The sequence below is a fragment of the Dipodomys merriami genome, unplaced genomic scaffold, assembly GCF_024711535.1.
Source record: "Dipodomys merriami isolate MVZ:Mamm:240054 unplaced genomic scaffold, mDipMer1.0.p SCAF_931, whole genome shotgun sequence".
In the NCBI taxonomy this organism is placed as follows: domain Eukaryota; kingdom Metazoa; phylum Chordata; class Mammalia; order Rodentia; family Heteromyidae; genus Dipodomys; species Dipodomys merriami.
In genome coordinates this window covers 184,392-328,570 of record NW_027206548.1, presented here as the reverse complement: position 1 = coordinate 328,570, position 144,179 = coordinate 184,392, and the positions used below count along the sequence as shown (strand labels likewise).

General features: G+C 39.4%; 1 long non-coding RNA gene and 1 other non-coding gene across 2 annotated transcripts; both read right to left on the bottom strand.

Moving 5' to 3' along the window:
• Nucleotides 1-23,826: 23,826 nt before the first annotated feature.
• On the bottom strand, nucleotides 23,827-124,634 carry LOC138821729 (uncharacterized). The gene is made up of 5 exons (XR_011370199.1): nucleotides 124,274-124,634; nucleotides 121,692-121,791; nucleotides 119,406-119,513; nucleotides 114,444-114,610; nucleotides 23,827-25,144 (listed from the first exon to the last, which is right to left on the bottom strand). It is a non-coding gene; the product is annotated as an uncharacterized lncRNA (long non-coding RNA).
• On the bottom strand, nucleotides 51,841-51,947 carry LOC138821730 (U6 spliceosomal RNA). The gene has a single exon (XR_011370200.1). It is a non-coding gene; the product is annotated as a U6 spliceosomal RNA (small nuclear RNA).
• Nucleotides 124,635-144,179: the final 19,545 nt, after the last annotated feature.

The following is a 144,179-nucleotide window of genomic DNA, read 5'->3' as shown; positions in this document are numbered from 1 at the left end:
AAAAATGTCTAGCTGAAGATTTTGCTCCATGGTAGACACTGATAAATGATGAATCAAATAAATGATGAATCATATAATAGAGCTGGCAGGTGGGTGTATATAGATGGCAGTTTTTATGTTGCTTTATTGGCCTCTCTCTATGGGAAAAGGTTGATGAAGAGATGACCAGTGCAGTTTTCAGCACAGGGCTTCTTGTTGTGGGCAAGGAGGAGGAGGCCTGACTTCGGCCTTCCCAAACAATGACCCTTACTAAGCCTTTATTATGGCTTCCACTTCCTTCTCACTGTCTCCACCTACCTGCTCTGCCTTTAAAACCCATGCCTATGAAAAACTCCTTTTTTTGCTAAAGCAATTTAGACTTGAGTTTCTGTTGCTTGCCACCAATTCAGACCAAGTTACAGATAAACCTACTTTGAAAAGTGTCAGGAGAAGACTCCTATCCAACAGATTCCTAACTTAAAATCTAAGTGTCACTTTCACTGAATTAGTGACTCTAACTACAAAGAATAGAGACTTGGTGATGGAATAATTTCGAGGCAATTTAAAACAACAACAACAAAAACAACTATATCATCTATCTATCTATCTATCTATCTATCTATCTATCTATCTATCTATCTATCTATCTATCTATCTACACATATATATGCTCAGAAGTCATCAGTTGCAGCCAGGCACTGGTGACTCATGCTGTAATCGTAGCTGCTCAGAAGACTGAGATCTGAGGATCATGGTTCAAAGCCAGCCTGGAAAGGGAAGTCTATGAGACTTCTATCTCCAATTAACCACCAGCAAGCTGTTAAGTTGAGTTGTAGCTTAAATGGTAGACCTCCACGCTCAAGATAAAAGCTGAGAAGTGGTGTCCAGGCTCTGAGTTCAAGCCTTAGTTCTAGCATCAAAAAAAATAAAAAAAGGAAGTTAGGAGCTGGAGGTTAAAAAAAATGGAGCTTGGGCAAGAAGTAAATGTGTTCTGAGAAAGCTCTCTTAAGAGAGTAACACATCCTTAAATCTAAAACAATTTTTGGTCATGGGCTGCTTTTTTACACTGAGTGCCCAAGGTCTAATTATGGAGGATTAAGCTTCCAATTTAAAGCAGTGCATTCCACTTTGTGAAAGAAACTGCTGGTTTCTGAAAGACTCACAATGAATAACGCCACGGTGAAATTTTCTTTGTAAGGAAATGCCTGACTCCATAGGGTCCATGGAATAAAATTAATTTCCACAATTGCTACAAGCACTTAACAGACACACCTTTCAAGAGGAAAGTTTAGCAATTATGAAGGGAGTGCCACTTTTATATATTGAGTCTGCAGGTCTGCAAATTTCATGTTGGAAATGTTGACATAATTTTGCACAGATTATAGTTATGTGGCCTATTTTGTTTACAGGTTTCTGGCATAAGAAATTTTAAAAATAGTTTTACATATGACTTCCAAAATAAAATGTGGATTCAAGTATGGTTTTGAGATGGGTCCTCTGTGCAGATTTCTGAAAACAAGATGGTAAATAAACAACTGAACAATTACTTGGTAACTGAGTCAGAACTGAGAACAGGAATGCCTCATCTGAATTCAATGAGGAAGTGCATCATGGTTGATTATTAATATCTGTCATGTCATAGAAATTAGAATGCAACTTAGTTCTTGCTATCCTATGTCATCCACAACTAATAAAGGCTTGCAGGTTCCATTTCTGCACTTGCACAATCACTCTTACATATTCTCAAATAATTACATTGACATTTGGCCATTATTGTAGAAATAAAAAGCAATGACTTGGCATACTTTGAAAAATAATGCTTACTTTCTGATGGCTGTTTTGATTGATACCTAAGCTGCCAGTGACTTTTCCAAGGAAACTGCTATTTACCTCAATCTAATATAGGTCAATGTGGTGGGTGATGACTTATGACTTTTATTCTTAGGGAGATAGATTTTGTGTTCACGTGCCAGTACTAGGGCTTGAGCTAAGGGCCTGGGTGCTGTCCATTAGCTTTTGGTTTAAGGCCAGCACTTTACCATTTGAGCCACAGCTCACTTCCTGCTTTTTACTGGTTAAAGGGAATAAGAGTCTCATAGACTTTCCGGCTCTCGTTGCCTTCCAGCTACAGTTCTTTGATCTCAGCCTCTTGATTACTTAAGATCACAGGTGGAATTAGTCATTAGTGAAGCATTATTGAAGCACTTTTTTCTGAGAAAAACTGTTATATAGACTTTAAACTTCTTAGACATTCCACGTTCTCCCAACCCTTGGCTCTGCACTCAGGTACTAATGATTTGAGCTTCAGTGTCTTCATCTATATTCTGAAGAGACCTGGTAGCTCTGATAACACTCCATTGGAATAATGTATGTTAAAAAATGCGTTGGAAATTGAGAAGTACTATAAATATGAAAAACTTCTGAATGACTTGCTGAATAAAGTTAAGAGATCACTCAATTACAGAGTCCCAAAGCAACATCTATTTCACTTATAATTAAGTGAACTCAATTGTGCCATAGAAAGATGAAAATTCAGCCAGGCTCCGATGGCTCATGCCTGTAATCCTAGCTACTCAGGAGGCTGAGATCTGAAGATCATGGTTCAAAGCCAGCTCGGGGAGGAAAGTCCATAAGATTCTTATCTACAATAAAGCACTAGAAAACCGGAAGTGGTGCTGTGGCTCAAGTGGTACAGTGTTCGCCTTAAGCTGAAGAACACAGTGACAGTGCCCAACCCCAGAGTTCAAGCCCCATGACTGAACAAAAAAAAAAAAAAAAAGGAAACATGAGAACTCAGGTCAGCTTTACACCTTGGACATGCATAATGCCTTCAGCTTGACTATATGTATGGGCTTATCGAACCACTGTATGGGCCTCTGAGAGCACTATTCCTGAAACTTTTTATACTCTTTCTTTTATAAAAATGTTCTTAGCTGAGCATCAGTAGCCCATGGTTATCTCAATAGATGCAGAAAAGCAGTTGACAAGATCCAACACCCCTTTATGATGAGGGTTTTGGAAAAACTAAGAATCCAGGCAACATTCCTCATACAATAAAGGCTGTATATGACAAACCTACAGCCAGCATTATACTTAATTGTGAAAAACTAAAGCCATTTACTCTTAACGCAGGAATGATACAAGGATGTCTACTTTCTCCACTTCTCGTCAATTTAGTATTAAAATGCCTACCTACAGCAATAAGACAAGATGAAGACATAAGAGGGATCTAAATAGGAAAAGATGAAGTAAAACTCATCCACTTTGCAGATGACATGATCTTGTATTTAAAGAATGCCATGGACTCCACTATCAAATTACTCAAGCTGATTCAAAACTTTGGCAAAGTAGCAGGGTATAAAATTAACCCTCAAAAATCAATGGCTTTTCTGCATGCCAACAATGAGAAAAGCATGGGTGAAATCAGGAAAGCAACTCCATTTGTAATAACCCCACAAAAAATACCTAGGAATTAACTTAACCAAAGAAGTGAAGGACTTCTATGATGAAAACTTTAAAAACCTGAAAAAGGAAATCAAAAGAGAATTTAAAATGTGAAAAACCTCCCATGCTCCTGGATTGGAAGGATCAACATCATCATCGTGAAAATGGCAATACTTCCAAGGCTATTTTCAAATTCAATATGATACCTATCAATATTCCAACCTCATTCTTCAAAGAAATAGAAGAGGCAATCCAACAATTCATATGGAACAATGAAAGACCCCGAATAGTCAAAATGATCCTTAACAGAAAGAACAATGGTGGAGGAATATCAATACCAAATTTCATTCTCTACTACAAAGCCATAGTAATCAAAACAGCTTGGTACTGGCACAATAACAGACGGCAGGCCAAATGGAATAGAATTGAAAACCCAGAAATGCACCTACAGACCTATAGCCTTCTAATCTTCCATAAGGGAACTAAATAAATAGAATAAAGACAGCCTCTTCAGTAAATGGTGCTGGCAAAATTGGTTACTCACTTATGGAAAACTAAAACTAGCTCCTTATATATCACCCTGCTCTACAATCAACTCCAAATGGATCAAAGACCTCAAAGTCAAAGCAGACACTCCTAAAACATTACAGGTTGGAATAGGAGAAACCCTAGGTCTCCTTAGCACAGGCCAAAATTTTCTTAGTAGACACCCAGAAATACAACAAATTAAAGAAATGTTGGACAAATGGGATTGCATGAAATGCCAGAGCTTCTGCATGGCAAAGGACATAGCTAGTAAGATCAATAGAAAGCACACAGATTTGGAGAAGATCTTCACTAGCCATACAACAGACAAGGTTTCATATCTAAAATATACCTGGAACTCAAAAAATTAAATCTCCCAACAACAAATCCTTAAAGAACGACTGCACAATATATAAATGGGCTAAAGACTTACAGAGAAACTTCTCTGAAGAGGAAAGAAGGATGGCCAATAGACACATGAAGAAATGTTCAACCTCCCTAGCCATAAAAGAAATGCAAATCAAAACAACATTGAGATACAACCTCACTCCAGTTAGAATGGCTAAAATCAAGAACTCTAATAAAAACAGATGCTGGAGGGGATGTAGACAGAAGGGAACCTTACTGCATTGGTGGGAGTGTAAACTTGTTCAACCACTTTGGAAAGCAGTATGGAGGTTCCTCAAAAGGCACCACATAGAGCTTCCCTATGACCCAGCAATCCCACTTTTGGGCATTTACCCAAATGTTCACAAACAAGACCAAGCTAAAGCTACCAGCACGACTATGTTTATTGCAGCATTATTTACTATAGCTAAGATATGGAGCCAACCCAGATGCCCCTCAGTAGATGAATGGACAAGAAAATGTGGTATATATACACAATGGAATTCTATGCCTCTATCAGAAAGAATGACATTGCCCCATTTGTTAGGAAATGGAAAGGCTTGGAAAAAATTATATTAAGTGAAGTAAGCCGGGCCCAAGGAAGCATATGTCCCATAGTTTCCTTTATTTGCAATATCTAGTATATGTCTGAGTCAAGCAGAAAAGGTCAGATAAGTTGATGTTAGGGAAATGAATCTTAAGATATGTATTCACATGTTTTTTTTTCTTTCATTCGATTGTTTCTAACACATTTATAAGATTATTTCTTTGTAGCTTTGTATGTCCCTTCCCCACAGTATAACCCCTGCTTTCACTCTATTTGATGTCGGTATAATTTAAATAGGGATACAGGCGGACCCATTGCAACAATGAGATGTACAAGTCATTATGTCGAAAACAAACTTTACAACTTTGGTGGGGGGGGAGGGGAGGATTGGGGGGAGGATGGGAAGGGATGGGAAGGGGGAAAAAAAGAACTAACCAGCACTATGGTTTGGTTGTGTGCTCACTGTGTGGAGGGGGTGGCCTGGCCTTGTGCTCACACTCACTGCCTCTCCAGCGCGGGTGAAGCCTGGATTCTACTCCAACAAAGTGAGAAGGAACCTAGGAAGGAGACAGTACACATCCTGACAGCTTCCTAAGCCAACCCACCCCCTGATGGGCCAGGTCAGTGATGAGAAGGAACGACTGTCCACTGCCTAGCAAGGCAGTGGAAGTGGCTCTTCCCCGATCTCAGCGCCATGGCCAGCATATCATGGGTAGCTAAACCCAAAGGTGAAAAATTCCCCTCATTTGCAGGGAGTAGTTTTTGAGACAAGGAAAGATGGCCAGATGCAAAGTAATGAAGAAAAGATTTCTGCATTTCAATAACTCCCTTTCCTTCTTCTCCTGCCCCTCCCCGAAAGGACTGAAACCTTTCCAACTGGAATGGGGACCTGTCTCTACTCTGAGCCAAGGCAGAATTAAATAAGCCATTGTGCCATGTGCTCATGGGTAATTAGGCATGCAATTAGACATTTCCTGTCTGGGCTGGTGTTGAACCATGGTCTTCAGATCTCAGCCTCTCTGAGTGGTTAGGATAACAGGCAGGAGCCAACATACCCAGCAGAAATATGTTATTTAAAACACTGTGGACAGCCGTTCCTTCTCATCACTGACCTGGCCCATCAGGGGCTGGGCCTCTGATTGCAGCCAGTGATCCCTGATTCAAGCTGTAGCCTAAAGTCTAACCTGAACTGAAGACTTACAGACACTCCCTCACTTACCAAAGCTACTTACCACTGTCCTCTCAGGTGATTCTCATATATAGTAAAGTTAGAGACCTCCTGCCTTGAATAGCAAATGGATGGATGTGGTATTGATTGTGAAAACTGCTCTGAAAACCTTACAGCCCCTATGTTCTCAGTTTTAGCTACACAGTCAAGTTACCTACTGGGGAGATTTTAAAAGCTTCCCACTGCCAAGACCCTATCCCAGGCTGTGTCATCAGAAGCCCTTGGGCTAGGCCGAAGGTAGCTATGTTATTTGAGGGCTGTCTGGTGGATTCCAGCATTTGGCCAGGTTGGGGAGGTTTGGTTTTATACTTGGGTATAATGTGGTTGCAGAAATTGTGTGTGTGTGTGTGTGTGTGTGTGTGTGTGTGTGTGTGTGTGTGTGTGTGTGTGTGTGTGTGTGTGTTTCTGTTTGTCTGTGTCTCTGTGTTGGTCCCGGGTGCTATCACTGAGCCTCTTTGAGCTCAAGGCCAATGCTCTACCACTTGAGCCATAGTGCCACTTCTGGTTTTTGAGTGGTTAATTGGAGATAAGAGTCTTACAGGGAATTTTCTGTCCAGGCTGACTTTCAGACTTCAGTCTCCTGAGTAGCTACAGGCAGGAGCCAGTGGTGCTGGCTGGCTGTAGAATTTTAGGAAGGAGGTAAGTAGCTTTGGTAAGAACTAATAGTTCTTTGTGTTCCTTGCAGGTCAGTCTACTGCAAATATTTTTTTCTCCTTGTTGAACTAAGGGCAATCTCTGTTCCTTTGCCTCTTGTTGTTGTGGTTGTTGTTGTTGTTGTGTGTGTTGATCCCAGTGCTTGAACTCAGGGCCTGGGAGCTGTCCCTTTTGCTCAAGGCTAACACTCTACTTCTTGAGCTCCACTTCAGGGGGGTTTTGTTTTGTTTTGTTGTGGGATGGGTTTTTATTTTGGCAGTGAACTATAGATAAATGTTTCATGGACTTTTCTAACTTTGAACTCGTATCTTCAGATCTCAGCCTCTTGATTAACAAGGATTATAGATGTGAATCATTGGTGCCTGGGTCTATAAAAACATAGACGATCCTCAATGGATAATGTGATTTTCTTGTCAGCCAGAGAATTCTCCTGTTCTATCAAGGTGGGCCTCTGATTGCAGCCAGTGATCCCTGATTCAAGCTGTAGCCTAAAGTCTAACCTGAACTGAAGACTTACAGACTCTCCCTCACTCCGACCCAGGCTCACTGAGGCCTCTGTCAACTGGAGGGAACTTTCTGGAACTTTCTAGAACATTCTGACATCATCGAGTCTGTGTGACCTGAAGCAAGCAATCTTGAAGCTCCCTTTTCTTTGAGATATGGAGAGCTCTAAACCAGACCAAGGCAGTTTGCTAAGAATGGACTTGCTTTTCAATACTGTAGTCTACAACCAGGCCCCAAATGAACATCCAGCAAATACTTGATGAAAGAACTAATTGAACAATGCAAATATGAATATCATGCCATCATTTCCCCTGGTTCATCTTTTCCCTAAATGATTTACACATTAAATCTTGTGTTCCAAGATTTGCTTGCAGTGAAAATTTTTGGATAATCTTATCCATTTCCAGCTTTAGTCAATGATGGAGATACTTGACATTTATTTTCCATAGCCGGGTTTTTTGTTTGTTTTCTGTTTTGTTTGTTTTTGTTTGTTTTTTGTTTGTTTGAACTCAGAGCATAGGCACTGTTCCTAAGCTTTTTTGCTCAAGACTAGTGCTCTACCACTTGAGCCACATCTCCACTTCTATCTTTTTGCTGATTAATTGGAGGTAAGATTCTCACAGACTTTCCCTCCCAGGCTGACTTTGATGAACCATGCTCCTCAGATTTAAGCCTCCTGAGTCACCAGCACCCAGCTTATACCTTCATTTTCTCTCACAAACATGTGCAGGACTATGATTAGCATAAGCAGGACAGTGGAGGAGCAATCCATTTTCAGTGGACCAAACGTGTCACCTCTGTGAACAGACAAACATGGGATTGTGCCTGGGATATCAAATAGGAGAGAGATGTTGTTCACACTGTCTAATTTCTCTCAAATTCACTTCTCTCAAAAGTCAGCTAGTAACAAAGGAGGCTTCTGAGGTGTGAATGGTTAGTGAGTAGAAAGTAGGGCTGGACTCATTATTTGCTATGAGCTTGATGCAAAGCATCTGGAAACTGTAAAGCAATAATAATAATAATAATAATGATAATAATAATAATGATAATAATTCAATATTTTTGTGTTTAATTCTAGGTTTTATCCCAAAGGAAACTCCTGCAAAGTCCCAGAAGGTACTAGAAGGGAGGCAGGGACTTTTCCTGCCAGCTGTGGTATGCACCCAGGGGCTCTGCTGGCATCTCCTTGTCCATATAGACACTAGCTTGCTGTTGGCTGGCAGTGTGGCAGAGAGCCAATCGCTGCACTTACATAGAATCTTCTTTAAAAATTGACAGAGCAATGAAATTACCACCTGGCTAGATTTCTCTTTCCAAATACAAGACTGACTTTTAAGTACATTATACTGGTGTAATTGAAAATCAGAAGCATGGGAAAAGAGGTGCTCTAATTTCTTCTTGACTGTTGGGTGGGGCCTAGATGATCTACTGACAGAGCAGGGAGGCATGGGAGAAAGAAGGATGCTGGGGAGAATGGAAGGCCAACAACAAATCGGTATACCACATCCTTAAATGGAGCAGAATTCCTAGAAGAATAGTAGTTTACCACTCTGGAAATCTAAAGTCTGTGGGTTTTCTCCAGTGATGTGCATAGTACAATGTGGGTTTCAATTAATTCTGCTATTCCTGTTTCTGTCCCTGTGATAAGAAATTTTCTTTCTCTCCTTCCTTCTTTCCTTCTTTCCTTGCTTCCTTCATTCCTTGCTTCCTTCCTTCTTTCTTTCCTTCCTTCCTTCTTTTCTTTTCTTTTCTTTTTTTCCCCCATCCCAGGGCTTGATCTTTGGGCCTGAGTGCTGTCCCTGAGTTTTTGTGCTCAAGGTTAGCACTCCACCATTTAAGCCAGAGCTCACTTCCAGCTTTCACTGTGATTAATTGGAGATAAGAGTCTCAGAGCTTAGATTATAAAAAAGAACACAGTAAAAGACAGATTGCCCATGCAAGCCAATCCAAGATGGTACCCAATATTAGCACTTGTTCTTTGTTCATTTAACAGTGTCCTGTGGCAAACCTGGCAGCAGGGGGTGCTGTGCCCCTATGATTGGTCTCTCCCTGTTTTAGGGCCTGATGTGAGGATGGACAGAAGAGATCAATCATAGTGATAGATGGTTGGTGATTCTAAGTGGTTCTGAAAGAATGTTAATTTTAGGTGCTGGATCTTGGTAAATGGAGTATTACAGAATATGATCAAGTGACAATTGAGGGCTTTTGTGATATCATGTTCGAGATTTCCTCTGCCTGGGGTTTGCAGTGTAGAATTTTCTCTTGAGAGATTTCTTTAGTCTGATATCATTCCTGCAGATACCAACCAATGCTGCTTCAGATGAGTTTGGACTTCCTTGTCATGTCTATCTTGAGTTGAAGAGTATCAACCTTGGTGCCCTGGTTTAATGAGTCAGATGACACTGGAATTCAAATGTGTGTGTTTTGATCAGGGAGCACATTATACCCATACAGTAACCATGACAGGATATAGCACTTCACTGCCAAATGCCTGTGCTTTAGAATAACCATCCAGGCACAGATGAAGAATCTCCTCCTTACTGTCGGGGATTGAGGCTGGCATTCCAACCCCTCTAAGAAACTCCGAACCTGTCTTCTTCACATTAGGAAAAAAGCACTGGGGACAAATGCTGGCTTTGGTCCTTGCTCTGAGAAGTTCTGACAGGAGTGACTATGTGTCTTAATTTATTCCTCTGTAAATAAGATTCAGAGCTAGGCACTAGTGGCTCATACCTGTCATCCTACTTACTCAAGAGGCTTAGATCTGAGGATGCATGTTCAAAGCCAACCCTGGGCAAGAAAGTCTGCAAGACTCATCTCCAATGAACCACCAGAAAACCAGAAGTGGTGCTGTGGTTCAAAATAGTAGACCACTAGCCTTGAGCAAAAGAGCTCAGGGACAGCACCCAGGCCCTGAGTTCAAGCCCCTGACAAAAATATATTAAATATATAATAATAATTATTATAAATAAATATATAAATAATAAATAAATAAGAACAAAATAAGTAAGGTTCCAGTACAGTAGCATAAGATTTAGGGTTGAAATCTACCTTTAACTTGGATTGGGTAAAACCTGCCTCTTCTTGGAACTCAGCTTCCTAATCAGAGGCAAATGTTGTATGTGTGCCTGTACTGGATCTTGAACTCAGGGCCTGCGCATTGCACTCCACCAATTGAGCCACAGTTCCACTTCCTGTTTCCTGGTGGCTCATTGGGGATAAGAGTCTCATGGACTTTCCTGAACAGGCTGGCTTCAAACTACAGTCCTCAGATCTCAGGGTCTTCATTAGGAATCTGCAGCTAGGATTATCAGTGTGAGCCATCCCGGTGCCTAGCTTTGCCAGGTTCTGAGGTATCTTTTAGACAAATCAGAAGGGCCGTTAGCCACCTCGGATCATCTGAGGTAACAGCAAAAAGCCAGGAGAGCGAGGTGGAGCTACCCAAGTTTGGCAAGGGGGAAACCCCCAAATGGCTTCTTTACTCTGGAAGTTCTCAATATTCCACCATAAATGTTTCATAATTTTCTCATGGATTATTCAGTTGCAACTTAATAACCTTAAATTTTATGAGATTGTAGGGTTTTTTTTTCCTATATGGGAGTAAAACGTTGCCAACCTGGGATCCAGCTGGGAGGAGAAAATGCTGACATTGTCCATTTATTTTCATGATGCAATGGAATCCACAATAAACAACAAATAAAAAAACAAAAAGAAGAGGAGTAAAAATAATCCTGATGTTGCTCTTTCTAAAATATTTCATTTCATAAAACTCTCCCTCTTTGCAGATGACATGATCTTGTATTTAAAGAATCCCATAGACTCCACTCCCAAATTACTCAAGCTGATTCAAAACTTTGGCAAAGTAGCAGGTTATAAAATTAACCCCCCAAAATCAATGGCTTTTCTGTATGCCAACAATGAGAAAAGTGTGGCTGAAATTAGGAAAGCAACTTCATTTGTAATAGCCCCACAAAAAATAAAATACCTAGGAATTAACTAAAGAAGTGAAGGACCTCTATGATGAAAACTTGAAAATCTTAAAAAAGGAAATCAACACAGAACTTAAAAAATGGCAAAACCTCCCATGCTCCTGGATTGGAAAGATTAACATCGTGAAAATGGCAATACTTCCCAAGGTTATCTACAAATTCAATGCAATACCAATCAAAATTCCAACCTCATTCTTCAAGGAAATAGAAGAGGCAATCCAAAAATTCATATGGAACAATAAAAGACCCCGAATAGCAAAAACGCTCCTCAATGGAAAGAACACTGCTGGAGGAATATCAATACCAAACTTCAAACTCTACTATAAAGCCATAGTAATCAAAACAGCTTGGTATTGGCATAAGAACAGACCTCAGGACCAATGGAATAGAATTGAAAACCCAGAAATGAACCTACAGACCTATAGCCATCTAATCTTCGATAAGGGAGCTAAACCAATAGAATGGAAGAAAGACAACCTCTTCAGTAAATGGTGCTGGCAAAATTGGTTAACTACATGTAGAAAACTAAGGCTAGATCCTTATATATCACCCTGCACCAGAATCAACTCCAAATGGATCAAAGACCTTGAACTCAAAGCAGACACTCTGAAAACATTACAGGATGGAATAGGAGAAACACTAGGTCTTCTTGGCTCAGGCCGAAATTTTCTGAATAGAGACCCGGAAACACAACGAATCAAAGAAAGGTTGGACAAATGGGATTGCATGAAGTTGCAGAGCTTCTGCAGGGCAAATGACATAGCTAGCAAGATCAATAGAAAGCCCATGGATTGGGAGAAGATCTTTACTAGCCATACAACGGACAAGGGTCTCATATCTAAAATATACTTGGAACTCAAAAAATTAAACCACCCAACAACAAATCCTCAAAGAAACAACTGCCCAATAAATAAGTGGGCGAAAGACTTAAAGAGAAACTTCTCTGAAGAAGAAAGAAGGATGGCCAAAAACACATGAAGAAAATGTTCAACATCCCTAGCCATAAAAGAAATGCAACTCAAAACAACATTCAGATATCACCTCACTCCAGTTAGAACAGCAAAAAATCAAGAACTCTAACAACAACAGATGCTGGAGGGGATGTGGACAGAAAGGAACCTTACTTCATTGTTGGTGGGAATGTAAACTTGTTCAACCACTTTGGAAAGCAGTATGGATGTTCCTCAAAAGACTTCACATAGAACTCCCCTATGACCCAGCAATCCCACTTTTGGACATTTACCCAAATGTTTACAAACAGGACCACACTAAAGCTACCAGCACAACTATGTTTATTGCAGCATTATTTACCATAGCTAAGATATGGAACCAACCCAGATGCCCCTCAGTAGATGAATGTATCAAGAAAATGTGGTATATATACACAATGGAATTCTATGCCTCCATCAGAAAGAATGACATTGCTCCATTTGTTAGGAAATGGAAAAACTTGGAAAAAATTATATTAAGTGAAGTAAGCCAGGCCCAAAGAAACATAGGTCCCATGGTTTCCCTTATTTGTAATATCTAGTATATGTATGAGTCAAGCGGAAAAGGTCAGATAATGTGATGTCAGGAAAATGAACCCTTAGATGTGTATTTTAAAGTTTTTTTCTTTCATGCATGTGTTTCTAACACATTTATAAGATTATCTCTTTGTTGCTCTGTATGTCCCTCCCCCACATTATAACCCCTGCTTTCACTATATTTGATGTCAGTATAACTTGTGGAGGAGATGGGGAAAAACCAGTTGTTTAAGGATACAGGTGGACCTGTTGCAACAATGAGAAGTACAAGTTGTCATGTCCAAAACGAGCTTTACAACGTCGCTTTGGGGGGGGAATGGGGGGGAAGGAGAAGGATTGGGATTGGGGGGGAGGGGGGAGTCTGGGAAGGGATGTGAACGGTAAACAAAGGAGGAGGCTGCAATGCTTGGTAAGAAATGTACACATTATCCTGCCCATGTAATTGTAACTCCTCTGTACAGTATGTTCACAAATAAAATAAAATAAAATTTAAAAAATTTCATTTCAAACCTGTGTTTGCAATATTTATTTTTCCCTATCACTAAGGAGCTGAGCTAGCTTTTTGGTAGGTAACAGGATTCATTTCTCTTTTTATTCTGTATCCATTAATGAGTTACACAGAGTATTCATTTTGGAATGAAGGCTTCTGTGGTACCTGAGGAGTATTTTAATGTCATGAAAGAGTGACACTTGAAAACTGGAGTCTGACTCGAGGCTGTCATTTAATTTATGCACATACTTCACAATCCCAATTAAGTGTTCTCAGCCTTGGATTCCTTATTATGAATGAAGCAACTTGGTAATACATTACACAAAACATGCAACCAGCACAGCAACCCAGGTAAAGAAAGATCACCTCTCATCCTAGCTACTCAGGAGGCTGAGATTTAAGGATTGAAGTTCAAAGCCAGCCCGGGGAAGGAAAGTCTGTGAGATTCTTATCTCCAATAAACCACTAAAATAAAGTCAGAAATGGAGCTGTGTGGCTCAAGTAGCAGAATGCTAGCCTTGAGTAAAAAAACTCAGAGACGGTTGCCTAGGCCTTGAGTTCAAGCCCTAAGACTGGCACAGATAAAATAAAAAATAAAAAGCTGATCTCTGTGAAAGGATGAACAGAAAAATCCAAAGGAAAAGCTGGACATTTCAGACAGCTGCCAGTAATGTCTGCTCCTTTCCGTGAGTTTAAATGTTTTCTAGAAGCTAGAGAGAACAAAGCAAGACCACCCTTTCCTCTGGTGCTTGGTAATGTCATTTTATGAGCTGCTACTAAAGCCCTTTTATTGAACCATGAATCATGAGTGGAGGTGTGGTTCAAGTGGTAGAGTGTCAACCTTGATCAAAAAAAAAACAGCTAAGCAAGAGCACAAGGCCCTCAATTCAAGTCTTTGTACCATCACACAAACACACACACAAACACATAGTACATGATTTCTGTGTGGGTGGGGTGGGGTGGGCAGGAGCTTGAACTCAGGGCCTGAATGCTGCCCTGAGATTTATTTGGCTCAAGGCCAGCTCTCTAGCACTTGAGTCACAGCTCTTCTTCCGATTTTCTGGTGGTTAATTGGAGATCAGAGTGTCACAGACTTTCCTGCCCGGGCTGGCTTTGAACTGTGATCTTCGAATCTCAGCCTCCTGAGTACTTAGGATGACAGGAATAAGGCACCAGAACCCAGAAATGGGCTCTCTCTTGTTTTTTTGTTTTCTGTTTTTTGTTTTTTGTTTTTTGTTTTTTTGTAGAATCAAAGAAGAGTAGGAAGATGATAATAGAGACTGTGGCAGATGTATTCCAATACACCCATTTTCCTGATGCAAAACTGAGACCTGGTGAAGATGGTAGATGTGACCAAGATTTCCTAGTAGGATATGACAGGACCTGGGACTCAAGGCGAAGTTCTTTGGTTCCTGATCAGAAAGTACCAGAAATGTGCAACCAGTTTGGTGCACATCTGGTCTGAAGGGAACGAGTCTGCACAGGTGCAGGGCAGGCAGGGCTGGATAAGGCAGAACTGAAACTCGTGGGCTTGCTATATATAGGCAAAGGACCATGACTGTGGCAAACCGGGGCGGGGGACGGAGTGGAGGAAGGATGATGGGGGTGCTGAGTTGGGTGCTCCTCAGATGGACGGACCTGAGTCATCCAATTAAAACTGAAGCTGATGCCCCACAGGCTGCACGCAACCCAACATTTGCATTGACTTGCAATAACATTTTATTAAAGAAAGAAAGACAGAAAGGAAGAGAGAAAGGAAGGGAGAAAGGAAGGAGAAGAAGGAAGGAAGGAAGGAAGGAAGAAAGCAAGCAAGCAAGCAAGCAAGCAAGCAAGCAAGCAAGCAAACAAGCAAGCAAGCAAGAAAGAAAGAAAGAAAGAAAGAAAGAAAGAAAGAAAGAAAGAAAGAAAGAAAGAAAGAAAGAAAGAAAGAAAGAAAGTTTCAAATATAACAACCTTGTTACAGGCATCCTGACAGCTGTCTGTGGCTCTCCACTGCCCCCTAGTGGCCAGTGCTTTCAAGTGTCTAGAGCCTTGGTTTCTTCAGGGCTCTTTCACAAGCAGCCCAGCGGTTCCTTGTTAATGTCTTTAACAGTATTCAGGGGGACTAAAAAAAAAGTGATAGAGTCTACAACTTTGACCAGGGAGACACCACATATATTTCAAGGGCATGCTGCCACTAAGGACTATGAGATTGCTAATAAGTACTGCTGAGCTGTAAGCTTAGCTTTTGTCCATGGCCTTATGGAACCCAAAGTATTTCTGAATCCATCTCACCCACTATCAGAGAAACATGCTCTCCCCAAGATATGTGCCTATGAGGATATCTCTAAGAACTGTACACATGTGTTCCAAAATTCTTCCAAATAGACACTTCCTTTGATCCAGAAGTGATATTGCCTCTAATTATTTAACTCAGGAAATCCTTTGAGAAAGAGTATAGCTCAAGAACATCCATCGTGGTGTTTTTGTTTTTGTTTTTGTTTTAAATAGGATAACAGACATGGAGGAATTCTTTCCCTTTCCAATAAAAGGAAACTCTCATTGTGTTATGATATTTCAGTCTGAGTGATTCAAATCCACCAAATAATGAAGTACTTAATCACATGAGAAAATATCCCAGTTATGCAGTGATTAGAAAAAAAAGTGAGTTGCCTAACAACATTGTATATAATAGTACATGGGTTTCTGAACAAAGTTAGTGATTGGGGATTGGAAGGCTGTAGAAAGGGCAGGAGATGAGAGGCATGGAGGCTCATGTCTACTATGATCACTCAGGGTGGGTAGACGGATTCATCTGTCTTTGCCTGAGAGAGGATGGCCGCCATGTGTTTGAATGGTCTATGCTCTGCCTTGTCCCAGGTGAGCACATTCTCTGCACTCCTGAGCATGGTAGCTCCTTGGATCCATATGGAAGCTGAGAATTCCTCACTTACTGAGATCATTCAGCACAGGCTGGCTTCGCCAAGATCAAATTACACCATGTCTATGGGTGAATTGAACATGCAAATTAATTCTGTCTTGTGTTCAGGGGGAAATTAAAAAGAAGATCATCTGAGCTGAGAGGACACAAATGGAATCATCACTTTGGTTTACAGGGAAACAAGATGCCATCTCTGGAGAGCCCTAACTTCACCATTTGCTTTCAGTCTACTGATGCTTGATACTTCCCATCCCAGGATGAGGCTTTTGATCACAGGCCAAGCAGGTCATCTGATCACACCTCCTTTAAGAGTAAGTTCTCCCTAGAGGTTCCCAGGCCCTTCCCCACCAGTGTACAACCAGTGTGTGTATGTGTGTGTGTATGTGTGTGTGTCTGTGTGTGTCTGTGTGTATGTGAGAGAGAGAGAGAGAAAGACAGAGAGAGAGACAGAGACAGAGAGAGAGACAGAGAGAGAGACAGAGAAAGAAAGAAAGAATATGCAAGTGTCCCTCTCTATCCTCACCCCCTCAAGTCTGTAGTCAGTGCACTGGTCGGGGTATATGCCAGACCTGAGGCACAGAAGAGCCTTGTTCCTATCCTGGCTTATAGGTTGCTGAGGTCCATGCCCCAGCAGAAGCAGGTGGTCCGGGGGAGGAGCATGTGTCTGGGGGAGGCTTGCTGCTTCTGTTCAGTCTGTGCTTTTACCTGATTGGACGAGGCTTATCCTGCCTAGGGAGCAAAGTCTGCTTTGGAGAGTCTACAGAGTGTTAATCTCATCAAGAAACCTGGATGACAGAATGCTTGAACAAGTATTTGCATTCTCCAGGGCCTGGTCAAGTTAACCTAGCATTAGTCACCACACATGGATTATAGAATTTCCCCAGTGATATTGTGTAAGGTCCTTCTTTCCTTCCTTCCTTCCTTCCTTCCTTCCTTCCTTGCTTCCTTGCTTCCTTCCTTGCTTCCTTCCTTCCTCCCTCCCTCCCTCCCTTCCTTCCATTCCTCCTTCCATCATTCCTTCCTTCCTTGCCACTTCTGGGGTTTGAACTCAGAGTTTAGGTGTTATCCCTGTGCTTTTTTGCTTAGCACTTTACCACTTGAGCAACAGCACTGCTTCCAGCTTTTTGTTTGGTCTTGGGGCTTGAACTTTAGACCTGGGCACTGTCCCTGAGCTCTTTTGCTCATGGCTAGTGATCTACAACTTGAGCCACAACTCCACTTCCAGCTATTTTGGTGATTCATTAGACTTTCCTGTGCAGGCTGACTTTGAACACCAATACTCAGATCTCAGCCTCCTGAGTAGCTAGGGTTACAGACATGAGCCATCAGCCCCAGATTTCCACATTTCTTCCCTGAGAATATTTGTTTTGCTTTGGTTTTTGTTTTTCTTAAGGCTAATGTTCCATCACTTCAGCTACAGCTCAACACCCAGTTTTTTTTTTAATGATTCCATGGAAATAAGAGTCTCACAGCCTTTCTTGCCAAGGCTAGCTTCAAAGTCCAGCCTACTGGATGTAAAGAGTATCTCTCAGAACAAAATCAGTGAACCTGGTAGAGACGTTCTGAAAACGTGTCTTGGGTCATACAAGAGGCACCTGAGGAAAAAGAATCAGTTCAAAAAGTGTAGAGAGAAGAAAGATTCTCAGCCCCAAGATTCTGTGTGGTGGGATGAGGAGGCCAGCATAGCCAGAGCACGGGGAGATGAGGCTCTCAGGAGGAAGAGCACAGTGAAATCATGTCCTAAGGTTTGTCTTGAAGGTGTTGGAATGAGGTTCAAGTCATGTGATCAGACTTCATGGCCTGACCATCACTAGTGACTTGTCTTAGAAATAAGACTCACATGTATCAACACTGCTTTTCAATTGCCTTCAATTCTCCAGGAGATCCTGTATACCATATTTCCCCTCCCCTTTACTCAGTTTCTTTTCTGGGTAGATCTTTTTAAAATAAATTCCTATCTGTAGAGGAAGCCTGAGTGCTAGTCATATGAAAAGCAAATAGACGCTCACGATTGACCACTGAAATATTTTTTTTCAGTTATAAGTGAATTCCTTAGAAATTTTATTATAAATAAATTCCTCATTCAGGGCACATCTGGCTTTAGAAGAAATCCCAGGATAACAGCTCCATTAGGATGATGGTCTGCCTCTTAGCAGACCATCACTCAACTATTTAATAATCAGCCAAATAGATATTAGATAGTTGATTTAATTCTTTTTTCCAAAAGAGCCAATAAAGCTATTTCATTTTTTGCCATTTATTTTCCATTTAAATCTACAGGATGGAGGAGGTGGTAAAGATGAGAAAGTAAGTTTGCTGAAAGATTCTTATAATTTGGATTGACTCAGCTGAGTGGAATGTAGAGATTTTTATTATTGTTAATTTGCTTTATTATTCTTTTAGAGGTGATGTACAGAGGGGTTACAATTACCTGAATCAGGTAATGAGAACATTGCCTATCTTTTTTTCTTTCTTGTTTTTTTTGGGGGTCCGGTTGTGGGGCTTGAACTCTGGGCCTGGGCACTGTCCTTCAGCTCTTCAGCTCAAGGCTAGCGCTCTACCACTTGAGCCACAGCGCAACTTCTGGTTTCTTTCTTTTTGCTTATGTGTTGCTGAGGAATCAAACCCAGGTCTTCATGCATACAATGCAAGCACTCTACCACTGAGCCACCTTCCCAGCCCCAGAACATTGCCTTTCATACAGTGTCTTCTGTTCCCTTTTTCTCTCCCAGGCCCTCCCTCTCATCTCCATCTGTGAATTGTATAGTTCACTTTCATCCGTGTCCAGTGAGTTCTATGGCTGCACTTTTCACCCCTTTTCTCTTGAATTTTGTACCCTCCCCCAACACTTACGAAGTTGTACACTTGAATCCACCATACATAAGATAAAGAATATAGAATCATCCATAATTAAAAACAAAAAATCCTTTTTTTCCAAGTCTTAGAGTTTGTTTCATTATGTATATTATTTTATATAAATATGGAAAGGCACTTATGCATTGTGCCTTTGAGTTTCTCTCCTAAGAGTAGCGTCTTTTGTTCTCCCTGTATGTGCGTCTCTAGAATCCTGTATAATTTGTCATATTCCAGTACATTTTAGGTCTAACTTCAGCATATCAGAGAGAACATGCAACTGTGTGTTGACTTACCTTACTTAACATGATTTGCTCTAGATCCAAAAGACACCTGCACACCTATGTTCATTGCAGAGCTATTCACAGTGGCCAAAATATGGAAACAGCCCAGCTTCCCCACATTAAATGAGTAGATCAAAAAAAAAAACCCAATTGTACTTACACACAATGAAATTTTAAACAGGCCTTAGGAATTTCGAGATTTTTCTGTATGGCCCAGCCCTGGTAAAGAACCATCTGGATCTTGTGATAATAAACCTGTCCTCCATTTGTGGTAGCTTTTAGGCTAAAAAAGGACCAATGTTTACCATTTATAATCCATTGTAGGCAAATATTTTTGTTTGTTTTCTTGATCTCAAATTGAAAAGCCAAGTACTGATTATTTGGTGGTCCCATAAACAGATGGCCTTCCTTGTACTAGTGAATCTTTTGGTGTTTGTTTGCTGTGATTTACCATGGCTCACAGGCCAAGACATCTCTCTCTGGCTTTGCTCCTTTAATAGGGACTATGCGTTGCTCTGAGCAGGACTTCTATAACTCTATATGAATCTGTTTCGAAGAGAAAGATCAAACATTTGCTTGTATATATTTGACACTTTGTAATATTTTATTATATAACTATATATACATATGTATGCATATAATTTATACATAGTAGATTAAATATGTCTGTATACATATATATGTATATATGTGTGTGTATGTATGGTGTATGTGTGCTCATAATAGGACTTAAACTCAAGGGCTATGTGCTTTCTTTTTTCTTTTTTGTTCAAGGCTGGCACTATTCCAATTGAGCCACAGCTCCACTTTTAGCTTTTTGGTTCTTAGTTGGAGATAAGAGCCTCATGGTCTATTCTACTTGGTCTAGCTTGGAACTATGATCCTCATCTTTCAGGCTCTTAAATAGCTAGGTTTAAAGGCATGAACCACTAGCAGCAGTCCTATTATATTTGAATTGAAATATAAATGTAAAGAACAAACACTTGTAGTATTTTCAAATCAGTATTTTTTCTTTTCTTTTTTTTAAATTTTATTTTTTATTGTGAAAATATCGTACCCACGGTATAACCCCTGCTTTCACTGTATTTGATGTTGGTATAATTGGTGGAAGGGAAGGGCAAAAACAAATCGTTTAACTAGGGATACAGGTGGACCCATTGCAACAATGAGATGTACAAGTATCTTTTCATTTACACTAAAACACACTGCTTTTCAAATTGATTTGTTCTGTTATTCCAACTCACTTACCAAGGAAGGAAAGGAAATGGAAAAGGAAACATTGAATACCAATGAACCTCTGAATATACCAAGGCTCAGGCCTGCTAGCTATTATTTCTTTGCTAGGAAATATAACAGGATATAGTCTACAGGTAAAGCAGGAGAACAAGCTCTCCACTGAGGCTGCAGAAAGGCTGATGAGGATGGGGCAAACAACTTTATCTAGGAAGTTTTAAAAAGTGTTGGATGTGGTAGGCTGACTCTGGTGGATGTGTAGTCAATGTTAGAGGACATCCATTGTAAAAGGCCATATAGAGATGAGGAGGATAACTGAAGGTGAATATGTGGTTAGAGAGGCTTGCTTTCTTGAATATAGATGTTTATAGAGTAGGTTTTATACTGTTGAAAATGAGACAGTTAAGGAAGGGATGCTTATTTAATGTTTTAGTTCCAGGAATTGGAAATATTTAACATTATCTTTGAAAATTGATAGTGAGATAAGTGCATTTACAATTTCAATTCCAACATATAGTCTTTCCCAATAAGTGGTTGTTCATTCTGAATCAGTTTAGAAATGAACCACCATAATATATTTGAACACACAAAAATAATGACCTAACAACTTGCCATGCATGGAATTAAAAAATATGTAACAAGGCTCATGTCTGAAATCCCAGCTGCTCAGGAGGCTGAGATCTGAGGATAGCTGTTTGAAGCCAGCCCAGACAGAAAAAAAATTGTGAAACTCATATTACCAATTAGCCTCCAAAAAAAAAGTAGGAGATTGATGTGTGGATCAAGTGGTAGAGTACAAGCCCTGAGTAATATGGTTCAGGGACAGCACCTGGATCCTATTTCAACCCTCCGTATTCATGCAAAACAATAAATTATGTGACTAAAGCATGTGGTGTATATTAGAGTTCTCATTTCTTATGCCATTCGTAGTATATATAACACAAAATTCAGTTTTGTACAGGTATTAATTATAGTTACTATAGTAGTATCAATTATTATAAACATATTATACATATATTACTTATAGATTACATAACATTAATGATATTATAATATATTATTCCTACATTATTAATAGTAATTATAGTAATATCAGTAAAATAGATATATGTTTTAGAAAAGGGAGTAAGTTTTCTTTGGTATAATGAGGAAGTAACAGTCACAAAAATTTTTCCTTTTAGATTATATTTGTATAATTATTTCTTTTGCATTCAAGATGCTGAATGTTAAAAGCATGTTTTCTTCATATGCACTGGTGTCATTGGCATGGAGTTGTTCTCCTAAAGCATTTACTCCAGGCAGCATAAACAGTGGAAGCTTGAATGATGGTCATTCAGGAATTTCTTTAGAAAATTAACCAATCTTGATTTGATTACTAACAAATTTGTACCCAATACCTTTTTCATTTAAAAAATATTTTCCTTCTATAGCAATTTCATTGCCATTATAGCTATAATTAGAAAAATAATGTAGATTCTTCTGTTCCTTATCTCTTAAAAGGTAATGTGACATTCACAGAACATCCTCAGATAAGCATGATGGAAAACTGGATTTGAATTCTAGGTCTGCAACTGGTCAGTCTCAAGTATTTGGGAAATTTGGTTGGCTTTGCCTGCCTAGTTCTTTAGATAGATAAATAGATTAGATAGATAGATAGATAGATAGATAGATAGATAGATAGATAGATAGATAGATAGGTAGGTAGATAGATAGATAGAGCTATAGATATAATGAAGTATTTAATAAAAAGCACAGAATCTTTTCTCAAGTATGTATATTTACATTTTGAAAAAGTAATATAAAAAGGGTAGACATTATTAAATGTATTTCTTTAAAAAAACGAGTGCATGTCAGGAATAACTTCCCTTCAGCTCATATAAGAAGATGAGTAATTGTATCTTTTGTATGTTTGCCATATGGTATTGCATGAATTTTCAAAAATTCATGTGCATTTTAAATAATGGTATTTATTTCATAGTCACAAACCAAATAATTGGAGTGGATGACCCAAATGTCTTATTTCAGTTTCCTGAATCAGATTCACAAGAGTCTAAATTTCCTAGTTATGAACATTTCTCCATGCAAACTTAACAACATAGAATGGAGTGTGAAGGTAGAGCCTTTATATATATTAGAGTAACATGCACCTACACTAGTCTGCACTCATGAAACACTGATATATTACAATTGTGTTCATATCAGAAATATACTTTAGCTTAAAGTAAAATGAGATGGACTGTATACTCTCAACCAAAGAGCAATGATCACCCACTGCAATTTTTCTCAGTGGGTAAACCCTCCCATGTATTTTACTGACTTAACTTCTATTTTGTGCTTTACAATTATTGGAGAGGTCACATTATGTCTACATACAATGCTGTAGCAGCCTTAGCTGACTTTCAGTTGTACCTCCATTCTTACGATCATGGTCAGCTCTGTAGCTGTAATCACATATTTAGTGGACATTTGATCTTGTCAAACCCTGATTTAAAATCCAGCTTTCACGTCTCATTGTCACAGTGTTAAAGATATCCCTCCTGTAGATTTATTTTATCTCCTTGTATTCCAGACACTGCCTTAGATGTTAGATTTTAAAGTAGAATTTTTGTACATTTTTATTGTAAAAATACTGTACAGAGGGGTCACAGTTAAATGACCAGGGCAATGAGTACATTTCCTATGGAGCATTGTTGCCTCGTCTTTTGTTTTTTCCCCTACGATCCCTTCCCTCCCACCTCCACAGCTACTCCCTCCCTCCCCCTCACCAGTTTTAAAGTTCATTTTCAATGGAGTGTCTTATACATCTCATTGTTACAAAAGGTCAACCTATATCCCTATTTAAGCAGTTACTTAATATCATCTTATATGGTCATATATCCATAGATTTTGACCTTTTCTGCTTCTCCTAGAAAGAAGTAGAAATTTGACTTTGCATTTGATCTGTTGAGGTATAGTGATGCCTGATGAACTGCATATATATATATATATATATATATATATATATATATATACATATACATATATATAAATAATGTTAATAATGTGATATTTTGACATATATTTGTTTAATTTTACAATTGAGGAAGTAAATACATATCACTTACAAAACTTTTCATGCTGGAAGTGGCACAGTAGCTCATGTGGTAGAGCGCTCGCCTTGAGCAGAAGAGCTGAGGGACAGCGCCCAGGCCCAGAGTTCAAGCCCCACAACCGACAAAAAAAAAAAAAAGAAAAAAAGACTTTTCATGCACTTTCGTATTGTTTTATTTTACAATTGAGGAAGCAAATGTACATCATTTACAAAATTGCTTTCATGTACTTTGTTATTGCTTTGTTGTGAACTTCCTAAATGCCAGGCATGGCAGCACATATTCAAACTCCCATCACTTCTGTGGCTGAGACAAGGCTGGAAAGTTCCAGGCCATCTGGGACTACAGAGAAAAAAGAGAAAAAGAACCTTCCAAAGGTTTTATTACATACTTTTTACACTTAGCCATTATGACCACCATAATGGAACTCCACTTCTTCACTAAGGACTCACAGGATGACTGCTGATGATTGGTATCTTGCCAGGTGCTCATATATGTTTGTGTATCTTCTTTGATAAAGTGTGTTTCCACCGTTTGTATTGAGGAGCTCAGAATATCAGTTCTGTCCACAACTCTGGAACAGCAGAGATGAAGGGATACCTGGCCAATGAACTGAGAAATTACAGAGAGGGAAAGGAAAGAGGGACACCAGGGGACCCAAAGGCTCACCACCAGTTTTTGGTGGTCCTGCTTAACAAACTTTTTATCCAACTTAATATAGGGGTGTGGCTAAAGTTATTTGCACAAACTAGGTCATCAATCTATCTTGTGGTTACAACCACTAACATGAGGTATACTTTGTATAAATAGTGACAATTAACTCTCTTACTGTTAGGGAGCAGAAGGGAGGAATACATATTTTAGCCATAAAATATCTTGTCTCATCTCCAAGATCTTACTATTTTAGTGTCCTAACAGCTGTATCTTAAACACACTTAAGGTAGTAACTTATAGCACTATCTTGCCTTGATGATTTGACTTTTCCAGGGTACATATCTCAGCCTTCTGAGTCTTGTTTAAGATGGCTTTCTAATCTTTTATCTCTTTCCAGATCTCACTGCTCAGCTCTAGAATCCCTCACAAGTAATCTTACAGTTGTATATTTTTGGAAAGGATTTTTTTTTCTAGGATAGGCTTCACTTTTTAAACTCTTAAGATTCCCTTTCTCTCCCTGTTCCTGTATCTTCCCCTTTGTGTGTAGGTTGTGACTGTGTGTGTGGGGTGTAGTAATGAGATTTGACTCCAGCCTTGAACTCTTGGTGTTTACACTCATGCCTGATGCTATACCATGTGAGCCAATGTTCCACTAGGCCTTTGACTGATCAATGGAACATCAATGTCTCATGGATTTGGCTACCCCAGCAACCTGTGAGCCATGGTCCTCCAATCTCAGCCTCCTGGGCATTTAGGAATAGGGATGAGCCACTGGTATCCAGATCTATTGCCAAGTGGTTTTTGGTTTTGTATTGTTGTTGTTGTGTTCATCCAAAATCTGTAAGGAAAACAAATCATTTATCATCAGGACTATTCACATAAAATATGCAGTGTTGAAAGATTAATTATGTTTGTCATCCTGTATGATTTTTATCAGTTTACAGATACAGTATGTAATTTGAATTTTTGAATTCTATTGTTGGAAACAGTTGAGTCACATATATAATTTGATTGTTCTTGATTTGGTTTTATAATGTGTTGTTTCAGAACAGAGTGTATTAAGGCTTAATTTTGCACTACTGAAACAAGACTTTTATGATTATTCAATGTCTTGTAAATTATAAGTTAATCATTTCTTGGCATCATGTGAGTGCCCGGTAGTTTCCTGTAGTCTTTCCAAGTGTTTTAGGACACAATGCCAGACACTTTTCTGAAAACATTTGAATTTACTGTTCTGACAAATATGTAAGATTGTACTTTATAAATCTCCTGGGATTTTCACTGTACTTCTCTGTACTCTCCAGTGATAAATTCATGTGACAGTTATGTTGATTTTCTCCCATGTTACATTCATCATTGCATCTTGGGAACTACTAGAATGCACTCCTGTTCTTCAGTCCATTCACGCCTTGGCCTGTATCCCTCTCACAGCAGAGAGCCATAGATTGGGAATATTGGGAATATTTCCTTTGCTGTCTTTATTTTCTAGCAATATATTAATTGAATTCACTCTCTAAAGTCTAATAATGCCTTGAAAATACTGTATTTCCATGGTTTTTTTCTTGTTATTTGGCTTCAGGGAAGAATTTAGGTCAAGCAGATTGCAAACAAGTCTCAATAAATGTTATTCATTAGATAATGTTAACTTGATGGTCTGACTGCCTGCTTCCTTTTCATTGTTTATTTTTCAATGTAGCCGTTTATTGTAGAAAATATTTCTGTGCCTATTTAATATTAATTCCTACTGTATGCAGTAATTAATTTTATTTCAACATCAACTCACAGTACCCTGTGAGTTTCTTCAGGGTATTTTTTTAGGGTACTTCACATTCTTGGATATCTTTTAACCATCAATGCGTCCAATGATAAAGGCATATTGCTTAAATCACCATTTTGATCACAAAAGGAAACCATACTGCAATCTCACTATATGGCAAGCAATTTTCTGGTTTTAAATTATTTTAGATTAAAATTGCTGTTGCAAGAATGAACATTCTGTGTATAATTTTATTATATTTTCCTAATTATTTAGTGTTAGTATATGTTCCAATATAGAAGTATAAAGTTAAAGAATTACTATTACTTTGTTTAGATTAAAATTTCTAAAATGTTCAGAGGAAAATTTCTATTTATTCACAATTTTAAGTCAATAGAGTGTCCATTATGACTAATGGAGAGAGTTTAAATTTTTGTGTTCCTTAAAGGAGTTGCTGGGTAATCAAATCCAGTGATTCATGTGTCAGTCTACTGTGTGCCTATGAGCCTGACGTGGCCTGTTGTTTTATTCTCACTCAATTAGAATAAAGAAAAATTTCAGTAGGAAGAAATTACTTGGTTAGTTTATCCAATATCTCTCATACATACAGAAATAGAATTAATTCTACACTGGCTGAAAATGGTATTCTTGCATTATTTTTATTAGTAGTTGCTGTTTTTTTATAGCCTCTCCCTTCCCCCTTGAACTCCTGCCTCTATCCTATCCCCTCTCACAAGCTCAACTTGACCCACTTCCATTCAGCCCCTCTTTTGAAACCCTGTCCTGCTACACCTGAAATCCCACCCTCAATTAACCTACACCGTAGTAGCCCTGCTATAAACTTTCAAAGCTCTGTTTGCAACCAGCCTCCTTCCTCAAATCCCTGGTCTGCTACTTGGAAATCCCTCTTCCACTCCATCTACTCTTTTCTCTGCCCCAAAGAAACATATCTCCTCCCTCAATACCCAACTTGTTCTACCCAGAACTTCACTTCCATCCGGCTCCTCCCTTGAATCCCCACCCTTATTCTCTGGATGCCCTGCCCCTACCTAACCTAGTCCCTCCAAACCCACCCTTCCCTTTAAGCCTACCCTCAACCAGCCTTCTCCCTCAAGCTCCTTAGAGGCTCCAGGGAACATTTCTCCCCTTTGCCCTTCCCCCACCCCATAACTAGCCTACTCCTACAGCCCAGACAACCCTTTCAAAGCCCTTCCCTGAACTACACTCCTCCCATGAAGCCCTGTCCTGCTACATCAAAATCCATCAGCCACCCTATATTTGCCCTTGAAGCCCTGCTTTGTTTCACTAGAAGCTACTGGCACAGCCCACCTCATCCTTGGAAAGCCCGAGTACTTCACCAGATACCTCCCTACCTTTCCATCTATTCTCTGTAAGTCCTGCCATTCTCCCCCAATAATCCAACCCTCAGCTGAGCTCCTCATCCAACCCCTAGTTGGGGTTCTCTCTGGAATCCACACTCCACTCCACAGGATACCCTGCATATAATTATCCTAAACCCTTGTAGCCTTACCACCTTCTGAAAGCCCCACCTCCAACTAGCCTCATGGCTCCAAGCCCTGCCCTTCTCCACCAGAAAATCCCACCATCCTTGCTCATTCTGGAAGGCCACATTGTTCCACTGGAAACCATTCCACCAGTTGGCCTCCTTCTGGAAGGCTTACCAGGCTTGACTGGAAGCACCTGTCCATCCCTATCCCCTTCTTTGAAGGTTTGTCTTGCCCTACTGGAAACCCTGCCCACAATAGGCTTACTCCTTAGATATCCTGCCTCCTAACACTGAAGTCCCCACTCAATCTTACTCCATCTCTCCAAGTCTTGGCTGGCCTCACCGAAAACCCCACCCTAACTAGTCCTTTGGATCCTCAACGCCCTGTCCTGACAAGGCTCATTCGTCCATTGCTGCCCCCTCCTGCTCTGCCAGAAATCCTTCCATCTTACCACATGCCAGAAAGTATGGGGTTTTCCACCAGAAATGCTGTCCTTTACTAGCCCACTTCTTCATAACACTGCTTCCCTCTCAGAGCCACACCCCTCAATAAGCTTCTCCCCGTCAGCCCAGCCTTCCTCCACCAGAAAGCCTGCATTCCATCAGCCTCTTCCCTCAAATTTCCCACCCTGCTCTACGGGAAATCCCATTTTACATATCCCATGCAGGCCCACAGCGCTCCACCAGTAACCCCTCCTCTAAGTAAACTCTGTGAGAGCTTGAGGGTCCGGGAAGTCCTGCCCCATGCTGATTCCATCTTCATGCACGCCAGGCCACTTGGGGGAGAGGGGTCAAAGGGTGGCTTGGGGGACAGGCCACCAGATGTAGCAACAGGGGTTTCTGGGCAGGGGATGGAAAGAAGGAGATGCCACAAGAGACACATGAGAAGAGACATGGCTCCTGGACCAGAGCTGTGCCCAGCTCTCCTCAGGCTTGAGGAGAATCTGGGATGGCCCGAGGAAGCTGGATCAAGGAGATATCTGGGAAATCCCAGGCTGTCAGAGAAGGCTGGAGGAAGTCCGGTCAGGCAGGGAGACCTGGGGAAGCCCTAGACAGCTGAGAGGACTGCACAGAGTTGAGAGGCCTGTGAGGAGCAGGGAGGCCTGCAGAGAGCTGAGAGGCCTGTGAAATGCGGAGAGGACTACAGAGAGCCCAGAGGTTTGTGAAGAGGTGGAGAGGCCTGTGGAGAGGTAGAGAGGCTTGCAAAGTGGCCAATGGAGAGTGGAGAGGCAAGGCTTGCAAGGAGGAGGAAAAAGGAAAACAACTTGCCCCCTGGAGGTTGCAGTTGCTCCTAATTCTAGTAACCTAGGGCAGGGTTGCAGACACATTAGTAAAACACCTTTGACATCTTTAACTGTGCTTATGTGTATTTTCTCGCTCACAGGTCATTACATCTCCTCGCTTGCAGCCCCATTCTTCTCTTAGCTGGGCCTGAAAACAATATCTTCCCTGGTAATCCTGCCGTTTTCCTCTGAACATGGCTATCTCTGAACTTCCTTCCTAAAGCCTTGTCCTGTTCCACTGGAAACCCCGCCCTACAAATCCAATACTTCTTACCTCCTCCCAAATGTCTCAAAGCCCTACCCAGACTGGCCTCCACTCTCAAAACCCTGCCCTGCTCTACCACAGAGGCTGTGGCAAAGCAAGCTCCTTCCTGGAAAACTCAAGAGGGGTTGACTGGAAATCCCACACCACCTCAACCACGAAGGTCTTACCTAGTAACTGTTTTATTTCAAATGTGATTTTAAGTTGGTATACAATTCATATTACTCAACACGATAAAACAGTTTTACAAAAAGGAAACATCCAACTGTGATAGCTATTAGATGCCTTAGTCTAGTTTGGGGTTATGGTACCAGACAGATACATATTGTGTGAAGGAATTATCTTATATTGTAAAGCTTTCTTTGCAGGTATTATTAATGTTTCATAAGTGATCATTTTATTTCTAGAAAATTTATGCACATTTGTGCCCATTAACTTTAAGAATATTAGTTATTTTGGTTGAGGAAAGAGTATTAGAGTGCAAAATCTGACTTTCACCTCATCTGTTTAATGAATAATTTCAGAGTTCCATTCCATACTATGTACTGGAGTTTTAATAACAGAAGTTCTCTAAATACCAGAATGAACTTTCAGATTCTTCCTTCCACTAAGGTTCCCTTTGGGAAAAAATGAATTGGGATTATACAGCTAAAATGTTAGAAATAAAAAAGTATTATTATATAATTATATAGTTATATAATTATAACAGGTGAAGAACCACCCAATGTGTCTTTCATTTTCTAACAAAAGGAACTTAAGGATATTTAACTATAGACCTTCTGAAGGCTAAAATACAAAAATATAAGATATGCCCTGTGTATTTCTGAAAACAAAACCAAAACAAGGAAAGACAATAATGAAGCAGAAGGGAATTAGGAACGTTGTGTGTGTGTTATATAACTGGAGACTGTAAGAAATACAATGAATCAGGTAAAAATACCTTTGGTCAGAATGTCTGTTTCATTGTAAATCTTACTTTTGTTAACCTCTGACTGAATATTTGTTTCAGCAGTGATATGCCCAGGAGCTGTGTGGTTAGGCAGTTTCATCATTGCAAGATCATCAGAATGCTGGTCTCCCACACACTTTACCATACCTCCTAGATATGCAATCCTGTTGGTCCAACACTTTAAGCCAGTCCTGTGTTTTATCAAAGTATGTATGTTATTGGTTTATTTAGGCTTTATTTTTGTTTATTTAGATGTCCTCTGGTCCAGGAGGAGGCATCAATAACAGTTTGTTAGTGGTGAACACATGTATGTATCCTTGGCTGAAATCTGCTCTTGTTTTATCTAGGCTGCTCCTAGAAATAAATAATGACAATTATATCTAACATGGTATAGTGTCACTATTAACGTCTATCACATGTTGACTATATGTTTTTTATATTTCTTTTTACCACTCTCTCTCTCTTTCTCCCTTCTTCCTTCTTTCTTCCCTCCTTCCTTATCTCCTTTACTTCCTTCCTTCTTTTTTCTTTCTTTCTTTCTTCCTTCCTTCTTTCCTTCCTTATCTCCTTCACTTCTTTCCTTCTTTTTTCTTTCTTTTCTTTCTTTCTTTCTTTCTTTCTTTCTTTCTTTCTTTCTTTCTTTCTTTCTTTCTTTCTTTCTTTCTTTCTTCCTTTCTCTTTTAATTTTAATTTAGATACGTTGTTTGTTAGACAGATATTCTACAAATAAGGACACATCAACAATCTTTTTTATTTACTGACTTTGCTCATACATTATCAGTTTTGTTGATGGCAAAACAGAGACTAGGCTAAGCTCATTCTTACCTTGGTCTGCCAATTAGCTGGGATCACAGAATGCATTTCAACCTGCCTGGCTTTAGGGAGATATGGAAATCTTATTACCTCCCTTCCCAGACTGATTCTGAATTGTGATCCTCTCAAATTCTACTTCTTCAGTTAACTATGTGACCTTCAATAGCCTGCCCTCTCTATAGGTGATCCAAATGAATGGTTAAAGGCAATAATAGTCTCTTTGTGCCAGTCTTGGGGGTTGAACTCTGGGTCTAGTCAATGTCTCTAGGATCTTTTGGCTTGACACTTGATCCACAGTGACACTTCAGGTGTTTTTCTGTGATTAATTTTGGAGATAAGAGTCACACAGTCTTTCCTGCCCTTGCAGGCTTTGAACAATGATCCTGGGGTCTCTGCACCCTAAGTAACTCGGATTACAGGGGCAAACCACAGTTGCATGCCTGCAATTTGAGTTTAATCACTGGCATAAATATTAAATGTAGGGTAAGATTGAAAATATAATTACAATAGTCAAATATTTTAGAAAGTAATTTTGTTTCTCATTAGTAGCTCATCTTTACCAGAACTAAGGGATTATTTTTCTGTTTGTCATCTTGTATGTCATTTGGAAAATTAAACTTCATGTCTTCAAAGTGGGATAAAGGATTATGAATGGCCTTATGTACCAGCTCACATCTATGATCACTATCAGAAATCAGAGATCAAGAGTATCACACTTTGGACATAATCTGGACAAAAGTTTACAAGTCCCAATCTGCACAAATAAGTGAAGCATGGTGACTCATGCCATTAATCTCAGCAACACAAGAGACATAGGTAGGAGTATCATGGTCCATGCATTGTCCACACAATAAAGAGATTTTAAGATAACCTAAAAGCACAAAAGGCAAGAGGTACCAAAAGATTAGAGTTATAAACAATAAATACATGTAAAATTAAATGCATATTTAAAATCATTAATTTTAATTGGAAATTTGATTTCATACCTATTTCTCCACCATTTTTGTTATTTATGGGCCTGAATTCTAGGCCTAGGTGCTGTCCCTCAGCCCTTCAGCTCAAAGCACCTGCTCTACCACTCGAGCCACAGCGCCATTTTCTTTTTTTTTTCTGCTAATGTGCTGCTAAGGAATCGAACCCAGGGCTTCATGAATGCAAGGCAAGTACTCCACCACTGAACCACCTTCCCAGACCCTATTTCTACACCTTTTATGTCTTCATTAGTTTGCCTTTCTGCTCTTGATTTCACTTCCACATATGATTACTCGATTCCTGGTGTTTATTTTATTGGACTATAAGTTAGTTTTCCTAATAAATTATATAATTTAATTTCTAATATGAATCTATCATATTTCACTCCTTACAATTATGTGCACCAAGTTTACCCAATTGTCTATTGTATATTTATAGATTAATTCTGTCTTCCTCAGGTGAGAGAAAACACACATTCTTACTTTCTTTTGGCTTAACTTAATCTAGTTTTCACCAGGTCTTACCATTTCTTAAAATGATGCAATATCATCCTTTCTAATAGATAAGTAAAATTCCATTTTGTATATATTCCACCTTATCCTGGTTTATTTTTCAACTGAGTGAAAATGTCTAAATGTCATTTCTTGTATTTGGTGTGATCCATCTCTCAATGTAGCATTTAAATTTGCATAACTTTTGTCTTTTTGTGTTTCCATGTGTTTAATGTTTTGCTTTTTATTCTTTATGCCATTTCTGGCATTTGCGTTAAGGGACTTGCACTCTCCTTTGACATTTTGCACTCAAAGCTGGCATTCTACTACTTGAGCCAAAGTTCCGTTTCTGGATTATTGCTGGTTAATTGGAGATGAGAGTCTTATGAACTTTCTGTCCAGCCTTGCTTCACACATCAGTTCTCAGATATGCATTCAGAATATCTAGGATTATACACAAATGTCAGCCTAACCAGGGAGATTCTCTGTGTTTTACGTTATTCCTGTTATCTTACTGATATTAAGTAAATGGCAGCAACTTGTTATTATTTCCTTAATATTGTGCATGCAAACTATTCTATAACAAAAACTGCCTTTATTCATTCCTTGGCCTGATGCCTTACATTTTTATATATGTCATTATATAAACCATTAGTTCAATATGATACATAAATCTGCTTTTTTTTCTGTCAGTTGTGGGGCTCTCTCATGGACTTTCCTGCTTGGACTGGCTTTGAATTGCGGTCCTCAAATCACAGCCTCCAACGATTATAGGTGTAAGCCACCAGTGCCTGGCTTAGAAGGACTTCTTTTTTTTTTTTTTTTACTCTCATTTTGCTTTCTTTTTTTTTTTAATTTAATTTTATTTTATTTGAGAACATACTGTACAGAGGGGTTACAATTACATGGGCAGGATAATGCATACATTTCTTACCAAGCATTGCAGCCTCCTCCTTTGTTTACCCTTCACCTCCCTTCCCAGCCACCCCCCTCCCCCCCACACAATCATACCCCCCTCCCTCCCCCACACCGACATTGTAAAGCTGGTTTTGACATGACATTTTGTACTTCTCATTGTTGCAACAGGTCCACCTGAATCCTTAAACGACTTGTTTGTCCCCATCTCCTCCACATGTTATACTGACATCAAATAAAGTGAAAGCGGGGGTTACACTGTGGGGGAGGGACATACAAAGCAACAAAGAAATAATCTTATAAATGCGTTAGAAACACATGCATGAAAGAAACGAAAACATTAAAATACATATTTAAGGGTTCATTTTCCTAACATCACATTATCTGACCTTTTCCGCTTGACTCATACCCTATACTAGATATTGCAAATAAGGGAAACCATGGGACCTATGTTTCTTTGGGCCTGGCTTACTTCACTTAATATAATTTTTTCCAAACCTTTCCATTTCCTAACAAATGGGGAAATGTCATTCCTTCTGATGGAGGCATAGAATTCCATTGTGTATATATACCACATTTTCTTGATCCATTCATCTACTGAGGGGCATCTGGGTTGGTTCCATATCTTAGCTATGGTAAATAATGCTGCAATAAACATAGTTGTGCTGGTAGCATTTTTCGCAGCCCCCAAGAAGGTGGATAACATGGCAGGAACTCCCAAATACCTCTCAGTCCTATCTCTTAAGGTTAACGGACTGAACTCTCCAATTAAGTGACATAGACTGCCTAGTTGGATTAAAAAACAAGACCCTTCTATCTGCTGCCTGCAGGAGTCACATCTTGCCCGTAAAAACAAACACATTTTCAATGTTAAAGGCTGGAACAAATCTACCAAGCAAACGGCCCTCATAAACAGGCGGGAGTTGCAATCCTAATATCAGATAAAATAGACTTCAAATTAAAATTCGTGAGAAGAGATAAAGAAGGTCAAAATAGCTTTCAAAGGACATGACCCTGTGCTCATTTCCAATCTGTATTGTATAAGCTTTTTTGTCACAAGTCACAGTTTAATCTCCAGCTTTATGACTTGCTTACAAACAAATTATGAGAAAATTTTAAACAAATGCATAAGTAAAGTTGGCCAGGCGCTAGTGGCTCACTCCTGTAATCCTAGCTACTGAGGAGGTGGAGATCTGAGGACCGTGGTTCAAAGCCAGCCCAGGCAGGAAAGGCCATGAGACATTTATCTCCAATAAACCACCAGAAAATTGGAAGTGGCACGGTGGCTCAAGTGGTAGAGCACTAGCCTTTAGATGAAGAGTGGAGGGACAGTGCCCAGGCCCAGAGTTCCAGCCCCATGACAGACAAAAAAGAAAGAGGAGGAGGGCTGGGAAGGTAGCTCAGTGGTAGAGTGGTATCCTTGCATGTATGAGGCCCTGGTTTCAATTTCTCTGCACCACATAAGCAGAAAAAGCCAGAAGTGGCACTGTGCCTCAAGTGGTAGGGTGCTAGCCTTGAGTTGAAGAGCTGAGGGACAGCACCCAGGCCCAGAGTTCAGGCCCCATGAGCGCCAAAAAAAAAAAAGTAGATAGTTGTCTCACCCCCAAGTTTACTCATTACTTACCTTCAATGATAATAAGCTTATCTTGTTTCATTTATAATATACCTCACCTACTCTTCTCCCTCCTTCCCAGTATTATTTTAGAGAAAGTATATGACCATTTTATTCATTAATACTTCAAAATATAGATGTAAAACAATATTACCAAGTGTTGTTTCTCCAGTTTTTTTTATTGCTCAGTTTTTAGATACTGTCATGTTACTCAGACTAAGTAGTGGAGTAGAAGGGTGCTTTAAGTATTTACAAGTACTCTGTTAGCAAATGGAATATTGTCCCAATTCTTTGCATTCACCAGGTAGCTGATTGACTAATTTTTACTTCATCCTACACAAAAAAGTAGAGGGCATATGGCTTCTTGAATAACACTAGTGACTATCAATAGAACAACCCTGTGTCATTTGTTTTTATCATCCCTTCAGAAAGCTATGGTGAAGGTTTTTGTTTTCCTTCTTATTCTAATGAATTGAACTTCACTAATATTTTACCTGACTAAGCCATTCTTTGTCCAGCATCCTTATGTTCATGTGACCCACGCCCCTGTCTCCCTTACTGTCTCTGTCATGTTGGGTCTTCTTTTTTTTTTTTTGTCTTTGGTTGGTCGTGGGTCCTGAACTCTGGGCCTGCGCACTGTCCCTCAGCTCTTCAGCTCAAGGCTAGCGCTCTACCACTTGAGCCACACCCATTTCTGGCTTTTTCTGTGTATTGGTGATGAGGAATTGAACCCATGGCCTCATGCATACAAGGGAAGCACTCTACTACCACTTAGCCACCTTCCCAGCCTTCCTGTTGGGTCTTCTTGAACCCTCCGTCAAATGCCTTGCACAGCATTAACTATTTGGTACATTTATTTTAAAACAGTAAGTTTCTTCAAAATTAACTCCATAACCCTGTCTGGAGGCCTGAATCCTATGTTTGTAAGCATAGTCTGTAAATCTACATTATAAAGGGAAATCTTTAACATTGTTTAAGCAACAGAAATCTCACAAAAAAATTCTCTATCCCTGCCTTTGTCTCTTCATCTGATAGTGCATATCTTTTAGAAGTCAGCTTCTTCAACTATTGGGTCAAACCTTCCAGAAGGAAAACTTGCAGATATTACTTTTGGGCATAATCTAAACTAATCTGCCAGTTTTGTTTAAGTAGTAGGTTCTTCCCTCTCCTGATACTGGACAAGGGTTTAGTTCACTGCCACAAAGTGGTCTGCTGAATCTGCTCTTCTCATACTTGGGACAAGTATGTGATGTTATTTCATGGTACCATATGTCTGTGGAGTGTCATGAAGTAAATTTTCTAAATGTCCTTTTCCTGGCTTTCTAGAAGAATATCACTGAGAAAGATCATAAGCAGTCCCTGCAGCTCACATTCCATTCACTGTTCACATATTTTAGGTAAGTTTGATTCTCCTCGATTATTGAATAATTCTAACCTCTGTAGTTATTTTTCTTTAATTAGTCCTTCCTTCTGTGCTTTTGGAGTAGTGCTTCTTCTACCCAGAATTTAGAGAGTTTCTCGAGTTCCTACTAGGCATGAGAATGACTAAAATAGTGATAGACTGATACTCTTCTCAAGACCTTAATCCAAGGCCCTTATAAGACAAGGTAGTATTGAACCCAGTGAAAACTTCTTCAGACCTTCAGTCTCTAATTAAATATCAAAGACAAAAACTAAAACCAAAAAAGTTTGGGGTCCTCAGTCTTCAATTACAACAACTGAAAATGCAGAGTAGTAATGTGTAGAAAGAAACATTCCAGGAAGAGAGTATATGGAGACTTACAGTCCCATCAGAAAAGCAGATGGGACTGTAGAGTTCCTTAATGGAGGCACAGACTCTTGAAAGAGGGAGGGAACTGAGCATCTGCTTACAAGTTGGACTATCTGGTCTGGATGACAGATTTAGGGCTATTTGTATAAAATGCTTTCAGAATCAGTTAATGAAGATGATGATAGGTCCTGGAGGTGTTGCATGAAGAACATTTGAAGATACAGGGATTGTTAGCCTGGATTGTTGAGTTACCAGTCATGATATCAGATATATTGAACACTGATATCAAGGTAATTTATGTGCCTGTGCTTTTGGAAGGATATATGGACAGACAGTGGCATAGTCCTAGTTGTAACTACGATTTGTCTTCCTGACCCAGACCCCTCTATTTCATAGAACTGATGCTGACACCTCTCTGTGTTCTTTATTTGAACCTGACCAGGAAAAGCCTCTTCCTACAAACAGGTGTGAGTTTGTGTCCTTTCAGTGATAAAGATCCAGGTGGCCTTATACTTATACCTGAGAAAAGTGACCTTGCTGGCATGAACATTGGTGAAGTCCTAGCTGTCATGAATACCCTCCTTTGTGTGGCTGCTCGAGAGGTACATCCTGTTTTCTTCTCCATTCTTTACCTCATGCTTCTTTAAGAGTATTTGATAAGACATTTATTGTAGGGGTTTTTTGGAGGGTGGGTGGGATTGATGGTACTGAGTTTGAAATCACTGCCTCATTCCTGCTAAGCAAGTGCTCTACCACCTGAGCTGTGCCTCCTAGCCCTTTTTACTCCTGTCATTTTGAGGATAGTGTCTCAGTTTTTGCATGGTCTGGCCTGAGATCCTCCTGGTGCTGGTCTCCAAAGTAACTATAGTGGCAAGAGGTACACCCCAAGCTATCCTTTAAGGTAAGATGTAGTGAACTTTTTTCTGAGTGTTCCTTGAACTACAGCTGCGATTATAGCATGATCTACCATACCTGGCTACAGTCTTAACTTTTTTAGTATTGTTTTTGCCATCACATCAGTTTTCTCTCATATGTCTAGACTATTCTGCCCATCTCTGTGTCCTCCTTAAAATTCTCACTACAAGATCATTGATATGTGCTGTCTTTCCAGTTCACCATATCATTCTGATCTCCATTTTTATTTCTGCCATTTTCTATAATTTCTCTTTCTCTTGTAGCACATCTAAATCCTGCATATTCTTCAATCTCTAAAAACTTCTTCAAGCTCTTACCATTCTCAGTCAAAGCCACTGGGTGAAAACTTCAGGGTTCTCACAAGTTGATAGAAACAGGAGCTCAACATGCTGGAACAAAACTGAAACCTGGCTCTTCAACTGGGCCATTCAACTCTGAAATCTCACTGACTGTCCAAGAGAGTTTCCCATAATCCCTTACCACTGGGACATCAAGTACTTGACCTTTCTTCCCTTTCTCTCATCTGTGATACAGAGGACATTGCATATACAATTAAACTTTCTAGGCCAGAGATTATTGCAGTCACTGAATTATCTTCTTGTAAAAGCAAGCATTTATGGTTATAGGGAGGGAGATAGAGTTACATTAGGAGAAAAAAAAGTAAAAATGGTCTAAATTACACCAAGTCTGAGCTTTTTGCTCATGTCTGTTAGCTCAACAATGCCTACCCAATGCCTGTTGTGTTTGAGGCCCCACGTTAGATACAGAGGATACAATGATAGAGGAACCCAAACAAATGTGTGATTACATAGTTTTGTACATAATTCAGGCTGTCAAAGGATGAGCACAGGTCTAGGGAGAGGGAATGCAACTAGGGAAAAGCATTTTGGAAAAGAATTGCTGAGCTCAGGGAAGGACTTTGAATAGGCTTAAACAAGCAAAGAGGAAGTTAGAGACATTTCAAATGGAGGGAGGTACACCTACAATGGGCCTGTGATAAATGGGAAGGAACAGGTTACTAAAAAGGGGATGATAATGGGTAGATTCTGAACACGAGGTATTCATGGTTTTATTGGCCTTAAGGTGGTAAGACCTAGTTGCACTCTCAAGATAGAAATTGTGGCTAAATTGAGCTGCAGAGTTGAGGGATAGCGCCCAGGCCGAGAGTTCAAGCCCCACAACCAGACCCAAAAAAAAGAAAGAAAGAAATTGTGGCTAAAGATTTGTAACCAGTAACGAACAGGAAGTCATGATTGGGGACTGCCTCACATCAGTCATGGGCATCTTGAGCAAATCTACAAGGAAGGTAACCAGGACAGTAGGAAGGAGTATCAGGAAGAAATTCTGGCAGAGAAAGGGAAAGAACTTAAAGAGGGCCAGAGTTTGCAGAGCCTGAGTTTCAGTGGAGGGGCTTTGCTCTCCAAGTGGTAACTGGGGAGTGATCCAATAGAGACAGTAGAATGGGACTGAAGGAAAAGCAAAGCCACAGCATGAAGGGACTATTTCAAAATGTGGTTCACATACAAAAGAATAGATATGGAGGGACAATAAGTGAAAACAACTCTCTGTAGTATCATTCTTCAGTGTGTGTTCACAGGTTCCTTGTTTTCCTTTCTAGTTATCCCTGTACAATGTGTTGGTTATTGCTTGTTTTTTTTTTTCACCTTGATAGCATACAATCTTCTGTGAAATATTTGATTTGTTTAACAATGTTTTGGAGTTTCATTCATGTGTTGTCACTTGTATTCACTGGTGTACCACAATAGTCTCTTTATGGCATACCATAATTATCTGCTTAACTTGGAGAGGCATATGGGTTGATTCTAGTTTAGAGGAATTAATTAATTACAGACAGTGCTAATATTAGCATATTTCATAGTTTTTTGTTTTGTTTTGTTTTGTTGGTTGTGGGGCTTGAACTCTGGGCTTGGGTGCTGTCCCTCAGCTCTTCAACTCAAGGCTAGCACTCTAACATGTGAGCCACAGTGCCACTTCTGGTTTTCTGGTGGTTTATTGGAGATAAGAGTCTCACAGCCTTTCCTGCCTGGGCTGGCTTTGAACCACAATTCTCAGATCTCAGCCTCCTGAGTAGGTAGGGTTATAGGTGTAAGCCACCAGCATTTGGCACTTCATAGTTCTTCTTCTTCTTCTTTTTCTTTTTTGTTGGTCGTGGGGCTTGAACTCTGGGCTTGGGCACTTTCCCTGTGATCTTCAGCTCAAGGGGAGCACTACCACTGGAGCCACAGTGCCACTGCCGCGGACCGGGTTCTGTCGGGACGACGGAGGATACCTAGGGGAGGAACCTGGAATAGGATGGGGAGATGGCAAACAGACATCTCACACACATTAGGAGTGGATGCTGAGTGCTGAGTGCGATTTAATGCAGAGGATAACAAACTTTTATAGCAAAAAGTCTCCAAAAGAAAGGGCAAAAGGTTACATAATCTTGCTGCAGGGCTTCATTCTTGGGCAGTCACCAGCTGGTTGCCTGAAAGGGCAAAAGGTTACACAACCTTGCTGCAGGGCTTCATCCTTGGGTGGTCACCAACTGGTCGCCTGATAGGCACTTGTTTCCGGCTTTACCTCTATTTTTAAGAAATACAATGGGTTTCGATGATTGTCACCAATTAACCACTACTTTTTTCTATAGAGGCCTTAACTGTCCCATTAAGATCTTTCCTGTTTCTTCTTTAATAGTAAACACCAAGGAGACTTAGATTTGGCAAGTCTCTTAGTAAATGAGGAAGTTCTTTCTCCTAAGTAGTTATCTCAGCAATTGCCATACATTCTTTCTGTTCTAGCTGAGCCTACAGCTTCTTGTAAATTTCTTACAATTCCTTCTGCTGAAGTGACTTTGTGAAACCCCCAATACTTTTATATTTGCTTATGGCTCGTCTACTAGCTTCCATAAGAGGGGTTTCAGGGTAGCACTTAACTCTGGTGAGTTAGTCATATTTTTAAGACACTCATCAGATATTGGAGTCGTCAAACACTCTTAAGAGCTTTGAATAAGGGAACGTTGACAATGAGTAAGTACAATGAGCAGTAGAAACAGTAAAAGATTAATAGGCACTCGTATGAGGAAAAGATAGGCAGAAACACATATTTTCCAGGGGTTTTGCCAGCCTTTTCCCAGGAGTAGGCCTCTTAGAAGCCCTATTCTCCGAGGTAGACTTCGGTGAAGTCACAAAACTTGGAGATAGGTTTCTGTAAAGCCCCATTCTCTGAGGTAGACTTCGGTGAAGTCCCAAAACTCAGAGATAGGTCTCGAGGCCCCTATCATGGTCTGATAGATGATTTCCCATGCTAAGCAGACTCTACTGGGGTAGGCGTGGCATGCCACTTCTGGTTTTCTGGTGATTTATTGGAGATAAGAGTCTAACGACTTTTCTGCCCAGGCTGGCTTTGAATTGCGATCTTCAGATCTCAGCCTCCTCAGTATCTAGGATTATAGGCCTGAGCCACTGATGCCCGGCTACTTATAATTCTTCTTCTTCTTCTTCTTTATTTTTTTTGTATGTCGTTCATAGGGCCTGAACTCTGGGTCTGGGTGCTGTCCCTCAGCTCTTCAGCTGTAGACTAGCACTCTACCACTTGAGTCTCAGCACTACTTCCAGATTTTTCTGCTTATGTGGTGCTGAGGAATCGAACTGAGGGCCTCAAGCATGCAAGGCAAACACTCTACCACTGATCCACCTTCCCAGTTCCAACTTCATAATTCTTATGTGACAGACCCTATGGAGGTTAGATGCCCCTTCAGAGAAAGTCCAAAGAACAAAGATGACAAAGAGTTACAAAAAGATCATGAATTATTTTCAAGTAGGTTTTTAAAATAAAATAAAAAAGTGAGAAAATCCCATCTTCCCTTCCAACATATAGGCACAATTTTTTTTTCAGGTACACAAAAAATCAGACACAAATTGAATGGGCATTTCTAAAGTTTGGGCTCATTAGTATACAGGTTCATCTTCAACAGACATCTTTAAGCATTTTCAATGGTAGGAAGATTACAAGCTACTTGGCTACTTCTTTCATTTAGAAATTATAAATTCTGTAGTCATTTAGTCAATTCTCCTAACTTAAAATATTATGTTTTCTAAAAACATCCTCCTTATAGAGAGATTCCACACAGTGGTCCAATTTCAATCCTTTGTAAATTACGCTTTTAAAAATTAAAGGTTGGGCTGGGAATGTGGCTTTGTGCTAGAGTGCTTGCCTAGCATCCAGGAAGCCTGCCATTTGATTCCTCATTACCACATATATAGAAAAATCCAGAAATGGTGGTGTGGCTCAAGTGGTAGAGTGCTAGCCATGAGCAAAAGAAGCTGTGGGACAGTGCCCAGGTCCTGAGTTCAAGCCCCAGGACTGGCAAAAGTAAAAAATTTTTTAAAAATTAAAGGTTTCACCAGGTGCTAGATTACAGCTAATCAGATAGCTGAGATCCAAGCCAGTCTGGGCAGGAAAGAATATAATAATTTTTTTTTTTGGATCCGGTCATGGGGCCTGAACTCTGGGCCTGGGTGCTGTCCCTCAGCTCTTCAACTGAAGACTAGCGCTCTACCACTTGAGCCACAGTGCCACTCCCGGCTTTTTCCTTTTTGCTTATGTGGTACTGAGGAATTGAACCCAGGGACTCATGCATGCAAGGCAAGCGCTCTACCACTGAGCCACCTTCACAGCCCAGAATATAATAATTTTTTTATCTCCAATTAACCACATCTTTTCCCCCCACTCCCCAGAAACGCCAGAATTGGAGATGTGGTTCAAGTAATAGAGCAGTAGTAGCCTCAAGCAAAAAAGCTGAGGGACAGCACTCAGGTCTTTAGCTCATGCTCCAGAACTGCCACCAAAAGAACAAATAAATGCTTCTGTTCTTTTTAGTGATATATATTTACCATTTAAAAACAATATGTAGCTCCTAGTTCTTCAAGTACCTTGACACTGGTCTTTAGCCTGAAATTAGACATGCTTTTCCAAAAATGAAGAGCTAACATTTAGTGAGATCACTGCCCCCAGTCACACAATATCAGTGATATCACAAGCAATGCTGTTTTTGTTGTTGTTATTGTTGTTTAAACCTAATAAAGAGGTCACATGACTATAGCATAACAATTTTTGATGTTTGAATTTATATTTTCATTTTCAAATGAATTGCTCGAAAATGTGATTTTCCTATTGTCCTTCAATGATGGATTATCTTTATTTTTTCCATATTTTATTATCAATTTATGGTACATGGTAGATTTATTTTGACATGTCCATATATTCATACAATGTGGGGGCTGGGAAGGTGGCTCAGTGGTAGAGTGCTTGCGTTGCATGCATGAGGCCCTGGATTTGATTCCTCAGCACCACATAAGCAGAAAAAGCCAGATGTGGCGTTGTGGCACAAGAAGTAGAGAGCTAGCCTTGAGCTGAAGAGCTGAGGAACAGCGCCCAGGCCCAGAGTGCAGGCCCTATGACTGACAAAAACAAAACAAAATAAAACTCATGCAATGTACCTTGATCAAACTCACACCTTCTTTTCAACTCTCCCTCAACTCTGCTAGCGAGAGATTTGATTGAAGACTCAGGAGAAGGGCCCAGAGACAGAAGATTCATTACAAGAAAGAGATGAACAATAGGGTGGGCGTCTTGGGGTGCAGAAGATGTCTTGTGGAGCAAAAAGAATATTTATAGGTTCCACAAAACTGCAGAGCAATAGGGAAGTTTTCCTAACACCATTTTTCTTGGTTCAATTCTGGATTGAAAGCTCTTTCATAACTTTGCCCCATACACATAGTATTTTTTTGTTTTTGCTTTGCCAGTGACCGCTGCTTCTATAGAGATATTTCCTGCCCAAGTTCGGGGAACACCTTATTTGGACATTTCCTGTTTGTCTGTTTCTTTGTAGTGTGAGCTGATGATGCTCAGTGAGGCACCAGGGGAAGTTGGCTCTGTGCTCTTTTTTCTGTTCTGATCTGTGCAAAGTAGCCTGTTCTCCTGGTGCTATCTGCAACTGAAGAGCAAAGATCTGGAGCCAAAGATCTTACTGTGGACCTTATAGAAAAATGTGAGTATCAATACACAATCCATGAAAACAGATAATTATAACTCATGCATCAAGGATGTATATGGCTTATTTCAGTTCAGATCTATAGTTATTTCTGCTTTTGTTTTTTTTATTTGGAAGGTTTTGTTTTGTTGAGACCATATCTCACTATGTAGCTGATGAATGTCCTGAACTTGTGACTCTCTTGCCTCAGCCTCTCAAGTGCTGAAATTACAAGCCTGTGTCACCACCTTGTTCAGCTTATTTTTGTCTTTTTTTGTGCCATTTCTGGGTCTTGAACCTAGGGCCTGATTGCTGAGCTTTATTACCTAAGGCTAGTGCTCTACTTGAGCCACAGCACCCCTTCCAGGTCTTTTGCTGGTTAATTGGAGATGAGAGTCAAGTTGGCATAGAACCCCAGTCCTCATATCTCAGTCTCCTGAGTATCTAGGATTACATGCATTAGTCACCAGTGCCTAGCCTTCTTTTCTTTTTTCTTTTTTTGCGGGGGGAAGGAGGTGCCAGTACTTGAACTTAGGGCCTAGGCACTTTCCCTTAGCTTTTTTGCTCAAGATGAGGACTCTGACACTTGACACAGTTCCACTTCTGGCTTTTTGCTTGTTAGCTAGAGATAGAGTCTCATGGACTTTCCTGCCTGGGCTGCCTTCAAACTTTGATCCTCAGATCTTAGCCTGCTGAGTAGCTAGGATTACAGTTATGAGCCATTAGCACTAGTGTTTTTATTTAGAATTTGGTCATTCTACTGCCTAGTCATTCTCTTTGCAATCATACAGCACTCTTAAATGATATTATTCCATGTCACGGGAGTCTTCCATCTCTGTTAATCATCACCCAGAAAAGAAAGTATTGAGCCTTTAAAATCTATGACTTTTATAAGTCACTGAAAATATTGATACTTGTTTCCTGTAAATCGACCGAAAATTGTATGAAATCCAACAGATGGTGAGAAATTGACTGTTCACTTCTGCCAAATTTGGTCTCAGCAATTATGACAAAATGCTTAGAGTTCTGGATCAGGCCACTTAGGCCTTGGCTTTAGATCAGAACCCTTGATTCATGGACACATTGTAAACTAAAGGAAAGGGAAGGGTAAGAGCTGACTCATTTGGTCATTTTTTCTTATTTTTCCCTTTTCCTTCCCCCCTCCCTTTTCTTTTCCCCTTTTCCTTTTCCCTTCCCCTCTCCCTTTCTCTTTCACTCCTTCACAGTACTGGTATTTGAATTCAGGGCTTTGTGTTTGCTAAGCATGTATAAGTCAGCCACACCCCTTTTTTTACTTAACTTATTTTTCAAATAGAGTATTACACTTATGTCTGTGCCAGCTTGGACGGCAATTTTCCTATTTGTACTTCCCAAATATCTGGAACTACAAATATATAATCATATGTTCAGATTTTTATTGGTTGAAATGTGGTTGCTCAAGATGAGTTCTCTGAAACTTCTTGTCTAGGCTGACCTTAAACTGGAGTCCTCCCAAGTAGCTAGGACTACAGGCAGCACCACTTCTTTTTAGATAAGTTTTCACTGTGTAGCCCATACTGGCCTTGAACTTGCTGTCTACCCAGACTGCGCTTGAATTCTCAGTTCTTCCTCAGCCTTCTGTGTGCTGGGATCAGATATAACTTAGAGTGATATCTCCACTTCATTGAAAAGCAACACAAAAAATCACCTTAAACTTAACTATCACTCATACCAACTACTGAAGTTTTCACTGCTTTTCCCTTTCAGAGGTAATTAGATTGACATTGTTCATTAGGATGATGCTTAATGTTCTTGTGATCTGCTGTTCCCTTCTCCCTGTTTTGGTAGTCAGCTTCTATAGCCCTCCCTAGCTTTGCCCTTGGTAATAATGTAGTAAATGATGTTTTTACCATATAAAATATTAACTACTTTATGTTTTGATAGATATGTAACAGTTTCTGGTAAGCATGAGAGTGATTTTGGAATCCCTTTTGTCACAGTATAGTGGAAAAAACATAGTAGAAAAACTGTGTAAGGCTGGGAAGGTGGCTCAGTGGTAGAGCACTTGCTTGCATGCATGAGGCCATGGGTTCGATTACTCAGCACCACATAAGCAAAAAGAAAAAAATAGCCAGAAGTGGCGCTGTGTCTCAAGTGGTAGAGTGCTAGCCTTGAGCTGAAGAGCTGAGGGACAGAGCCCAGGCCCAGAGTTCAGGCCCCACGACCAGACTCCCCCCCCCCCCCAAAAAAAAAAGAAAAACTGTGTAATTCAGTGTTTTCCATGGCAGCTCATGAACTGGTAAGGAGAAGTGGCTATTTTCAATAACCAGGAGGGGGCTGGTGGAAATACCAGCATGTGCAGTGAATACTGAGTACTTCCTTCATCTTCCTTTAGGTCATCTTTCTCCTAGACTTCTGTTCTTTGGACATTTCACAATGTACTCTCTTGAGAGAGTTCAGTACCTTAACAGAGCTGTTGAAGAAGCTCTACAATGACCCTGAAGGAGGACTGAGCAAGGTAACTTCAGTTGGCCCTGAACCTATTTTGCTTCCTCTCTTCAGAGAGATATGACTCTACCATATAAAACCTACTGGACTACAGATATATACAAATAAGTTGCCTCTAGAAGCTTTATTGGTATTTTTGCCAACAGGGATAGTAAATATCATCTTGATTTGTCATTAGCACAAGAAAGGAGGCCAAAAAGCTGTATATCCAATCATTTTATCCAATCATTTATCCAATCATTTTAGGTTATATTAAGTTACATAAAATCTATGTAAATAAAGACTGTAACTTTTGTCTAGCCAGGTGCTTGTAGCTCATACCTGTAATACTAACTACTCAGGAGTTGAGATCTGAGGATCTCAATTTGAAGCCAGTGCAGGCAGGAAAGCCTGTGAGATTCTTATTTCCAAATAACCAGTTGGGGGGGAGGGGGGCTAATGAGGAGGGGTAGGCTTGAGCTGTGGCTCAAGTGGTGGAGTGCTAGTCTTGAATGAAAAAGCTCAGGGAGAGCACCAAGACCCTGAGTTCAAGCCCCATGACAGGCACACACACACAAAAAATGAAGTCTAAAAGAGAAAATGTACATGGAAAGACAAATAAGAAGGTTTAGTATTTAAAAGAATTATCTCCCATACTTAATTTTTATTATATAAGATTTGTTCACAGTCTTTTTGAGTTTCATAACTGCCTGATGGTAATAGAAAGGGCATGTACATTTAGCAGATCTTTTTTATTTTCTCATTTTGTTTTTTGGTGTAAGACTGGAACTCAAACTTAGTACCTGTTGCTTTGGCTCATTGGGTAGTGCACTACCAACCAACTAATCCATGCCTCCAACCCTGATGTTTTTGTTGGTTGTGGGGCTTAAACTGAGCCTGGGCACTGTTCCTGAGCTTTTCAGCTCAAAGCCAGTGCTCTACCACTTGAGCCACAGCATCCAATCTTAATCGTTTTTTTTTTTTTTTTTTTTTGCCAGTATTGGGGCTTGAATTCTGAGCCAGGGCACTATCCCTTAGCCCCTTTTTCTCAAGACTAGCATTCTACCACTTGACCTATTTCTGGCTTTTAATTACAGATAAGACTTTCCTGACAAAGCTGACTTCAAACTGCAATCCTCAGATCTCATCCTCCTGGGTAACTAGGATTAGAATCATGAGCTAAAAAGAAAACTTTATTTTTTAGAGGAAAAAAAGAGTGGTCTTAGACATGCCAAGGTCCTAAGTAAAAATGTGAGCTCTTTAAACTTTTAATTCAGTGTTTTTCTCCAGTGGAATTCATACTAATACTTATTTTTAAAAATAGTTGTGTCACTGCTAAAAGATAAAAGCATGAGTCCCTAAAGTATAATCCTAATGCACTTCTGCTAAGTGATAGATGTCTATTGATCTCTGCGTAGACAGGAAAATCAGATTAGCCTGTATAAAATTTCATCAGGGCTGTCAAAGCCTGTGATCTACAGCACTGATAGTTTATTTTGACAGTTGGTTGTGTAGTAATATCTGGAATTTTCTCTTACTCATTTGTCTGCCTAGCTGGATGTTGAGACCTGGCAGCAGGAACAGCCTGTGGTATTACATATATGGTCCAAGAAATCTGCCTATAACTATGAAAATAACTGCCATGAAGTATCTGTCTTTGTTAGCCCAAGGGCAACCTATTTTGAAGTGGAATTTGATGAGAGGTGTGAAACCAAAAAGCGCTAAGACTCACATGTTTTTTCTTCCAAGCAATAGTGGATCAAAAACAAGAGAAAGAATATAATAGAGATTATGCCTTCACAGGTATGATTATCTAGAATTTACAGACTCTAGAGGTGGGAAGACACACTGACACAAAGTTGGTACTTATAAGTGGCCTAAGGTAAGTCATATTCCCCAAACAAGGTAAATAAGTACTTCTGTAGCAATTCTTGTCCTTTTTCCAACTTTAGAGCAATAATGGTATGGTGTGTAGAAAGAGAAGGACTAGCTAGGCTCTGGTGGCTCATGGTCATATTGTTCAAAATCCTAGCTACTCAGCAGGTTGATATTTGAGGAATAAGATTTAAAGCTAGCCTAGGTAGACAAATCTAAGAGAGCCCTATCTCAACCAGCAAAAAGCCAGAGTGGAGACATGGCTTGAATGGTAGAATGACAGCCATGAGCAAAATAGCTGAAAAATACTCAAAGCTCTAAGTACAAACCTTAATACTGGCACATTTCTAGAATGTAACCACACCCATATTTCTAAGGGTTGCTTTGATACTCTACTTGTAGAAAGGAACAGTTGCAGTAGAGATTATGCAGCCTACAAAAGCTAAAAATTTAACTATCTGGCTCTTCATAAGAAATTTGCTAATACCAGTGTTGTCCAGAATAAATTAAAGAGCTGTTAATCTCTGAGTTCAGAAGGGCCAGTGGATCCAAGAGAAAGACTTAAACCATGGTGAAAGCTAGGAGCCCGGCTGACAGATCTGTTTAATATCTGGGCTGCAGCCTGCTTCAGACTGTTTACTTCTCTCTCCTATCAAGGGTCTTGGTTGAGAACAAAGAACTGAGCCAGTGATCACTGGTTGAGCAGATAGTCACTTGAGTTTTAGAAAGCTGAGCAGCAGTTTTCTACTAATTCTGCTTTCTAAATGTAGTTGTGAGTTTTGTGTTTTGGTATCATCTGTGTACATTTCTCCCTTAATCATTTTGAACTTATAGAAATGGAGACCGCTTTTAAGATTTTTTTGAGTCAAAAAGAATATACTTAACTGCTGAGTTGTTGCCTCCTTCCATCTTGTTGACCACATGACTTTTTTTTCTCTCTAGAACGTGACGTTTAAGGATGGTGCTCTTTCATTCTGACAGCAGTAATAATGAATGGGGCTACAAATTCACTGTCACTGCCTATGGCCTGCCTGATGTTGCCGTGTCTTGTGGGTTAGACTTGCAACTCCTTGTTTCTCGACTAATGGTCCGCCTTGACTCCCAGTGCATGGCACTCAACTCTGTGCATCGTAAGTTCACAGTCTTGTCCCTTCCTTTTTCATTACAACTGTGTTGAAGAGCAAGGTAGGAACTCTTTCTCATAGGTGGTCTCCATATCACGAAAGAGCAAGGTATTAATAATGTTTCTTTTTAGTTTTCTTTAAACCAAATCAAAACAGTTTACCCACTGGGCACCATTGGGAAGTTTCTTGACTCAGGCTTTGGCCCTATCACAAAGTACGCTGTGGATGCCCTCTGTGGAGGACAATTGGGGAATTGCTGTTTATAGCAGCAGCATAGTCATTTTTAGAGATTTAAGTATACTCCAAGTAGATGGTAGAAATATAGTCATTTAATTGTTGTTTAAGTGAAATTTATGTGAACATAAATAGGTATGTGAATATATGTATTATCGTAAAATACATTAATCAACTTCGTATCATTTGTTCCAAGGGATAGATTCATAGAATAAATCTTTTGGAGTATTTTATATCTATATAATTTTTTAAACATTTTTCTGATTGTAAAATCAAATATCATTCATCCTAAATGGTCATTTTCTGTTAGGATTTTAAAAAGAGTTAGCTAAGGAAGAACAGCAGCATGTACGTGGTATTCAGGTAAGGAGTAGGTTTATTCATCATTCCAGCTGACACCAGACCATCTTGGTCCTCAACGTGGTGGGGAAAGGCCTGGGAAAGAGAGCTTGAAGAGCTGAGAAAGAGAGAGAAAAGAGCTAGAAAAGAGCTAGAATAGAGACCATCTGGGAAAGGTGGGAAAGAGAGAGCGAGGAAAGAGAAGAGACCTGGGAAAGAGAAGAGAAGGAAAGAGATGAGAAAGAGCTATAAAAGAGCAGAGAAAGGTCATCTGGGCCTGAGCTAGACCTTATCTAAGTTATGGGCGGAGAAATTTGTGGCCACATCAAATTCAGATGTCACCTCAGCAGATGCAGATGTGACCTCTTCCATTTGTGCCAGTTGCCTAGATAACGCAAGTACTGGGTACAAAATTTGCTGCGAGGAGGGTGGAGTCTGCTTGCCATCTAGGAGCAGACCTTACACTTTCCAAAGCCTGTGTGTCTAATTTCCCTTAGTTTCTTTTTTAAAAAATTTTATTGTGAAAATACTGTACAGAGGAGTTAAAATTACATTGGCAAGGCAATTAGTACATTTCTTATCAAGCATTGCTGCTACCTCCTTTGTTTCCCCTTCCCATCCTTCTACCTTCCCTACCCTGCCAAAGTTGGAAAGTTCGTTTTTCAACATAAGGATTTGTCCAACTCATTGTTGTAATAGGTCCACCTATATCAGTATTTAAACGGTTTGTTTTTGCCCTTCCACTCCACAAATTATAACAACATCAAATACAATGAAAGCAGGGATTATACCGTGGGGGACAGACATACAAAGCAACAAAGAAATCATCTTATAAATATGTTAAATACAATTGCAAGAAAGAAAAAAAAACATTTGACTACTTATCTTGGGGTTCATTTCATCTAGCATCAACTTATCTGACCTTTTCTTCTTGTCTCAGACATAAACTAGTAGTTCATAAACTGACAAATAAATGTAAGGAAGCCAACAAAAAAAATCAGTTCCTCTCATCTGATGATGCCTCTACAACAATGAGGAAAGAGTTCATCCTGCTAAGGAACTATGATAGGATATCAAAAAGAGAATTCATTCTTCTAGGTCTTCCCTATTTTTTCAATGTAACTTAAATGATGTAAAACACAATATACCGCTCATCAGTTTTGCACATTTTTATATGGACTTCACCTCAGTCTACAACATTCCTTCATTATTCTGTTCCTGATATTTTTACACTACCAAGACATAAGAACATTTTCATACAATTTTTATTATAAAAAAACTGTACAGAGGTGTCACATTTATGGGAGCAAATAATGAGTACATTTCTTAACAAGCATTGTTCCCTCTTCCCACCATCCCTTCCCTCCCACCTCCACAAATACGCTCCCCTCCCCCCTCCCCCTGACTAAATTGTAAAGTTCATTTTTCAACAGAGTGTCTTGTGCATCTCATTGTTACAATGAGTTAACCTGTATCCCTATTTAACCATTTTGTATTTCCCTTCCCCTCACCAAATTAGAGAAACATATACACAGGATGTAGGTGTACCAACTTCAAATACAATGAAAACAGGGGTTATAGCGTGGGGGAGGAACATATACAGAAAGAAAAAAAAATCACATTGCACATCATAAGTACGTTAGAAACAATAACAAGAAAGAAAAAACATACTTGTGTCCCTGTCTTAGGGTTCATTTCCCTTAATATCATCTTATCTGCTCATATGCACATAGCTTTTGACTTATTCTGCTTATCTCAGACATATATTAGTTATTGAAAATAAGGGAAACCACGGGACCTATGTTTCTTTGGACTTGGCTTACTTCACTTAATAACTTTTTTTCCAAGACTTTCCAATTCCTAACAAATTGGGTGATACTATTCTTTCTGATGGAGGCATAGCATTCCATTGTTTATATACACCCACATTTTCTTGATCCATTCATCTACTGAGGGGCATCAGGGTTGGCTCTATATCAGCTATTGTAAATAATGCTGCAGTAAACATAGCTGTGCTGGTAGTTTTAGTATGGTCTTGTTTGTGATCATTCGGGTAAATGCCCATAAGTGGGATTGCTGGGTCATAGGAAAGCTTCATATGGAGTCTTTTGAAGAGCCTCCATACTGCTTTCCAAAGTGGTTGAACAAGTTTACACACCCACCAAGAATGCACTAGAGTTCCCTGTGGCCAGATACTCTCCAGCATCTGTTGTTGCAAAAATATGGAACATTTCACTAATTTGCATGTCAACCTTGCTCAGGGGCCATGCTAATCTTCTCTGTATTGTTCCAATTTTAGCGTATTTGCTGCCTAATTGAGCACAGAACATTTTTTATATATAAAGTGTAATTGATTTTCTTAAACTAGACAATTCAAAAAAAAGTAAGTTCAAAAGAATTCTTGTGAAATTTTAGAAGCATGTATTTCTTTTTTTTTTTTTGTTAGCAATACAACAAACTGTTAGTACCATGCATTTCTTACATAAGCACACATTTAAGAATAAAGTCAAGACTGGCATGTCAAAAACAAAATAATTCCAGATATTTGTTGTTCAAGAGATGTGTAGGAGGAGGAATTCAATTGTTCTATACAAGGCACCTGTCATAATGAACACTGCAGCAAGTGTTAAGGTTGTTAAAAGTTTTAAATTTTAAATGTATTTAATTTTGGGAATTTGCATATATATGCCAAAATTAGGACTGTTTGGCAGGTGATAAACTTTTCTATAAAGTATTTAAGGTTTATGGTAGCAGACATATGGTACTAATTATGTACATTTCAGAGTTTATAGAAACATTACCAATAAGAAGTTGCAAAGTCTTTGCGTAAAGAAGCAGAGTGAAGAGTTAAGACTTTGTTAACTAGATAGTTTCTGTTTAATTTTTAGGGCTTCCTTACTTTACATGTTAGTGAGGAACAAATGATGATATAAGCCATATACAAATGATGAGATGAGCCATAAAAAGTAATCTTAGTGGGTAATTTTAAAGACTACTCATAGCCTATAAAACTCTTTTTAAGGGGCTGGGAAGGTGGCTCAGTGGTAAAGCGCTTGCCTTGCATGCTTGAGACCCTGGGTTCGATTCCTCAACACCCATAAACAAAAAACAAGCTGGAAGTGGTGATGTGGCTCAAGTGGTAGAGTGCTAGCCGTGAGCTGAAGAGCTGAGGGGCAGCGCCCAGGCTCAGACTCCAGGGCCACGACCAGACCCAAAATAAAAACCAAAACAAAATCCTCTTTTTAAACATCATAATCTTAGCCAGTTTTAAATGTACAGGAATATGAGAAAGTAGTAAAATCTAATATGTAGAACACTGGTAATTGTTTGTTTTTTTATTTGATTAATCATTAATATTTAATTGTCCATTTTCTTTATTTGTTGCATTGTTTTCCTTTTTGTAATATAATACAACTTTTTATAAGTCGTCCTCAGGAGGTACTTTGAGAAGCTTACTGGGATGGCCAAAGCATTTTTTATAGGTGCATGTGAGTTTACAAAGAAGAAAATTAAGAACAAATTATTTATTAAAAAAATTATCAAGTACAGTCTGAATTAGGAGGGATGATAAAGGTCCACACCCAAAATCTTAGCCTTCGTCTGAAGCGGCGGTATTACAGAGTTGAGACCACAAAAGTGAGAGACTGTTTTTGTGTTTTTTGTTTTTGTCAGTCTTGAGGCTTGAACTCTGGGCCAGAGCGCTGTCCCTGCACTCTTCAGCTCAAGGCTGGCACGCTATCCCTTGAGCCACAGCACCACTTCTGGTTTTCTAGTGGTTTATTAGAGATAAGATTCTCACGGACTTTCCTGCCTGGGCTGGCTTTCAACCGGGATCCTCAGAACTCAGCCTCCTGCATAGCTACGGTTACAGTCCTGAGCCACCGGCACCCAGCAGTGTTTTGTTGATTTTTATTTTGTTGGTCATGGGGCTTGAACTCTGGGTCCTGGGTGCTGTCCCTCAGCTCAAGGCTAGCGGTACCATTTGAGCCTTCGTCTTTTTCTACTTCTGTAGTGCTGAGGAATCAAACCCAGGGCCCCATGCATGCAAGGCAAGCACTCTCCCATTGAGCCACCTTCCCAGCTCCAGAAAGACTGTGCTTTAAAAAATCATCTAAACAATATTTGCTTTCTGCTTTGGGTTATATAATGAAATATATGAATATCTTTTTATATTTTTGTGAATTGTCATACTTCTAAATTTATGCTAACTTGAGCCACTTTATCCTTTTCAAAGTCATGAAATATCTCTGAGAGTGTTCTTCTGGGAAGATTATATTTGCACTTATAATTTCTTCTGAGTCATTTTTATTTTTTTATTGTGAAAAAACTGTACAGAGGGATTACAATTACATGGGCAAGATAATGAGTATATTTCTTATCAAGCATTGTAGCCTCCTCCTATATTTCCCCTTCCCATCCATTCCAAGCCTCCCCCCCACCCAATCCTCCCCCCACCCCCTACCAAAGTTGCAAAGTTCGTTTTCGACATGACAACTTGTACTTCTCATTGTTGCAACGGGTCCACCTGTATCCTTATTTAAACGACTTGTTTTTCCCCTTCCCTTCCACAAATTATAACAACATCAAATACAGTGAAAGCAGGGGTTATAATGTGGGAGAGAGACATACAAAGCAACAAGGAAATAATCATATAAATGCGTTAGAAACAAATGAATGAAAGAAAAAAAAACATTTAAATACGTATCTTAGGGTTCATTTTCCTAACATCACCTTTTCTGACCTTTTCTGCTTGACTCATACATATACTAACTATTGCAAATGAGGGAAACCATGGGACCTATGTTTCTTTGGGCTTGGCTTACTTCACTTAATATAATTTTTTCGAAGTCTTTCCAGGCCCATATCAAGCATTGAAATAGAAACAGCAATAAGAGACCTTCCATCTAAGAAAAGTCCAGGACCAGATGGTTTTGCAGCGGAATTCTACAAGGCCATCAAAGCAGAGCTCACACCAATACTCCTCCAACTCTTCAATGAAATTGAAAGGGAAAGTTCACTACTGAACACATTCTATGAAGCCATCATAATCCTCATCCTAAAACCAGGCAGGGAATCATCATTTTTATTTTTTATCAAAATCATTTTATATGTTATATTGATGGGTTATCATACATCAGATACCTTCAAATGTACATGAAGAGTCTAAAGATAGCAGTATGAATATTCTCATACAGCTCTTGTTTATCTGTTATGTACTTTCAGTATTATTGTACTTCTCTCTTTCACCCTTTTTCATTCATGGTCTTTCTCTTTCAGGCTCCATGTCTGCTACTTAGAATTTCAGCTGGTCTATTATCCTTCAGGATCCACTGGTTTTGTGGGAACATGATAGGGACCAACAGTTTCCCTTGCAGTTTTTAACAATTATAAGATTGGCGTGATATTATTCTTTGCCATTCTAAATGGCAAAACAACAGATCTAGGAATTCCTTTTCACTTTTCTTCTGTTATAAATTTTATCTCATAGGAATCATTGGGATAGGTAAGATATTTTGACTTGAGACCTAAAAGTTCTTTTTCTTTTACAAAAAACCTTTGTCTTTGATTATCAGTAAGTAACTACATGTAATGAAAACAAAACTATCCTATTGTAAGCAGACCGAAGTTGTTCACGGGGATGAAAAACAAGGTAATGGGGCAAGTGAGAACAAAGGATACCCATCATAGAGCACAGCTCCTCAGAGCAGTTTAACATGTACACTTTGTGAGAATGACAATGTGCTGGGAACTATTGATTAAATCACTGAACACTGATTTATATATATGTACATGTATTTGCATATGTATATTTATTTATATATGCATATATGTATGTATATGCCCTTATATATGTACACATGTATGTTACTATACACACAAATTCACACATACATATACACATGTATACATGCACACATGGAGAAAGACACATATTTACAGCCAACACAAGTTTCACTATGTTGACTATGCCTTAGATGGAATGCTTGGAACAAAATATGTTGAAAATGTATTTGTCTCCATGAGTTCTTTTACCACTCCTCTTATCTCTTACAACTGGTAGGTTTTGACAGATTCGACTTGCAAAATGCAGTACAAGTCACTTAGGAATCTCAGTAAGTAAAGAATATATGGTGTCTCCCAGCTCCCTACAGAATGCTTGCTCTTATAGACACTCTTAACAACCAAAGTAGCAGGAAAATATCCTTGTAAAGAATAAAGTTATACATCTCATTGTTGCAATAGGTCCACCTATATCCCTAGTTAAATGATTTTTTTCCCTTCCCCTCCACAAATTATACCTACATCAATACAGTGAAAGCAGGGGTTATACCGTGGGGGAGGAACATACAAAGCAACATAGAAATCATCTTATAAAAATGTTAAAAACAATTTCATGAAAGGCAAAAAAACATTTGAATACTTATCTTGGGCTTCATTCCCCTAACATCAAGTTATCTGACCTTTTCTGCTTGACTCAGACATATACTAGTTATTGCAAATAAGGAAAACCATGAGACCTATGTTTCTTTGGGCCTGGCTTACTTCACTTAATATAATTTTTTCCAAGTCTTACCATTTCCTAACAAATGGGGCAATGTCATCTTTTCTGATGGAGGCATAGAATTCCATTGTGTATATATACATTTTCTTGATCCATTAATCTATTGAGTGGCGTCTGGGTTGGTTCCATATCTTAGCTGTAGTAAATAGGGGTGCAATAAACATAGTCGTGCTGGTAGCTTTAGTATGGTCTTGTTTGTGATCATGTGGGTAAATGCTCAAAGTCAGATTTCTGGGTCATAGGGGAGCTCTATGTGGAGTCTTTTGAGGAACCTCCATACTGCTTTCCAAAGTGGTTGAACAAGTTTACACTCCCACCAACAATGTAGAAAGCTTCACTTCTGTCCACATCCCCTCCAGCATCTGTTGTTATTAGAGTTCTTTATTATAACCATTCTAACTGGGGTGAGGTGGAATTTCAATGTTGTTTTCTCGAAAAACGAACTTTACAACTTTGGTGGGTGGGGGGATGACCGGGTGTAGGGGGAAGATGGGAAAAGATGGGAAGAGGAAAGAAAGAGTAGCCAACAATGCTTGATAAGAAATGTACTCGTTATGTTGCCCATGTAATTGTAACTCCTCTGTACAGTGTTCTCACAATAAAAAAAATAAAGTTATAAGGCGCTAAATAGCATCCTTCCTTGAGCTCTTTTCCAAAAGACAGCATCAATTCCTAAGCAGATGAGTGAGTCCTCAGAAGACTGGACCTCAGACCAACATTTAACCAACCCATGTGAAAAGTCCTATGAGAGAAATGCTGACTGAGGTCTGGCTGATTTCCTGGCCAAGAAAATAAGAAAAGAAGAAAGTATTTTTAATGTATTAAAGTTTGAGAATAATTTGTAAACTGTCAATAATTGTGTAGAAAACAACTATACCAACTGACAAAAAATGATGTGCTCTTGGACTTGGTGAGTGATTTTACATGTGTCTACACAAGTAGAATCAGCATAAATCAAGCCAGTATTTCTTCATTTAAGATATGAGGAAAAGATACAGGTTGACCCATTGTAACAATGAGATGTACAAGACACTATCAAAGAGGGGGTGGAGGGATGAGTTGGGGAGGTGTGAAGAGAAGGGATGGTAGGGGCAAAACAAAGGGGAGGGTGCTCAATAAGATATATACTCATGCTGGGCGCAGGTGGCTCAGGCCTCTAATCCTAGCTACTCAGGATGCTGAGATCTGAGGATCTCGATTTAAAGCCAGACCGGGAAGGAATTCCAAGAAATTCTGGCTTTTTTCTTTTTGCTTATGTGGTGCTGAGGAATCGAACCCAGGGCCTCATGCATGCAAGGCAAGCACTCTACCACTGAGCCACCTTCCCAGCCCCTGAGAAATTCTTATCTCCAATAAACCACCCAAAGACAGGAAGTGGCACTGTAGGTCAAGTGGTAGAGTGCTAGCCTTGAGCTGAAGAGCTGAGGACAGCGTTCAGGCCCAGAGTTCAAGCCTCATGAACGACAATAGAGAAAAAAAATGAAATGTACTCATTACCTTACTTATGTAACTGTATCCCCTCCATACAGTATTTTTACAATAAAAATATATATTAAAAAGATACAATGAAAACTTCTGTACTTATAGGAAGTTGTATTTGTCACTTAATATCAGTAAGGTATTGGTTTTAGGACCACAGGCATATTAAACTTTGGATACTCTAATTCTCTACGTGAACACAGTATATTATTTACATTAGAATCTGCCCACAAACTAGTGCAGAGTAATTGCTATGAAAATTTTTACTACATTCTATGTTTGTAATGAAAAATAAAAGTATATGCACTATCAACAGATACAATTTTTTCAGATAATTTTTGTCCACATTTTGTGGATGGAATTGGGAGAGCAATTTTGAAAAGCACAAATTTCATCACCAAGACCGGTCTGCAAAACAAGGAGCTAATACAGCATCACTGAATAGTATGGAACGCCAAGGAGAAGTACTTGAATTGAGACAGTATCAGAAAGTGTAAGCACACAAGGACTTTTTAGAAATGCAGCTGCTAGATTTCTCATGGAGAGCTTTCATAACACTTTGTGAAACACAAGTCAGAACCTTACTGAAGTGTAGATAGTTTTCCCTCAAATTTCTCTCATGCTCGGTCATTATCAATCAACATATAGCTAATCATGAATAATCCTCTAATAACAAAATATTGATGGAGTATTTATATTCAGAAAACCTGGGAAGGCTAACTTTTTTCAATTAGGACAGTTGTATTCTATGATCCAGCAGAGAGGAAACTAGGTAAGCATCCATTTACAGTCTTCTGAATAATTCTGCTTCTGACAACATCAGTTATTTATCCATACCTGTGCCGGAGTGAGAGGCTTTTAAAAGACTTTAATGATTTTAAATTTAAATTTAAATGTGGAATGAAATTAGTTCCAATAGTGCATTACATTAAGATATTTAGAAACAACTGAGAAACCTAGAGATCTATAAGATTTTTTTGGAAGTGAATGGATATTGGAATTTGGTTCTTTATATTTTAAGCAATTTGCAAAAAGAATTGGCAAATAAAATTTACATTTGCAGCAGACTTGACACTTATTAAATTTTGTATTGAAAAGAGCGCAGCCTCAACAATATATTAATGCTATCCTCTTATTTATCTTTAAAGGTTTATGCTTCTGGTCTCTTAATATTAAAACAAAACTTTTTTTTTAATCTTTAGCTAGTAGTCCAAAAGGGTTTTGCTTCATCATGTCAGTGTTGAATAGAATGTATTTATGTATGTACGTATGTTGAATAGAGTGTATGTACATTTCAATGTACAATACATCTGGATCATTGTCAAACTTTCCACTTTTCTTCCTTCCCTTACGCCAACCCAACCTGTTTTCTACTTATATTCTCACATATATACTGAAGTATGCCCTGACAGGGACTCGAGCTGGTACAGCTTCTTTCCTGGCTTTGTCTTTGTTTTAGGGATTTTAGAGAAAAAAAACCCTCTAAACAAGGTTAACTCGACCTTGGCTCCAACCAGCCCATTTCTTGCAATGGAAAGAATGCCTCTATGCTCCTCTCCCCTTAACAACCTTACCCACCTTGATTGTTCAGTTAAGGACTGACCCATAAAACAGATAGGTTGTAATCTGGCTCCAGCTGGTGACACCACATGCTTTATGATAAACCCTGCCTTTTGCACATGCTTACAGTAAACTCCACCTATTAGCCAACTGTGTGTGGTCTGGTATGGCCGTACAATCCTTTGTGTGTGTTACGATCCCATTGGTCACCTGCACGTGACAAGGCTTGACCTCATGGATTTTGTCTTTAAAAACCAAAGAATGGGGGCCGCTCCAGGTTGTAGTATCAGCTTCCGAGCCTGTGCTGAGGCCCTGGCTGGTCAGTGTAGGAACCTCAATAAAGTTGATTCCTTATAAACATCTTTGTTGCAGTGGAATCTGTCACTCCAGAAGATTAGGTTGGCTTGCCAGCCCTGAGTAGGGGGTCTTCCTACTACATTTAATGAGGGCTTGTCCAGGATAGAGCTCTTAGCCACTCCAACCTGAGGGGGATTGAAGTCCCTGGCTGGTAGGACAGTGTGTGAGCACTTGGCTGTTGGAGAGAAGTTCCGAGAAAAGCCTCAAGGTAAGCGGGGTCGACCTAGGTAGAGAAGGCGCCAGAGTGAGGCCAAAAGTAGGGTGAGGCTGGACGCAGCAGAGTCCCCTATGGCTGAGGAGGTCCAGGGACGCCTCAACCCCTCAATTCTACCTGTCCTAGCAGTCCTAGTTGGACGGGAGATTGCTTAAATATTTGTCAATTATGAAACTGCCACTGACCACCTGCAAGTGGCCCCAGTTAGATCTCAGCCTCAGGCCTTGCTCAGGGGGTCTGAGCATAGGGGAGAACCTGTCAGTCTTAGGGACCACTGCTAAGGACATTTTTTCCTTGCCTGAAGATGACTGGGAATTCTTCTCCACCTTGGAATGCCCCTAGGTCAACTTTTGCAAGAATCTAAAAGAAAAATCCTCCAGAGGTGAGTGGAGGGGGGTGGGGTTAGAGTCCTCTTTTTAGTGAATGGTGGTGAGATGTTGTCCCATTCACTGAGAATTGATTTTGTTTTTGTGGCCACTTGTCTGTCTTGTTTACTTCAGTGTGTTTTCTGTTCTATGTTTTCTGAGGTAGGGAAGTTCTGGGTGAGCATGGCAGGCTCATTCAGCAGACTCTGCATTCAGCTTGCTGAGTGAGAACAGGGCAGAATTCTGGTAGGGATGTACTGGGGACCCGTTAGTCCCCAACTCAGCCTTTGGTTGTTGTCTACTTTTGTTTTAAAATTGGGACCAGTTTTAAGTGTGGATCCTTCGTTTTTGTGTTTATTTGTGTTTTTGTTATTATTTGAAGAAGAATGGCCAATAGACACATGGAGAAATGCTCTAGCCATAAAAGAAATGCAAATCAAAATAACATTGAGATACCACCTCACCCCAGTTAGAATGGCTATAATCAAGAACTCTAATAACAACTGATGCTGGAGGAGATGTGGCCAAAAGGGAACCCTACTGTATTGTTGGTGGGAGTATAAACTTGTTCAATCACTTTGGAAAATTGTATGGAGTTTCCTCAAAAGACTGCACATAGATCTCCCCTATGACCCAGAAATCCCACTTTTGGGCATTTTCCCAAATGAACACAAACAACACCATACTAAATCTACCAGCACTACTGTTTATTACAGCATTATTTACCATGGCTAAGATATGGAACCAACCCAGATGCCCCTCAGTAGATAAATGGATCAAGAAAATGTGATACACACACACACAATACACATATATGTATATATATATATATATATATATATATATATATATATATACATATGTAATGGAATTCTATACCTCCATCAGAAAGAATGGCATTGCCCCATTTTTTAGGAAATGGAAAGACAAAAAAATATAATAAGTGAAGTATGCCAGACCCAAAGAAACATAGGCCTTACGGTTTCCCTAGTTATTTGCAATAACTAGTATATGTCTGGGACACGTAGAAAAGGTCAAAAGCTATATACATATTACCAGTTAAGATGACATTAAGCAAAATGAACCCCAAGATAGGGACATAAGTAATGTTTTTCTTTCTTTCTATTTTTTTCTAATATCTTTATAAGGTACCTTGTGATGTTTTTTGTTGCTTTGTATGTCCATTCCCCACTGTAGAACCCCTGTTTTCACTGTGTTTAATGCTGGTATAATTTCAGAATGGGAAGGGAAAAAACAAAATGTTTAAATAGGAATATAGGTTGACCCATTGCAACAATTAGATGTAGAAGACACTATGTTGAAATATGAACTTTACAATTTCAGCAGGGGGGTTGTGGGGTGAGATGGAGGGGAGTTGGACGAGGAGTCGTGAGTGTAGTTGTTGAAGTAGGAGGGAAAGATGGTAGGGGGAAAAAAGGAGGAGGCAACAATTATTGATAAGAAATGTACTCATTACCTTGCTCATGTAACTGTAACCCCTTTGTACAGTATTTTCACAATAAAACTTATTAAAATAATAAAAAAAGAACGGCTTTTGCAGAACTCTGCCAGGTGTTTCAATAAATCATCATTCCTCAGTTGACTGGGGACTGATGATAAACTGACTCTGGGCTCTTCTCCTTGTGATTCTCTCTTCTATTCATCTTTTCTCTCTTTTCCTCTGCTGAAGTAGCACGTGACATTCTATGTTTCATCTTTTGATTTCTGTCCTTATAAAATGATAAACATTGGATTATGCTACACCCCAATGGGCAGTATAAATCCTGGCTGTAGCTCATAAATTTGTAGTGGAGACAGACACACCAGCCAATTACACTAATGCAATGTGAGGTTTTTGTTTATTCTTGCCAAATTTTGATGTTTCTGTTTATTAAATCTTTTTCAGGTATTTAGTTGATTCTGGTATAGGTCTATTGGATTAGAAAGATATGGACCTTGCAGTTCTGAATGGTACACAGGTAGTCACAGGCCTGTGAGGGTGTTGTTCAATGTGCCTTTACACAGGGAGCTGTGTGCTAACATTCATGGACTAGGAGAGAGTGCACTTCATGTGAGAAGCATCTTGTGGACAGAAGACTCACAGCACAAGAGTGAAAGTCACTCTGGAGAGTCCATGTGCAGGTAAATTATTAGAGAACCATGGAGAAACAAGAAACCACAGCTTAGGGCTGGGAATTTGCTTTCCCAGACCCTATTCTGTGATTAATAAATGAGTCAAAGCAATTCTCACACAAGTAAGTGAAATATTTGCATAAAATTTCCAGCCAGAAGAAAGCCACAAATAACATCAAACCAAATGTGCACAAAAAATGTCCAGACAAATTGCAAGTCAAAAACTTCTTCAGCAGGTTGCAGGGCTCACATCTATAATCCTAGCTACTCAAGGGACTGAGATCTGTGGATCTTAGTTCAAAATCAACACAAGCAGGATAGTTGGTAAGACTCTTATCTCCAATAAACTACTCAGAAAAAAAAGCAGAAGTGGCACTTTGGCTTAAGTGGTAGAGTGCTAATCTTGAACAAAAAGAGCTCGGGAACAGTACCCAGACCCAGAGCTCAAGCCCCATGCCTTACAAAAAACAGAAAAGAAAAAATCCCCACAACTATTCCATTGAATTTCTCATTGAGGTGAGACACTGGAACAATGAAATACTTCGAGATTTAAACAAAGGCATGCACCTTCCAGGAGAAATGGGGATTGAACACCTACTTACCAAATGTGAGACTTGCCAGATACCATTACGAAAAATTGTGTCAAGACTTGTAAATAAATGGGCAAATACAGAATGTAAGCAAGCAGGGGAGCACAGGGGAACATGAAGATCCTGAAGCTTGCACAAAGTGAGGAATTTATACTTGTTTGCTTCCTGTCACTCTGGTGTCAGCAAGTGACAGAGGTCAGTCCATGCTGACAGAGTTGTGACTCCAGGCTTAGATCCTTCTCCAGAAAACTTTTCTTTTTGTGGGGCTTGAACTCTGGGCCTGAACACTGTCCTTCAGCTCTTCAGCTCAAGGCACAAAAACATGTACAAGAGAAGAAAGTTAGGAAGTTAGGAAGTTGGAAAGAGGGAAGGAAAACTCTCAAAAGAAGATCAATCACCTAAACAAAGGAGGAGGCTGCAATGCTTGGTAAAAAATGTATGCATTATCCTGCCCATGTAATTGTAGCCCCTCTGTACAGTATGTTCTCAAATAAAATAAAATTAAATTAAAAAAAAAAAGAAGATCAATCATACAGTACCTTAGAATGCTCATACAAAATAATTGCGGCAGAAGTGGGGAAGATCGCGACGGGGCAGTAGGGAAACGCCACAGCTCTCTCCAACCAAAAAGAGAGTTCAAGTTCCAACGCTTAATCTCCCCAAGAGACCGACAACAACAAAAAGATGAACACTCAGAGAAAAACCAGAGGTGGAGAATAACAAAAAAAGAAAGAGATGAAAAGAAGAATTTCAGAACAGAGAAAAGCAAAGACCCCTCCCCAAACCTTTACTGGCCGCGCGGCAGTGTGCCAAGCCGCCGGCCAGCCTGCCCGGCGGGGGCTGCCGGAGCCCGAGACACACAGGGGGCCACTTTCAGATCACCAGGTACCGGTTTGCAGAACAGCGGATCGCCAGGAACAGAGAGTCTCCGGGAGTCTCCACGAGGATCCCACCCCCACCCCTCACTCTCCACCGGAGCAGAGAGGCTCCATCCCACCAAAGCCGCTCGGCACCAGCAGCGCCACAAAGGGACCTGTCGGCAGACCACCTGCCCGATCGCGATCGCAACGACCTGGCGGGGCCGCCCGGGCCCCAGAGGCACCGCGAAGAAGCTGCCTGAGCATGGACACTTTTGACCCGACAGCTTCGACAGAGGCAGAGACAGAAAAGAATCACACAGAGCCACCACCACCCAACCCAGCCCGCAACCACCCCAACTGAACTCGGATTGCAACAAGAACTCACACAGAAACAACCAGCTCCAGGGTGAGTATCCCACAGGGGAAGTGTATCCCTCAAGGGAGACCAGAGCTGGAGCGAATCCCCAGACCCTGACCTAGACTCCCTACCCCAACACCCAGACCACAGGACCCACTAAAACTGGGAACTATTTGAGAGCTCCACCAGCCCATGGAGCACACTCAGCTGGCCAGGCTAGAGCAAGAGTGCCCTGGAAGGGAGCTTAAATGCCCAAGCCAGGAACAGGGCCCCTGGGTCAAGACTACCAACAGTAGAAGAAATTTGAACTGTGTCCCCCAGGCTGTATAACCTAGGTGGTATACACATCAGCACAGGCCTAACAAGTGCGCTCCAGGCTGCATAACCTAGGTGGTCTACACATCAGCACAGGCCTAATGAGCGTGCTCCAGGCTGGGGCCGGAACCAGGCCCCGGGATCCGGTGCCTGAACAACACGACCAACTCCTACCAACTGAAGTAAAAAGCTGAGCATATGCCTCAACAGAGGGGAGAAAACCAGGAAACAACACTCCCCGGGAAGCACGCCTGTGACAACAAAAGACCTTGAGGCCCAGGACAAGAGAAGCCCAAACCCCACCAAAACTCCACCCATATATCCTAGACTGGGAATTGGGCAACACAGGCTGCCAGCACCTGATAGTAAGCAGGAGGTCAGACTGTTAAGGTGGTTCAGCAATAGAGTGATAGTCTTGGATGTATGAGGCCCTGGATCTGATTCCTCAGCATCACAAAAGCAAAAAGGGTCAGAAGTGGTGCTGTGGCTCAAATGGGAGGGTGCCAGCCTTGAGCTGAAGAGCTGAGGGACAGCACCCAAACCTAGAGTTCAAGCCCACAACCAGCCCAAAACAAACAAACAAAAATGCATCAGGAGCCCATAGCAGACTCCAGTATTTGGGAGAGTGCATCTAGAGCATCTGTTCTTCACAAGAGCACCCGTAGGAGCAAACACAAGCAGTCTAGGCTGCTCAACCCTTCCAAAGGCGGGAACTGCCAGCAATCTACAGCGGAGAGCTGAGAATCCTAAGTAAGTCAGAATAGCAGCTGGAAATAGGCTCCCAACAGAACCCAGATCAGGCACAGACTCTCTCTACCAATACAGAATCAGCAACCAAGCAAAGACAGACACACCAAAACAAAATTGAAGAGCAGTCTCCTGAACCTCCATGCGAAAATCACAGAGAAATATCACAAGGTTTACCACCACCCAGGACAGCAAGCTAACCTCAAAAGCCAGCAGCCACGCAGGGGAGAGCCCCAGTGGGAGCAAAGCATGAATGGAAGACAAAAGCTACATCCAAGGGTTGCTGGAGGCAATGACTCAAGAAATAAAGCGAGAAATTGATCAGAAATTGAAAGAGCACATGGATGAACTAACAAAAGAGATACAGGGTATCAAACAAGAGATGCATGCAAAAATAGAAGCTGCACAAACCTCAGTAAGAAGTGAGATAAACGCCAAATTAGAGGTAATGCATACCTCATTGATAGGTGAGATCAGTACTCTGAGAACCAACATTGAATCCATAAAGGGATCCATTTCCTCCATGCAAACCACAATAGAATGAACAGAGTGAATGAAATGGAAGGTAGAGTGTCAGATACAGAAGACAGAATACACCAAATAGACCAAAGAGTGACAGATATGGCAAAATCACTCAAATTAAACCAAAGGGAAATTCAAGAGCAAGCAGATAATGCTAAAAAATTTAACCTTCGCATAATCAGAGTGGACAAAGGTGAGGAATCCCAGAGCAAGGGAATGCAACACCTATTTAACAAGATAATCAATGAAAATTTTCCCCACCTCAAAAACGACCATCTTAACTACATCACAAAAACTTATCGAACACCCAACAAGCAAGACCCCAGGAGAAACACTTCTAGACACATTATAGTAAAAATGATAGATCTGAATAATAAGGAAACAATCCTGCATGCAGCAAAAATGAAGAAGGAACTATACTACAACGGGAAAAAAAATTAGAATCACTGCAGATCTCTCCACACAATGAATGCAAGAAAAGCCTGGGAAAGCACCATACGAGCCCTGAGAGCCAATAACTGCCAACCCAGACTAATATACCCGGCAAAGCTAGCATTCACATTCGATGGAGAACTGAAAATTTTAATAGCAAAGAAAAACTAAATGAATACATAAACATTAAGCCAGCATTACAAAGAATTCTAAGAGGGGGGACACAACCTGAAGAAAGCAACCAGGAACTGGGGCCTGCCCCAAACAGGCGTTACTCAAAGTCTAACGGAGCAAGCACAGGAGGAAAGGAAAGAAGAAAAACTTAGGAAAACGGAATGGCAGGGACAACAATGCATCTCTCTATACTTTCTCTTAATATAAATGGGCTGAATTCGCCAATTAAAAGAAAACGAACTGAGGACTGGATCAGAAAACAAGACCCATCCATCTGTTGCCTTCAGGAGACCCACCTCTCAGCCAAACATACAAACTCAGAGTGAAAGTGTGGAAAAGGATCTACCAATCAAATGCCCCCAGTAAGAAAGCAGGTGTAGCTATCCTGATATCTGACAAAATAAACTTTTCATTAAAATCAGTACAGAAAGACAAGGACGGACACTACATATTAATAAAGGGAACAATCCAAGAGGAGGATATAACCATCATCACCTTATATGCCCCAAATATTGGTGCACCCAGATATGTCAAAAAAATGCTCTCAAACTTACAGAATAAAATAGATCCCAATACGATAATACTAGGAGACTTTAACACACCACTCTCACCAAAGGACAGGTCTACCAACCAGAGGATTGGCAAAGAAGCTACCGAATTAAGAGAGGCCATACTCCAAGTGGAATTAACTGACATCTACCGAGTATTTCACCCTAAAACAACACAGTAAACATTCTTTTCAGCAGCTCACGGAACTTTCTCCAAAATAGACCATATCATAGTTCATGCAAGGAACTTAAGCAAATACAAAGGGATCGACATAATCCCCTGTATCCTATCTGACCACAGTGGAATCAAACTAGCTCTCAATAACAAAGCATACCACAGAAATTTCTCTAATACATGGAAATTGAACAGCACACTCCTTAACAATGCCTGGATAACAGAAGAGATCAGAGAAGAAATAAAGTATTTCCTACAACTCAATGAAAATGAAAACACCTCACAAAGAAACTTGTGGGACACAGCAAAAGCAGTCCTGAGGGGCAAATTTATTGCCCTCAGTGCCCACATCAAGAGAATGGAGACAGACCAAGTAAATAATCTCATGTTGCAATTAAAACAGCTAGAAAAACAAGAAAAAATGGGACCTAAAGCTACTAGACGAAGCCAGATAACCAAATTAAAAGCAGAGATTAACCAATTAGAAAATCAGAAAACCATAACCAAAATAAACCAAACAAAAAGCTGGTTCTTTCAAAAAATAAACAAAGTTGATGGCCCATTGGCTAGATTAATTTAAAAAAGAAGAGAGGAAACCCATATAAATAGGATTAGGGATGCCACAGGAAACATCACAACACGTACCCAAGATATCCAAACAATTCTAACAGACTACTTTCAAAAGCTATACTCTCTAAAGGAAGAAAATCGGGCGGAAATGGATGCATTTTTAGAGAAATACAAGTTGCCCAAACTGAGCAAAGAAGAAGTTAACCAATTAAATAAGCCAATATCCTATAATGAGATACAGGAAGCTATCAAAAGTCTTCCAACAAAAAAAAGCCCAGGACCAGATGGATTCACAGCAGAATTCTATAAGACTTTTAAAGAAGAACTAATACCCATACTCCTCAAGCTCTTCAGAGAAACAGAGAAGGAGGGAGCTATCCCAAACTCATTCTACGAAGCCAATATCACACTCATCCCCAAACCAGGCAAAGACCCAACCAAAAAGGAGAATTACAGGCCAATCTCCTTGATGAACACAGATGCAAAGATCCTTAACAAGATTCTAGCTAACAGAATCCAGAAACACATAAAAAAATTAATTCACTATGACCAGGTAGGCTTCATCCCAGAGACACAGGGATGGTTTAACATACGTAAGTCAAGAAATGTAATCCAACATATCAACAGAGCCAAGGTCAAGAATCACATGATTATCGCCACAGATGCAGAAAAGGCCTTTGACAAAATTCAACATTCATTCATGCTAAAAGCTCTGGAGAAAATAGGAATAGAAGGAACATTTCTAAAAACAATAAAAGCCATTTATGACAGACCAATAGCCAATATTATACTTAATGGGGAAAAGCTACAACCAATTCTCCTAAAATCAGGAACAAGGCAAGGATGTCCACTGTCTCCACTCCTCTTCAATATAGTCCTAGAACCCTTAGCCAGGGCAATAAGGCAAGAAAAAGACATTAAAGGGATCCGCATAGGGAAAGAGGAAGTTAAACTATCACTTTTTGCAGACAACATGATACTATACCTCCACGATCTCAAAAACTCTATCCCCAAACTCTTAGAAACCAGAAATCACTTCGGCAAAATAGCAGGATACAAAATAAACCCACAAAAATCAGTTGCCTTCTTATACACTGATAATGTACAGGAAGAGAGGGAAATAAAGGGAGCAACCCCATTCACAATAACCTCCCAAAAAATAAAATATTTAGGAATTAACCTAACCAAAGATGTAAAAGAACTATTTAATGAGAACTATAAAAAGTTAAAGAAAGAAATTGCAGAAGACACTAGGAAATGGAAAGACCTCCCATGCTCCTGGATAGGCCGACTTAATATAGTAAAGATGGTAATACTTCCAAAACTAATATACAAATTCAATGCAATTCATATTAAAATCCCAATGACGTACATCACTGAAATACAGAAAACAGTCCAAAAATTCATATGGAACAACAAAAGACCTAGAATAGCCAAAACAATTCTAGGGGATAAAGACAATATGGGAGGGCTATCCATGCCGAACTTCAAACTCTACTACAGAGCTATAATAACAAAGACAGCATGGTACTGGCACAAAAACAGACCCGAAGACCAATGGAACAGAATCGAAGATCCAGAAATAAATCCACAGGCCTACAGCCAGCTGATATTCGACAAAGGAGCCAAAGACATACAATGGAAGAAACACAGCCTCTTCAACCGCTGGTGCTGGGAAAACTGGGCAGCCACATGCAGAAATCTAAAAGTGGACCCCAACCTATCACCATGCACCAACATCAACGCAAAATGTATTAAAGACGTTAACATTAAACCTGAATCTCTGAAAGTACTGCAGGACAGAGTAGGAGAGACACTTGAACTAATAGGCACAGGAAGGAACTTCCTGAACAGAGTCGCAGGGTCACAACAAGTTGGAGAGAGACTCGACAAATGGGACTACCTTAAAATAAAAAGCTTCTGCACAGATAAAGCTGTCGCAACCAAGCTAGAAAGACAACCAACTAATTGGGAAAAAATATTTACCAGCAATATATCAGACAAGGGGTTAACATCCTGTATATACAGGGAACTCAAGAAACTAATCCCTCCCAAACCCAACAAACCAATTACTAAATGGGCAAGGGAACTAAAGAGGGACTTCTCAAATGAAGAAATAAAAATGGCAAAGAAACACATGAGGAAATGTTCATCATCCCTGGTGGTGAAGGAAATGCAAATAAAGACAACCCTGAGATACCACCTTACCCCAGTCAGAATGTCCCACATCCACAAATCAGCCAACGACAAATGCTGGAGGGGATGTGGAGAACGAGGAACGCTATTGCACTGCTGGTGGGAATGTACACTTATACAACCACTTTGGAAAGCAGTCTGGAGGGTCCTTAGAAAGCTAAAGATTGACCTCCCTTATGACCCAGTCATACCACTTCTAGGCATCTACCCTGAACAACAGGAACCAATATACAAGGACACGTGCACCTCCATGTTTATTGCAGCATTGTTCGCAATAGCTAGGATATGGAAACAACCTAGATGCCCCATCACAGATGAATGGATCCAAAAATTGTGGTATCTATACACAATGGAATAATATGCAGCCATTAGAAATGACAAAATAATGGCATTTGCAGGGAAATGGATGGAGCTAGAAGGAATCATGTTGAGTGAGGTAAGCCAAAAATGAAGAGACAAACAGTACATGGTCTCCCTGATAAGTGGATGCTAAATCCAAAATGTTAGGTGATATGACAAAACTAACAGGACTTAAGAAACAAAGAACTCCCACTCATCTGGTTGAACCACTACCAAATATCCCCATGCTGCTGATCACATATATGGTATATAACATGTGAGCACCGTTATATATTACAGACTGTGATAGACAATTTGCTCCAGGAAAGTTAGAATGAACTTGTGACTTTAAATGAGCATCATTATTCCACAATACTGTGAATTTCCGGAAATTATGTAATCACTTAATCACAATCAAAAAAAAAAAAAAAAGAACCTCGGGGAAGGGAGGGAGGGAGGGGATAGTAGGGGGAAAACAATGGAGGGGGTAACAATGTTCAAGAGGAAGTGTACTAATTACCTCACTCATGTAACTGTAACCCTCTGTATAGTATCTTTACAATAAAAAAAATAAAAAAAAAGAAAAAAAATAATTGCAAAAATAGCAGGATACATCACCAAGAGCCGTAAAAAAGTCCTCTCAGTTAATAATTTATTATTCTGTAATTGCACAGATTGTGTTTTCAAATAATCCGCTTTTCAAATATAATGCAGCCACAGAGGGCCATGACTTCATTTTTTAAAGACTAAAACGTCTCATTCCTGTATAATGTCCCATTCATAAATGAGTGGAATCAAAGTCTCTAGTGCCCCTGACGATGAGGCCCTCCCTTGCCAACAACTGGGAAAAATAAATACTACAAAATTCAGTAGGAAGCCACCTTGTTTGGCCAGCTTCACTCTTCCTAGCTCTAAATTTCCCAGGATTTTCCATTTCATGAATCTCGTATTTTCTCCCATAAGCCCAGCCAAGATGGTTACACCTTCTCAATTCTCTTTGCTCACATCCTTATAAAAACAAGTCATTTAAGGATACAGGTGGACCCGTTGCAACAATGAGAAGTACAAGTTTTCATGTTGAAAACGAACTTTATAATTTTGGTGGGAGGGAGGATTGGGTGGGGGGCAGAGGGAGACTGGGAAGGGATGTGAAGGGTAAACAAAGGAGGAGGCTGCAAGGCTTGATAAGAAATGTACTCATTATCTTGCCCATGTAATTGTAACTCCTCTGTACAGTGTGTTCACAATAAAAAAAAAAAAAAGATTTTTAGCATACGTTTCCCTGAAGTATCTACATCATAGGAAATCTATGTGTGTGTTTGTGTGTGTGTGTGTGTGTGTGAGAGAGAGAGAGAGAGAGAGAGAGAGAGAGAGAGAGAGAGAGAGAGAGAGAGAGAGAGAGAGAGAGAGAGAGAGAGAGAGAGAGAGAGAGAGAGAGAGAGAGAGAGAGAGAGAGAGAGAGAGAGAGAGAGAGAGAGAGAGAGAGAGAGAGAGAGAGAGCACCATTCCAGCATTAAAAATCAGTCATAGATCCTGGGTGCCAAAGGCTCATACCTGTACTCCTAGCTAATCAGGAGGCTGAGATGTGAGGGCCACAGTAAGAAGCCAGCCCAGGCAAGCAAGTCCATGAGGCTCTCCAATAAACTACTCAGAGAAGGCCAGAAGTGGCACTATGGATTAGGTGGTAGAATGCTAGCCTTGAACACAAAGAAACTCAGGGACAGTGCCCAGGCCCTGAGTTCAAACCCCACAACTTGCAAAATATGTCATACAAAAGTCAAACAAATTCAGTAGTCATACAAATTCACTGAACACTATGTTGAAAATGAACTATACAATTTGTTGGTGAGATGGGAGAGAAAAACAGAGAAAGTAAGGGAAGGGGAGATATTGTCCAAAAAATGTATCCATTATCTGACTTATACATCTGTAACTTTTCTGTACATCACCATTATAATGATAATTTTAAAAAGGCATAGACCTAAAGATATAGAACTTATGTCTCAGTTAAATAGAATCAATAACTTCTGGCATCAATGAGAACATATAAAATCCATATTACAGTTTCACAAACTGTTTTTTTAATGGGGGAGAGCCAGACTCCTTGTAGAAATGACTAGGTCTAGGGCTGGGACAACACACACACACACACACACACACACACACACACACACACACACACACGATCTTAGCAAAATAATAGAAAACTCCAGGAAGTCAGTGGGACACAGGACCCAATATGCAGACTTGCTACTGACCAATAGACAGAATTTTCTAGTGATAAATAAAAAAGACAGCAATGTCAGGTTATAACCCACAGCATATCCAATACATAGGTAAAAATACAGAGAAATAAGTAATGGAATAGGTAAGTAATGAGGGAGAAAAACATATCTACATATAGAAGAGTCCCTCCTAGCTCTGCACCTTGAGTAGTGGGATTACAGTTATGCCCCACCACGCCAACTCCCTGGGTTCATGATACAATGGATTCTGAAAATAAGTATTGCTGTGACTTTTTTACCCAACACACAAACTCAATCAAATTGTAACAAGAATATTTGATAAATTCTAATTGAGGGCAGTGCTATAAAACCCATGACAAATATGCCTCTGAACTGTCAAAGTTACCAAAAGCAAGGAAAGTCTAGGAGACTGTCAAATAAAGAAAGCACGATGCTGAACATAATGTAGTCACCTAGATGGGTGCTGGAGTGGAAAAGAATCAAAGAAAATGTGAAGAATGGAACTTAGTTAATTAATAAAATAGGTTTTCAGCATTCTGGTTCTTCAGCCAAAGACACAGAAGCATTTTCTAACTAAAAACATTTCAAGATACTGTGATATAAATGACCAAGATGGCATGTGTGTGTGTTTTGTACTAACATCGTTAGGTGAGACAGCCCAAGAGTGCACTGTTAACTTGGAGGGAGATTCAGACACTCACCCTCTTCCAGAAAGCTTCAAAAATTATTTCTCAAGTGATTTGCCTTTGCACTTCTGTGCTTTATTACCTTTTAGTGCAAAGTACCTTTCAAAGTTTGAACATTACATTTCTTAAGAGTTTCTGCACATTGAGATATTTATTTCACCCAAAGTGAGCAAGCTAATTACTCCCTGTTCCAGCAATGCTATGGCTAGTGCAGAAACATTAATGCAGGCAACAATGTGCAGGAGACAGCAGGAAAGATTAACTGACAATCTTCAGTTGGAACAACAAACATGTTTGCATATACATCTATAAATATGCATATATAATGACATGTATGTGAAAACACAGGAATATATAACCAAACCACAATCATGGTGATGCATTCACTCACATGGTATGTATGTGAGCATAATAATAATTTATACACACAAACGCATATAAATACTGACACACAACCATGTATGAACCATGAATGAGCCACACATATACAAATTCATACTCACACACAATGTATACATAGTCCTATGGGTCATGTGTGCATCACTTGTGTCATGTAGGTCTGAAACAGACAAGCCTTGAGGATACTTTGTCAATGTACTAAGCTTGAGTTACTGTATGATTTCACTCACATATGGTAACTAGCATTGAAAAATTCTTAGAAAGTGAAATGGTAACTGTCAAGGGCTGGGGAAAGGGCAGGAGGTATCATTATTTAGTGAATTTTGATTTTCTGTTTAGGGGTAGAGGAGAAGATGGGAAGGGAGGAGAGAGGGAGAAGAAGAAAAAGAAGGGAACAGTAAAGAAAGGGAGCGGAAGGAAGAGAAAGAAAAGGTCAGGGCAGCACAGGGCAGGGGAGGGAAGGGAAGCAGAAAGCCAACATCTGGGAAGTCCACTGGCGCGGATCCCTAGCCTTTCTTCATGGAACATACCAAGTTCCAGACTCCAGAGGAAAGTAAGCTTCCTCATGGCCACATTCTTTGGACATTCAATTAAAAACATGGTGAGCTATGCTACAAGCAAATGACTACTAGGAAGACATAGTTCCCTGGAGAATTGGACAAAGCTCTCCCAAGATCCAGGATCCCAGATTATAGCCAATGCTGAGCCTGCAGTAGGCCTGCTTTGTTAGCTCTTCCTTGCTGGCAGCAGCCTTGCTAAAAGGCTCCACTATTTCTCTGAAGCTCACTTCATACCAGAGAGAGGTGTGATCTATAGATTTGGTCGGCAGAAGGGTAATGCTTGATGCATCCTGTAGAGGTGGGACCTCGATGGACTGTTAACCATCAGTTCACCTGCACACACCTTGCCAATCACAGGTGGCATAAGTACAAAAATATCTACAAGCAAAGGTAATGTTGAAGGGGATAATGCTGTATAACCTGATGAGTATCCCTGCTAGTAATTAATCAGAAATTTATGTTGTAATTAAGGCCCAAACTGACTTGAATAAGCAATCATTACATTATTACATGAAAAATCATTACATTAGACACAATGAAAAACCGCTTCCAGATCATTTGCCTAATTGAGAAATGATTTGCTCTGTGTGTCTATTCCCTATGGATGGCCAATTATCATCCAGTGTGGTGGCTGGTTACACTGAACACAATCCAGGAGTGCCAGGTTTGTGTCTCTGGTGCCGCCTTCATTCCACCTGCCTCATTCAGTCCAGCAGAGGCCTGTAGTGTTCACTGGGTTCCAAGGCAGGCAACATGGAGGGAAATGGTTTCCATTTTGCATAGACCAGGCCTTTCCACTCAGTGAGCAGACAGATGGAAAAGGCCTGCCACTGATTAGGCAGAGAGGAATGGCTATCCCCTAGAGGAAAGAGCATGGTTCTCTTTAGAGATAACAAATAATAAAGAAGGCCAGAAAGAATATGCCTGGGATTAGGAGTAGACAAGAAGGAGCTTTAGGCAGAGTAGCGTGGGTCCCTACAGATCTGAGCCACTCAATTATAATAGGGGCAGAAGAGCAGAGAGAAGTTGGGGCAGGCCTCTTGCCCGCGGTGGAGCACACACTGGGAGAAGATCCCCCAAAACCCAAGGACAGAAGGACACTAGACAGTTTAGGAGGTATCCCTTGCCCTATGGGGTCCCACTGGAACCAACCTCAGCTACCCATGTTCGTCTTAACCTCACCTTTAGCTTGCTCCTTTTGCTCCTTCTGTCTGCTTGGAGGCTCTAGCAGAGCTCTTCAGGGATGTGTCTAACACAACGTGGGCAGCTATTGCTCCTCCCATGCCCCTCCCTGCCTGATCCCATCCATCTTTTCTCCAGCTCCTCCAGGTAACCTATCAGGATCAGGGAGGACAGCAACAAATCCATTTCATTGTTACATGCATGATGCACCATGTGAACTGAGGCAATAGATTTGTATTTTACCCTAGTTAAGTAAATCAAGTGATTTTCAGCTTTTCAATTCCAGACAACTTGAGTAGGTATGTGAGGTTAGGAGATTGTGGGAGAAGCCAGCCTGTAAAGACACAGAATCCACCAAAGCCAGCACCAGGAAATTTTGTACACAAACTTGCAAGAACCTGTGCTAATGTCCAATAAAAATGGCAAAGGAGGGCTTGACCTTTACACAGCATGGTTTCCTGGCAGACAGTTGGCACTGTGCTTCCAAAAGTTCTACATATATATGTATAAAGCGTATATAAAGTATATAAATAAATCTGTATAAAATGTGTATATATTATATATATGTAAAATATATAGTACATCTGAAACATTTTAATATATATTTTATAATATATAACTAGTATAATAAAATATATGTTATATAATATATAAATATATTTTCTACTATTTATTTTTCTAAATTTTTTATTGTAAAAATGCACAGAAGGGTTACAGTTACATGAGTAGGGTACAGAAGGGTTACAGTTACATGAGTAGGGTAATGAGCACTTTTCATAGTAAGCATTGTTACCTCCTCCTTTATTTTCCCCCTACTATTACTTCCCTCCCCGCCTTCCCAACTCATCCAGCCCCCCCACCCTGATCTTGTAATGTTCATTTTCAGTATAGTGTCCTATACATCTCATTGTCACAATGGGTCAGCCTACATCCCCATTTTAAGCGGTTCTGCAATATCCCTTCCCCTCCCCAAATTACAAAAATGTTTATACAAGGTGCAGAACACCAGCATAAAATCCAGTGGAAACAGGGTTTATACCATCGGGGAAGGACGTACAATAGAAACAAAAGAATCACATAGTGCATTGTAAGTACATTAATAACACTTGCAAGAAAGGAAAACAAACCTCTTGACCCTGTCTTAGGGTTCATTTTGCTTAACATTATCTCATGTGGTCTTATGTATATAGCCTTTGATTTTCTCTGCTTGTCCTAGATATGTACTAGTCACTGCAAATAAGGGAAACCTTGGGATGTATATTTCTTTGGGCCTAGCTTACTTCAGTTAATACAATTTTTTTCAAGTCTTTCCATTTCCTAATGAAAGAGGCAATGTTATTCTTTCTGGCTGAGACATAGAATAACATTTTATATAATTATATCTATATATATGTATGTATGTATCTATCTATATCTATCTATGTATGTATCTATCTATCAGATAGATAGATACATACATAGATAGATATAGATCTATCTATATAGATAGATAGATACATACATAGATAGATATAGATAGATAGATCTATATCTATATATAGATAGATATATAGATAGAGATATATCACATTTTTATTGTGAAAATGCCATACAGAGGTGTTACAATTACTTGGGCAAGATAATGAGCACATTTCTTATCAAGCATTGTTGCCTCCTCCTTTGTTTACCCTTCCCATCCCTTCCCATACCCCACCAAACCCCATACCAGATCCTGCCCCCACCCCCGACCAAAATTTTAAAATTCGTTTTTCGACATAATGACTTGTACATCTCATTGTTGCAATGGGTCTACCTGTATCCCTAGTTAAACGATTTATTTTTCCCCTTACCCTCTACAAATTAAACCAACATCAAATACAGTGAAAGCAGGGGTTATACCGTGAGGGAGGTACATACAAAGCAACAAAGAAATCATCTTATAAATATGTTAGAAACAATCACATTAAAAAAACTTTTGAATACTTATTTTGGGGTTCATTTCCCTAATATCAACTTGTCTGACCTTTTCTTATTGACACAGACATATACTAGATATTGCAAATAAGGGAAACAATGGGACCTATGTTTCTTTGGGCCTGGCTTACTTCACTTAATATAATTTTTCCCAAGTCTTTCTATTTCCTAACAAATGGGACAATATCATTCTTTTTTTCTTGATCAATTCATCTACTGAAGGGCATCTGTGTTGGTTCCATATCTATGGTGATTAATGCTGCAATAAACATGGCTGTGCTGGTAGCTTTGGTATGACCTTGTCTTTGATCGTTTGGGTTAATGCCCAAAAGTGGGATTACTGGGTCATAAGGGAGCTGTATGTGGAGTCTTTTGAGGAACCTCCATACTACTTTCCAGAGTGGTTGAACAAGTTTACTCTCCCACCATCAATGCAGTAGGGTTCCCTGTTATTACAAGATTTCTTGATTATAGTCATTCTAGCTGGGGTGGATGGAATCTTAGCGTTGTCTTGATTGGCATTTCTTTAATGGCTAGAAAGGTTGAGTATTTCTTGATGTCTATTGGCCATTCGTATTTCCTCTTCAGAGAAGTCTCTCTTTATGTCTGTAGCCCATTTGTTAATCAGACAGTTGTTTCTTTGAGGATTTGTTGTTGGGGGATTTAGTTTTTTGAGTTCTATGTATATTTCATATATGAGACCCTTGTCCTTTGTATAGCTAGTGAAAATATTCTCCCAGTCCTTGGGCTTTCTGTTGATCTTGCTAGCTATGTCCTTTGCCTTGCAGAAGCTCTGCAGTTTCATACTATCCCATTTGTCCAAACTTTTTTTGATTTGTTGTGCTTCTGGATCTTTATTAAGAAAATTCTGGCCTGTGCCAAGGAACCCTACAGTTTCTCCTATTCCTTCCAGTAATGTTTTCAGGGAGTCTGCTTTTATTTTGATATATTTGATCCATTTTGGAGTTGATTCTGGTGCGGGTGATATATATGGATCTAGTTTTAGTTTTCTATAAGTGTTTAACCAATTTTGCAAGCACCATTTACTGAGAAGGTTATCTTTTTTCCAATATAGTTCTTTAGCTCAATTACTGAAAATTAGGTGGCTATAGGTCTGTGGGATCATTTCTGGGTCTTCAGTCCTATTCCATTGGTCCTCAGGTCGGTTCTTGTGCCAGTACAAGCTGTTTGGATTTCTATGGTAGAGTAGAATTTGAGTAGAGTAGAGTTTGAGTAGAGGAGAGTTTTCTATGGTAGTTGAGTTTGAATTTTGGTATTGATCTGCCTCCAGCACTGCTCTTTCTACTCAGGATTTTTTTTTTTTTTTGCTATTCGGGGTCTTTTATTCTTTTTTTATATTTTTATTTTTTTATTGTGAAAATAGTGTACAGAGGGATTACCATTACATGGGCAAGATAGTGAGTACATTTCTTATCAAGCGTTGTAGCCTCCTCCTTTCTTTACCATTCCTATCCCTTCCCAGCCTCCCCCGCTCCCCCACCCAAACCTCCCCCCCCCACCAAAGTTGTAAAGTTCGTTTTCGACATGAGAATGTGTACTTCTCATTGTTGCAACGGGTCCACCTGTATCCTTATTTAAATGACTTGTTTTTCCCCTTCCCCTCCACAAATTATACTGACATCGGGGTCTTTTATTGTTCCATATGAATTTTTGGATTGCCTGTTCTATTTCATTGGAGAATGAGGTTGGAATATTCATAGGTATCTCATTTAATTTATACTTAGCCTTTGACAGTATTGTCATTTTCACGATGTTAATCCTCCCAATCCAGGAGCATGGGAGGTTTTTCCCTTTGCTTAGTTCTGCTTTAATTTCCTTTCTCAGGTTTTAAAGATTTTGTCATAGAGTTCCTGTGAAGGTGACTCTTTTGTTAAGTTCACTCCTAGTATTTTATTTTTTGTGGAACTATTACAAAAGGGGGTGCTTTCCTAATTTCAGCCGTGCTCTTCTCTTACTGCTGTAGCTAGGCATTCTAATACTAGTTTAAAGAGGAGTGGGGAGAGTGGACACCCTTGTCTCATTCCTGAATTTAGAGGAAATGGCTTTAACTTTTCACCATTAAGTATAATGCTGGCTGCAGGTTTGTCAGATATAGCCTTTATTATATTGATGAATGTTCCATGGATTCCTAGTTTTCCAAAGCCTTCATCATAAAGGGGTGTTGGATCTTGTCAAATGTTTCTTTTTTTGCATCTATTGAGATAACTATGTTGTTCTCATCCTTGCTCTTGTTAATGTGATGAATTATATTGTTTTGCATATATTGAACCAGCTTTGCATCCCTGAAATGAATCCTGTTTGATCATGGTGTATGATTCTTTTCATGACTTGTTGAAGTCGATTGGCCAACATTTTGTTGAGAAGTTTTCTGTCAATAATCATCAAAAAATAGGTCTATAGTTCTCTTTTTTGATGAGTCTCTGCCTGGTTTGGGGATGAGGGTTATGCTGGTTTCATAAAAAGAGTGTGATAGTGAATTTTTGCTCTGCATTTCATTAAAGAGATGGAGAAGTATTGGTGTCAGTTTTGCTTTGAAGGCCTTGTAGAATTGAGCTGTAAAACCATCCAGTCCTGGACTTTTCTTGTGTGAGAGGTCTCTTATTGCTGCTCTATTTCGATGCTTCATATGGGTCTGTTGTTTTAAATCATCTTGGTTAAGTTTGGGCATGTCAATATTTGCTAGAAACTAGTCCGTATCTTTTAGATTCTCAAACTTATTAGTATAAAGGTTTGAGAAGTATCCTTTTATATATTATGAATCTTGGTTGTTTCTGTAGTTATATTTCCATTGTACTCTCTTGAGTTTGTTTATGTGGGTGTGTTCTCTTTTTTCCATTCCGTAGGATTTGTTAAGGGTCTGTCAATTTTATTTTTTGAAGAGCCATCTCTTTGTTTTGTTAATTCTTTCTATAGTTTTTTTTTTTTTGGACTCTAATTTATTTAGTTCGGATTTAATTTTATTTGCTTCCATCTACTGGATTGGGGTTTGGCTTGTTGTTCTTTTTTCAAAAAGCTTTAGTTGCCTCATTAAATTGTTGGTTTCAGATCTTTCCAATTTGATAATGTGCAAACTCAGAGCTATAAACTTGCCTGTGAGTACTGCCTTTTCTGTGTCCTAGAGGAGCTGGTAATTTGTGTGAACATTTTTGTTGAATATCATGAACATTTGATTTTCCTTTCTAATATCTTCCATGACCCACTGGTGGTTCAAAATTGTGTTGTTCAGCCTCTATGTGTTACAGTATTTACTTTGGTGGCTTTTGGTATTGAATTATAATTTTTTTCCCTTCTGGTCTGAGAGAATGCAGGGTATAATTTCAATGTTTCTGAATTTGGACAGATTTTCTTTGTGGCCTAGAATATGGTCTAATTTGGAGAATGTTCCATGTGCTACTGAGAAGAAGGTGTAATCTGATGGGGCTGGGTCAAATATTCGGTAGATGTTAGTTAAGACTAGTTGATCTATGCAAATTTTAAGATCCGAAGTTTCTCTGGTGACTTTTTGCTGGGTGGATCTATTTAGTGGGGATAGTAGTGTATTAAAGTCTCCCACAATTAATGTCTTTGGATTTGAGAGAAAGTAGCATTTCTTGTATAAATTCTGGTGCTCCATTATTTGGTGAGTAGATGTTTTAAATCATAATATCTACCTGAAGGAGAGTTCCCTTAATTAGAATGCAGTGACCTTCTTTGTCAGTTCTCATTGATTTTAATTTAAAGTCTATTTTATCTGACATTAATATAGTAACTCCCATCTCTTTATGGGGGCCATTTGCTTGATATATTTTATTCCAGCCTTTCACTTTCAGAATGTTTATTTTTGTGGGTAAGTTGTGTCTTTTGAAGAAAGCAGATAGAAGGATCTTGCTTTTTGATCCAACTGGACAATCTATGATGCTTAACTGGAGAGTTAAAACCATTAAAATTGTGAGTTAGGACTGAGAGGTGTTTATCTGTCCCTGCCTTCTTATAAATTTTTTGGGGGAGAAGCTGTGTCTTGGCTGTTCTTGTTGTGATTACGTACGTGTTTTGTACTATTTATAATGTGTGTATATCATACATAATGTATGTAATACATACTATATCTATAAACATATATAAGAAATATATATATATATATATGAGGAATTTTGCTGAGTGGCTTCATTCAAATGGAAAAACCGTTAGTGCATTTCATGTGTGCAGCAGCTTGATGAGAGCTGATTTCATTTTACAAATCATTGAGAAGCCAAGGAACCTCCTCTATGCACACAGAATAATAAACAGTAGGGCCAGTTTTCAAGCCCAGAGGCTGGATCCTCAACTATTATACCATCTTGTCAACCAATGCCAATCTAAGCAAAGGAGTGGAAAGAAGGGTGCAGCTGTAAGGGATGCAGCTGGTGCTTAATGCAGGTATAAATCAAGGTGTAGACTAAATATGATGCCCTTTTCCACTGTGTTTTCTCCTCCCACCAACTCCTACTTCTCAGGAATTAGGTAGTGATTCTTGCATTCAAACCTGCTCTGGAACTGGAGCAAGTGTCAGGCTTGACCACATGCCCAGGAAAAGAATAAAGACTGGACTTTTTTCCCACACCGCCATCCCCACCCCCTTGCCCTCTGGCTATTACCTTTCATACAGGTAATTTCTGTATGAAAGGTAATTCCTGTATGGATAATTCTCAGCAGCAACGCTAGAGGACAGTCAAGTTCCTTCTGGCAAACCACCAATGGGCATGTATAGCTTTGAAGCCTCTGCCTCGCAAAGAGGTTATGTTTTAGCTTCATGACAAAAATCAGCATGTTAACATTTTGAAGTGTTTGACATTGAGGAAGCACTTACTCCTGTTTAACCCGACGCTTCCCAAAATTATTTGAACACAACACACTCATTTTGTGATTCTTCCTGAATTGGACAGGATTATTCAGGACAGCCTAAGTGGAATGCCTGAGGAACCCATACTTCCTGCTTCCTGGTGGCCATCCAATGGAATTCCTGGAATTCTGAAGCAGAGAAGCCTCCATTGTGTAATGGACAAACCCTACAGACCTAGCCCACCTCAAGAAAGCAGGTGATCTCCTTTGGTTGACCCTATATCTAGTAACTGGCTCCAAGATGGGCCTCCCCTCCTTCCACCCCACTCTTCCTTTCTTTTTTTATATTTTAAAAGTGCCAAAATACACAGATTATCAATTCAGAACCCACCCATATCCTCCCATATCTAAAGAAGTTAAAATGCTCCATATTATATAAATGCTTCACAAGTAGTATTTTTATTGTTTAGGAAACCCTGAGAAAAAGAAATGCATGTACAGTTTCCTGACAGATCAAATCACTCTCTTAAATAATTGTGATCCAAAGTGAGTTGAATTCATGGATATAGAACTTGTACATGAAGTAGCTAAATGTTTTATCAGAATATTAAAGTCAGATTTATTTTCTATGTATTTGAAACTTATAATGGGACTGTAAGCTGAGTACATCTGACAAATTATACACACCAGGAAAATAAACAGTCTCACAAGAACTACATGACACTGCAAGAGCTGACACCTGAGATTTGCAGAATCAAAGTCTGCAACTTAAATGGCAAGAAATCTTAAAGTTAATTAATTTTCAAAGGTGAGTCTTAAGGTGAGTTTTAGAAGAGAGATTGGAAATGCTTAGCTATGTCCGAGTTCAATATTGAAAGAAGCAAATTCAAAGAGGCACCACCTCTTTCTCATGAGTCATTCAAAAGAAAAGACATATTCAGTTTACAAAATGCAAAAAAAATCTATTAAAATGATATAGAATTGTTTGTAATGTCCAGCACACTTGACGATATAAAGAAAATTATTTTAATTCTATAAAGACAGGAGTTCTTATATTAAGCCTAGTGATAAACTCCTGAACTATTAAAGGACTATGATAACTAAATCCAGAGACATTTAAAATGGGCATAATCATATTGCTATTGCTTTCATCAAGAGGAAAGTAAGTCATCTTGAAAACATACATGTGAATTTCTGAAAATTATTTTCCTTTCACATTTTTACACACTGCCAAACTTTCCATAATCTGTGTGTGTGTGTGTGTGTGTGTGTGTGTGTACAGAGACTCGAATGCAAAAACACAAGGCCTAAGGTTATCTATTGACTTTTTCCCTCAAGATTGGCACTCTACCCACTTGAGCCACATCTCCACTTCTGGCTTTTTGCTGGTTAACTGTAGAAAAGATTCTCAGATTTTCCTTTCCAGGCTGACTGAATCTAAATCCTCTGACCATAGCCTCCTTCATAGTTAAGATTAAAGACATGAGCCACTCGTGCCTTGCCATAATCTTTTTATACACAGACACTGAGACATTTGAAATTGTTGAGTAAGAAACTTTACCACAAGGCACTACTTTTCTTGTAACTTTTAAAACTGCAAATGTATCTTGCTGGATTGATTTTTGTTTGAACCTGACATTTTTTACACATTTCACATTGCTTTTGTCAGGGTGAAATAGGAAATAGGCTTGATTAGATACATAAAAAAGTCTTAAAAATCTTATGATCTTTCCTGCCCACCCTGGCTTTGAACCATGATCCTCAGTTCTCAGCCTTCTGAGTAGCTAGGATTACAGGCATGAGCCACTAGCACCCAGCTGAAAATTACTGCTTTAAAAAATGGCAAAACTATTCTTGACAAATATAATGAACAAATGTGGCCCCATTGGGAAGAAGCCCCTTTGCCTCCAACCATTGTCCCATTCGTTGTAAGTGGATCCAACTACAGTATTGAAACCCACCTATGTAGACTAGACTGAAGTGCACAATAATTGCTGTTACTCTAATCAACCATTTTGGGATGCCACAGTCACTGTGCTCTGCCCAGTGCCTTTCCGATCCCTTCACTCTATATCCTGGGTTTAGGCCCCAGGTCCATTCTTCTCAAAAAGTCATGGGCTCTTGTTAAATTAGTCATTACAAGGGATTTCATGCTTTGCTGGCTTTATACTTCATGCCTGGAAAATACACCAATGGTGTATTTGTGGGTGGTCACATGAATCAAAATTGGTACTGTTTCTGTGAGAGGTAATAGCAAAATCAACAGTTACCAGAACTTTTCTGCACCCCTCTTCCGGTACCTGATGGAGAACCAAGGCTTCCTCTAACCATCTGGTACTCTTTGGTCTTCAAGATGCTTAAGCAGCCCTCCAGTGCTCCTCCTCTGCTTTCCCAATAGATGTAACAACCATTCTTAGGACTGGAAATGTCTAATGATGAGTATGCCACCAGCTACCCCAAGTGGTATATCCCAAAGCTAAAGGTTTTAAGTCTTGATGTAACTTATTTTCATGTATGGAAACAGAACAATGAAAACTGCTGAATTTTTTGGAAGACAAGCGAATTGATTCTCATGGAATGAGAGTTATATGAGAGAGAGAGAGAGAGAGAGAGAGAGAGAGAGAGAGAGAGAGAGAGAGAGAGAGAGAGAGAGAGAGAGAGAGAGAGAGAGAGAGAGAGCTCGGCTAGATGAGGAAGCAAAGGCAAGAAAGGGCAAGGCTCTGATTTCAAAAACTGGTATTTGTGGGGGTGCAAAGAGCTATTTTTGGAGCTGCAAGAATTGTATGCATTGGGTATCATTTCAAATCCAATTCATAATTTAAAAGTTATATTTTATCCAGTATTATGAGCTGTTTTACCTTGTGGGATCAACTTGCAACAAGAAAGTGTGATCTCTCATCTTCTATTTATTTGACTGTCTGCCTAGATGTCATCTACATATTTTGCAACCACTTAAACTAAGAACATGAACTCATGTTCTTTAGGATTTGTTTGCTTGCTCACAGCTGACACTCTTCCAACTGAATCAGGCCTCCATTCTGTACTATGATTAGTTAACTACAGATGGAGTTTTGTGGACTTGTTTTTAGGAGTTTCTTCAAACCATGATTCTCCAGTTCTCATCCTTCTGAGGTAAGATTATAGGAATGGGACAATGGTGGAAAGCAAAGGGGCTTCTTTCTGATGAGGCCACAGTTGTTTACTTGTCAATAATATTTGCTATGCTTAAAAACCCCAGTAATTTCCAGCTGGATGCCAGTGGCTCATGCCTGTAATCCTAGCTACTCAGAAGGCTGAGAACTGAGGATCACGGTTCAAAGCCAGTCTGTGCAGGAAAGTCCGTGAGACTCTTATCTCCATTAAACCACCAGAAAACAGGTGCTGTGGCTCAAGGGACAGAATGCTAATTTTGAGCTGAAGAACTGAGGGACAATGTCAACCTAGAGTTCAAGCCCTATGACAAACAAACATTAATTTTCAAATGCAAGATTATAGTGATGGAGAACTAGTCTTGAAAAGAAAATTCAGGACAGCACCTTGGACCTCAGTTCAAACCTCAGGACATACAAACAGGGACACACAGGCATAACTTAAAAGTCATAAACACTATGCAACCCATCTCAGGACACAAGGCTCTTTTACATAGCTGCTCACTGTTCCTCTCATATACAAGCATCCAAAGAAATTATTTTCTTTTATTCTACAGTCTTGGCGGTTTCTTTGAATAATCAATTCAAGGTTGGAAACCATACAACATAGAAGATAAACAGATGGATACACACCTGTAATACTTTCATTCAGGTGTTGGTAGGAAGCTTGGAGGTATGACTCAACTGTGGCTGGCACAGCAAGACCTATGGCAGAACAACACTGAAACATCAAAAATGAATGACTGAATGAATGAATACATTTATTGTCATAGTCTGAAACCTTATGGCCCTCACAATTGTCCTGATCATGATAAGCATCAAAGAAAGTGTTTTTGTTATGGCACACAATGAAACTAGTATACTGATAGCAAAGAGCCTAGCATGGCTGACCTGAGACTGAGCAATCTGAAATAAGCCAGTACTCTTACCCCTGCAGGAACATTCTGGTGACAAACCAAACCAGTCATTGTTCAAAGTAGCTTGGCCTATAGCTTCTGTAAGCACACTTACCTTGCTGGGCCATTTCCTTCACAGCCTGCAATTGCTGAGAAACTGTCACAAATCTCTAATTTTCTTAGGTTGTTCACTTCCCTGAACATGCCCTTTGCAGAATTACTTCTTCCTAGAAATTTATTCCATACCACTATCTCTCTCCCCATCTAAATTTGCTTACAAATACCATGTACAAGTCTACATTGGGTGATTAGACTCTAGAGGGGGATGCCTCTGTGTAAGAATATTTTACCTTCAATAGCTATATACACAACAACACATCCACATGTGTCTTTCCTCATGGCTATTTCTACTTCCTGTGCAAACCACATGTTTGGGACCAGCCTAGGCAGAAATGTTTGCAAGACCTCAGCTGAGAAATGAGCACATTTGGAGGAATTACTCTAGTGGAGGAACACTAGGAGCACAAGGCCCTGAGTTCTGTCTCCAATATCACACACACAAAAAGGCAGAGGTTTGTTTGTTTGTTTTTTTTAGAAAATCGAGGAAATACAGGCTTAAATGACAATATTAAAGAAATGCTATTAACTTAATAGAAAAGATGAAGAATAGTAAACTTATAAAGAAAACGTCCTTATTTCTTGGAGACTTATACTGAAGTGTTAGGAGTGAATTCTTTAATTAAATTTAATTAAATTCTTTAATAGCAACAGTAAAGTGGATAAGAAAGAAAACAATAAAATTTGCACAATTTTTAAATATGCCTGCTGATAGGTAAATATTCCTTATATAATTTTTCTCTACTTCTGCTAGGCTAAATTTTTTTATAATATGTATGCAAACATCTCTAAACATCCAGGAAAGCCAGAGAACACACCAAGAATATTCTTGGTGCAGAGGCACAACACCAAGAATGAGTCTCCACATCTGCAGAACTCGTGTCAAGAAGCAACCGATTGCACAGTGCCAGGGGCAGACACCTCAGCTGGAGCTGCCACCCACATCTGCCATGGTAGCCATCATTAGGAACACTGCCCACTGTCACTGCTGATATCTTTGCCAGGCAAGAGTCTAAATGATCCCTTCCTGAACTCTGATTCAAAGGAAAACTGAAAAGCCTTTACCTGACATTTCAGTTGTGTAGAAAACGAAACAGGCACAGATTTGTTGATGTTAAAATTAAAGTGTATCTTTATCATCAAACACTTTCCAGAGAGCAAAATGCCAAACCATGATTTAAAAGAATGACCATAAAACATATTTAACTGGTACTGGTATAAGCAATGAAAACATAGATCTAGAAATATAAAACAAAGAATTTAAAAATCCATGTTTGAGAGTAGATTCCTTATATAAGTGCTGAGCTTCTTTGAGAGTGTTATACAACTTGATATATAGCATTATTGGTCAAGAATTAAATTTTACTATTTGAAACAGAACATAAGGACTAACACGTGGATACTATTTTATAGCTTATCAAATACTTCTTAAGGTATTAATATTAATCCTTTAATCCCTTTACACAAGTTTAAACAAGAGGTGTGAAGCTTCAACAGTTTTTTGTAAAAGATATAAGAAGATAGCTAAGTGACTAGATATGCTAATCATTAACATTAATAAAATGGCTTTTATCTTAAATAGGTACTGCTTTAAAATGTTGATCTTCTCTAAGAATAGGGGACTTGAAAAGCCAAAAAGAATGGCAAATGTAAGACATATATGTACAACAAACACAGACAATTTAGTGACATTGAGCCCTCTGTGGTCTAGTTCTTGCTACTAATAGCCAGGACACAGTCTGCTATAGAACCCACACTCCAAAATGTTACCCCAGTAGTTAAACACTGAGCTGAAGAACAAAATGGCTTCTGACATGGAGCCTCATCATTTTGACCTAGTAAACTCAGACTTCATTCAGAGAAGCTTCCTAGCAATAAGCCACTAAGGACAAGAGAGTCTTGAGCTGAACTAAATAGAAAAGAATGGGAAAAGAAAGAAAAGGGAACAAGAGTGAGATATACCTAAAATGATCATGTGTTCCTGTTCTCTGAGTCCAACCAACTTGTGCCATTGTCCCAGAATAATTATTAATAGGGTCCAATTTTCAGTATTTAAGTAATTCTGATTGGGACAATGAATACCGTGGAGAAAGCCTAGAAACAATGAGAGTCTGAAGATGTGTGCATGTGTGTGCGTGTGTGTGTGTGTGTGAGTGTGTGTGTGTGTGTGCACACGCGCGTGCGTGTGTGCGTGCTTGTGTGTGTGTGTGTGTGTGTGTGTGTGTGTGTGTGTGTGTGTATGTAAAGGCTAACCTTAGCCAAACAGGGCCCAGAAGCCACAGGGAAGAAATTTACTTCATCCCGTGTGTATAAGGGCTCATTGACAATTCATAAGCTCAATAATCACAGGAGTAGGAAATAGTATTTTATAGCTTGTCTTTAAGCAATAAGACAGAAAATGTGAGGAGAACAGGAAAGAATTCAGGTGTCAAAAGGTGTTCTGTCACAGGACTACCAAAGGCAACAGTATCAGATGTAGAGTGAAGGATTGACTCCCACCCTATTGTCCCAGGTCCATACAGATGCCAGACAAATTCCCAGGTATGTTTGTTTGATGTGCCTGAACCCAGCTGTGAACATCCCACGTGAGCTCATTTGAAAGGCACAATTCACTAGACTAGGCCCTTTCATTCATCTCTGCCTCCTTGCTCAGATGAAAAGCCCAGCTCCTACCCACAACCTCCAAACTGTAGGAAGGTCTGTGCCCCTTGGTGTTCCTCAATAAACAGTCCTCACCTATTGACAATTGAGTCAAGCCTATCCCCTTTCAGTCCTCCTCCCTTTTCCCAATATTGAAGGTCTTAATAAGAGCCCATAGAGGGTCCAATGAGAAGGAAGTTGTACAAACAAGTGACTGGGAGTCACCTCTTTGTAAACCAAGTCTGCTGCACTCCTGATTAACTGTACTACTGAGTACTTACATGTTAAGACTTGACATTGAGAGAAGAAAGACAAAAAGCCAACATAACAAAACACTCAGAAAGTGCTCAGAATTGTATGAACATGATCCTGCCCTTAGGAAACTTACAAAATTCACTCCAAAGATTCCCTCAGTGGGTTTATAAGGCACATCTCTAATAACAAGAGGTCTTTGAAGGTAGTTGTTCTTCATAATTACGGGACTGTATCCATTTTGAAGGCTATGGATTATTTTGCTTTTGAGACCTCAATTTATATGCAACATTGATCAGTGACTGACAACAATTTGAACAGAGAAGAATGAGATCATTAGGAAAAATGAATGTAATACTTTCAGCTTATCACCAGAAGTATGTTGTTAGATCACAGAAAGTTTGTTTATTCACCCATTTATTTATCGAAGACCACTCTAAAGTCCCAGTAAAATCAAAGGAAATGCATAACAGAATTACCTATTTTGTAATTTCTAAGAAAGGAGAGAATTCAAAATTTCAGAAATCCTAGAAACAGGAGACCTGAATGAAATAATTTAGAGTCTGTGGTAAGCTGAAATGCTGAAGATTCTGAGCTTCTAAAACCTGCCAGGAAATATGCATATCCAGATTGTCATAGATAAGCATTTATTCAAAAAGAATATGGATGGTCTCTCTAAGATATAGCTCTTATTCCTTCAGTAGACATTAATATCCTTTGTTGAAAAGCAGAAACTTTTAACTCCACCCAAGGAAAAGCTAAGCAAAAAAAAAATCAGACCAATATTAAACACCTACACACAGGTGAAAATGAAATACTACCCATTTGTTCATTCCCCCTTAAAAATGTCTGCTGACACCTGGACACTGATGGTTCATGCATATAATCCTAGTTACTCAGGTGGCTGAAACGTGAGGATCATGGTTCAAAGCTAGCATTGACAAAAAAGTCCATGAGAATCTTATCTTCAATTAACCACCAATAATCCAGAAGTGGTGGTATGGCTCAAGTGGTAGAGTACTAGCCTAGAACAAAAAAGTTCAGGGACAGTACTCAGGTCCTGAGTTCTACCCCAAGACTGCCACACACAAAAAAGTTTGCTGACATCTTACATGAACCTAACCAGAGAACAAAATGAATAACATCTCTATTCATTAAGAAAGAGGCACGGTGGGGGAAAATGCCCCCAGAAACAGACAATAAACACATAAAATGAAGAAGTTTTCAAAGCCAAGGATGGGATGGTGCATGTCTGTCTCCCCAAATCCCAGCTACTCAGAAGGTGGAGATCAAGATGATCAAAGTTGGAGGCCATCTTGCACAAAAAATTGAAACATCATCTCAATAAACTGGGGATGATTGTGCATGTATCCCATCTCAAACTCCAGGAAGCTGTGGACAGGAGGATGTTGGTTCTGCCTAGTTAAGACAAAAAACATGAGGTCCTATATAAAATATAACTGAAGCTAAAAAGAGTAGAGATGTGTCTCAAGTGGCTGTGTGAGCATGTGCCCAGCAAACTAGTCTTGAGTTCAAACGTAAACAAGATAAACAAGCAAACAAATATGCAGATGGGAAACACATAAAATATTAAATGATTACCTGCTGTAGCATTTGGGAGAAAAACTATCTTCACACTCAGAAGACAAACGTGAAGTAAACACAGATTACAAGGCAAGAGTTTCTATAAGGTCAAAAACAAGAAAGAAAGGAAGGAAGGAAGAAGATAGGGAGAGAGAGAAAGAGAGAGAGGAAGGAAGGAAGGAAAGAAAGAGAGGTAGCGAGGGAAGGGGAAAGAGGGAGGGAGGCAGGAAGGAAGGTAGACAAGACTGGGAGCTGGTCACCTCAGCTGTGGAATAAAAAGGTTGACTCTACCATAGCATGGGGTGTGTTTCTGAATGGTTGCTTGAAGTCCTAGGGATTGAACTCAGAGCTCTATGATTGCTGGAAGGCCACTCTAACACTTGACTCATGCCTCCCTATAATCTTAATATGCTTCCCAATTAATGGGATGACAGGCATAATACAAAATTATGAGGTGATCACTGCACACAGCTGAATGTTCTGCCAGCTTCATCATGGGGTGGCCACAAAGTCTATAACACATGGGCCTTTAGGGAACATTTCAGACTCAAACTTCAAAGATATACCGCTTGGTATCACAATAGCTGAATATCACCAGCATTAAACAAATTAATCATTACTTCTTTTCTATCAGAGAAGTAAAAGGACACAGGGAAAATCCTGTTCCTTTTTATGACACTGGAAGTACTTTGGTATATGCCAGTTATTGGCAAAGTAGCTGAGCCTCACATTTCCTGCCCAAGTCCTGCAGGGGAGAGGTGAGGTGAGCCACAGACTCTCATGCCTTTAACTTGTCAAGATGAACAGGTGGTACCTGGGTCTTGGACTCCAACTAAGAATGGAGTCCTCGGCAGACTTCAAGAACACACTCATCTCCCCCTTCTGGAGTGGCTGGATGTGAGAACCTGGACACTGAGCAAATATTCTTTTGTAGCAGCAACAAGATGGAACTTTTTGACACTCATTATGAGAGGCAAAGAGAAAAAAAAAACTCTAGGTTTTCTTAAAATCAGGAGAAGACACAATTTTTTCTGGCCCCTTCTTGTGTAATTTTACTTCCCCACACTGACAAGAAGGTCCACAGAGCCAAGCATTTCCCATGCTATTTCCCAAATACTGCATGTTCTGATGAAACTGTTTCTATAAACATCACTGGAGCCATCTGCAAGCAGTGAAAAGCATCTTCAATGACCCACAAAGTGACAAGTGACAGAGCTGGAGACATAGCACAACTCAGTCCTGACTGTCCTAAAAACTTAGGGTAAGCCATAAAGGGGCCTATCCAATAGCATTCCACCAAGGACTCAGAGAAACCTGGTATTTCCTAAGTGACAGAGCCATTCCAACTCCTGTCCTGGGACTACTTAGAAACCCTACTCTAAGGGCCACAGAGCTGTAACTCCTGTGATAACCTCACCCCCACAAGTTATGTGCTCTTAGTAAGGCTAAGAATATTTCTTATTGGAAGGGTGATGACAACAGATCAGCTAAGACTATGGGAGAGTTGTCAAGTCAATGGGCAACCTGGTGAACCAGAGAGAGACAGTGGCTGTGATGAAAATAAAAAGAAAATACACTTTTAATGCCCTTCTTTTAAAAGTGTTAGTAGGTATGCTAAAGGTAAGATAGACACACATGCTTAGAGACATTTAAAACATTGTACATTAAGGTGTTGGTAGTGTTCCATTTTTTCTGCTGAGATATGGAATTAGTTTTTTTTGGGTTTTTTTTTTTTGCATTTTCTTTTTTTTTTTAATTTAATTTATTTTTATTTGAGAACATACTGTACAGAGGGGCTACAATTACATGGGCAGGATAATGCATACATTTCTTACCAAGCATTGCAGCCTCCTCCTTTGTTTACCCTTCACATCACTTCCCAGCCTCCCCCCTCCCCCCACCCAATTATACCCCCCTCCCCCCCACACACCGACATTGTAAAGTTGGTTTTGACATGACATTTTGTACTTCTCATTGTTGCAACAGGTCCACCTGAATCCTTAAACGACTTGTTTGTCCCCATCTCCTCCACATGTTATACTGACATCAAATAAAGTGAAAGCGGGGGTTACACTGTGGGGGAGGGACATACAAAGCAACAAAGAAATAATCTTATAAATGCGTTAGAAACACATGCATGAAAGAAACGAAAACATTAAAATACATATTTAAGGGTTCATTTTCCTAACATCACATTATCTGACCTTTTCCGCTTGACTCATACCTATACTAGATATTGCAAATAAGGGAAACCATGGGACCTATGCTTCTTTGGGCCTGGCTTACTTCACTTAATATAATTTTTCCCAAACCTTTCCATTTCCTAACAAATGGGGAAATGTCATTCTTTCTGATGGAGGCATAGAATTCCATTGTGTATATATACCACATTTTCTTGATCCATTCATCTACTGAGGGGCATCTGGGTTGGTTCCATATCTTAGCTATGGTAAATAATGCTGCAATAAACATAGTTGTGCTGGTAGCTTTAGTGTGGTCCTGTTTGTATAAATTTGGGTAAATGCCCAAAAGTGCGATTGCTTGATCATAGGGGAGATCTATGTGAAGACTTTTGAGGAACCTCCATACTGCTTTCCAAAGTGGTTGAACAAGTTTACATTCCCACCAACAATGAAGTAAGGTTCCTTTCTGTCCACATCCCCTCCAGCATCTGTTGTTGTTAGAGTTCTTGATTTTTGCTGTTCTAACTGGAGTGAGGTGATATCTGAATGTTGTTTTGATTTGCATTTCTTTTATGGCTAGGGATGTTGAACATTTCTTCATGTGTCTATTGGCCATCCTTCTTTCTTCTTCAGAGAAGCTTCTCTTTAAGTCTTTCGCCCACTTATTTATTGGGCAGTTGTTTCTTTGAGGATTTGTTGTTGGGTGGTTTAATTTTTTGAGTTCCAAGTATATTTTAGATATGAGACCCTTGTCCATTGTATGGCTAGTAAAGATCTTCTCCCAATCAGTGGGCTTTCTATTGATCTTACTAGCTATGTCATTTGCCCTGCAGAAGCTCTGCAACCTTATGCAATCCCATTTGTCCAACCTTTCTTTGATTTGTTGTGCTTCCGAGTCTCTCTTCAGAAAATTTCGGCCTGAGCCAAGGAGACCTAGGGTTTCTCCTATTCCATCCTGTAATGTTTTCAGAGTGTCTGCTTTGAGTTCAAGGTCTTTGATCCATTTGGAGTTGATTCTGGTGCAGGGTGATATATAAGGATCTAGCTTTAGTTTTCTACATGTAGTTAACCAATTTTGCCAGCACCATTTACTGAAGAGGCTGTCTTTCTTCCATTCTATTTTTTTAGCTCCCTTATCGAAGATTAGATGGCTATAGGTCTGTAGGTTCATTTCTGGGTTTTCAATTCTATTCCATTGGTCCTGAGGTCTGTTCTTATGCCAATACCAAGCTGTTTTGATTACTATGGCTTTATAGTAGAGTTTGAAATTTGGTATTGATATTCCTCCAGCAGTGTTCTTTCCATTGAGGAGCGTTTTGCTATTCGGGGTCTTTTATTGTTCCATATGAATTTTGGGATTGCCTCTTCTATTTCCTTGAAGAATGGGGTGGAATTTTGATAGGTATCGCGTTGAATTTGTGGATAGCCTTGGGAAGTATTGCCATTTTCACGATGTTAATCTTGCCAATCCAGGAGCATGAGAGGTTTTGCCATTTTTTAAGTTCTGTGTTGATTTCCTTTTTCAAGATTTTAAAGTTTTCATCATAGAGGTCCTTCACTTCTTTGGTTAAGTTAATTCCTAGGTATTTTATTTTTTGTGGGGCTATTACAAATGGAGTTGCTTTCCTAATTTCAGCCACACTTTTCTCATTGTTGGCATATAGAAAAGCCATTGATTTTGAGGGGTTAATTTTATAACCTGCTACTTTGCCAAAGTTTTGAATCAGCTTGAGTAATTTGGGAGTGGAGTCTATGGGATTCTTTAAATACAAGATCATGTCATCTGCAAAGAGGGAGAGTTTTATTTCTTCTTTCCCTATTTGGATCCCCTTTATGTCTGCATCTTGTCTTATTGCTGTAGCTAGGCATTCTAATACTAGATTGAAAAGAAGTGGAGACAGTGGGCATCCTTGTCTTGTTCCTTAGTTAAGAGGAAATGGCTAGTTTTTCACCATTGAGTATAATGCTGGCTGTAGGTTTGTCATATACAGCCTTTATTGTATTGAGGAATGTTCCATGGATTACTAATTTTTCCAGAACCTTCATCATAAAGGGTTGTTGGATCTTGTCAAATGCTTTTTCTGCATCTATTGAGATAACCATGTGGTTCTTATTCTTGCTCCTGTTGATGTGATGAATAATATTAATTGATTTGCGTATATTGAACCAGCTTTGCATCCCTGAAATGAATCCTGTTTGATCATGGTGTATGATTTTTTGGATGAATTGTTGAAGTCGATTGGCCAAAATTTTGTTGAGAAGTTTTGCATCAATGTTCATCAAAGAAATGGGTCTATAGTTCTCTTTCTTTGATGAGTCCCTGCCTGGTTTTGGGATGAGGGTTATGATGGCTTCATAGAATGTGTTCGGTAGTGAGCTTTCTCTTTCAATTTCATTGAAGAGTTGGAGGAGTATTGGTGTGAGCTCTGCTTTGAAGGCCTTGTAAAATTCCGCTGTAAAACCATCTGGTCCTGGACTTTCTTAGCTGGGAGGTCTCTTATTGCTGTTTCTATTTCAATGCTTGATATGGGCCTGTTAAGCTGGTTTAACTCATCTTGATTTAGTTTTGGCATGTCAATATTTGCTAGGAAAAGGTCCATTTCTGTCAAGTTCTCAAACTTATTAGCATAAAGTTTTGAGAAGTATTCCCTTATAATGTTCTGAATCTTGGTTGTTTCCATGGTGATGTTTCCATTCTCATCTCTGAGTTTATTAATTTGGGTGTGTTCTCTCCTTTTTCTGATAAGGTTTGCTAAAGGTCTGTCAATTTTGTTAAGTTTTTCCAAGAACCAACTCTTTGTTTTGTTGATTCTTTCTATAGTTTTTTTGGATTCTAATTCATTTAATTCTGATTTAATTTTGATTATTTCTTTCCATCTACTGGATTGGGGTTTATCTTGCTGCTCTTTTTCAAGGAGGTTTAGATGTGTCATTAAATTGTTAGTTTCAGATCTCTCCAATTTGTTGATGTAGGAGCTCAGAGCTATAAACTTGCCTCTGAGTACTGCCTTTGCTGTGTCCCAGAGGAGCTGGTAATTTGTGTGTTCATTTTTGTTGAATAGCATGAACATTTGAATTTCCTTTCTAATCTCTTCCATGACCCACTCATGATTCAGCAGTGTGCTGTTCAGCCTCCATGTGATACCGGACTTTCTTTGGTGGCTTTTGGTGTTGAGTTCTAATTTTATTCCCTTGTGGTCAGAGAGAATGCAAGGTATAACTTCAATGTTTCTGAATTTAGACAAGTTTGCTTTGTGGCCTAAAATGTGGTCTATTTTAGAAAACGTTCCATGTGCTGCTGAGAAGAACGTGTATTCTGATGCTGCTGGGTGAAATGTTCGGTAAATGTCTGTTAAGTCTAGTTGATCTATGCAGCTGTTTAGATCTGCGGTTTCTCTGTTGAGTTTTTGCCGAGTTGATCTATCTAGTGGGGAGAGTGGTGTGTTAAAATCCCCAACAATTAATGTCTTTGGATCTATATGGGATTTGAGGGAAAGTAGTGTTTCTTTGATAAATTTGGGTGCTCCATTGTTTGGCGAATAGATATTTAGAATTGTAATATCCTCCTGAAGGAGAGATCCTTTAATTAGTATGTAGCGACCTTCTTTATCTCTTCTCACGAATTTTAATTTGAAGTCTATTTTATCTGATATTAGGATTGCAACTCCCGCCTGTTTATGAGGGCCGTTTGCTTGGTAGATTTTGTTCCAGCCTTTAACATTGAAAATGTGTTTGTTTTTACGGGCAAGATGTGACTCCTGCAGGCAGCAGATAGAAGGGTCTTGTTTTTTAATCCAACTAGACAGTCTATGTCGCTTAATTGGAGAGTTCAGTCCGTTAACATTAAGAGATAGGACTGAGAGGTATTTGGGAGTTCCTGCCATGTTATCCACCTTCTTGGGGGCTGTGAAAACTGGGTTCTTCCTAAGGTTCTTGGATTCTCATTTTTGGTGCAGTTTCTTGGCCTTTGTTGGGGTCTTGTTGGTTTTCTATGTGTAGGACATCTTTAAGAATCTTTTGTAGGGCTGGTTTGGTGGAGATGTATTGTTTCAATTTTTCTTTGCTATGGAAGGTTTTTATTTGGCCTTCAGTTATGAAGGAGAGTTTAGCTGGGTACAGTGTTCTTGGTTGATAGTTGTTTGTTTTTAGGGCATGGCATACCTCATTCCAGGCTCTTCTTGCTTTGATTGTCTCTGCTGAGAAATCTGAGGTAATTCTAATTGGTTTCCCTTTATAGGTGATTACCCTTTTCTCCTTGACAGCTTTAAGGATCTTTTCCTTGGTCTGGGTTGATCCTGTGTGGATTATAATGTGACGGTGGGATGTCCTATTCTGGTCTGGTCTATTTCGGGTTCTAAAAGCTTCTTGTATCTGAATAGTCCTATCTTTTTGTATGTTTGGGAAGTTCTTTGCTAGGATCCTGTTAAACAAATTTCCTAGACCATTAACTTCTGTTTCTAGGTGCTCCTCTACACCCATTATCCTTAGATTGGGCCTTCTGATGGTGTCTTCCAGGTGTTGGATAGACCTATCATATTTCTTGGACTTGTCTTGGATGGTTGTATGTTCTTTCTCTGTAATATCTAGGCTGTCTTCAATCCCTGAGATTCGATCTTCTGCATGGTCTAACCTGCTGTCAAGACTCTCTACTTTGTTTTTTATCTCTTTTCCTTCTAATTGGTCAGCTTTGATGGCTTCAAGTTCTTTGTTGAAGCTCTGTTTTAGGTCTTGTATGAATTTCTTTACTTCCTTAATTTGGTGTTCAGTGTTTGCTCTCAAATCACTTAGTTGATTGGTTATGGTTTCTTTGGACTCCCATTCCTTCTGTTGGGTTCCATTCAGCATTCCCTTTGTGGTCTCCGTGACTTCCTTCAGCTCTTTGTTAATGGATTCCATGAATGCCTTTAGTGATCTTTGTGTATTCTCTACCTGGTCTCTCAATTCCTGAATTACTCTTTGATTAGCTTCCTCCCATCTGTGGGATTCCTGCAGTTCTCTTTGAGTGTTCTCTGCCTGCTCACGCCATTCCTCCCTTTCTCTTTGAGTATTCTCAAGTTGTTCACGCAAATCCTGTATCAGTTTTTGAGTAGCTTCCTCACGCTTGTGATATTCCTGTATAAACTTCTGGGATGTCTCCTCTCTCTCCCTATCACGCTCATACAGAGTCCTTTGTACATTGTCAAACTTCTCATTTATCATGTTTGCTATTAGTGTTTGTAGAGCTATTTGGGAACTCTCCTCTGGATTATTCTTTATCTGTTCTAATCCCTGATTATCAAGATTGGGAATTGAGATACCCGAATTTGCCATTTTTCTTGTGTTTTCCGGCTTACTCGGCCCATTTGAGTTGAAGATTGCACCAGTTTTGTGCTAGAACACTATCTTAAGGCAACCATCAACCAAAGTTTGCGTTTGTACAGTCAATAGTCTACAGATACAATCTAGTTCAACAGATTCATCTATTCAACATCAAACAACTATATGTTAAAGGACTTCGAACCACAGAAAAGAATTTGGAAAACCAGAAATTATTAGGATTAAGGAGAGATGTGGGTAAAAAATAGGAATAGATTGGTGTGGGGAGGCACAGGGAGAGTTAACTATGTCCTAATCACAATGCAGGAAATGGGTTGGGTAGGATGCAAGTAGAGAGAGAGAGAAAAAGAAGAGACGGAAAGGGGAATGAAGAGAGACCAGAAAAAAAATAGAAACGTAAAAATTAATGTTATTATAGAGGTTAAAAGACCGTCTATTTAGAGAGGAATGTGAATATGTTCAGAGAAGGGGAGGGACATAGAGGAGATGTGAAAAACTTTAAGGAAGGGAAAGGGAGAAGAAAAGATCAGAAGTTCAGTAGAGCTAGACAAAAAACAAAAAGATAATTAAGAAAGAAAGAAAAAGAGAAAGAAGACAAGAAAAGAAAGGAAAACGCTCATTCACATATTCCTAAAATAAAAATTATAAGATGAGAAAAAAGAAGTTACTGGAAAACAATTATTTTTTCAGAAGAGGCAAAAATTAAAGATTAATAAAAGTTTTAGAAGGGAAAAGAATTTATATATATATATATATATATATATAAGATAACAAAAAACAAAAAACAAGCAAAAAAAGAAAAGAAGAAGAAGAAAAAAAAAAGAAAAAAAAGTCTTTTGATTTTTTTTTTTGGGGGGGAGGAGTGGGAAGAATCCTGTATCTCTCTTTTGTCTGTAACCAGTCTCTTGTTGGAGTCTCTGGTCAGCTTGAGGTCCTGTGGCTTGATTGGTTTCTTAATTCGGTTGGTTGGAAGAGGCAGAATAATGCTCTGCTTTACCCAAGATTTTGAGATCCCCCTCCCAGGTTAGTTTTCTGGGAGGGTGATCTGCTTTGAGAATCACAAAAGAGGGGGATGTGGTGATGAGGCTAGGTTCTGGGTAGAGTTGAGGCCTTTCAACAAACAGTAGCTTTTTCCTGGGGCTATTTTGTGATAAAGCTCACAGCGCCCAGCCTGGAGCCATTCTCAGGGTTTCTGTTTTTCAATTGATTGTTGAGACTGCTAGAGGGAGGGGCAGCCTCTGGCTCTGGTTACCCAGTGAGGCAAGGCACTCCAATGGCTGGCGCCTGAGCTGGGTGACTTTTCCCTCGATGGAGCTGAGTCTGGCAGGTCACTTCGCCGTTAAGTTCTTGTGACCTGCTAAATGACTCGTTTTATTCCAAGGCCTGAGCTGGAGCTAGCAGCTCCTCCGAGCTTTGTCGGTATCCAAGATGGAGATCACCGGTGCTGGGGGGGGAGGGGTGGCCTTCCTTCCTCTGCTCCCTGAGAAGGAGTGAGGACGTCGGGCTTGTACTCACGCCGAGTCTTGGATCCTGGTCGTCTCTGGTCTGCAAACAGCAGGATGAAGATGTCCGCTCCTTGTTGGTTCTTGTTGGTGTTGAGTAGAATCCGCTCGTCCGCTGCGTCTGGCTCCTTCGTCCCGGACTCTCTGTGTCTCAGGTATGACCCCGCTGAGGTGGTCGCCGCCGCGACCCTGCCGCCGCAGCGGCAGCTGATGTGTTTCCTTGGCTTCCCCTCTCTTGTCTAACTCTCTGTCCTGTGATGGCACACTTGGTGTGATTCTCTGGCTTATTCCTGTTCACTGGAACTCTAAAACTGCTTTCTATGCGAGAGCTTGTTCAGATTCCAGCTTCTCCTCCGCCATCTTCCCGGAACCCCTGGAATTAGTTTTTCATCATGCTTTATCTCTATTACACACATTTTCTACAATGCACAAATTGTATTTATTCTGAGGAATGTACTACTGATTTACTTATATGAATACAAAAAAGACTCATATCTATGCAAACACTCTCAAGAGTTTGTGCCCTATTTGTAAAGTCTTTGTAGCAGTTTTGATTAAACCCATCACACCCACAGCTAGCTCTGTTTTAGAGCCCCATGGGAACAGTGATCCTTCAGAACTAGAGAAGACAATGAGCCATTGTTCCTCCTTTCCGGCCAATACTGTGGCTCCAAAACTGCTATATATCCCTTTATGAGTAAGCAAAGAAAACAGGCTTCATAAATAATTTGATGTTTCAGCACTTTCTTCCACAACAAGCATGCAGGCTTCACACAAAAGACAGATTTACTAACTAACTCAAAGAGCTCGGCTAACTGAACAAGGAGCTTTTGATGCTGGAACTCAAATTGCACTAGTATAATAGGATCTGATTGGAGCTAACAGGAACCATTTAGTATTAGACAGGCAATTTGGCACCAAGGAACCAAATAGAATAGTGCACAGCTTGCCAGGGCCTCAGACTCTTCCCAGAGACCACCAAAGAATATCTCATCCCCCAATATTCAGAATCAATATCACCTTCCTGTGAAGACCTAAATATTTCTCATCTATTTTTGGTATGAACTCAAGCTAACCAATCCTTCTTCCATGTGCCCTCTTAACTCACTTATGAATCACCTACAGTAATTGAGCACTATGTCTACTACTGTGAGTACACAGAGCAGTTCTGTACTGGGCGCCATTAGGTACTCACTGAGTACTCACTCTGAAGTCCTCAATGCTCCAGGGTAACAAGGAAGCTGGACTTGTAGGCTCCAGGCACCACATCCACAAGTATGCACAAATGAGCACTAAAGGGCTGATGAGTTTGTCAGGCACCCTAATGCAGCAGCTGTGTGCATGCTATGCTCAGGCTTTAGTTCCCTAGTAAATCAAATGCCCAGAGGGGTGACTGGTCTGGAGCTTCTTGGAGATAAGTTTACCCCCAAGTGAGATAGGGTTCTCAGCCGTCAATCAGGATGCCGGGTTAGTATACCAACACACAAGAGACAAGGAACATTCAAGCCGAGCCCATACTCTCTGCAGCCAAGGGTGCCATCCAGTAAAGCCAGAGGCAGGTAGCAGAGGCTCTGACACAAAGCCAGATTGGAAGCACTATCTACCACATAGACAGACCTCCTTAGGACAAGCTTAGAGAAGGATTCTGTTTCTCACACTCTCTTCTCTTCCTCCTGCCTTCCTTGCCCAGATGAGGGAATCACAGCATCACCTTCTCAGCAAGACTTCCAAGTGGATCTCATAGACACAAAGCAAGACCATCAGGAAAGAAAACCATCCCAATTTCTCAGAGGAGGAAATGCAGGCTGAGGCCTGGACATGTTTAAAGGAGACACATCTGGTACCTGATGTTGTCCCTGCCTTCAATGCCAATATTCATTGCCCTGCACTGCACTGTAGAAGCTATAGGAGTCTTCTACAATTACAAGGAACATCTGGGATTCTGGCACATGACCTGAGCCACTCCTGCTTGACCTACAGCTTCATGTCTCCCCTATTCTCCATCCATCCATTCAAAGCAAGACCTGGGAACTGGGAGAGGTTAGCTCTGTCTTCTATTCTGCCTAGGCTTTAAGAGCTACTGAAATATCAAATCCCCCATGAGGGCTGGGTGCTTCATAGATAAAGTCACAAGAGAGCCAGGCCTCCAGAAAGGACATATCTAGGTGGGCCAGGGGTATGCATATCAGGAGCAATGCAGATCTCTCCTGAGACCTTCCTAGAGCTAGTTACTCACAGAAGACCAGGGACCTACACTTTGGGGTCACCCAATGCCTTTTAATGGTCCCTAAACACTTCCTTACAACTCTATACATCCACCATCTCATTTGCACTCCAAAACTCCACACGCAACCTCATTAAGAGTCAGTAATTGGTGAGAAATATTGATACTTCAAATTATTATTATTATTATTATATTATTATTATTATTATTCAAGTTATTAATACTATAACCAATCATAGGGTCCTAAAATAACTCTATTTTCTCTATATAAACTATACTATTAGTGCCATTAAAAAACAATTGCAAATAGACTTGTACTATATGTGGGCAAAAAAAGCAATTAAGTGAAACTCTTGAAAACTAAATGTATAACCAACAGCATATTATCAACATTTACATAATTCACATTAAAATAATGACATCCTAAAATATATTACTTTTTTTGAGGGGGGTCCCGTCGTGGGGCCTGAACTCTGGGCCTAGGCACTGTCCCTCAGCTCTTCAGCTCAAGGCTGGCGCTCTACCACTTGAGCCACAGCGCCACTTCTGGCTTTTTTCTTTTTGCTTATATGGTGCTGAGGAATCAAACCCATGGCCTCAGGCATGCAAGGCAAGTGCTCTACCACTGAGCCACCTTCCCAGCCCCAAAATATATTCATTTTAAGGGATAGACTTATCAATAAAATATTATATACCAGGCTGGGAAGATGGCTCAGTGGTAGAGCGCTTGCCTTGCAGGCCCTGGGTTAGATTCCTCAGGATCCCATAAGCAAAAATAAAAAAGCTGGAAGTGGTGCTGTGGCTCAAGTGGTAGAGCACAAGCTTTGAGCTGAAGAGCTGAGGGACAGTGCTCAGGCCCAGGTTCAGGCCCCTCGATGGGACCCCCCCAAATATATATATATATATATATGTATGTATATATATATATATATATATATATATATATATATATATATATTACATTCCTTTTAATACTCTGCTACAGTATCTCAGGGAAATAAAATGTAGGTCTATTCATCAACTAAATACACAATCCTTTCCCAGTAGCTTTTATTAATAAAGGAACTACAATTCAGTCATAAATAGGCAAATTATTACATGATTTGAGGATTAGGATGAAAAATTTGATACATAGCAAAGGTATATGATGCAGTAAAACCAGCTGGTTTATATTTTGGTCATGTGTGAACTGCCCATAGAGTAAAAGGAAGAACTTTTAGTGATGGAAGTTAAAATAAACTCTATTTTGGAACTTATTTTTCAAGAGGAAAAAGGGAAAGTATTTCAACAGAATTAAAGAGTACCAGACCCAATGAAAGGCTCCTTAAATCATGGAGGCTCTATGTTTGCTGTGTAGAAACCTCACGCCTACCATAACAAAGACCTGATACCTGCAAACTTTCCCATAATCCCTCTTCCTAGAAATGATTCAAGAATTCATAGTACTTTTCCAACTCTCTCTTTTCCAGGTCTCTTTCCCAACTCTCTGTCTTTCCCAGCTCTCTCTTTCCCAGCTCTCTCTCTTTTCCAGCTCTCTTTCCCAGCGATCTTTCTCAGTTCTCTTTCCCAGCTCTTTCCCAGGTCTTTCCCGGCCTTTCCCAGCCGCGTGGAGGGCCAAGATGGCCTGGTGCCAGCCAGAACAATGACTAAACCTACCCCTTACCTGAATACCAAGTGCGTGGTGCTCTTCTTACTCAGCTACCTCTTTTTAAAAATCTAACATAAATGGTGTCGTGACTCGGATAAAGGGCTTAAAGTCAGGATAGGTGGGATTCCTCTCTGTTTTTTTCCTCTTTTTTTCTTTTTTTGCTAGTTTTTCCCTTTTTGCTCTGAGGAATACCCACAGTTCTGATGGCCTTTTGTGAATTGGTCTGTCTGCTGTGGACACATCACACCGATACCATTGCTGGCCTTCACATCCACGTCCACACCACTTCTCTACTCTGGTGAGTGAAACTACTCTCTACAATTCTCAGTTGCTCAGTCTCTGTCCAGACATGGCACCATGCCAGAGAGATCCTACAGCCTTTAGCTGAAAAAGGCCACTCACCTCTGAAGCCTAGGATGCTTGGTTTTGGGACTTGGCCTTTTTTCTCTAGAGGGCTCTTGGGGAAGTGGGGAAGCCACACATGGTGGGTTAAGGGTTTGGCCCGATCTGACCCTTCAACTTCCACCAAGCTTACTACTCCATCCATCTATTCTAAGGTATCTTGCTAACAAGTTGCTCTTTTTCAGGCCCTGGTAAGTGAGGCCCAACCATCTGATGTGCTTTGTTACCAAAGATGTCTACACACTGTTGTTAATGCTTGATAGGAAATGTACTCGGTATCTTGCCCACGTAATTGTAACCCCTCTGTACAGTATTTTCACAATTAAAAAAAATTCAGGTTTTGAGTTTTGCCTTTTTTGTTTTATGTTGTGTATTCTACTACTAACTACGTGGTTTTAAAATACTGGGCCTATCTGTGCTAAAATTTTCATCACATCTAACAAGTTTAGTCATTGCAGAATATTTGTTGGTCAATTCTTGATAAGGACCAGGTAAGCTCTATTCTCTATTCTATTTGATCTCCTTGTTGATTTATTGGAAATAATAAAGGGCCTTTGTGGCAAAGATTGCAGTTCAAAGGCAGCCTGGGCTGAAAAATCCCTAAGACTCCATCTCCCAACTAACCTGAAAAGAGCCAGGTTGGAAGCATGGCTCAAGACTCTTATCTCTAACCAGCCAAACACTGGAAATGGTACTTTAACTCAATGTGATAGAGCACTAGCCTTGAGTAGAAGTGCTCAGGGATAGTGCCCAGGCCTTGAGTTCAAACCTCCTTGAATACCAACTGGGACAACCATCCCAGCAACGAGCACCTAGACTCAGCCAGTCTGGGGAACAAGGGACCATGGATAGGTGTAAGAGGAGATGTTGTCAAACAGCTACTTTGTGCCTGCCCTTTCAAAATTAACCACAGTTGGGAGGTCAATAGAAGTAAGAAGCCTGCCCATCCAATGTCTATACCTGTCTACCTATTAACTGAACAGGAATTTATATTCTTGTCTTTGTCACTTGACTTATCCTCTACCTAGTTGCCAGATATCATAAGTAGCTAGAGACATTTCAACCAACATTTTCAGTCCTTCCTCTTGCCATTTATTTGCTCTCTAGTATTTTTTTCCAGCCCTTCAATGCCTCATGAGACCTCTCCAGAGTTCATCTAAGGACTCACACCACCAAGGGACAGCAGCTGCTCACTGCCTTCTCTGGGAGGGGACCAAATTTCAGACTTTTATCCCTAATGTCAATGCCCCTGTTCAGCAGGAAGTAGCCAGAGAGAATCCGTGCCCCATTTCATGATTATTAAAAGACTGGAATGTAAGGTCTGCTCCTGGATGGAGAGCAAAGTCTCCACTGAGTACCTGCATTACCTAGGTGCCTGGAACGCCTGGAAGAGGTCACATCTGCATCCACTGAGGTCACATCTGAATTTGATGTGGCCACACCTTTCTCCACCCATACCCCAGATAAGGCCTAACCCAGGCCCAGATGCTCTCTTTCCCAACTCTCTCTCTCCCAGTTCTCTTTCCCAGCTCTTTCCCAACTCTTTCCCAGGCCTTTCCCAGGCCTTTCCCAGCCTTGTGGAAGGCCAAGATGGCCTGGTGCCATCTTGAATAAACCTACCCCTTACATGAATACCAAAAAAAAAAGAATTCATAGTAGTTCTTAAAATCTAAAAACATATGGACAGGTTTCTCAGCAGAGGAAGCAGGAAAACCCAGACAGCCCTTCCAATATTCCCATGTGGTGTTTCAAAAATCACTAATGATGAAGGAAATGGTGGCCTTGAATTTCATGAAGGCCATTCAGTGGGCATGAGGGGTTTATTTAGATTCATTCTCTTAATTTGTGTACTTTTGGCATTATTGGCATCTGACTCAGTGTTTCATTCTTGATAATCAAGTGCTCTACCACTGTAGCCATGCCACATCCCTTTGTGTGATGCTTTATGCCAAGACCAGACATTCTGGGATCCTCTTACTTGCATGTCATGCCACACTTGGATGACAGATGCATGCCACCATCCTCAGCTTTTCAATTTTTCTCCCCATGCTATCCTGAAAGGTCAATGCTCCTGATTTTAGCCCTTCCCTGTAGCTGGGATGAAATTTTTATTAAAAACAAAATTAAGAGCCTAAATTTGGTTTTTAAAAAGTTCAATACATGTGTTACAATTTTCTCCCAAAACATAAAATCCTGTGCTTCTAACTTTAAAATACTTAGCCAGCTAAGGGGTATTATGCATTTTGAATGTCTAACAACCACCCCAAAGTAGGCTGGCTACACACATTCCCATCACATCTATGTTCATGATTTGCCCAATAGTGACTGCTCTGACCCTGCGCCCCTTCACTTTCTCACAGTCCATCTCTAAGCAACTCTCAATAAAATCTGCATGTCAAGTACCCCATTTCCCAAACCCTATCTGCATCATGACATATAGAATCCACCTCACCTGAGAACCTGAAATCGTTCTCACCAAATACCTGGCAAACTCATCTATGAAACCATGAGCCTGGTTTGGTCATTCACTTACATAACAACGTGACAGCTTCCTGGCTTTGTGGAGGGAAGCTACACTGAATCATTGTGAAATAGCAGTCAAAACCGTGAAATCAACAACAGATACATGCTTTGTATCTGGTGAAAGACTGTGCTCAGGGAAGACTCAAAACAGTCCCTCCAAACAGACAATTCAATGTGACAAGTGTAGTGACCATTGGATTCACAATCCTGTGTGCACATACTGAGTTGGAATCTCCTTCTCTACAGGCTTGATAGGCAAATAGTCACTACACCCCCTAATATGGTGACACCTTCTCTGAAACCATTTGAGGTCTGAGCGACATGGGAAGGATTGGACATGAATCAATGGAAGCCACTGCACAGCCCAAAGTTCCTCAGGGGTCTGGAAAGGGACCTCTCCTGATGGTGAAGGATATCAAGGCCTTTCTTTCAGGAGCCAAGGCAAGATAACCCTAACTTCCCTGCAGGTGCAGACACTTACTTTGAGATACTCTTGCTGAATGACACCACCACACAAGCGGAAGAGTGAGGTCTCCAGAGAACGCACTTAGGGAAGAACAGTTGCAAATCGCACCATAGGTTGGATCTGACAGGAGCCTGCTGTTCACTGGCACCAATGTGACAGGATAGCATCCCATTTTCCAGGCCATATGGTAGCACAGGAGGGGGCTCTGCCTTGGAATGCTCTGTCCTCCATACGTTATTGGTTCAACAGATGTGAAATCCACGAATAGAATTCCTCAGAACCTTCTTGAAGGCCCTTGGTACCTTTCTCATCCAATCGCTGCCTCCAACAGTGACTGGAAGTAGCCTCAGCTTCTGAAGGACCCCCCAGCTTCTGTCTGACTGGTGGCTTCCAGTCAAGCACACAGGCACTGGCCCTCTTCTTGAATTAGATGGGCCTCACTTGTCTCATCTGAGGGCAAGCCACAGAATTATGGCTTAAGTCTGAAGAAGGTCTAGTCACTGCCACCTTTGAGCTGCTGCAGTTATGAGCTGCCATGTGTTGAGGCCACCAGAGACCATGTATACACGACAGTCTCTGAGGACTCCACACACAGATGCCCAGTCATTCTAGCATTTCAGGTGCCCTGCCAAACACTTAAGGGAATGGCTACAGGAAAAGCAGACCAACTCAACAGAACCAGCTTAGACTAACTTGTGATATTTCAAGATCATGATGCTTCCTTTGCTCTAGACACAAGATAATTATGCCAAATGCAAAAACAGAGCAACTGCTATCCTGTCACAACTAAAAGTGTGGTGTTCCCACTATCTGTTTCACTGGTGCTGTCCTGGGACTGGTTGCTCTGCCACAAATTGGGTGTCTCATGCAGTCCCTGACATCTGCTCAGGAGGTGGGAAAATACAACCACCTACAAAAAAGGGAAACAAATCACACTACTTTGGCTGAATTTGAACCATGATCCCTCACATCTCAGCTTTCTGAGCAGCTAAGATTATAGCTATGAACCCCAGCTCACAAGAAAACACCGAGTGTTTATTCTTAATAGCGAAGTGTATGCCCTTAGAGCAAGGCATGCAGGCTGGTGGTGAGGGCCTGGCTTTGAATCCTGGCTTGTTTGATCTCATTGTTAGAATATGGTGGTAATGGGATTACCTTCCTTAGCTGGGTACTGAGGGGGAACTGTGGGAAACTTAACATATTAAGGACATTTGGGACAATGACCAATGTCAATGGTCAATAGACAATGGCCAATAGACAATGGCCAGGGCATGTGGCCATGATCAGTTTGAAGGGCAAACATTCTGCAAACAATTCTTATTGCAAACACATTGCCTTCAAAGCCATTGCATGATTTATTAAAAAGGGAGTAAGGGATGCAAGTCTGGTTCTGGAAACAGATGTAACCCAAATTGCTGCCAATTCCTCAGTGAGACCTGGGAACGCATGATCAATAGGCAGAAAGTGGACCACAATATGTGGGTATGGACAAAGTTTGTTGACATATCACATGCTGATTTACAGCATACAGACCTAAAAGTAAATCTTCAGACAAAGAGAAGAAAGTTAACTTTACAGAATTTCATATGAACACAGACAATTAGAGGTAATTTTAAGTCAGTAAGCAGGAAGAATTAAACCTTGTCAACAAATGTGAAGTAGCTCCAGTGATCAGAGGTTGCAAAGAGTAAGCAAGGCACAGGTGAGCTTCCTTAGACACACAAAGAGAGTCTCTGGGCATTGTCCTATAGAATTAACAGGGGAGAATAATCGCACTTCCTGCAAACCTTCACCTGAGTCTGGCAGCTGGGCATCAGGCCTTTGCCCTGACATGGAGAAAGGGGAGTCCCTCTTATTTCCCCCAGAGGGAATACATGCAGGCATATGCACACTCATGGCACGTAAGACTTCAGATGGGGTCATGAGAATCAATGCCTCCAACTAACTTGCCTACTTGGTTCCTACAGCTGTAGAGCTCCATCTTCCTCACACCAACATTTTGTCCTTGTGACTGCCCAGAGACAAGAAAGTTTCCAAACAACTGGAAAGGGTTGCCTTCCTGGAGGGCTCTGATTGGAGAAGAGGCTTGGTCATGAGGACTTCCCATTGGTGGGTTCCAGTGCTGATGTTCTGTGACCTTCCCAAAAATCTTACACCTTCCCTCCCCTACCTTTCAGAATGACAGCACAAAAGCCATTATAAACACCTGTCTCTACTTTACCCTAACCCACTTTCTTATTTCAAAGGGTAGGGGTTGGGGGCATAAGTTTGCATCAGGAAGCTAAGCTAACAAACAACAAAATAACTTGAGTTTAAAAAGATCTAAACCCCAGGAATACCTCCCTGAGAAGGAGGAGAAATGCTTTTATGGACTTCTTCAGAACTGTGGTATTCAAAATGGAATGCTACAGACAAACCAATGGGGTTAAGAAGTAAGATGTAGGCTGAGCATCTCTAATCTGAGGATCTTGTGTTGTGATGCTGTCTCAAGTGAGAAGATTCCACATTGGGCTTCCTGTGACTGTGGCCATCAAAATAGGAGCACGCTGCTATGGGCTCATGCCTGTAATGCTAGCTGAGATATAAGGATGTCTACAGTTCAGAGCCAGTGTAGGTAGAAAAGTCTCTGAGATTCTGATCCCCAATTAACCACAAAAATGTAGACATGGAGCTGTGTGTCAAGTAGTAGAGCACTAGCCTTGAGCAAAAAGCTCAAGGTAAGTGCTCAGTTCCTTAGATCAAGCCTCAGGTACAACACAAAACGAAATGAAAACAAAAAACATCAAGGCACACTAAAAGTATATAAAGTTATCTTCAGTCTAGGTATATAAGTAATGAATGCATTTTATGTTTAGAATTAATCCCAGCACGAAGTTACCTTATCACATATATGCAAATGTTCCAATATCTGAAATTCAAAATATCTCCTTTCTCAAGTATTTTGTAGGAAGGACAGTCAATCTGTTTTAAATTTTCTATTATTAAACCATTCTTTAAATTTTTCCACATTCTATATGTCATATAATTCTTAACATTACTTAAATAGAAATAAGCAAACATCTAACTGCAGACGACATGTGCCTATTGTGCTTTCCATGCTACCAAATTCCTTAATCCTTGTCCACAGTACTAAGAAATGGGTACTACTGAAGAAGAGATTAAAAACATTTCTCTATTTCAGGTGGTGTACAGTCTGAGTATTCAAAGGTAAGTCAGGATATGTCGTATTTCTTAAAGCTATACCCTTAAAAAGCAGACATCAGAATACAACACAGGAGGTACTTCCTAAGTACCCATTGGATGAGTAAGTGATGGGCACTCAAGACTGCTAGATTCTCTTTCCATAGAAGGGATTATTATGTTATATTAAAAGATAAGAAGTGAAGAACAGAACACATGGGAGAACTTTTGCAGCCATGCTCCTTTTTAACCTCATCTCCATATACAGTACTGAAGATCCCTTCAGATGTTAAAAGGGAAGGCAGAGGAAAAGAGAACAATCACCTGGAGATTACAGAGTTTCATCCAGTCAGGACTTAATCTGTTTTATGTCCCAAGTTCTATCTGGAGGCTGATGAATATCAGTCCCAGATGAATGTCAATCAAAATGTAGCTCTCAATTACAACTCCCCAAAGAACTTTCAAAATTATGCCAATTGTATTATTCTATACTCTGTAGAAACTAACCCAAATGTCACCTTTCCCAGGTCAGAAAGTATGTGCCCAATGGCCAAGTTCACCAAACTCCATGCTAGACAGGCCTTGTTAATATTGCTCTTAGAAACATGTACATCCTGAATTACCAGAAAGAAACAAGAAAAATGATTCAGAAACCAGCCTGTTGGCATAAACTGCATCACATCAACACCTAAGTAGTTTCTTTATGTGGCTCCATTCTCTGCCCTTCCCAGGGCTTTACCCAGGGACTCTGAGCTAAATTTTTAATATATACATACACATACATATGTATGTACTTATGCATATATGCATATATATGTATGTACATGCATTTAAACACATATATAAATACAAATACACACAAATTATCATAACAAATAACACTGACTGCCTCCCCATAAAAGAAGTAAGGTTTCCTGAAGCTGAATTCCAGGTCTAATAAACAGAACAAGAAAACTTCTAGATGTAAAGTGAAGGCTCTCAACCTGTAGAGATATTTTTCTATGAAACCAATCAAAATAAGAATCATACCCTTCCAGTCTTCAAAGACAGTTCTTTTTACAGGAATTATGCATAGAGATGCAAAACATAAAGTTGTCTTTTGTCTTAGCTCATGAAGGTAAACTCCCTCTAGAATAAACTACTGAGCCTAGATCATACATTGTATGTTGAAGAATTTAAATACTCAATGCATATTATTGAAATTAATTCATAGTCATGCCTAAGAAATTAATTTACCTCTGCCCTGTTTTCCTTATGTATAATGTACCATGAAATCAAAGAAATAATAGTACAAGTTAAAAAAAATACCTATTCCAATGTGGGCAATATGAAAAAAAAATTACTAAGGAAAATAGAGATACTCAAAAGTAACAATCAGTATGGAAATAAATCAATAGTCAAACTTGTGAGTAGCTGTCAATTGCTTAAAACATTACACCCAGACCTAAACCATTTTATCTTTTCAGAAGGTTCACCATCTCTATAGTAAAATAACCATTTACTCCAATATCCCCCAGCATTTTTTGGGGACATGAAGGTTAACAATACATTTTAGAGCTAATTGTCTCTCTGGAGCATTTTTCTCATCAGAGGACTTTTCCATTTTCTACTCAGCACAACCCGCTCTGTGCCCTGCTTGTCAAAGGCAGACTCCAATCCCACAGGCATGCCCATGCCTGGAAAGTCCATCACTAATCCCCAATGGCTGAGCTCACACTCAACACTCTCCATTTCATCTGCAGTTTCTATTGTAACCAAAGGAAAAAGCCAAAGAGCAAGACACAAACAGACCAGAACAGCAGCCACAGACAGTGCTGAAGTCTGAAATGGGACTTAATATTTATGAAAAAAAAACATTCCTTAGGTTGAATCAATAGCTCCAAGTTCCCAGCTGCACCTGGGCATGGGCAACCCCTCCTCCTACACAGCATGCCCTCTTCATTCATTGGTTCAGCATCTTGCATCATGGTTGAATCAGTCTTACCCAAGGAAAGGAAGAAAAGGAATGACATCTGCTCTGTTCTCTGCAATTTATCAGCTCTAGTTTTCTCATCCAAGAAACACATATGTCCAGTCCCTTCCTCACACACAGTCTTTGTTCTAGCACTGCAGAACTGCAATTCTGGGGGAAGAGAGAGTCATACAGTGTTATCTTAGCTCTTGCTTGTTTATGAAGTGTTCTAAACCCAAGGAAGAAACATTTAGATTGGAGACATGTAAAAAAAAGATTTCTGTTCTAACTAATTTGTTTCAAATTTTAAGGATACAGTGAATTTGGAAGCCTGCTAGCAGAGACATGGTTTTTTGCAGTTTGCTCTCTACCTTTTGAGTCCCCCTGTATCCTGGTTAGAAAGACCAGAGAATTCATATAATCCATTCTATCGCTTGTGTCAAAATAGCCCATTTTTTAATTAGTTTTTTTTTATTGTGAAAATACTGTACAGAGGGGTTACAATAACATGGACAAGATAATAAGTACATTTCTTATCAAGCATTGTAACCTCCTCCTCTGTTTAACCTTCCCATTCCTTCTCATCTTCCCCGCCCCCTCCACCAAATCCCCCTGCCCCCCCAACAAAGTTGTAAAGTTCGTTTTCGACAAAACACTTGTACATCTCATTGTTGCAATGGGTCCACCTGTATCCCTATTTAAACGATTTGTTTTTCCCCTTCCCCTCCACAAATTATACTGACATCAAATACAGTGAAAGCAGGGGTTATACTTTGGGGAAGGGACATACATAGCAACAAAGAAATAATCTTATAAATGTTAGAAACAATCGCATGAAAGAAAAAAAAACATTTGAATATATATTTTAGGTTTCATTTCCCTAACATCACCTTATCTGACGTTTACTGCTTAACTCAGACATATACTAGATATTGCAAATAAGGGAAGCCATGGGACCTATTTTTCTCTGGGCCTGGATTACTTCACTTAATATAATTTTTTCCAAGCCTTTCCATTTCCTAACAAATGGGGGCAATGCCATTCTTTCTGATGGAGGCATAGAATTCCATTGTGTGTGTGTGTGTGTGTGTGTGTATATATACCACATTTTCTTGATCCATTCATCTACTGAGGGGCATCGGGCTTGGTTCCATATCTTAGCTATAGTAAATAATATTGCAATAAACATAGTCATGCTGGTAACTTTAGTGTGGTCTTGTTTGTATACATTTGGGTAAATGCCCAAAAGTGGGATTGCTGGGTCATAGGGGAGCTCTATGTGGAGTCTTTTGAGGAACCTCCATACTACTTGCCAAAGTGGTTGAACAAGTTTACATTCCCACCAACAATGCAGTAAGATTCCCTTCTGTCCACATCCCCTCCAGCATCTGTTGTTATTAGAGTTCGTGATTTTAGCCATTCTAACTGGAGTGAGGTGGTATCTAAGTGTTGCTTTGATTTGCATTTCTTTTATGGAGAGGAATGTTGAGCATTTCTTCATGTGTCTATTGGCCATCCTTCTTTCCTCTTCAGAGAAGTTTCTCTTTAAGTCTTTAGCCCACTTATTTCTTGTGCAGTTGTTTCTTTGATGATTTGTTGTTGGGGGATTTAATTTTTTGAGTTCCAAGTATATTTTAGATATGAGACCCTTGTCCATTGTATGGCTAGTTTATCTTCTCCCAATCCATGGGCTTAAAAATAGCCCATCTTGAAGGCCAAATCACCTTCAAGACTTTGCAGGGAAAAGGAATGATATCCCTTATCCATTCTCTTGTTGAGAGTTAACATAATGTGGCAAATTCCTCCCATCCTTAGCCTCATTTTCCTTAGTCCAGAATTTCTGTTTAGCAGACCACTGTTAGGCTCACTTCCAGCTTCATGAAAGATACTCTCCTTACAAGCCATCTAAGTCAATGTTAACACCTCCTTCTTTAGGACAATAGTCTAGATTATTGGGATTGGAATTCAAATTCAGGAACGCTATTTCCAAAATGGAACATCTGGTTTACTCACGCTCCTGAGACCTACACCAAGTATTAGCATTGAACCTTAGCTCAGTCCCCTGCAATAGCTGATCATATACCTCATCCTACCAATGGCTGGTCACTTTTGGTGGGAGGATCATTCAAGCCCAGGAGTTGAAGGACATCCTGGGTAACACACACAGGAAGATTCAGTCTCAAAGAAACAGGTACAGAACTTCTCTAACAGAGGCTCTGCTTTTAATCCCAAGTACTAAAAAAACAATACTAACCTAATGCATAATAACTTTTTACTAATAATCAATCTCTTTTAATGCACAAATTATAAGTATTCTTTTTAAGCATCAAACTTTAATCTGCAAGTTTATAAAGATTCCAGATTACTGTAGAAGAAAGGCATGCTTAGGTTCCTCGCTCAGTGAAGTAAGCTTAGAAGTAGGAAGCAATTTCAAGTCATTTCTTACCTTAATACAAGGACATCAAAGACATGTTACTAACACTCATTAACTTTGCTATGCCTGTCATCCACCTTGAAAGCTTTTGTGTTGCTGCTGAAGATTTTCCACTATTCACTCATTTGCTTCAATGGGGACTTCTTTTCACATAACAGGATTATTTCCTCCATGCAGTCCTGGAAAGGTATGAAAACAGGAAGCTCCATTATTACTCGACCTCGCTGTTTTCTTTTTTTTTTGTGCTTGTATGAGAACTTGAACTCAGGGCCTGGGTACTATCCTCTAGTTTTTTTCTGTCAAGATTGGTGTTCAATCCCTTGAGCTAAGGCTATATTACCACAGTTTTGATGGCTAAATGGAGATAATTGTGTGCTTTCAAATTCAGTCTTCAGATAGCAGCCTTCTGAGTAGGATTAGAGAGGTGAGACTATAGTGCCCAGCCCCCAGAAGCATTTCTTCCTTAGAAGTGGTGCTGTGGTTGAAGAGGTAAAGCACCAGCCTCGAGAACACAAAGGGCCAGGGCCAGTGGCCAGGCTCTGAGTTCAAGCCCCACCACTGAGAAAAAAAAACACTTAAATGAAATGAAACTATTATTTTAGATATGAGACCCTTGTCCATTGTATGGCTAGTGAAGATCTTCTCCCAATCCCTGGGCTTTCTATTGATTTTGCTAGCTATGTCCTTTGCCATGGAGAAACTCTGCAATTTCATGAAAGCATATTTGAACAAACTTTCTTTGATTTATTGTGTTTCTGGATATCTATTAAGAAAATTTTGGCATACACTAAGGAAACCCAGGGTTTCTCCTATTCTGTCCTGTAATGTTTTCAGGGTGTCTGCTTTGACTCTGAGGTCTTTGGTCCATTTGGAGTTGATTCTGGTGCTGGGTGATATATAAGGATTTAGCTTTAGTTTTCCACAAGTAGTTAACCAGCTTTGCCAGCACTATTTACTGAAGAGGTTGTCTTTCTTCAATTCTATTTTTGAGTTCCCTTATCGAAGATTAGATGGGTTCATTTCTGGGTTTTCAATTCTATTCCATTGGTCCTGAGGTCTGTTTTTGCGCCAGTAACCACCTGTTTTGATTACTATGGCTTTGTAGTAGAGTTTGAAATTTGGTACTGATATTCCTCCAACATTGTTTTTTCTGATAAGGATCATTTTTGTTGCTGCTTAGTGGATAGTGAAGTTAAATAATTACTTGAAATTTAATTATCTTATATTTATAAGGTTATACAAAGTGAAACCTCATTTTAAACTGAGAAATGCATTCTTGCTAAAGTAGCCATTGCATAATCATTTCTCTTCTACTGGAGTTATTGTTTGGCTTTTTATTTTTATTTTTGTTGTCCATGAAGCTTGAACTTTGGGCCTGGCCCCTGTACCTGTGCTTCTTTGAGCTCAAGGCTAGCTCTCTATCACTTGAGCCATAAGGCCACTTCCAGTTATTTTTGAGTAGCTTATTGAAGAGTCTCAAGAACCACTATCCTCAATTCTCAAGTTCCTGAGTAGTTAGTATTACAGGCATGAGCCAAGCCACTAGCACCTGCCTTGGGCTAACTTTCTAAATGAAATTGTGTAAGAAAAAAATTGTCTGTTAGTAAGGATCAGTAAAAAATTCCCTCTGACTTTGGAAACATTTTTTCTTGGTTTGTGTATTTTTCTTGCTGGTGGCAATCAAATTCAGAATTTCATGCAAACTATGCATACTATCACTAGCCATACCTGGAGTTATTCTGTGTTCTATTTATTTTAATTTTGGGGGCTGATTCTGGGACTTGAACTCTGGGTCTGGGCACTGTCCCTAAGCATTTTTGCTTAAGGTTACTACTATGCCACTAAAGCTACAGTTGTGTTTCCAACTTTTTGGTTGTTAATTGGAGATAAGACACATAGATTTTTCTCCCTTGGGTCAGCTTTGAACAGAGATTCTTAAACTTCAGCCTCTTGACTGGCTAGGATTATAGACTTGAGCCACTAGCATACACTTATGTCTTTAAAATATATCCATTAGTAACAATAATAAATGACTTATTATTACTACAGGATCACACCTACAATGCTACCTACTTGAGAGGCTGAGATCTGTAGATCATCGTGTAAATACATCATGGTTATACAATTCAAAGTTCATTAATTTTTGTATGTGCTGGCCCTAAGGATTGAGGGCTTCAATTCAAAGCTTGAGCACTATTTTTGAGCTATAGTACCACTTCCAGGTTTTTCATAGTAGTTTTTCAAAGTAGTTCTTAGGACTACTGGACTTTTCTGCCCAGGCTGGCTTTGAACTGCCATGTGTATCCTCCTGAGTAGGATTTAACCAGAAAAGCCACACTGAAGGTGTATACATGCTCAAATGGTAAATGCTAAGCTTGGCTGGAAAAAGTTAAGAGGATTCAAGCCCCAGTATTGGCACATATACACTTATATGCATGCATGTGCATACACACACACACACACACACACACACACACACAAAAAAAAAAAAAAAAAAAAAACCAGACTCCTATACTCAGTTCCCCAGGATGAAAAAAAGGTAAAAATAACAAATTATAAGATGGATGATTATTTTAAGTAGCTTCAATAGTTACTAACATGGCTATATTGTGGCTTAGGTGGTAGAATGCTTTCCTCCCATACACCAGTTCAATTCCCCACGTTGTTCAAACCAAACCACACAAACAAAAACACACAAAGAAGCATATCATACAAAAGATATATAATACTATGTAACAAACATTAATCATTAAAAAATAACTGAAAAACAGCAAAATACAGCCATGTCAAAATCATGCATGGGGGGCTGAGAAGGTGGCTCAGTGGTAGAGTGCTTGTCTTGCATGCTTGAGGCCCTGGGTTCGATTCCCCAACATCACATAAGCAAAAAGAAAAAAGCCAGAAGTGGCGCTGTGGCTCAAGTGGCAGAGCACTAGCCTTGAGCTGAAGAGCTGAGGGACAGTGCCCAGGCCCAGAGTTTAGGCCCCATGACCGGACCTCCAAAAAAAAATCATTCATGGGAATACTCAATATCTAAAGAATGTATTGTTTTCTATCAAATCAATCTATAAATTGAATGGAATTTTATGAGAAGTCTTATCAGGACTTTTTATAGTTTCAGGCTGCATAGCTTAGAAAAAATGAGACCTGGAAAATGACATCTAGGAACTCTGATAGAAATAATACATTTAGAATAATACATGCACTATCTTCTTTGCTTCTAACTCAGGATGCATTCATCATCTTAAGGATGAGCATCTGTTCTATGGCAAAAATATATGCATTCTTTCCTGTAAGAAATTCACTAAAGGGGCTGTGAAGGTGGCTCAGTGTTAGAGTACTTGCCTTGCATGCATGAGGCCCTGGGTTCGATTCCTCAGCACCACATAAGAAAAAAGAAAAAAGCCAGAAGTGGCGCTGGGGCTCAAGTGGTAGAACACTAGCCTTGAGCTGAAGAGCTGAGGGACAGTGCCCAGGCCCAGAGTTCAGGCCCCATGACTGGACCCTCCCCCCAAAAAAAAGAAATACACTAAAGACTGAATCACCAAATAACCAAGAACTCAGATGGTATAACCCCAGAGTGATTAAGAGCAAAGATAAACACCTATATATATGGTTTTATGACAGGACTTGCTTTTATTATATAAATGCCACTGATGTCAAAGAGCTCTTTGCGCCTACTGTTAAGAGCACTCACACTCTGAGTGTGCCTCTGTCTTCCTGTTTATCTGCTTATCTGTTTGTTTGCTTGCTAACTCAATAAAGTATTGCCAAGTTTTCTTACCATGGTGACTACTCTGCAAATTTTTATTCTGTGACCAAGGACCCTAAGTCAAGAGTTTCTACTGATAGAGGGAAACTTCCCCAAACCTCACCTGGACCCAGTGACTGTTGTTCCTCAAAGTTATGAGGTGAGTTGCTGAGTGGTAGAGTGCTTGCCTTAAATGCAAGAGACTCGGTGTTTGGTCCCCGCTAACAGAGGAGGGGAAGGATTTGTAAAGATCAAAAGACACAAAGAATATGAAAGAACAATTTTGGGGACACACCATAACTCAAAATGAGGATTTGTTATACTAAAGCCTAGTAATCAAGACAATCTGGTATTACAGCTGAAGAAAAAGAATTACACAGGGTAGAGAATTGAGTACAAGCCCATGTAGAATCCTGAGATTTGACATTAGACTATTCAACAAATAGCTATTTGGATGAGCTATCTATTTATATGGAATAAGATACAAAATAGACCTTAACTTAAAGCCGTAGCAAACAATTCCTAAAAACAAAGAGGCAAAGGTAGAAAGCAACACTTAAAAGCTTTAAGAATGAAATAAGAGTACATTTTAAGAATGGAGATTTTCCCCAAGGAAATGAATACAAAGGTCGGAAAATATCAATAAGTTTACATTACAGCAACACCTTTGGTTGAGTAAGTAATATCAAGAAAAATATAAACATCCTCTCTTAAGGCTGAAGACATTTAAATAGTATGTATTCAACAAAGGAACATTTCAATCAAGAAGATGACAGATAGGATACATGATATTGAATAAAATATCTGAGCATGCAATTCACAAGAAAAGGCATATGTGATGTGGCAAGATTTATGAAAAATATTCTATCAGGAACAATAAAGAGATATCACACTTGTCAGACTAGGGAAAAGTTAAAAATATACTGGACAATACCAAATGATTGGATAAGGATTATATAAGAATATATGTGGATATTGATACCAACTTTATCATTATGCAAACTGCATATAGAGGAGTAAAAGTTATCAAACACCACTGACTAAAATTCATGAAGAAAATTTTCATACATAATATGAAGTACATCACAATTAATATGCACTGTCATAAGTATTTGTGATGATTTTTAGTACACTGGAAAATTTTTCAAGGAAGAAAAAAGGGGGTAAGAAGCCTTAATAAGGACCCTCATTTGTGAAATAACTTCAAGTACCCCACTACTTACTAGTTCGTAATGTTTTCTTTTTTGTTTTGCAATTCAGTTCCCACAGGGCAAGGGCAGGAGAGGAACAGCTTCCTTTGAATTGGGGTCATCTGCAAATGGTACCTGCATCTAGGACAACACAAATCATGAAGCTAGAGGTTTGCAAGATTAAGAAAAACAGGCTACTGGGCATGACCTGTTTGTGGAAGGGGAAGCACTGGATGGGGTGAGCAACAGTATCCCCTGCTCAGGGCTCATAATCCCAGTATATAGGCTATAGTTGGGAAGGGTGGTGGACATACTCCAAGCTCCAATGTGCCATCTCTTCTGCCCGCTAGAGCCCACCCTTAGTCCAACTGGCACCACATAGACACAATCATGTGTCCACATTCCATGAATGGGTTCCCATAGAATGGCAGGGTAGGAGCAATCTTTACATGAAAATGGATATATCTCAGATGGCACTGTCTCTGAGGCTGACAAATCATGAATAAAGAATTCCTTTACATGAACAAGAAGAGGTCCTCACTATGAAGTCACTGTACCAGGTAAACGACTAGTTAGGGAGGTAGCAACATACCCAGATCCAAGTTAATAACCCCAGGCTACAAAGGAATTACAGGGGTATGGACACAGGACCAGGCCCAATATGCCCACAATCAGGCCTATCTGGCATCATGTATGTGCCCTCTTATGAAAGTGTGTACTGGCGCATAGGCCTATCAGAAGGGACCAGCAAGACAGTAGTCCACATGGTGAAGAGCAAGCTACCAGGCACGACCTCTCTTTAGCAGGAGTAAGCACATTTAGGAAGGTAGGCAGCACCCCAAGTCCCAGGCATATAAGCCCGGCTCCACAGGCCTGTGAAAGGGATGTTTTACAGTCACCAACCCCATCCTTTTTCTCTTGGGTCCAAAAACACCTAGGACCTATCTAATTTAAAAATAGGTTAAGTGCTTTCATGGGAACATGTGTATACACATGCACAAAATCCCTGACCCATTATTTCATTTTCACAGGACAGAGGAGGGAATGGAATCACTTTGAATTGAAGGCCTCCCAAGGCTACACTGAAATTAGCCAGCTAAGGAAAAAGGACAAGCTATGGCTTCCCTTCTTCTGGATCCAATATATTGCACAACAAGGCCACTATGGCACCACATTTGTGCCCTCCTGTGAATGTGTATACACACATGCACAACACATATCACAACTGGATTCCCACAGTTCCAACCGGGAGTGGAACCACTTACTGAGAAGGACATAGGCACATATAGCTGCACATGGGCTGACTCATACCAGGAAGCCAGAGGTCCCAAAGTGAAGAAAAACTGGCCGCCTTGTATGGCTTCCCTGTAACAGGATAAGCCCTGGTTAGAAAGTGCAGCACCATGCCAAACTCCAGCCCGGTAATCCCAAGCAGCACAGGCCATACTCTGCAAGGGAGACATGAAAGACCTACTCTCTATGCTTTTCTTCCCTTGGGCTGGCATCAGCACCCAAGTGGGAAAATCTTGCCACAGGTCCTTGTGTTCCACAAACTGGTGTATACACAAGCACAATGATATACTCACTCAACCCCACACAAATATTCAGTTACCACAAAGGGAGAGTGGTCCTATTTGCATAGAAACTAGGGCATCTGGAATGGCACTGTCACCTCGGTCTTCAGAGAAGGACCTGCAAGATGTTAGTCCAAGAGGGAAAGAACAGGGTTTTGGGTATGCTCTCCCTGTAGGAGAAGGAGCACTGGTTGTGGAAGGTGGACGCATGCCCACTTCGAATCCCACAACCCTGGGCTATACAGGACACAGCTAAATAGCAAAACAGGACAGCTCGTAGTCAAGGAATCTCCAAGTCTTCTTTCACTTTGGTACTATAATATATAGTATACAACCAGTCAAATCTGACACTATGTACATGCCTTAGTGAGAATGTGTGTACATACATGCACAACTGCTCACCAGTGATTTGGTTCCCACAGTGTGGCAGGAGATGTCTAACATAAAATGAAATGGGGGCATGTGGGATGGCATCTGTTGTGGCCTGGCACAGATCAGGAATTTAGATTTCCTTAAGGTAAACAAGAGGCTCTCAATCATTTATTCACTTTAGCAGGTGAAGCACTAGTTAGGGAATATGTTGGAAGCATCCCCTGCTCCAGACCAATAATCCTAGGATACACAGGCATATGCTGGGTAGGTATGTGGGGCCACTGGAGCACCGTGTATGTACATTACTTCAAATGTCTGCAAACCCTCTCACACTTGACTCTTTTGGCATAGAGGATGAGTAGAATGAACTTACTTCAAATCACATCTATCCAGGATGGCACCCCCAACTGGGCCCACAGGACCACGAAGAGGTCATGAAGCTGTAGTTGAAGGAGCCCTTGGGTATGACTGCCCTGTTAAGAGGTGAAACACTGGTTGAGAAGGGTATCAGCATCTGCAGCTCCAAGCCCATAACCTCAGCCTACACAAGTCATAGCCTGGGAGGCATGAAAAACCATGCCTCGACTGAACATTAGATGCTACATGAATGAGAAAATTTCCATCCATCATAAGCACAGCCATGTAATGTATATTATCTAACTATTTGAAGTAGGTGGAACATGGGTTTTTCTTGTAATTTTCAAAAATATAAAAATTAAGATCTTTTTTGTTTTTGGTTTGTTTCTTTTTATCTTTTGATTTGTTTTGTTTTTGTGCCTGTCTTGGCACTTCAAATCAAGATCAAAATGCTGTTCCAAAACCTCTCTGTGCTGAAGGTTAGCCCTGTACAACTTGAGCCACAGCACTATTTCCAGCCTTCTCTGAGTAGTTTGTTGGAGATAAGAGTCTCATGAACTTTTCTGCCATGGCTGGCTTCAAACCACAATCCTCATTTCACAGCCTCCTGAGTAATTAGAATTACAGGCCTCATGGATAGTTTTTTTAAACAGTTGTACAATGTATCAATTGGTTTTTACAATGCCTCTTAGACTTTGTCATAGTGTCCATCGACTCTTCTAGTCTATAAAAACCCCACCCATCCCCTTTCTTTCCTAGTTCCATTTTCACATATGTGCATTGAATCTTATGTTGTATTTTCCAAGCCATCTACTCCCTATTACTTTGCCTCTTTCCATTTCTCCTTTAACACCTACCCAAGGACAAGATATGCTTCATCTTTTTACTGTTCACATGTGATACTGTTATGTCAGAGAGGTTAGAACATAAAATTGAGTCATTATGTCGAAAATGAACTTTAAAACTTTGGTGCAGAGGGGTGGTCGCCTGGGAGGATTGGGGGGGCGGGGGAGGATGGGAAGGGATGGGAAGGGGACAAAAAGAAGGAGGCTACAATGCTTGATAAGAAATGTACTCATTATCTTGCCCATGTAATTGTAACCCCTCTGTACAATACTTTCACAAAAAAATTAATTCAACATAAAATTTTACTGCTTTCTGTACTATATAGTCTGAACTCATATATAATTAATGGACATGTGTTTTACTTTTTTCAAATTTCATGGTCATATTTTAGATCTAATATACATATGAAAGGACTTACACTCCATTTCTCTTTCTGAGTCTTTCAACATCCCTTGCACATGAGCATGCGTGTGCGTGTATGTGTATGTGTGTGTGTGTGTGTGTGTGTGTGCGCGCACACACACACACACACATGCTAGTTCAGGTTGACAAACTCAGAGCCTTATTCACTTTTTGCTTTTTTCCTCAAGGCTAGTACTTTACCACTTAAACTACAAATTACTCCCTGCGTTTTGATGGGTACTTAGAGATAATTTTCCTTAGTAACTGGTATTATTATGTATGAACCACCCAGTTCAACATATTATCACACTCTAAAGTCATTTTCAACTTCCCAATTTTTAAAGGAAATTATTGATAGGGCTTAAAACTCCAAATAAACCAGTAATCTACTGTAACTTTTGCATTCCCTTTTTCAAGCCAATTAGATTATAAGTAGCCTATTATCTTTGAATGCATAGTCTTTGATATCACAAAAATTATGTTCCTAAATACACCTTTTTCCTATCATACCTTTTCCTTTTTGGCTGTCATTTATGTGGCATTTATTATTATTTGTACCTGGAAGAAACATTGCATACATGTACTTTTGTTTTCCAAAAGTCTAAAATATTTGTCTAAAATATTTGTAAGTCAAATACAACTGAGTTATTTCTAACTGCCTTTGGAATATAAAGAAAACTTCATTGTATGTATGTTTATATATGTATATATAGTATGTATGTATGTATATGTATATATGTATATATATATCTATATCACATTTTCTTGATCCATTCATCTATTGAAGGACATATGGTTTGGTTCAATATCTTAGCTATGTTAAATAATGCTGTTATAATCATAGTTGTACTGGTAGCCTGAGTATGGCCTTGTTTGTGATCCTTTCGTAAATGCCCCAAAGTGGGATTTCTGGTTCATAGGGGAGCTGAAATGTACTCATTACCTTGCTCATGAACTGTAACCCCTCTATACAGCATTTTTAGAATTAAAAAAGTACAAAAAAGACAGAAGCAAAGCCAAGAATGTGCTGAACCTGACTGTCACTCATGAATGCTCACAGATGGCTAGGAGAAGGGCCAGGCTAGTGCTACTATGACAGGCTTGGCTTTGGCTTCTTCTTCAAAATAAGAAGTGAACAATAGGAGACTATTTTGTAACTAATCAACACTCAATTAACTAGGGGTAGAAAACAAAACAATAACAAAAAAGAAATATAAAGAAAACTAAAATATAAAGAAATCTGTGTTTAAGAGCATAGGGAGTTTTAGGCTCATGATTTGGGTATGATGTCAACTTAGCTCATCTCAGAGAAAACAAATGTAAAAACCCAATGAATTTTTTTTAACATACCTCTTAATTTTTCTATCCCCAATTTTCTTGTCTTCTGTTCTTGATTCTTGAACAGATAACCATTTGAGGGGATGTCGTGCATAGATGGGTATGGAGGAAGCATCAGCAAACATGGAATAGCAAATCCGGCCATACCTATATAGACTGTCCATCCAAACTGTTCAGCCATTTATGCATAGATAAATCCAACTATTGCAGAAAAAAGAATAAGTCCTTGAAACATCTGTTCAGCTAGCTTCTTCCCCTTGTAAACCTGGTTGTAACCCGGCGTCCAGCCCATGAGGGCTATGGAAGTGGTTGAGTCAAGGCATTGCATACTCCTGAATGGTTCGCTTTCAGGGTAACCGGGGGCAAGGAGCCACGGTTGAGATCTGGTAAATTGTTCTAAGCCTTGCTTTTGAGGGTTAATTGCTGCCCATACTGGCTGCGTCTCCATGGTGACTGCATTTTCTCAGCCTCTTTTCATTCTTTTCTAACACCTGAAACGGCACCAATTTAGACATTTTAAGATATTACTTCACTCGTCCCACTTTCACCTATGCAATCTTGTAGAGGTCCAGTAGTGTCCCAATCTGGGCAGATTTTAATCCTGGTGGTCTTGTAAATGCTGCCATAGTCTTACAGTTTCTCATACAAGGCTGGTTAAGGATCTCGTACTTCCTAAAGAGGCAAATGAAGGGATTTTTAAATGCTGTCCAACTTCCATATTGAACCACATAAATATCAAATCCCAAGGTCAAGTTATAGTTTTTTTTCATTTCTTCAACAGAAAAAGCCAATCCCAAAACGAATTATAGTTCTTGAAAATCAAGCTGCATAATGAGCATAGAAATTTAGGGAGTTTTTCAAAACTTAAGATTTTGATTGTTTGAATGCTTACTTCTCTGCCAATGAATATGTTAAAACATTATCTCCAATCAGGATAAATTACAAATATTATACTTATGTTTGTAAATAGGAATAAGTAAGGACATGAAGGGAATTTGTCATGCATGAGATTCAGAAACTTACTTAAGCTCTGAGACAGCTTACTTTATGCCCACTTTCACATGCACCACAGCACAAACTTGTCCCTTAAATATGAAATAGACTCTCATAAGACACCAAGTATTCAGTTGTCTTTTTCTTGGGGTAACAATTTCCATATGTGTGTGAAAATACTTTTGTTTGGCTGGGCACCAGTGATTCACACTTGTAATCCTGGTTACTCAGGAGTCTGAGATCTGACTACCATAGTTAGAATCCAGCACTGGCAGGAAAGTCTCCATGGAATATTAATCTCCAATTAACCACTCAAAATTCGGAAGTGATGCTTTGTTTCAAGTGGTAAAATGCTAGCTTTCAGTACAAAGCTGCTCAGGTACAACTCCACGGCCCCAAATTCAAGCCAGGGAATTGAAAATAAAATTAAAATTTGTGTTCGAGTCACCCAGTTTAGGTTATGTGTTTATATGGGAAGTCAGGCTAACTAACAAATATTTCAATTTAAGAACATCTTTCAGAAGCAAAGTGTCATTTAGAGAAGATTCCATAGTAAGCTCTGCTCACACACCCAACATTGTGAACAACACGTCCTGCAATATCAATCAGAACAAGAGCTCAAATATCAGGTGAGGGAATTGTATTTTCATTCATGTAGCACAAAGGGATTCATTCAACTCTAGGAAATCATTCTGAACAGAGGAACATCAAACATGGGGGAAGAGGAATGAATTGTGAGCAAACTCTACATTGAAATTCCAATTCCAAGGCCAGTAGGACAAAAAGGAGTAATCACTATTATATTCACAATATTTTTAGATTAAAATTGTGGATAGGAAAGAAAACAGGAGTAAAAAGGATTAAAGTACATTTCTTTCTTTGTGTACACTTTTGATATATGTATGTGTGCACATTTTAAGGAAATTAATATAAGGAAGTAAAAACGAATTGTTCAAAGGAGTAAACAATGGTAGCAACATGGAAATTCAAATGAGAATATTAACTTTTTCAACATATGGTATAATATATATATATATATTTAAAATTTCTCAATTCATGCCTGTTAACTTAGTGATGTCTTCTAAATAGAAGAAAATAGTTACGTTGAAGGAAATCTAGTCGAGTACTAAACTGAAAGCAAGGATGAGGAGACATGTGAAAGAAGTTTTGTCAAAAGTTGACAACAGTATAAATAATAGTTAATATTAGTGTTTTGTGGATTTAGGAAATGATGAGGATGCTAACAAGTTAAAATGCTTGTTCTAATAAGTAATGACAGAATTTTAAATTCCTACATACACAAGAATAAGAATACATGATACCAACTAAAACATAAAATGTTAATCAAATTTTTGACAATGACATCTACACATATATGGCAAGCTATTGTATGATCAAGCTGTCAAAAGTGAATTTTGTATGGAAGATTCTCTAGCTTAGAAGAGAAATGGATCTAATACTTAGGTGTGTCTCTGTTTCTCTAACAGTTGAGTCCTAAATATAATACACAGATGCCAGCAGGGTTTGGCAGGAAGTCTTTACAGAACTGAAAAAAATGCATTCTATCTACCATGACAACGGTACTTTTCAAAGATATCTTTCACAAGAGAAAGATAAAGGACAAATGCACAAACATATTTCCAGACTGATGCAATTAAGAGACTATACATCCACCATACCTATTCTACAAAAATACTGAAGTCTTTTAGTCCAAAAGATACCTACATTAGTGAACAAGAAAATACACAAGAATGCACAAAATTTACTGGTAAGACAATAAACTGGTAATGGCAAAATTTAAAATTCTGGGTGGGTATCTGGATGAATGGCGATTAAGCCTGTCCATCCAGTGCCTGGGACCAGGAGTTTCCTTGATACTGCCCCCAGAAAAGACTACCTAGGCATGGGCCTACTCAGGAGCCATTATGCTATGTCACGTATCTCCATGTTCATGTCCTGTTTTATGTCTCCTGGCTCTTCTCCAGTCATCATGTCATCCCAACTCAGCAATCCATTGGAGCTGAATTGGTTTGCTAGTATTGTTTTCCTTTGGTCTGTTTCCTGAGTTCAGTGTATTTGGTGGATGCAGGTCTTTGTAATTGGTCATCTGCACATAACTAGCACTCCAATAAAGACTCCTTTGTCACCTCTGACTGAGCCTCCATAGCCAAGTTTATTTAAACTACAGAGTATACCCAGCACCAGAGTATCCCAGAAGGAAATGAAAATAGGAAAGGGATAACAAAATTTTCAGTCCCTAATCTCAATCCTAACACAGGGAGGTGTTGTGACTTCTTGGTCATGGAAGCAAGTTCTACCATTGCCCCTCAAGCATTTGTCTATCTCCTGGTGTAGGTAAACATATCCTACTACTAGCAAATAGTATTATGTGTGGGCTGGGCTCCACTGAATATCAGGAACTCAATACGTGGTGAAGATGGAAAACTCTCCTGGCAGATGAGCATGAGTGGTTGCCTAGCTGTAGCTCTATTCCAGTGCTTGACTGTTCAGCTCTAATGGGAATGAAAAAGGTCCCATCTCTCTACTTTAATGTTTAATCTTTCAGAACCTGTCCAAACTTATGTACCTGTAACCCCTCTGTGTATCACCTTTATAATATCAATAAAAACATTTTTTTCTTTTTTTATTGTGAAAATACTGTACAGAGGGGTTACAATAACATGGCAAGATAATGAGTACATTTCTTATCAAGAATTGTAGCCTCCTCCTTTGTTTCCCCTTCCCATCCCTTCCCATCCTCTCTCCACCCCCCCAATCCTCCCCTCCACCACACCCCCACACCAAAGTTGTAAAGTTCGTTTTCGACATAATGACTTGTACATCTCATTGTTGCAATGGGTCCACCTGTATCAATAAAAACATTTTTAAAGGCAAGTTGTCCTAGACAGAACAAGAGGACACAAGAGTAAGGGGAACTCTGACCCATCCTTAGCCTCACCATATATATTAATATGTGCCACTAGGTACAGAAAGCAAGACATAACGACTTATACATCTCATGGGTGGGGGTAGGCGGGTGGGAGGATTGGGGGGGCAGGTGGATAGTTCAGTGCCAGGTGGATGTTGGCAAGACAAGTTATGAGGCCTCTCCTTACTCATCTCGTAAGCTTCTCCTGACAGAACTGATGTTGGGTTTGTCTCAGATAATACAAAAAATTCGAATATCAGCTTTGCCAATCAAACAGGTACTGTGGGTGATTAGTACAATATATAGATTGCACAGTTTCTGCCTGTGGGCCAACACAAGGTGCTACAGCTGGCTCTGGCTTTAGATCTTAAACTAATGCTAGTGTTGCCACAAGAGTGGGCTCCAAAAAGAGTCAAAAACATTCTAAACGTCTCAAAGTGCCTAACAACCCCACAAAAATCTCACTTTGTGAGTTGGTCCTAAGGTATGAAGTTCAAACTGGAGTTGGGAAGAATTTCATTGTGTCTAGAGCCCATGAGGACTTCATACCTACTGAAACTGTTTAGGATTTCTAGTGTTAATGACCAACTGTCCATTCCCTGGAGAGCAGCAGAGCTTGGGTTTTCCAGTGCCTGGGGGAATGCTGTTACACTGTAGGTGGTTCATATCTATGCAATGTATTAGAACAACGAGCTCTTTTCCAAATAATCCTGTTTGATTAAAGTCTCACAATCTGCTATAAGCTATCCTTGCTCTGTCTATATATAGGTTAGGGAAACTCCTTTCAGATAGAATCAGGTGCCCCCTTCATAAATATTGATTCTTATTCTCATGCATCAAATAGTTGAAGTTGGATTAAGAGAACATTTTTTCATTCAAAAGTAGAGGCACAAAAAAAGATTCCGAAGATTCCACAGCTGTAAGCAGCACACTCTAAAGGGCCAGCCTAAGCCAGCATCTTCATGGCACATAAAACATGGTGCTGAAAATAACCAGTGAGGGTGCTTCTCTGATCTGAGCACTCCATTTTCAGGCTCTATTTCCAATGCTTTTCCTGCAGGTCAAGAGTTTCACATTATTAGAATTGGCACTCAAATTTTGAACAGATAGTTCAGTGCCAGGTGGATGTTGGCAAACATCCAGTAGATGGTCAGCAGAGTTAGGCTGCATGTTTTGAAGAATTCACCAACTCCAACAAGTCTAAGTGTAGGATACCTTGTAAAAGACTCATCAAGTCACAATGTCTATATTTTACTCCATGATACCCTTATGGCATCAGGGATATGTAAAACTACTCTAGGGAGATATCTGTTAATCCAATAACAGGTAAAATCTTTCCTCCATTACTTATTGTGATCAGAAATGCATAAGGATTCCTATTAGTGTATGTGGACAATTTGTAAATTGTAGCTTTATTTAATATATTGTTGATTTTTTTTTTTGGTCCAGTTGTTGGGCCTGAGCTCTGGGCCTGGGCGCTGTCCCTCAGCTCTTCAGCTCAAGGCTAGCGCTCTACCACTTGAGCCACAGCGCCACTTCCGGCTTTTTTCTTCTTGTTTATGTGGTGCTGAGGAATCGAACCCAGGGCCTCATGCATGCAAGGCAAGTGCTCTACCACTGAGCCACCTTCCCAGCCCTATATCGTTGATTCTTAAAAACATCAAATGGATATTTGATTCACTTCACAAGATTACTTTCTGAGTACTTGAAACAACTGCTGGCTTCAGGGAGACTTCTAGTCCATGAGACAAGCAGGATCGCTCTGGCTCCAAAGGTCCCACATGTGTACACAAGGGCAGCACTTGTGGTGAGTAAATATTTCCACTCACAGAGCTTCTCTCTCTCTGACCGCAATTCCAGTCATCTTCTCCTGGACACTGTCTCCAGGTATTCCAGTATGCCTTAAGTTGTGAATGGTCCTTGTTTTTCTAGCCCATAAAAATTGAAGAGCTAAAATGTAAAATAAAATACTACACTACAGACAACATAAAAGAAGAAACATTTTATTTAGACAGTAAGCTACTGATTAAAACTTCAAATATCTCAGTAAATAAGAGCAAAATTTGACAAATGGGGTTACACTGAATTAAAAATGTGGCACAACACAATAAACAGTAACTAGGGTGAATAGATGGCTTACAGATTAGCTTAACATCAGCCAAGAACTTAATTATCAGAATATGAAGGAAGGTTAGAAATCTAAACTCTTAAGTAATGTCAATGAACACATTGGCAAGCAAATTTAAAGATATTCCTGACATCTGGAAGTATATGGGGCCAATTAAAATACAAAAATAGATGCTCAACATCCTTGGCATAAAGGAAATGCAAAGCCAAAGGACATTGAATTTTTCACACTTCAATGACAATGTCTATCACCAAGAACACAAATAAAAATGCTGGCAAAATAAAATGATCACTTATACACAATTCATAGGAATATCATTTCATACTATGGAAATGTATGTAGTTTCTCACAAATTATAAAAAGCTGGATGCTTGTGGCTCACGCCTGTAATCCTAGCTACTCAGGAGACTGAGATCTAAGGAATGCGGTTCAAAGCCAGCCTGAGCAGGAAAATCTGTGAGACTCTATTTTTTTTGGGGGGGGGTTCCTGTTGTGGGACCTGAACTCTGGGTCTGGGCGCTGTCCCTCAGCTCTTCAGCTCATGGCTAGAGCTCTACCACTTGAGCTACAGCTCCACTTCTGGCTTTTTTCTTTTTTCTTATGTGGTGCTGAGGACTCGAACCCAGGGCCTCATGCATGAAAGGCAAGTCCTCTACCATTGAGCCACCTTCCCAGCCCCTGTGAGATACTTATCTCCAAAAATCCACTAGAAAATCCGAAGTGGCACTCTGGCTCAATCTGTAGAGCACTCTTCTTGAGCTGAAGAGTACAGGGACAGCACCCAAACTCAGAGGTCAAGCCCCATGACTGACAAAAAAACCCCACAAAAATGATAAATAGATTGAAGATATGAACCAATACCACTACCTTATGAGATTGAGGTTCATTGCATATGTACATGTATGTGTATAAATAAACCCTCTATAGAATTAACATATGCTACTAAGAATGAAAAAGTAAGTGATATAATTATATAATATAAGGAGTATACAAGATTAAAGGGCCAGTGGAAATCTCATTAAAAATTTTTTCCTACATCAAATACAGTGAAAATGGGTTATACTTTGGGAGAGGGACATACAAAGCAACAAAGAAATCATCTTATGAATATGTTAGAAACAACCGCATGAAAGAAAAACCATTTGAATCCTTATCTAGAGGTTCATTTCTCCTAAAATCAACTTATCTGACCATTTCTGCTTGTCTCAGACATATACAAGTTATTGCAAATTATGTAATTGTAACCCATCTGTATGATATTTTCACAATAAATAAAAGTTTTTCCTTCTACAATCTATAGTACATTTGCTGATTTGTTTAAACAGCAATGCACATTTTCTGATACGTAGTACGTGATTATGGGCAAGTACATCATGTGCATGGAAGGTTGCGACATTTGCAGAGTGTGTACACATCTCTGAAGTAGCTCTGCTCTCAAGGGCCATTGGGGTCTCTGTGTGGTATTTGTGTCTAATATATTATGACAAGTAGAAAACATAGAGTCTGTACCGATATTGATTTAGGCTCATGGTAGAGAAGGAAGTCTTCTATTACCATATGTTCTCAAAAACATGTCCTGAAAAACAAAACTAGATTGTGAAAGCAGGTTGAGTAAAAATTACCTGTGTAAAGGTGAAAGTTCAGAATGCAAATGTGACATTCAATTTGGCATCAAACTTGATTTATTGAGACTAACTTACTGAGGATATTTTTATGATGTACTAATCTGTGAATTTATCAGAATATATTAGATATAAATTCTAGAGCCCTTAGTAACATTTTGTTGGTTTCAGCATCATCATTGCTTCCAGGGAGAAGTAAGCAGGTACATTTTTGGAAGCCTGTGCAAATGGAAATTTTATGGAACCCTGCCTAGATCAACCAGCAACGTTCTGTGGACATTGAATTTATGAACTGACCCATTGGGTCTGATGCCTTAATAACTTTGGTTGATATCCCACTACAATACATTTTTTTTTTCTGTCCATTTCACCATGCACCTGACATGGGATCCTCTGATGCAATTCAATTGCATCATTCTGAATGACTTTTCGGCAAATAGACACAGATATTGGAGTAAACATATCAAAGTTAACTTCAACACTAGGGACTCACTGTCTGTGGTCTTGGAAGAAACAGTAGCACCCGAGCTGAATAAGGAGAACTTGCAAGTGTGCTTTCCAACCTATGTTTTTCTTCTGGATGCAAGGCCACAGACGCAGAGCTCCAGGGAAGAATTTAATACATTCTTCCTGGGGATTCACAAGAGTTTTCCATGAAAGATGGACTATACTACACATGTTTGTGAATAAAAGGACTCATGTGCACATGTGCAAAGATATCTATATATATACACACATATGTGTGTGTGTGTGTGTGTGTGTGTCTGTGTGTCTGTGTGTCTGTGTGTCTGTGTGTGTGTGTATACCTAAAACTGTGGGCCTCAGTTTGAACCAGGATTTTAACTTAGCAGATACTTCATGGATGTACCTTTCGACTTTCACATTCCTTTTCCTCCAGCTTCCACTCTTTGTTAGTCCTTGGCTGGCATTATGTGCTTTTCTACAATGAAGCACTAAGCACACATGGATGGAGATGGGATGTTGCTGGTGTTTTGGCCCTCTACACTTTAGACAAAGATCGCAGTAACAGGCGATGTTTCCAAGGCGTGAAGAGAACAAGCCCTAAGTAACTCATTAATCTATTTCCATTTACTGTTTTGTTCTCAGGATAGGCAATGCCTGAGGGAAGTTTAGGTGCACAGATGAGTGTTCTCTTTCTTCTCTACCATGCCAACCCATCCTTATGCACCAGTGAAAAGCTCAGTTTCATACTTGTACCTTTCATCTATGGTTCAGTACATTTCTATCTACTAGTAGGAAATGAATTTGGTTTCCTCCCATATACAGCTTCTCTTTCTAGGCACTACACTTTACTCAACTATCTTCTTAATCCCAGAAGTCACTGCAGATTATGATGGGATGGCTGCTATTTCAAACATTTGAGTCAGTGTCACCAATTATGTACTAAAAGGCTTCAGATACTCCCTTCCCTCCTATTATACACACACAAACACACACACACATATGTATATGTATATATATATATATATATATATATATATATATATATATATGTCCTTATCTTATATGCCAGTAGTATGTTTGCTTATCTTTTTTTCTTTTGTGCTTGTACTAGAAATTCAGGGCATGTGCACTGTACTGAGCTTTCTTGCTCAAGACTAGTGCTTTACCACTTGAGCCACAGCTCTACATCTGATTCTTTTTGGTTGTTAAATAGAGAAATGAGTCTCACAGTCACCCCTGCCCAAGATAGCTTCAAAACATGATCACCACATCTCAGACCCCTATGTACCTAAGACTACAGGCATGATGCACCAGTCCCTAGCGTAGTTTATTTTTCTTATTCCGTAGTATTTATCCATGTTAAGCTAACTTTCCTTCTCTTAATTTCCCAAAACATGTTTGTGTACTTTTGTTTCTGTGCTAATATGAACACATTGAGAATTATAATCTCAGCAAATCTCATAACTACCTATAGATATGAAGAAAAGAATAGTCTGTATTAGTAAAATATCATTAATGGTGGGGCTGGGAAGGTGGCTCAGTGGTAGAGCGCTTGCCTTGCATGCATGAGGCCCTGGGTTCGATTCCTCAGCACCACATAAGCAAAAAGAAAAAAGCCTGAAGTGGCGCTGTGGCTCAAGTGGTAGAGCGTTAGCCTTGAGCTGAAGAGCTGAGGGACAGAGCCCAGGCCCAGAGTTCAGGCCCCATGACTAGACCCCCAAAAAACCATACCCTTCATATTATTGACTACAGATAATAATATTTATACATGAAATCTTTCCTGTATATAAGTGGACCATGGCAATTACACAGCAGTAAATGAGAAATTTCACTCAATTCTACACCCACAATCGTTCTCAATTTCTGAACAATATGATACTTGTGCCAAATAATTTTTCATATTGTAGTTCCACCTGCAAACCATGAACTTTTTTCATAGTCACATGGTCTATTTAATTCCATTTTTATGCCTTCTTCTACATCCTTTATTCTCTCCTACATCTCTAATTATTTCTGTTCATTTTCACCTTCCTGAAGGAGCAAGCATTACAGGTATGGGATATTAGTGTTTGGTTTGCTTTGTACTCTTGATTGGCCTTTTCTCTCAAGGTTGATTCTCACCATTTGAATCACTCCTGCACTTCTGGATTTTTTTGGTTAACTGGAGAAAAGTCTGTCAAGGAATTTTCTACACTAGTTGACTTTGGCTTAGTATCTGCAATTCTCAGGTTCTTGATTATATAAGATTACACGCATGAGGCCCCAGCACAGATAATTTTCCAGACTTTCTGGATGTATTCCCAATCTCTAATTTGTATATAGCATTACCATCATTTGAAGGGATTTAAAATATTTTAGTATGTTTTGAATTTGTACAAATTATATTATGATAGGCGTCCATTGTGGTATTTCCATATATGAGTACAACATACTTGGAATAAATTTATTCTTATTTTTGGTTTTTCTTTTTTTGGGGGGGTACAGTTGGGGGGCCTGAACTCTGGGCCTGGGCGCTGTCCCTCAGCTGTTCAGCTCGAGGCTAGCACTCTACTACTTGAGCCAAAGCATCACTCCCGGCTTTTTTTTTTCGTTTTTGCTTATGTGGTGCTGAGGAATCGAACCCAGGGCCTCATGCATGCAAGGCAAGCACTCTACCACTGAGCCACCTTCCAGCCCCTTATTTTTGTTTTTTCTACTAAAGAAATTCAGCAATGATTTTGAGAAGCTACCTTTGTGTTCTAGATCATCTTTATAAAGAACTAGTTGGTTTGTTTCTTACAGATCCAGGTACAAATGTGCTTGAATGGCAAATAGGAGTGCAAGTTAACCACCTATGAATATAATTAAAAGTCATAATTGAAATGAGAATCCTCTAGTTCCCATGGCATTTGAGAAACTTTACCAAGACAGAAATAAACAATGAAAATGTAATGCCGTTCTCTATCAGTGGGACCCTGTAAGGCAATAATCTGCAGGTTCTTTGTTTGCATGGTATTTTTAAAACTGTATTTTTTTTGTTCAAAATTTTATTTATTCCATCCTAGTAAAAAACATGCAGATCAAGTTTAAAGAGATGGAAATGCTAACTACCTTAATTTGATCATTATAATTACATTATATTAATTATTAATACATGTATTAGTCACATTGTACCTCCACAAGTGTGTACAACTAAAGTAATAACTATTAGCAGAAAAAATGAAACAAATTAAAATTAAATGTGATCACTAGGAAATAAGGTGAAAATATTACAGGTATGTGATCTACTACTGTGTTTGCATGGAGTGTGTGTGTGTGTGTGTGTGTGTGTGTGTGTGTGTGTGTGTGTGTGTGTGTGTGTTTGTGTGCGTGTTCATACCAGTCCGGAGATTAAACTCAGGTGCTGTCCCTGAGTTTTTTGCTCAAGGTAAGGCTTTACTACTTGAGGCACAGCTCTTTCAGCTTTTTGCTGGTTAAGTTGGAGAGGAGGGTTTCATGGACTTTGTTGCCTATGCTGGCTCTGAACTGTTATCCTCAGATCTCAGCCTCCTGAATGACTAACATTACAGACATGAGACATTGGTTTCCATCATTGAATGTTATTTTTAATTTTTTGTACATTTTTATTGTAAGAATACTGTACAGAGGGGTGACAAGGTAATGAGTACATTTCCTATTGAGCATTGTTGCCTCTTCCTTTGTTTTTCCCCTACCATCCCTCCCCTCCTACCGCCACAATTACCCCCTCCCACCAAAGTTGTAAAGTTCATTTTCCACATAGTGTTTTGTACATGTCATTGTTATAGTGGGTCAACCTGTATCCTTATTTAAGTATTTTGTTTTTTCCCTTCCCCTCCCTGAATTACAGAAGTAAAACTGTACCTTGCAGGCATTTAAACAATTAGCAAATTAGTTAATATATATGAAGCTACTTCATATATATTATTACAATACTGTGATCCTAGCATGCATCTCAGACCTCATCCCTGAGCTTTGGTATGCATGATATCATCATTTAAAAATACATTTCTTCTGCCCACACTGCTATGCTCTCCTTTAACTTAAATGTCTCTTGCCCTAAAGATTATCTTGAGGTTTGCCATTTACTCATCGCCCACATCCAATATTCAGTTACAATAACACTGCAAAATTTTGTGTGGCTTGATGTAGTTTTTATTTTTATTGTATTGATTGCTAAAATGATTTAATGAGTTTCAACCAAATATTTGGCTGTCCCACTGTTTCTTTCAGTGTGCTGAACCTTTTCAATTTGATGCAAACAAAGCTGCTATAAATTTCCATTCTTGGGTAGAATTTAGGGCCTTGTAAATAAGAAAAATATTCTACCACCTAGTTGAGTTCACACTTAAATCTTTCTTTTTCTTTTTTTCTTTTTTTGGTCCAGAAGTGGGGCCTGAACTCTGGGCCTGGGCGCTGTCCCTCAGCTCTTCAGCTCAAGGCTAATTCTCTACCACTTGAGCCACAGAGCCACTTCTGGTCTTTTTTGTCTGCTTATGTGGTGCTGAGGAATTGAACCTAGGGCCTCATGCATGCAAGGCAAGCACTCTACCACTGACCCACCTTCCGAGCCCCACACTTAAATCTTTCTATTATTTTATGACAGGTGTGAGATCTATTAAGGTTATCGTTATTTTATATTGACCTTCATTTTCACTACTACTTTCAATGTTCCAGTATCTATTTGAAAACTAATCAACTTTCATTTGAAAAAATTGTGTATTCAAGGATAGGCTTTAGTTTCAATGTTTGCCACATGGATAACCAATTTAACAGCTCCATGCCTTATTTTGGGTGCCATCTCTAGGCCATGTATTTTTTGTCAATTCTCCAAAAATCAGATATCTGTAGATGTTACAAGTATTTCTGTCTTATTTTTCATTGATTTATGTGGTTTTTTGTTATTTGGCCCCATAGCATAAGAGAAAGGCAGTGATTTTTCAGTACTGTTCTTATGTCTTAACATCATTCTGAATAAAGGATTTCCTTTTTCAGAAAATTTAGTCTGCCTGTTCTGTTTTTGTCTAGGAAGGGATAGAAATTTTGATGGAGATTGAACTGAACTTGTATATGGTTTTCAGTAATATGGCTATTTTCACCATACTGATTCAGCCCATGCAGAATCATGGAGATATGGATTAATGTATGTCATTCTGTTGATTGCTGCTTTAGGATTTTTACTTCAGCCTTATAACCCTTCTGTTTTGCACAAACTCCTTTTGATTCATTGCTGATTGCCACTATGCTTTTGCTCCTGACATCGTTTCCTTCATTCTTTCTACTATTCTTGAGTTTCTCTTGTTCATTGACATGCAGTGCAAGTTATTTAGTTCATTATTCCTTCTCTTGGTTTAAGCAAAATTTGATAGTTCCTTTAAGTCCTGTTTTCTATAACTATGTGTTTCTGATGTTCTTTTCATTTTCATTTGTTCCTAGGACCAGATTATTTCATGAAATGTGCCCTGAAAAACAATTCACTTTATCATGAAGCAATTTTTTCAATGAATAATTTTAATGCAATTATTATTTAAGTAATAATGGTTAAAATATAATTCATTTGATTTTCATATTATGTGCCCATATTCCTTGCTAATTTCTAGCATTACTACAGTGTAACCTACATGTGTGCTCAAGATAGTTGTAAAATGTTAAAACATGGCTGGTATTTGGCCCTACCCCATCATTTCTCCTGGAGAAAATTCATTACATTGATGAACAATGCTTTATTCAATAGAAGTTGGTTAAAATGTTCTTTGGCATATATAGGGCTCACGTAATCAAGGGTGAAATTAAATTCTAATGCCTGCCTGTTGATTCCGAATGGCAAATCTCTCCATAAAATCTTCACCTATTATTGTATTAAGGACTATCTCAAAGTCAGTTAGTATAGTTAATTGCTTAGAAGTGTGAAAATAAACACCTACAGTTACTATTTCACTTTGTTGATTTAATTCCTTTATCATGACATTAAAATCTTGTTACTTTTTGATCCTTTCATTAAAGTCTATTTGATGTGATGATGTTATACATGCTTGCGCATAGTTTTTTGTATTTCATTTGCATGTAATGTTTTATTCCACTTTTTTCAAGTTTTTGTTATTATTTTAAAGGTGATATACAGAGGGATTAGAGTTACATGTTGGATGAGTACTTTTCTTTTGGAATGGTGCAACCTCTGTCCTTTTCTCTCAGATTTTCCCTCCTAAGCCCCTTCCACACAAGTTGTATATTTCAGTTTCTGCCTAGTGTCTAGTATCACTGCTGCATTTGTTCACACTTTGTTCCACCATTTCTGTGTTCTCCCTTATCCTTACCAAAACAGATAAACTTATATAAAATCAGAAATCAAGAACAGTGACAAAGTTTTTCCATTTCCTTATGAAACTAGCAATATCATTTTTTCAGATGGGAGCATACAATGCCATTAGCTATGTAAACCACACATTCTTAATCCATCCACTGAGGGCCATCTGGGTTGATTCCATACCATGGCTATGGTAAACAATGTTGCAATGAACATCATTGGGCTGGTGTCTTCACTGTGGTCTTTTTTGTGTTCTATTGGATGAATGAATAAGAATGTAATTGCTGGGTCATAGGGAAGCTCTATGTTTACTCTTTTGAGGAATGTCCATAATTCTTTTATGAGTGGTTGAAAACTTTACATTTGCATCAAAAGTTTAGTAAGCATTCTTTTTTGGCCATATCCTTGGCAAAATCTGGTATTGTTAGTTTTCTTTATATTGGGCATTCTAACTGGGGTGAGGTGGAATCTCAATTTTGTTTTGATTTATATTTCTTTCATATAGAGAAATGTCAAATCTCTCTCTCTTGATGGATAAATTTACCATTCTACATCTTCTGCAGAGATAGCTCTCTTTCACTCTTTAACTCATTTATTAATTGGGTTATTGTTTCTTTGAGGACTTGATTTTGGAAAGGTTTAATGTTTTGACCATTGAGTATATTTTAGATACGAGGCCTTTGTCTGATGCATACTTAATAAAGATCTTCCCCCAATCTGTGGGCTTTCAATTTATCTTGCTAGCTATGCCATTTGCATTGCAGAAACTCTTCATTTTGAGGCAATCCCATGCATCCAGACTTTCTTTGATTTGTTGTGATTCTGCATATTGACTTCAGACATTTTGAATTGTGTCGAGGATCGTTGGTGTTTCCCCACCTCTTCAGGGTATCAGGTCTTACACTGAGGTCTTAGTTTCTTGTATAATTGATTTAGGTGAAGGGTGATATATAAGGTTCTATAATATCTGTTCTAATCTCTTTGAAGTTTTCAGCACATGTTTACACAATTCTCTTTTGACAACTTGTTGAAGATACTGTCTTCCTTCTATCCTATTTTTTTTCTCTCCTGATATATTATGTGGCTATAAGTATGTGGGTTCATTTCATGGTCTTCTATTCCATTGGTCCTCACCTCTACTCTTTTTTTGGCAGTTGTGGGGCTTGAACTCTTTGCCTGGGTGCTGTTCCTGTGCTCTTCAGCTCAAGGCGAGCACCCTGGAGCCACAGTGCCACTTCCAGTATTCTAGTGGTTTACTGGAGATAAGAGTCTCACAGACTTTCCTGACTGGGCTGGATTTGAACCATGATCCTCAGATCTCAGCCTCCTCTGTAGCTAGGATTACAGGCATGAGCTGCTGTTGCTCTGCTTTCTGCCCTATTCTTGTACTATTATCAAACTGTTTATTACTATGACTTTATCACAGAGTTTGAAGTTGGGTATTGATATTTTTATAGTACCAGTCTTCATGCTGAGGACTGTTCTTGTTGCTCTGGTCTTTGACTATTCCACAAGAATTTTCAGATTGCTTCTTCTATATCATTGAAGAATGTTTTTAAGATTTTTCTTAGTATTGCATTGAATTTGTAGATAGCTTGAGGCACTACTACCATTTTCATGATGATAATCCTTCCCAATCAGGACCATGGAAGGTTATTCCATTACCTTATAGTTGCTGTAGTCCATGGCTTCTTAGCTTCTCCAGAGCATTTTTCATAAAGAGGTGTTGAATCTTGTCAAATACTTTGTTTATAAGATTTTGTAGTTGCTGTCCTTGTTTCTGTTGATGTGTTGAATCTAATTTGATCATAGAATACAACTTCTTTGGATAGTTGTTAAATTAGGTTGGCTGGAATTTTATTTAGAAGTTTTGCATTGATGTTCATCCAAGAAATGGATCTACAGATCTCTTTCATGATGAGTGTATGTTGTTTTTGGATGAGCGTTTTGCTGGTTTCAAAAAAGAACTTTGGTAGTGATCTTTCCCTTTCTGTTTCATTGAAGATTTTTAAGAAATAATGGAGTGAGTTCTCTTTGAAGGCCTTATAGAATTCAGCTATATATTCATCAGGTCCTGGGCGTTCCTTAGATGGGAGGTCTTATATTGCCAGTTCAATTTCATTACTTGTTATGGGTCTATTGTCTTGGTTCCAATGTATTTTGTTTGTTGGAATATATCAACATTCTCTGGAAATTTCACCATTCCTCCCAATTCTCCAATTTGTCATGATAAATGTTTACAAATTATTCCCTTCTAATGTTCTAAAGCTTGATTGTATCTCTCTTGATTTTCCGATTTTTGCCTATAATTTTCTTTATGTGTGTACATACTCTTCTTTTGGGGATCAGATTTGCTAAGAGTATGCCAGTTTTATTAATTTTCTTAAAAGAACCAATATTTGTTAATGTTTTATGGTATTTTCTTCTCTATTTTATTTGATTTAATTTTTAGTGTTTCAACCTTTTACTTTGGCTTTTGGTTTATTCCTGTTCTTCAAGAACCTTGATTTTCATCACTAAACTACTGATTTGAGATTTCCCCAACTTGTTTTTGTAAGCACAGAGTTATAAATATTCCTCTGAGTACTGTCTTCATTGAGTCCTAGAGGATCTGTATTTTATGGGTTCATATATGTTGTTTAATAAATATTTGAATTCCCATTCTAATCTCTTCATTCTGTGATATATTATTCATTATCCACACTTTACAGAATTTTCTGTCATAGCATTATGTGTTGAGCTGTAATTTTATTCCATTTTGATATGTCAGGATGCAGGGGAATAATATCATATTTTTTTAATTTGCAAGATTTGTTTTGCGACTTAAAATATGATCTACTTGCTAGAGTGTTCATTAAGTTGTTGAGAGGAATTTATATTCTGATGCTCCTGTTTAAATATTCACTAGATATCTGGAAAAACTAGGTGGTCCATACAATCATATATGTATGAATTTTCTTTGCAGAGCTTTTCCTGGATGATCCAGAGATGACAATGATGTATTGATGTTACCAATTATCAATGTGTTTAGATCTATGTGCATTGTTAGATTAAAATGCATTGTTTAATAAAATTGGGTACTCCAGCATTTGGTGAATAGATATTTAGAATTGGTATATTACTCTGAGAAAGAGTTCCCTTTATTAGTATGTAATGTCCTTCTGTGTTTATTCTCATTAATTTAATTTGATGTCTATTTCATCTGATATTAGGATTGCTACTCCACCCTATTTTTTGTGGGTTTGCTTTCTATTTGATAATTTTTTTGGTTGGGACAGCAGGTGGATGTGTTTTATATCTTGATCCAATTACTCAATCTATGTCATTTAATTGTAGGGTCAAGTCCAATAAAATTGATATTTAGGACTGAGAATTATTTAGTAACTCCTAACATGTTACTCACCTTTCTTCTGTATCTTGATTATCTGCCCTATTGCTTGGTTATACTTTTATGAAACTTTAATTGCCAGTTTCCTGTTCTTCTATGGATTCTATAAGTAATTCTTAATTACTTATATTTTAATATTGCCTCAATTGTTAACTTTAAAGGTTTGTTGATTTCATTGCATTAATTTCTTTAGAATGTGCACACATGAATAACTTTATACACATAAACATGACAAAAGAGAATGAAAAGTACTTTGATCCTCTTTACTTTTTTATAGTCATTCTTTTCAATATCTCAATCTAAATATATTGGGAAGTGATTACTGCATTGTGCTACGGTGGCCTTGGAAATTGGATTTCAATGTAAAGCTTGCTGACATTCTCATCCCCATGTTGGAGGTTACTCTCTCCATAATAAGCACCTGGGAGTTGGATGACTCCCTTTACTATTGTTATATGAATGAGAAATAAAATTCCATCACCTGATGGTTAAGCTCTTGTTTTGCTTGATATTGCATCAAGTGTTTTTTTTTTTTTTTTTACTATGTTGGGTCTGTGAACATAACTTGCTATAGAATCTTCCTTAAATGACACTTAGCTTCTGAAAGACATTCTTACATGGAAGATTTGTTAGTTACTCTGACCTGCAATATAACCACATTACACAAACTAGGTGGCTTGAAATAAAACTTTTCTCATATGTGGAGATAGTTACCAAACATGAAAACAATAGAATATTTGTTGTCTCATGAAAGCCAGCCCCACATTTAATGGAAAATGATTGCTGTGGTTTATGTGGTAGTAGAGATAAAGCAAACTATCTTGTGCCTTAACTAACTTTTTAAATTTCATTCATGACAAATTTCCTTTATGTCTTTCACACATGAAACTATATTCACATTATATCCCAATTTAGGGTAATATTTTAACATATATATGGGCAAGAAAGTAAGCATTCTATACTTCAACATCCTAAGTTTGAAATACTAGTCTTGAAATTCTATGTTCATTATTCAGGTTGACATTCATGAACTACTAGTGTGTTTTTTGTGGTAGTTGCTATTAAAGAGCACAACAAATATCCTAGTCTTTTACATAACTTGACTCTGGGATTATATAGATATAGATATAGATATAGATATAGATATAGATATAGATGTATGTATGTATATAATGTTCAATATGGAAATTCAACAGCATTTAAAGATCCCTTCATTTGCATCTTGAGAAATTATAATATTCCAAACCACAATCATATGAGGGAAAAAAGTCCATAGCAGCATTTACAGGACCATCAGGAAGAATATCTGCCCAGATTGTTACATTTCTGAATCTTTACAGGTCCACAGATAAGAATAGGAAGGGTAGGCGATAGTAAAAATATCAAATTTGGGGCCATTTCAGCTGTTAGGAGAGTATGATAGGAGGAGATTGGATTTATGAACCTATCAAATTTTGTAATATCAAAGAGTAAGTACTCAAATATAATGGAATAGGATAGTCCCTTTGGTTTGAAAAGAGAAAAGTTAGATATGACAAGAGGGTTTTTTAAATTTTATTTTATTTTATTTGTGAACATACTGTATAGAGGGGTTACAATTGCATGGGCAGGATAATGCGTACATTTCTTACCAAGCATTGCAGCCTCCTCCTTTGTTTACTCTTCACATCAAAGAGGGTTTTTTTTTTAAGTTTTACCCTTACTAATTTTCTTTAAAAAATCAGGAAATGACTTGAAAGTGTAGAGATATGTTAAGCAGAGTGTGCAAGTAATCAGAAAACATTCTGAATCAACAAGAATTAAACAGGAATTAATGTGTGGTTCAAGTTGTTGATTGGTAGCTTTGAAAGGAGTAGTACATGAGTCCCTGAGTTTATATCCCTGTATTACCACACATATACATATGCTTCTGTGTAAGATATATTGAATGAAGAAAGTCAGGCTCAGAAAGTGAAAGTAGGGGGTGGAAAGGTGGCTCAGTGGTAGAGTGCTTGCTTTGCAAGCATGAGACCCTGGATTCCATTGCTCAGCAGAAAGATCTGGAAATGGTGCCATGGCTCAAGTGGTAGAGTGGTAGACTTGAGCTGAAGAG